At 35.8% G+C, this 142,889-nt stretch overlaps 5 protein-coding genes across 8 annotated transcripts; 4 read left to right on the top strand and 1 right to left on the bottom strand.

Moving 5' to 3' along the window:
* Nucleotides 1–1,339: 1,339 nt before the first annotated feature.
* Nucleotides 1,340–10,421, bottom strand: LOC121428111 (phosphatidylinositol N-acetylglucosaminyltransferase subunit P-like). Its single transcript, XM_041624703.1, has 4 exons — nucleotides 10,264–10,421; nucleotides 8,482–8,554; nucleotides 7,341–7,459; nucleotides 1,340–2,157 (listed from the first exon to the last, which is right to left on the bottom strand). The coding sequence occupies exons 1-4, from the start codon at nucleotides 10,340–10,342 to the stop codon at nucleotides 2,036–2,038; spliced, it is 393 nt and encodes a 130-aa protein (XP_041480637.1). The 5' UTR covers nucleotides 10,343–10,421; the 3' UTR covers nucleotides 1,340–2,035.
* An 11,891-nt stretch (nucleotides 10,422–22,312) lies between these two features.
* On the top strand, nucleotides 22,313–57,699 carry LOC121427742 (PR domain zinc finger protein 2-like). 4 transcript variants are annotated; one of them, XM_041624285.1, is made up of 7 exons: nucleotides 22,313–23,078; nucleotides 36,827–37,034; nucleotides 37,493–37,629; nucleotides 37,924–38,027; nucleotides 38,530–38,685; nucleotides 39,437–39,605; nucleotides 47,644–57,699. In XM_041624285.1, the coding sequence occupies exons 3-7, from the start codon at nucleotides 37,548–37,550 to the stop codon at nucleotides 52,251–52,253; spliced, it is 5,121 nt and encodes a 1,706-aa protein (XP_041480219.1). In that variant the 5' UTR covers nucleotides 22,313–23,078; nucleotides 36,827–37,034; nucleotides 37,493–37,547; the 3' UTR covers nucleotides 52,254–57,699. The 4 variants fall into 4 exon arrangements, with proteins under 4 accessions (XP_041480219.1, XP_041480220.1, XP_041480221.1 ...); XM_041624286.1 differs by lacking the exon at nucleotides 36,827–37,034 and adding an exon at nucleotides 25,365–25,487; XM_041624287.1 differs by lacking the exon at nucleotides 36,827–37,034 and having other exon boundaries at nucleotides 22,313–22,730.
* A 9,361-nt stretch (nucleotides 57,700–67,060) lies between these two features.
* Nucleotides 67,061–73,780, top strand: LOC121427312. Its single transcript, XM_041623651.1, has 5 exons — nucleotides 67,061–67,093; nucleotides 67,457–67,621; nucleotides 69,018–69,167; nucleotides 69,621–69,743; nucleotides 73,288–73,780. Exons 1-5 carry the CDS (start codon nucleotides 67,061–67,063, stop codon nucleotides 73,516–73,518), a joined length of 702 nt encoding a protein of 233 aa, XP_041479585.1. The 3' UTR covers nucleotides 73,519–73,780.
* Nucleotides 73,781–88,603: 14,823 nt separating this feature from the next.
* On the top strand, nucleotides 88,604–111,214 carry LOC121427721. Its single transcript, XM_041624255.1, has 5 exons — nucleotides 88,604–88,783; nucleotides 96,760–96,921; nucleotides 98,477–98,620; nucleotides 103,399–103,506; nucleotides 109,633–111,214. Exons 1-5 carry the CDS (start codon nucleotides 88,757–88,759, stop codon nucleotides 109,867–109,869), a joined length of 678 nt encoding a protein of 225 aa, XP_041480189.1. The 5' UTR covers nucleotides 88,604–88,756; the 3' UTR covers nucleotides 109,870–111,214.
* Nucleotides 111,215–116,625: 5,411 nt separating this feature from the next.
* Nucleotides 116,626–136,972, top strand: LOC121428009. Its single transcript, XM_041624583.1, has 5 exons — nucleotides 116,626–116,746; nucleotides 117,885–118,046; nucleotides 119,869–120,012; nucleotides 131,680–131,787; nucleotides 136,315–136,972. The coding sequence occupies exons 1-5, from the start codon at nucleotides 116,720–116,722 to the stop codon at nucleotides 136,558–136,560; spliced, it is 687 nt and encodes a 228-aa protein (XP_041480517.1). The 5' UTR covers nucleotides 116,626–116,719; the 3' UTR covers nucleotides 136,561–136,972.
* Nucleotides 136,973–142,889: the final 5,917 nt, after the last annotated feature.

Genomic DNA, 142,889 nt, shown 5'->3' with positions numbered 1-142,889 from the left:
CCGGCTTATTGTGGTGCTAGCACCACAATTGCGGTGCTAAGAGATGCAGTGTGAAAATGAAACAGGGCTAAGGAAAGTGGGGCTAAGCATTAACCAATCACAGAAGTCGAATTGCACGTTAATCATGCTCTGTATGGTAAAATCATCAGTATTCATGAGCTGAGGGATAGTCCAGGGTTAAGGCATTAACCACGGTTGAGCAGATAGTATGGGGTTAAGACAGTGTGAATCGAAAAAAAGATAGTATGGGGTTAAAAAAAGTATGGGGTTAAGGATAGTCTGGGGTTAAAGATAGTATGGGGTTAAGGAAATGCAATGTGAAAAGCATATTAGTTGTTTATCCTTACATTTCACTATCAGGAATGTCACTTGGTCAGAAGTTCAACTGTTTCTGTCATGAAGGAAAACAATTGACCTTTTCTATCAAAGTATTTTAGTGAACATTACAATGGCCGAAAAAAATCACTTATTTGACATTTTCAGTTGATTGCATTTGAAAGTGTTAATTTGAGGGCATTTTGGGTAGTTAAATGTTTGAAAAAATCCAGGTTTGATCATCAATGGATCCCCCAGAGAGCTTCCCTAGATCCTTAACATTTTCTGATTTTAGACCTAGTGACATACCTGCAACATAATGCAATGAAGAATGCGGGAAAAGTCCCTTTGATAAGAAGCATAGTGCCTTTATAATGGGATCCCTGCTAAAAGCTACGCTACTTTTGACAAGGTGCCTGCTTATTGGTGATTACCTAAGACATAAGAAAAAACTATTGTTATGAGGTTTTTATTATTTATTTTGGCAATGAAAATGGATAAAGAAATTGACACAATATTGCACAATGCACCAATGAAAATAACATAATATAGAATGTGTATCCAGTGGACTGCCAGGGTTGTCACACAAAGTAAACATCAAAAACCTGGTTGACAATTGGCTGGTTCATAACATTTAGAACCGGGACAATAATACATCTATTTCAATAATACGCTAATTTGCTGTTGGAATGCCTGATAATCTTATTTCTAAGTTACAAAAAGTCCAAAATTCATGTGCAAGGCTTGTCTATCATGTGTCAAAGTTCAGTTCCACTACATCTCTTCTGAAAGAGCTCTACTGGTTGCCAGTACGGCAAGAAATTTAATTCAAATTGCATTCTGTTAAATGCATATAAATCATTAATCGGCCAAGCCCCACACTACAAAACAGAATTACTCAAATTTAAAACCTAATCACATAGTCAAAGCCTGCAAAGTTCCACAGATTCCCTCTCACAAAACAAAAGCCACACTTGGTGATCGTGTACTTGTTACCCCCCCAAACTGGAAAACCCGCCTACTGACAGTTCTCCATTACTATCTAAAATTTCAAAACATATCTCTTTAATCAAGAAAATTGCTGTGTCAATAAAGAATAAGGTAAAAAGAGCTTTGAATAAGCGCAGTTGAATATATTCAAAGAAAAGATGTGCTATATTATTATTATTATAACAATACTTCAATGGGGCTAATTAAGTATTGATGAGGTCATATTTTGGGCCTCATGGACTGATTTCCAACAAATTTTGATTGTGGAGGTATTTCATCATGCTCTACCAAAATATGGCATAAAAATGTTGAAATGCACAAGTGAAAAATTGATGACATCACACTTCATAATTCTATAAAACGATTTTAAACCAACCGATTGGAAATAATATGATATACTCAATCAGTGTAGAGTGAGTTTGACTGTGGTACAACCCTTAACATCTTGTCTGTGATGTCAATCATAGCTGACCCAGGGAGAAACAGGACCTGTTTGATGATTTATCTGACAGTTACAAAAGGAACTGTGTTTATCAGCTAATCAATATCAAGGAAAGTTGTCAGATTCAACCACTTGTCAGAAAAAATGTTGATGAAATGCTCTATCTGTCAGAAGGGTATAAGATTATCCCTTGATGAAGTTCCTTGCAGAGATGTAGTGGGGACACCAACCCAAGGAAACACAGATTCACTGTGAACATAAGACAATTGTTCAGCTATCATCGTCTTGTCATCTCTCCTGCTTCCCATTCATATATAGATGTCTATTAACCTCACTAATGTGAATATCATATATCGGTGGAATAGCATCTGGGGTAGGGTCAACCTTGGGCGGGTCCTTGGCATATTTATCTGCAACAGAAACAAGAAAATTAAATCATACAGTAATATCTGTCATTTCAATACAGGAATATATCTACATTGCTTAAGAGTATGGTATGTAGTTGGTTGGTTTGTAGACAATTCTTGATGACGAACTATAAGCTCAATGATCTCAACCTTCTAACAGGTAGCTTATCAAAAATCTCTGGCAAGCATGCGAATGGATCAATATAAGATTGATGAAGTACTCAGGACTCTTGAACTACTTGGGCAATTCTAAAAGGGAGTGGTTATGTATTCCACTTAGTGTGATATCAGTGAGAATGTGTGTCAACCATCCAGGTCTATTAAGGATTGTAATAACTTTTAAATTTGAAAGAACAACCCAGTTTGCTTACTGGTAAATCTTCCGATATGCTGCACATGCAACAATGATCACAATTAAACACCATCTCTGTACATGGTCACTTGGTCTACATCTGCTGTGTCTGATTAGTTTCATCCTACATCCCAGGGGCCATATACTGAAAATCATCTTTAAGACAAATATTCTTCTTTTTTTCAGAGTTACAATAAAATCAGTTTTCTGACAATTCTTTTATCTTCTCATAACTTTTCTTGTAACTTTCACTGACCATGAATGATGCCAGAGCAAAATTCGCGTTAAAAAACGTTAAAAAACGGTGCATAAATTTCTTTGTGCGCAGGACAAAACAGAGATAAAAGGTATGCTGAAAGTTCTCTTTATCTTTTTTTTGTGTTAACTGTCTTGAAAAATGCAATCAAATTTACCAGAGGTAGGGGGCTATTGTAACTCAATATTGCATGCGATATTTCTCAGTCAACAATAATAATTTTGTGCTGCATAAAAACCCTCAAATATCTTGTTTTACAAAAGAAGACACTCCAGAGATATTACAGGGACAGATTTGCAAACTTTCTAACCTTTTCAAAGAAAAGTTGCCAGGGAAAATGGCCACGTGTACTTTAGAAAACAGCGCACAAGCATAAGCGTCGGAAGCGCAAGGCAAATTACACCTAAGGTCAATAATGTGTTAAATGTTTTTAAAGAAGAGACGCTTCTATTGGTTGACCTCAGCATATGACAACTTGAATTATTGGTTAATGATAAAATATTGGGTGTGTGAGAGACAAATAGGGGACATCCTTTACGAGATAAGACAATTTTCAGAATAAGATGACGATGACGAAAAGCATTTGTATAACGCCATTTATCTGTAAAAAAAAAAAACATTCAAAGGCATCGGCTCCCTAGTATGTTACATATAATTCACAAAGAAAACTGATTTAAAATAATTTCAAGCAAGCTGTTATCTTGCCACGTTACAAGAAAAGTTAAGGCAGTTTTCAGAATACCACCCCAGTCGACTTACTTGCCATTATTAAAGGACAAGTCCACCTAAACAAAAAATTGATTTGAATAAAAAGAGAAAAATCCAACAAACATAGCACTGAAAATTTCATTAAAATCGGATATAAAATAAGAAAGTTTTGACATTTTAAAATTTTGCTTAATTACATAGAACAGTTATATGCACATCCTGATCGGTATCCAAATGAGGAGACTGATGACATCATCCACTCACTATTTCTTTGTATATTATTGTATGAAATATTCTAATTTTCTCCTCCTTGTCAAGTGAAACAACGATTCCTTCACCCCTGAACATGTGGAATAAGCATTGTTCAATACTATATGGTTCAGTCAAGTCGGTCCTTATTGTCCAATCTGTAAAAAATGAAATATTATATTATTCAAACAAGGCAAAAGCAACTTTGTGTCTCGCCCACTTATGAAAATAAACAGAAATATCGTGATTTGCGAGGGCACGGAACAGAATTGTATCGAAACTGAATTTTGAAATGACTGGGATGGAATAACACTTGTCATAAAATCCTTGAACGGAAACTTTAATGTTGACCCGGAGATGACCTTTGACCTTACCATGTGACCTCCGACTGCAGCATATCATGCAGGTCGCCTAAATAATCTGCCATCCAAGTTTTGTTGAAAAGTAACATCCGGTTGAGGAGTTAGGTGTCATAAGAAAGTGTTGCATTTAAACTTTAACGTTGACCTGAAAATAACCTTTCACCTTACCATGTGACCTCCGACTGCAACATAAGATGTATGTCCCCCAAGTCCATCTACCATCCAAGCTTGGTTGAAAAGTGACTTACGGTTGCAGAGTTAGGTGTCATAAGAGAGTCTGGCATGTAAACTTTAACGTTGACCTGAAAATGACCTTTGACCTCACCATGTGACCTCCGACTGCAGCATAAGATGCATGTCCCCCAAGTCCATCTACCAAACAAGTTTAGTTGAAAAGTGACTTACGGTTGCGGAGTTATGTGTCATAAGAGAGTCTTGCATGTAAACTTTAACGTTGACCTGAAAATGACCTTTGACCTTACCATGTGAACTCCGACTGCAGCATAAGATGCATGTCCCCCAAGTCCATCTACCATCCAAGCTTGGTTGAAAAGTGACTTACGGTTGCAGAGTTAGGTGTCAGAAGAGAGTCTGGCATGTAAACTTTAACGTTGACTTGAAAATGACCTTTGACCTCACCATGTGACCTCCGACTGCAGCATAAGATGCATGTCCCCCAAACCTATCTACCATCCAAGTTTGGTTGAATAGTGACTTATGGTTGTGGAGTTAGGTGTCATAAGAGAGTCTTGCATGTAAACTTTAATGTTGACCTGAAGATGCAGGTCCCCCAAGTCCATCTACCATCCAAGTTTGGTTGAAAAGTGACTTACGGTTGCGGAGTTAGGTGTAGAAAAGAGAGTCTTGCATGTAAACTTTGACGTTGACCTGAAATGACCTTTAACCTTACCATGTGACCTCCGACTGCAGCATAAGATGCAGGTCCCCTAAGTCCATCTACCATCCAAGTTTGGTTGAAAAGCGTCTTACGGTTGTGGAGTTATGTGTCATTAGATTTGTGAAGGACGGACGACGGACAGATGACGGACGGACGACAATGGATCTCTAAGTCTCGCCTTCACCTCTGGTTGGCGAGACAACAATAAAAAACAAAAGAAATAGTGAGTGAGGGACATCATCGACTGTCTCATTTGCATGTCACCGAGTTGTGCATATCAATGTTTTGTGAAAAATAAACGAAAATTTAAAATGTCATAACTTTCTTATTTTACATCCAATTTTGATGAAATTTTCAGTGTTATGCTAGTTTGATTTTTCTCTATGTATTCAAATCAACATTTTCCTGGGTGGACTTGACCTTTAAGCCCATTTATATTTTATAGCCACTTGCTCCAACACCACTTACTCTATACAGAGGTGCTAAAAAAAGTCAGTGAGCACCACCAGAATATGAAATATTTAAAAGTATTCAAGTTATGCCATCTGTTAGACATTTAATTGTGAAGTTCAGATGATAAAATATTACTTTCATTGCAATTTGTTTCTCTGGGCTCGCAAGAAGTTGTAGTGTCATTGATTGCATTCAATGCTCAACACAACAGAGAAACAAACATCTGAATTGACAATTAAATATCTAACAGATGGCATAATTTGAATATTTTTAATATGTTCATTTTCTGGTGGGGCTCACCAACCGATGTGTTGGCTCAGTTGTTAGAGCGTCCATCTCATAACCAGGAGGTCGGGAGTTCAAACCCCGGCTGCGTCAGACCAAAAGACGTTAAAAAGATGGGAGTTGATGCTGCCCTGTTTGGTGTTTAACGATTAAAGAGATAGAGCCTCGTCAATTGGGCAAAGCAAATTTTTGGAGTATTTCACTTCATGTCCATTTTGAACAATAAAATATGGATTTTCATTTTTTCTTTTCATTTCATAATGATGTTACACGATCCGAAAAATTAGACCATCTGCTTTTAGACCAAGTGGGTGAAATAATGTTGTTAGACGATCTGAAAATTAAATCTGATTAGTCTCCGGACTTTGAAACAGAGGGTCATGGGTTCAAATCCCAGCCATGGCATCATTTCCTTCAGCAAGGAATTCATCCAGTGTGCTGCACTCCACCCAGGTGAGGTAAATGGGTACCGGCAGGAAGTAATTCCTCAAAAAGCTGTGTGCACCGAATATAAAAAATAAAAAAAGTTTACACTTTGAAAAAGCCCAGGGAACTCAAAAATATACAACATTTGGATAATTTTTTCACATATAATCTTGTGTTTGGGTCTCATCTATCCAATGAAAGTAAACATTTTGACAGAATGTTACACTTGAGTGAGCACTGTCCATTTTTGTAAAGCTCGCAGATATCTGTTTGCGCAGAAATGCTCGTTTTCACGCTGTGTGAAGGGGAAAGGGCGAAATCAAACTTACCCTGTGAAACATTTCTCATACATTTCCCTTGCACTTTCAGTCAATTGAAATAAAATGGATACATTCAAGCATTTTGTAACAATTTTGCCGCCAAAATTGAAATTTGAACAATTAGTAAGCACAACATTTACCCTTTTTGTGCCAGCTGGATCTGAGGACATAACTGAATCTGAACAAAAGTTTATATCAGACATCTCCAGCATTTTTTCACTGAGTTTTTATCATTTAAAGTGAGTTTACATCTAATTTTTCATTTAATACTTGTTTTCCCACACGTTTCCCAAGCTTGACAATGATTAACAAAATTAAATTCAAGCCTGAGCCATTTCATGTAAATAACAGCTCAGTGTAAAGCAAATATCGTCTCGATGGCCTCGGTGTGTGGGGAGTGGGGTGGGGCGCAATGCTCTCTTTGATGTGTTTTGGGCAAGGAAACAAATTTAAAAAGGTAAAAGATATCTTCAAATCAATATTACTAGCTGAATTCCATGTTTTCTTCGTGATTAAGGTCTACTTTTATTTGAATAACTATTTCAAAGTTCTGCGTTTTTATCTAAATTTTCAAAAGTAAGTGGTGCTCAATCAAGCGGAAATATTTTTCGACAATTGTACCGTCATTTGCTTAAATGGATCTGTACCATTGTTAAAATGTGGAAAAATCTTCAGGATATTACAAATCTATAATTTTACAGGATTTTTTCAAAGTGTAAACTTTTTTTGATACGCACTGTAGAGGTAGCCTAGCTTAGCCGGGTAATAATAGCAGGGCCCGCTTTATTATAACCATCTGCATTTAGACCAGGTGGGTTTAGCCATGATGATCTGCTTTAAGACTACATGTAAGTGGATACAAACCATTAACACTCACCTGTTAGTGTTTTCATAGAATCTGGGGCTGGTGTAATAAGAAAACTATGACCAACATAGAAGATATAGATGAAATACAGGAAAACACATACATAGACTGGAAGTGCTAAAGCCCAGTATCTGAAAATAGATCAAATAAAACCATACTGAAAGGAGTTCAAAATTGATTTTAAAAAATTAAGCACAAAAAGATAATTGACTAATTTACCAGCTGGGCTCTCATTTTACTCCCTTGAATTATTTCAAACAAATATCATCTTTAGTATGGCACGTACAGTAAAAACTGAAATTTAAATTTAGACTTACAGAGAACAAGTTGAGTCTGCCCAAGAAGACATTCCATAAGTGGAATAATTATCCAAATTTTTTTCAGATCAGGAGGGTGTTCCCCAAAGATTTAAGTGTGACTTCGATTCGTAATTTCATTTTTAGCTGCATATAACACACCACCACATTTGTCAAGTCGTGCTAAGAGGACACACATTAATGCATATTAGTCAATAATATTGCATGTTACATATGTCAGCATTAAGGCATGACTTTATAAAGTCACACTTGACCCTTTTGTAAAACAACCGTGTTAAAGGCTGTCTCTTGTAGGTTGATCAGATTTCTATGGGTTCATGAAATTAGATTTAATCATGTATACTTGTTTATAGAGCTCACAGGTTCAGAAACCTTCATCATAACTGCCAGACATTAGAGCTATATAAAAACCTACAATTATCACTTTGATTATTTTTGTAACCATGTTGATGTAAAACATCAACATTTCCTAATGTTGACAGTACTATCAATGGATTTACAATAAAAATCAAACTTTGAAAATTCTCAATTAAATGAAAAAAAATGTCAAAAACATAGAACTTAAATATGTAAGTCCTGAATGAAAACTTTCTCCTCCATATTTTAAAACAATGTGTACAGTATTTGGTATATGTTTACACTTCCTTATATTAACTTTTTTTAGGTGAAAATATATATTTTTTTATTTTGTATACCACATCGTATGACATACACAAGTATAATGCAAGTACCAACCATGTCTGTCAGTTTGAGAAGTAATAAAACAGAAAGAGGAAAGACTAAAGGAGAAATAAATTTGAAAACAACAAATGAACAAAAAAAAGAAAATTTATTACTTTTGTGGCCAGTATGTAAGTCCAAGCAAATGAAGCAGCTCCACTGGAATATATGCCCATATTAGATAAAGACCTGTTGATGGTACAAAAAGAATAAATACTAGTAAAATGTTTGCTATGAAATCTTAGAAATAGATGCAAGGTTAGAGGTTCAAAAAGCTATGCACTCATTGCATATCAAGATATCAACAGTGACTGCAGGATAAAAACTGCAAAATGCAGAGGAAACATCTTTGATATTGTATCGCATTTCTCATTTTCGTACATGAGGCTGCAATTAGACTGCCAGTTTCAGTCTCTATTTAGTTGGTTATTTCCATGGACACTACACATCTCCTTACATAGATAAATATATTTCTGCACTCTTTACAGGGGACCAATACCCAAAATTATAATCATTGATTTTTGCCAGTAATACAACTTTTTTCATCAAAATTCAAGTCTATGAATGATTAAAGTTTTGAAAATGATACTTAGCAGTATTATACTAATTATTCATAATCACATAATAAATTTTATTATTTGTGAAATAATAATTTTAATCTATAAATTGTTCTTCAAAACGGCATCGCTAACCGGATGTTTGTCATACGTAAGCGGTTCAAGGGACGACTCTATTGAATTTGCGCAGTGTACATTTGGATCGAGGGATCTACACGACATTGGTCTGGTAAGAAACCTTTATTTTTTAACATTTTAATTTTTAATTGACTATTTTTTAAACCTTCCTACGCATTAGGTGTAGGATTAATAAAATCACGACCATTTACGTGATTTTTAATAAAAAAGATGGATTTCCTAGGGAAATCCATCTGTGTTTACATGCGTCTCTTATATATGGGAGGGGATTCAAGACTCCAATGTTGAAGAAGTATGTGTCAAAGGATTTAAAAGAGACATCATCATGGAGTCCTCAAGACGAGGTTATTCCTGTCTCAAGATTAAGCACAACTGTTACAAGTGTCTGTGAAAGTGTAAGTGACTGTTTTAGAATAACCGAGACTGAGACTAACAAAATTTTTATAGAAGTTAGAACATGAAATTAGCTTCCTAGTTTGATTGAGAATAATATTCATTTTTTGGAATTAATTAAGCGGGATTTTTTTAGGGACGCGCTGTACATTTTACCGTCAAGTCAGAGTCACTTGTTCACTGCTACCACCCTGCCTGTGGGGAATCTAGAGGAAGGACTATGGTATGCCAATGTTGCACAGAGCACACTCTTAAAAAATCATTAAAATATCACTTTTGTGACCAAAATTACTAATTTCCATACAGTTGCAATTTATTTTTCATTAGTAACTTGGGAATAATTTTTTCATTCACCAGAGGCAGAGCGCTCAAAAACTTGAATTTTGGGCATATATTTGTGTACGCCCTCTATTGGTGGAAAGTAATATGGCAAGAAAATTTTCATTTTTTGATCTCTATTTTTAATTAAGAAAAAAATTATTTAAAGAATCAAATTTAAATAAGAGCCAAGTTGTATGAATATTTGTGTAATGGAAACTGTCAGTGTAAAAAAATCAAGCATTTGCCCCAAAGAAAAAGAGAAAATAAGCTAAACATTGCAACCCTTATTTTGCCACACATGGAGATATAACTGAGAACAAGGTTATGTTATAACCTTGTTCATTGAATGAGTGATCAGAGACAGAGTCAGACAGACTGCACTCAACAGAAGAAGACGACACAGGACACAACACATGGGACCACACATTTAATCCAATGACTTACTTATCGGCCTGTAAATATGAAATAAATTCTCTTTCGTGTACTCACCGAACCCTAAAATAGATCCAAGATAGAGAACAAAACCATAGATCGCCCTTTCTGGTGTTGGAGCTGGATTATTAGCCATGTTACAACAGTTTACAATTTTACGTACATTTCCGTCGGAGTTTCGTGCCCAGTTAACCGTGCAATGACATTCGCAGATATCGAAGGGAAACTCCCGCATGACGTCATCTGAAATGCTGAACATCCTTTATGGAGTTCGCAACTAATGTGTTTGGGATAATCATCTCGTCATGCCTACATCTTATCTCTTTGGGGAAAAAAATGAGATGACGTGATCTTGGCATGTCTACATCATGTAGAAGAGATGATGGCCCAAAATCGACGAGATCCGAGATCATGTCATCTCATCATCTCTTATCCTAGAATAATCATTAACGCCAAATCACCACATCCGTATCCAGAGGTATTGGGATAATTTCCAAATTAAAATACTTATTACCCCCCAGAAAAAAATCATTTTCTTCTTTACAATGTCTTGGTTCTCCCTCACGTATCATATTTCAACATTGTTTGAGGTAATTGCGGTAAATACAAAACTTAATTCGATTTTCTTGCTACAAAAACGAGCACTTCACATTTACAGGATCACGATATCTTGCTAGATCCAGTCCTTTATTTTTTTTTATTAAGAACATTTAAAAAAATCAGGTATAAATACATTTCAAGCTGCAATCTTTTTGTTCAAGTACAAAAAGGGGATACTTCCCCCTTCTTGTCAAAATATCTTCACAATCAACAACACCATCCACTCTTATCGCACACGAAACTCTGAAAAATTTCATCTGACAAATCCAAAACTAATAATAGCACCCAACTCAATTACGGTGCAGATTTATGGAATAATTTATCGCCTGACATTAAGTTATGCTCTATACTTTATTCATTCAAAGCTGTTTCGAAGAGAAATACACAATTATAATATAATACCTAAATTGTCTGTGCGTTACTTACCAACCGATAATACAATACCCCACCAACCGCTTAGCCAGGTTTTCCTTTTGGACGGGGCTGTAAATGCACGCGATAAGCGTGCCAACACTTACAGAGCGCGCGAAGCGCGCTCCCTAATGTGTGGGTGCAGGGAGGGGGAGTTTCCCCCTCCCGCGCGAAGCTTTTAGGGTTTCATAAATTAAAATGAAAAGGAGCCGTTTCTCTTGTCTCTAGTACCTCCAATGCTGTTGACTATATTGCGATTTTGAACCTTGTTTTCAAAAGTGATTGTGAACGCACAAAAGAGGTATACAATGGAGGAAATTAAAATGATAATAACTCCGCGCGAAGCGCGGAAGCTAAAGCGTTTTATCAATTTTTCTTGCCATAAAAAGGGTCCCGAGAAAAGGGTATTCTCAAAGATATATTGAATACTAAGATCAGATTTGATTACAAACAATTTAGCAACAGTGCATATTTTTAACTCGCAAAACAGAGGAGAAGATTGGTAGAGGAAGATATCCAATTGATTTTCTAAGATTATTGAACTTCATTACAAGGAAAATAGTGCGCAAAAAGTTGAAACTTCTGTGATTTATTGAAATTATCTATCTATAAAAAAAAGCATGCCTATTTTTTTTTACTTATCCTGAAGCGCTTCATTTTGAATATAAAGAAACTTAAGTGTCATTCAAAATTTCAAACTGAGGGCACAAAACAGGACAGGAGATGAATGTATACAGGGAAATGACATGAAGTTTAATACAATTTGATAAAAAATATTGTACTTTTTTATTTAATACGACACGAATTTTATACCTTCCTTTTTTTAAATTAGGAACCTGTTTGCCCCCAAAATATGATTGTTTAGTAATAAGCTGAAAAGCGGGAGAGGTTGACTTCATTGAGGTGAGGCAGAAACTGATATAAAGATTTTACCCGCTCGGAGCCGATCAGACCAGAAGTTGCGCGATCAATTGAAAAAAAAAGATAACTTCATATATTTACTTCGGCCTAACCTTACTCAAATTCATGTCCTAATGCATACAATTTTAACTTTAACTGGCAAGAAGCACATAGCTGAGGTGAAAAAACAGGGTTAGAGAAAAGGTGGGGGAACAATGGAGAACTTCAATATTGTCACTTTACCGCGCGTAGCGCGGAAGCAAAATTCATAAATAAATTTAAAGCAAGAAGAGTGAAGGAGTTTCTCTTTTGAGAAAAAAATAAAGAATAAAAAGAAAAAACCCACAAAGCTACCTTTCTTCCCTTCCCTTTTCCTTTTCTCCTTTCTTGGGGACTTTTTTTTTTTTGGGGGGGGGCGACCGCCCCACCGCCCCTGGCTACGCGCCTGTACCCCACCGCATCTGCACTCTCGTACACTTGCACTTTTTATCAAATTTGTAAATATAACTTTCTCATTTGATTTGTTCTTTCCCTTTCTACTTTTTTGGTAACATTCCTAATATTTTGTGCAATAAAAGATAAGTCTCTTTTATTGCACTGTTTGTCCGATTTTCCTTTCGAGGCCTATATCAATTTCAAGCTCTAAGCTTAAGATGGAGGTCTCCCATATATATGTATATATAGTATATATATTTTCTGCTATTTGTTTTAATGATAAAAACAAGGAAAATGTATCAGGAATAAATATATTTAAATTAGATTGTTAGAATGTATGTGTACATATGTTATTTATTATGTCATTTGCTTACTGTTATGTTATGCTGAGAAAAAAATTGTTACTGGAATGTGGAAATAAATAAATAAATCGAATCAAATCTTCTACAGGATGTATACATAGACGAGATCCGAGATCTTGTCATCTCATCATCTCTCCCGCGTGCAGTGGCGTATATATAGCCCACAAATGCGAGGGGGGTGGGCTCTCCGAAATTTTAGCCACCAAGACAAAAAGGAAAAAAAAGGAAAGAAAAGAATAAAAAATGGTTTATTGAACAAAAAAATAATTCGCGGCCAAAAGGCCGAATTACAGATTTTCAGACATAAAAGCAATTACACACATACACATAAAAACTGCAACATAATGAAAAACGGGAATTAGAAACACAATTCCAAAATGCGTGAAAAAAATAATAATCGCATGCCTTGAGGTAAATGATGCATATACATACGTTATTGTGAAATCAATCATCATTGTAATACAATCATTCTATAACCATTCATTATCAGTGGCGTGGGTACGGGGGGGGGGGGGGGGGGGCTGGGGGCACGTGCCCCCCTGAGATTTGGTGTGCCCCCCAGGTGCCCCCCTGAAAATATTGGCAGAGCAAAAAAAAGGAAACAGGAAGAAAGAAGAAAAGAAAAAAAGGAAAAGAAGAAGAAAGACAGAAAAAAGAGGAAAATAAGAGGAGGAAGACGAGTGAATGAAACAATGTTAAAGGAAGACTTGAAAAAACACACAAATCTTTCATGTTTACTATTTAAAACTTCTGCTTGCGCTTCGCGCCAGAATTGCCTATTCGATGAGATTCATATCTTGCTCAATAATAGATTAATATGGAGCAAGTTTTGAAGTCAATATACAAAACATATTTAAGTTGTACATCGAGCTTTCATTATATTTTTTTCATTAACAAATTTAAGTGCTCTAGCTGTAAAATTTCCGTTTTATACTCTACATATCAGCATTTTTAAGCTCAAGTTGCGTGGTCACCTTGTTTGATTTGCCAAGTTCCTATTGTCTACGTGTATTCCATAATTTTCCATTAAACAAATGTATTCAGAATGCCCAGATTCTAGGTCTAAATCTAAAACATGCGCGATAGCCTGCATGTTCTTTATTTAAAATGTACTTAAATTATCCAGTTTCACATCAGAATATCAATAATTGTCTGCTCAAGTTTCATGATCCCATTTTTAATGATACCCAATTAACTATATCGTGTCTAGCTTTTTGGTCTAAAATCTCAATTTTTTTCCTCTCACGCTTCGCGCTCGCATTAATTGTTTAGTTACATACCTATCCCATTTATTAATACAAAAAGTGCTTGGAATGACCATTTTTTAGGTCAAAATGTCAAAAAAAAATTGCTCTCGCTTCGCGCTCGCATTATTGAACTTTATACCGTCTTCGTGGGTAACTGTAAGCCACTGGCGTAAATCCGTGTTGATGGGTGTGGGGGGGGGGATGACTGAAATATTTTGGCATTTTTTTCAATCATGTTTGTAGATATGCAAGGAATTGTCATTGATATGTCCACAATAGCGTTCCGTGGGTCACGGCATCGTTCGGGGCACCAGCAATTTTTTTGAATCACTAAGTGAGCGCGCGAAGCGCGAGCTGATTTTTTTTATATTCACACCTAAAAAGGGACATTATAATCAAATTTATGTAATCATGATAGGTACCTGTCTTGCTAAACAATGCGAGCGCGAAGCGCGAGCTGAAATTTTCGTATATTTTGACCACAAACAGCGAGATTTTAAGGAATATATTTTAGGAATCCATTAAGAGTATGCATATCTCACCATAGTCATGATAGTCATCTAATGCGAGTGCCAAGCGCTTGCTGATTTTATTAGAATTACATCTGAACACATGAAACACTCTTTGTAGTCATTGCAATCATGATTATCATACGCATCTCACCAATCAAATATTGCGAGCGCGAAGCGCGAGCTGAAAATTTAGATAATTCAGACCTGAAGTGGGGCATTCTAAGGTTTCTTTGTAGGAATTAACTAGGACCATATAGGTATTTCATTAACCAAATGATGCGAGCGCGAAGCGCGAGCTGAAAATTTTTCATATTCAGATCAGAAGAAGGGACATTTTAAGGACTGATTTTAGGAATTCACGAAGAGCAGACATATCTCACCAATCCACTATTAAATGCGAACGTAATCACGGACAGGAAATGTTTATATACGGAGACCTTAACATGGGGCAATCACTTTTTGAGTCATGTAAAAGAAGCATATGTCAATATATGATAACTCAAGTGCTAGAAAATATATTTGGTTTATATTGACTTGAAAACGTGATGAGACGTAGGCTCTGGGCAAATTATGTTTCATAAAGTTATGATAAAAATCTTTCTTATGTAATGTACCATAAATAATTATAATATAACATCATAATGAATCATATTTTCTTCTTTCCCATTACGTTTCTCTTCCTTTCTCCCTCATTTCTCCTTTTCCCCGATTTTTTTTGGGGGGAGGGCATGTGCCCCCCATGTGTGTAGGAGGAGGGAATTTAAAAAAAGTATTTTTAACAAAATTAATGTTTAAAACTCCTCAGCTGACTACGTTCACCAGTAGAAGTAGGCCAAATCTTAAGTTTCAGGATATTTCCATCCTTTCGGCCTAACTTCATGTACTGATTTGTAAACACAGGTTGTTTTCTAAAAAAGCAGATTTAAACCAATAATTATAACTACCTGTCATTAAACTCAAATAAGAAAAAAAAACATCAGATCTGCCTTGAAAAGTGTTGGGGATGAATGACATACCACCCCTATACCCTCTCCGAAAAGTGTGGGGATTATCCCCCATTCCCCCGGGATTTACACCCGTGCATGTATATTTCTCATCTAAACTTTTATAAATCGTACATGCCAAAGAAAAGTAGCCTACACAATGATATTTAGCTTTAGCTAAATACCTGATTGCATAACCTGGTGAAAATGTATTTTTCTTCGTTGATGGGAGCCCCCAGAAAGGAACGGTGCTTTGAAGTCGAATTCATCTTGTAAGACAAATATCTTTGCCTAATCCGACATGCCGCGAACCGGATACATAATACACTCAATGATTATCATGGGGACAAATCCAGTATTATCTCTCATAACTAAATGAAAGACAGAAAAATTGATAGTCACTGTCAATTTTGTATGGACAATTTTACGGATATATGTTTTAATCATGTCACACGTAAAACATGTTGTAGTCATGACAATCACATTACGTTGGGATGCATGTAGTTGCAAGATTTCGGGTTTATTGTGTTTATTTGATTCGATTAAATGAGTTTGCATGCGGAACATTGTAGGTTGAAGTATTTCTAAATGCAGGGCGGCAGCTCCACAGGAACCGGGGCAAAAGGGGCGATGACTTCCTATGATTTTTCCTGTCGTGGAAAAAAAGAATGATAATAATAATGACGTTTTATTTACCCAGGGTAGCCACTTCAGTTAGGAAACTGCTCTACCAGCGGGCCCTGCATAACATTATTATTACCCTTCTCCGATCTAAATGCTGAGCGCCTAGCAAGAAGGCAGAAGGTCCCATTTTTATAAGTCTTTGGTATGACTCGGCCGAGGATCGATCCCACGACCTCCCGTTCATGAGGCGGACGCTCTACCACTGAGCCACCATGTCCAGAGAAAATAAAATGAAAAAGAAAAATATAAACCGAGATTTTTTAGTAATTTACCCCAATAACTAAATTGAAAAGAAACGTAATTTCTAAGTCAATTTGCTCCATAACAAAATATGGCGCTCTACCCCTGTTATACCCCCATCTCACTAGATGGCGATTCCGCTGCGATCGTCAAAAATCGACAAAGCGTGGTATATCGTAGCTTGAACGTGGCTTGATCTTTTCAATCTTCTCCGTCGTACCTTGATCTTTTCTGAAGCGGCAAGGATCGCCACCATCTTCCTGGTCGCCACAAAATTTTGAACATGTTCAAAACTTACGTAGCGAGATCGCGGAGGTGCTAAAGCGCATCATAATCGAGTCAAGAGCGTATTACAAACGACATATTCGTAGCTGTAACGAAGCTCCAACGCACAAAGCGTAGTAGAAGCGCATTAAAAGCGGCACCGATCGCCCGTGTTTTTCAGGCCCGTTCCCAAGACAATTCTGCTACGCTGCTTCCGTTTACGAGGCGACTGCCTTGCGCTCGACACGCTTCACACCGTTTCCACCACGACGCTTTCCCTTTGGTGGCATGTGGCACACGTTCTCAGCCCGCTGCAGGCATTCGCGTTGCGCTTTTGCTGCGCCGCTGATGACTGGCCAGCGATTGAGCAGCGACCGTCTGCGCTGCTATGAAACAACGTGCCGATGGTAGCGGATTATCACATTTTCAACAGATTACGAGGCGACACCACGACGTTTTCAAATATACTTCCCAGAAAAAGGACCAAAAAGGGAAGCTGCCCAATCTGTTATGCCGGCGGTCCAAGAGGAAGCGAACAAGAGGTTATGGTGGTGGTAGAGGAGGAGGAGGAGGAAGAGGAGGAAGAGGAGGAGGAGGAGGTATAGTAGGAGGATGAAAATCTAACTGCTGAGCCAGCTTGAAAGAGAGAAAAAAAAGACGCTCCCATGTCTTGATGACGAAATGGGTTACCTCCGCAAAAATATATATTGAATATGTTTTAAAAATAGAATGAATTCTAACTACAGTGACAGTAAACAATATTAAAATTTTAATGATTCGATCACTGATGTATTGATTGGGAAAGCACACTTTATGGGGATTCTGGCATTGTGCCCCCCCCCCTTATGAGTGCTCTCACATCAGTAGACTACTTCTTGAAAGCAAATTTGAAAGGAATTTACCTAACAATTTTGAGTGACAAACTTTTGTGGAAAAAATAAACAAAATATAAAACATTTTTATGCTCTTTTATGAAATTCTGGATGCATCCCTCATATTAACTATTAGGCTCATCGACATCTTTTGAGTGAAATTTTAATATATATTGTATATTATGACTTAAGTGACAGCCAGGATCGGACCCAGTATCTTTTTGGCCTCCTCCTTCTACTGTCCTCGTATCAGGTCCTCGTATTCAACTTCTAATTGAAGTTGTTGTATAATGCTAAGATGTATAAGTCCAACCAAATTCTGGACATCCATCTTGGTCGGAGGTTGGCAATCGACTGAAAAATGTCTCATGTGCCGCGATCAATATGCCGATTGCTTGAAATCGTTTCAAGAGCCCATCATGAACGTAACACAATCGTTCTATTCGTAGCACCACCGTACCGAGGTCCTAATTAGCGTATGGGCCTCGTTGTACGGTCGCTTTGATCGCAGAAGCAGCGCATCACATCTGCCTCAAATCGTGGCAAGAGAGTGGCAGCGTCGTACTACCAGCGTATTACCATCGCCTTCAGCGCAGGTCCGTCGCAGTGAAGTTGTAGTGCAATCGCCTCGCAGGCTAAAAATAGAATTCGAGGACGATTCTGCTACGCTTTGCGGGATTTAGACAGATCGCCATGGTCGCCATGGTCGCCATGATCGCCATCCTAGTGAGATGGGGGCCTTATGATAAGCCTGCCCATATGGTTGTATGCGTATATTGCCGTAAAGTTTGAAGTAACTCAGCTGCATGTAGTGGTATAAATAACTACCCTATATAGCTGAAATAGTTAAAAATGTTACATGAAAGATAAATAAAACAACAAGAACACTGTCATTTGACAAGGCGTTGATCTTTTGCTCTATATATAGAACGGCATAAACGCTGAATGTCACCGAAATCGATAGATGTACAATAATTAATGACGTGTTAAGGTTCCAATTAGATTTAACCAACATAACAGATGTGTATAATCATGCACAACATAATATACGAATGAAAAGGCCGCTGGTGCATGTCACACACCATTTCTTCGAAATATACATGAAATATCTCCTTTTTAAAAATAAAGTCTGATGATATTAAAGAAGCTCTAGTATCATTTTAAGATATACATTAGTAGTTCTAAATGTTGAATATAATGTATTCCAGTTGCTTAAATCCAAATCCGAGCGGCGAAGGAGGGTGTGATTCAGCTGAAACATCAACATTTTAGAGGCATCGTAAATTCGGGGCTATTTTTTTGTGGTGACAGTTATGGCGTAATATATTGTGTTTCTCGTTCGATGAATTGTGTTGGTATAGTTGTGACTCAAACTTCTGCAAGGGAGCGAAGCGATCGAGCAAGAAAATTTTCAGTAGTTGTGAATGCATGATACCAACAACGCTTTGCAGAAAGACGGCCTTCAAAATAATGTAACGAAATGTTGTTATGAAGAGTCATATAAAAGTTGAATTTGATTTTTGATGATTACACAAAAATATATTGAGAGTCAAAGGGGGCCTAAGCTTTCGATCCTAGACCACAGACATTCAACAACATTCTAGCGTTGCTGTTGTATGTCTGTGGTCTATATTATAGTTGTTCCACTTTGTTTGTCATTTTGCCTCCGACGAAGATTCTGCTAGGATCCAAATGCTTAGGCCCCTTTTGACTCTCTAATTTACTCCATTGGCTCTCTTTCTTTAGATAAGCAGTTTTCAGCAGCTTGTTTTGATAAAAATATTGTATTTCAGTCGTTAAAATAATGTGAACAAATTAGATTAAATTATATTGATTTGATATATTTATATTTACATTCATAAAAACCAGAACAAAACAAAATATATACAAAGTTATTGATTACAATTTACATGCGAAAATCGTAAAATAATTCAATGATAAAAATGAAAACATTTGAAAAAAAGTATAGATAATTCATGAATGAATGAGGAGGCAACGAGAAAGGCTAAGCCTTATAGTGCTGCCACCTTTACAAAAACTGGAAACTGAATATATAATGTAATAAATACTGAATACCAGATATAAAACATTTAAACAAAAATCAAATGAGGTGTTTATATGTCGATTGTAATTTGTTTAGACACATTTCATCTTGAAAACCTCAAAGCTTGCCTTGGAGCATGCAAAACATAAATTCTAGAAAGAAGGCCTATAATATCTGCTCCAACTGAAGTTTTGTAAATTTCATTATTTTATTTGCTGAATTTCAGCGCTTTGAGACTCATACACGTGTCAACGAAATCAACTCTCCAACCCGACCATTATTATGTCATTGAAAATAACATTATAATTCTAGTATAGCTTTGGAGCCGGTTTCATCGGTCTGATCTTCATAATTGTGACATACAGTAGGTGAATGATAATGGTCTCAAGATTTGTACTTAAATATAAACCGTACCGGGTTTTTAAACCTAAATACTTATGATACAATTTACAGGTCGACCTTAACAAAGTACATTGATTAAAAATATACTTTTTAGGCTGTGCTGGAAAGAAGTTCCTTTTTATTTATTTGATCACTCATATATTTATTCACGCCTTCAGTCGTTTATAACATATTTATCCGTTTATTCATTTTGTTCATTATTCATTTAAAATAATTATTACAATAAAATAGAACTTATTTTGTCAGATTTATGCCTGCAATCCGAATGCCCCATTTTACCCCACCCCTCCCTATAGTTTCAATCCATTCATCACATCGCCTGGGTAGTGTGCCAAATCTTCATATTCGAATTACTTTGTTGGTGTGGATTCAATTTTCGATTTCATTTTCACCCTCCTCCCCCCAAAAAGATGATGCATAAAGCCTGAGTATATATAAATGATTCTTGCTTGGTTCTTCGCGCTGCGTTTCAAGAAATAAATTCCTGCCAGGTACCCATTTACCTCACCTGGGTTGAGTGCAGTTGTGGATCAATTTCTTGCTGAAGGAAATTATGCCATGGTTGAGATTCGAACCCACGACACTCTGTTTCAGAGTCCGGATACTAATCCACTGGACAAAGAGGTTTTAATGTAGCACCATGCGGATAGGGAGGGTCTTGGAGAGATAAATGGGGTGAGTGTACTTCTCTCCCAAATTTTGCTCTCTGGAACTCCAGGGAGCACTCCATTGAAGAGCGCATGCATTATTTCAGTAAGGAAATAAAAAGCCGGAAAGGGGTTGTTTTCGGGGTAGGTGAGGAACGGGAAGAATACGAATAGAGCGACTATTGACTAAATGCTAAAATTTAGAAACCCCCTAAATGAATGTAATCTATATCGCGAAATATTATATATAATTTGTATCTGCTGTGAAAAGACCAAAATGAAAGGACCTCCGATAAAAAGCCCTATAAATGATAAAAAGTTAAAATAAAAAATCGGGAATTGATCCAGGCCCCGGCCGTAACTTTTAATCTGAATCCAAATCCCTAAAATTATAAACGGTGCGTCGGGGGTGCATCCTCTTGTGGAGTATGTCCTAATGACAATTGAAATTCCTGTTTGGGGTTAACAAATCTTCTATATAGCTAAGACATCTGCACATAATCCACACTTCGAGTGTCCACCGGCTGCTCCTGAATCCTTTTTCAGGATGATTCTCGCTGATGTCCACTATTCAATGGAAGTGACCCCCTTGTGCTTGTGTGAAAATATAGAATTCAAAGAAACCGATCGAAAATTTGAGAAAAAAATGAGCAAATGATAAAAAAAGTAATTTGAGCATTTTGAATGTCAAAATCACAAAGCTATAAGAGATCATCTTATTGGCAATGCGACCAACATATCTGATGTCACATGCATACAACTCCTAAATCACTTTACTACATGATTAATTAAATTGTCAATTATTTTGATAAATTCTTTTCACATCAGGTTTAGAATGAGCAAATCATATTTTCAAGGTGTAAAAAGTGGTCGCATTGCCAATCTTCTCCATAGTCAGTTAGCGATTTCGACGCTCAAATATACTCAATTGTTCTCAGTCCCCGTCTCAGTCTTTCGTTGATCGTATTCTTTTATTCCCGTTTTCATAAAAGCTAACTTGTTCCGCGGATTTAATTCTTAGAAACTACATGGGTTCATCTTTCTGCATTCTTATAAAAAGAGGCATCCACCATTCGTCTCATATACCCTACCACCTTGATAATGCTATGATGCGATTATCTTCCTCAGAGTTATAATGAATCACTCCTTGCTACACATGTGACCTCTTTATATTCAACGCTCCTCGTCTGGAATAATAAATGACATCATCAAGAGGTTCTAAATTTATTATGAATACTCGCCAAAGTCAAACTATCATTGCTTATCCACAACATAGAGCAAAATGTTCTTAAATCTATAAACCCAATATGGTTATCCCTCGCGTGTTTATCCTTTTAGAGTTTAGTCTCTTTCATTGTACCGATAAACAAACTTTACCGAATAATTTGTTTTGTTTGATATTATGTATCCTAAATGGTTAACCCGTTGAATGAGGTCGATTGGAGTTTCAATGTGCCTCCATGCGCACGTCGCACACGTTTCCAATAACCTCAGTCAGATCAGACTCTGGAGCGCCATTTTGGATTCCAAATATCGTATCAGCTAGGAGGTTGAAAGTCCGAAGAAACTTGATCATACTTTTCTCGAAATCGCGCTTTTATGGACAAATGCTCACATAATCGTGTAGGTGAGACTCTCAGCTTTCATTTTGTGCCCGATTTGTTTCATACTTTGCTGGGAATCAAAATATTTTGCCTTGGAAAGATTCCGAGATCATTTCGCTCTTGATCAGGAAAATATCGTCAAACTGGTTGGTAACATATCACTGGGCGTAATATGCTCGATGCGTGTATGTTCCGTTAACACTGCTAATGTGTGTATCCCACACACACACACACACACAGGATCGTAGGGCATCAATACGTGGAGCGCGCGAATGATTCTTTTTTGTCCAAGCTGAAATCTCTCTCCGAACAATAAGGTACGAAACACTGGCAAGTTTATTCTTATTAAACCCATGTTTGGTGGTCTGTTAACCTTAAAGGAATTAAGGATACTCAGTTTTCCTGATTCTTGTGATCAGTTCTTGATATCAGAAAGATGGGACAACAGATTTCATTTTCATCCTAAATATTTCTGACGGGATCCGGAGTCTGCTCAAGTTGTCACGTCATTAACTTCATACACAAGTTACCGTTCAGTATTTGCTTGTACGTCTCTCTGCATCTTATATCACATACCGCAGGCGGGTTAATAAACTGTATGAAGGATCTCGTGCGCCGCACGAATAGGAGTTTCCAATCGCCCTCAAAACTCTCTTGCAAAAGTGGTGAGTTCTTAACCGTTTAATAATCTCATAACATTTATACTACACCATACCAGTAGTGAGTGTGTTTTCTGGATGATCTTACTTTATCTGAACTGTAATTTCTTTGCATATTCAATATATTTTTTGTTACTTGTTTAGTCATCAACACATTTTTTTTTTCGGCTGTTGTGTGGTAACAGCTTTTGTCCTTCGATAGCAGTTTCCGCGCGGTGGGGTCCTTTCATTGTAAATCCTTGATACAAGATGGTGGAATATTTCATCATTCACTCTCCTTCCACCTTAAAGTTTCAAGATTATGATTTCATTTTCTCATGGACTTGGATTCATGGGTGAATATTATCTTTTCATGATAACGGCTAGCGATTGTATTGTTTAGAAACATGAAAGGTCAGTAGTAAATATTTGTATGATACTTGGCCCTTGTAGACTGGGCTAGCTTGGGTGTTGTCCCTGTATTTTAATACACACATGTACCTTTTCAATCAGCTTTAATCCTTTGGGTAGTGTGAATGTGTGTGTAGGTTTTTTTCAATGCTGGTCCCATGTTTGATTTTGTCTCTGGTTGGGGTAGTATTTTTAGGGTAATACTCTAGCTCTGTTTTTGTTGATGTTTTCTTCAAAACTTTTTTTTAATTCCATGGATTTCATGTCTTGCACCAAGTTTGGTTTATTGTAGGTTTAGTGGTAGGCATAAGATGGGTGGATGTATTACAATTTGGCCTTGATTTGTGCACACACACCTGCCCAAGCAAGTGAAAGTTAATTTATGGAAAGTGATGCTTCATGTATCTTAGGCAGGAAGCTGGGGGGGGGGGGCAGATACATGCAAACCCTCTATTTTTCCTGAAATTTATTTAGATATTTTTTCATAAGTGGACATGAATGAAATGAAAAGTAGCTTCATATACTGTAGATTGTTTTCTAAAATCTCACTAGTTTTAGAGTAAAATAATTGACATGATACTCCTTGAAACACTAACAAAATATTGTGTCTGGTGCAATCACTTGTGCTCCCTCCATGTTTGTCCTGCATTATATTTGGATGGGGCATTTATAAATGCATACTTTGACAAGAAGGCAAGAAGCCCTCCTCCCATTCCCCTCCCCCCTTATCCTTGAAGCTTAAACTTGGACTTCAGAATTTTTCTAGACCTAGTGTAGGCCTACATGTTAGATACATGTGTGTCACTCACCAGTTTGTTTTATTTGTAGGGGGGGGGGGGCTGGTAAAAGACAACATAAAGGTGAAAATTGTAGTTTTGTAACCAAAACTATCTTTTTGAAATTTCTCTTTCTTCCCCCTTTCTTTTTTCTCCTTATTCTATCCAACATTGCCTATTCACGATTTAATTTTTTTATTGATTTATCTAGATGTACAGTATCACTTTATTCATTCATTATTATTATCTTTATTATCAATTTAATCAGTATAATTCTTTTTTTATTTTCATTTTATTTATTTTTTAGTTTATTATTATTTATTATTATTTTATTTATTTTTATTTATTTATTTATTTTTTGGGCGGGGGAGGGGCACTCGACCTCACGTGTGTCCTCCTTAAAGCACTACCACACTTTAGATACATTCATAATATATTAATTTTTTTAAATATGGAATGGCCTCAAGTTAATGACAGTTTGGGACTATGGTTTGGTTTGTTAACCGTATCAACTTAAAATTTATCAATATTAACATTGACAATATGCTCAAATTGTATTGACAGTACTTAGTTAAGTGGGGGGGGGGGGGAGGGATGGGATCGGAGGGTGAAAGAAGATGTTACCATAATGTTTACAGTGTTTTTGTTGATTGTGGTGAAGGGGGGGGGTGGAATGATGGATGAAAATGCCCCAATGTTCAACAATTTTTGAGGTGGTGGGGGGGGGGGTAGAGTGAAGGGAAAAGTCACCCCAATGTTCAAAATATTTTTTGTTACCCCTATTATCAAACTGTGTTGGTGGTAACCAATATGATGAAAGGGGGGGGGGGGGTGTGAGAAGAGGTGATATTGACATCAAATCAATCACCCCAATGTTCAAATTGTGTTCTGTGTGTGATAAAAGGAAGGGGGTGGAGTGAAAGGTGATATCACCATTACGCACACATTGTTTTTGTCGGTGGTTGTGAAGGGGAGGGGTGGTATGATTGATAGGAGAGACAGAGTCCACCCCCCCCCCACTGCCAATGTTCAAACTGTTTTTGGTGGTTGGTTTATTTGGTTATAGTGAATGACAAGTATTGGTTTATTAATATTAACACTCTTATTTAAATTTGGCTTTCAACAGCTTAGCAAGTGAGGATAGTCTCTATTGGCCAGCCACATCTCACAAACATGGACTGCAGTAAATATTGACTGTGCATTGTGATATGTACCTGCATTTTTGTTTTATTGACTGCCTCTGATCTAGGTAGGAGAGAAGTATATATTGTGTCCACATAGAAATGATTTAGGGGTTTGATGTGATTTGGCACACTAGATTCAACCAATCATACTGAGAAGATACCATTCCAACCCTCATTTAAATAGCTTACTTGGAAAAAGAAGTTAGAGTGCCCGTCAAGTTCATAAGAATCCATTTTATGTTTTGATCGAAGGGGTATTAAGCATGTGCGCGTAATGAGGAAATAAAACAAAAATCAGAACAAGGAATCAGGAAGTATTCCCATTATCAAATCTTAGACATCGGACCTCTATATTTATGCCTGTTGTGGAAACAGACTTTGGATTTTGTATTCTCTTAATATTTGGCATTTAAATTTTGTACGACCCTGGATATTACCACTTACTCTGTGGATGATAGAGGGCACTCTTTCAAAATTGTCTACATGTTTTGAGATGTAATGTGGTTCTGTCCGAGCTTTTCAAAAGTTGATTCACAGTAGGCCTATTTAGTGTCATCAGATCTGCATGAATATTTTTGTATTTCTCATACATGTATAAATCACCATGATCTCCCTAATTAGTTCAAGAGATTGGTGTTGGCTATGTACATGATGTAGGACTGGTCTGCAGGCACAGACCCTGATTGAAACTTTGATCAACAATTGTGTCTCCACGCAAAGACTAGCACATACAAAACTTGCTGAGCGAGAGGGCCTTCAGTACACAAGGCATTTTCTGTATGTAGATTTACAAAAACATCTCGTCCTTTCAGTGCAGATTTAATTTCATCGATTTGAAAATCCTTAAATCGGTCAATATTCAGCATTTTAGAGGCATATATTCATTGCTCTTTGATATTTCGTTGTCACTCTTTGCCAAGAATCCACGGGTTGCCATTCAAGATGAGCTCATGAATATTCAATATGTCGTCATAGCAGCCCGCGCTCTCATTGGATGATTTTTGGTAAAAATATTGGTAAAAACACTAAAAAACAAAAGAAATTAAGTCGGTGAAATTCGGCTCAGATGTCAAGAGGCCCTGTCTCGAGCCGCTCTGCTTGGCTCTCTCTCTTGCTTCGCCATGTTTGCTCGGAAAGCAGCCGACAGGGCCTGGACAAGAGGCTAGTATCACAGCTGATTCAAGGAGTCTGCAAAGCAGATTGTAGGACTACTGCGGCTCGCTTCGCTTGCCCTTTCAGGCTGGTTGCAGCAGCGCTGAGATCCCACCTCACGAGCCATGCAGAGTCTGCAGAATATGACCAGGAAATTTTTGGCTCATGCCCCCTCCCCCCCCTGGCCACCGTCCCCTGTTACCTCCTGTTGAGAGCATGAGTTGCCCAAGATGCTATTTGTTTGTTATTTCAAGGGGTACTTTGGGTTGCATGAAAATAATATGATTTGAACAGATGAATTAAAATCAGACAAACAAAACATTTCATCAAAATCAAAAAAGAAAAACCAAAGTTATAATATTTTAATTTAATAAAGTTCTTAATGAAAATGCAATGAGATAGCTGATTGATGTAATTTCCCCAGTTTGTTCTTTCGTATTCTATTATATGAAATTCTATAAATTTTGTTGTCCAAAATTGAAAAAAAAAATAATGCAGCTTCTGATTTTATGTGTAATCAGTGCTGCACTTAGTTTTGTTACAAGGGAGGCATATCATACACACATGTATGACAATTATGTACATTGAAGAAAAAGGAAAGTGGGGACATGGCATAACTGCTTAACCTTATAATTAAATGATTTTTTTATCAGATTTTAAAGAAATTCTCAATTTTAGGTTAATGGTAAAAGTATAATTATTTTTAGCCTAGAGTTTTCCTCTAAATACCGTGGAACAACGAGGGGGGGGGGGGTACTTCCATTGACGAGTGGATACCATGCGCGACCATGGGGTTTTGAGAATCACCCTAAACACATATTTTCCATATTCTGAAAATGCACCCCTTAACGTATTGGTGTGTGAAGCCCTACCCTTAACAAGTATTGGAAACAAAACAATAGGCCTACTCTTGGCAAGTATTCCCTGAATTGACCCCCTAAACAAGTACAACGATATTTTTATTGTTATGTGCACTGTCATACCTGATTGGGTTTAGTACAGCACCTCCCACATCTCACACAAAATCATACTCTATACACATAGTGTTGACTCTTGGGGCAAAAAGTACATACTTTGTAAAACATTTACCGGTAAGTCTTAATTTTTTGCACCCTTGCAAATTTGACCCTAAACACGTACATGTAGCTTTCCTAGTGAAAATAGATACCCTTTTTTCATTATTTTAGTGTTTTTTACAACCTTATTACGTTATGTACATGTACGTAACGTGCCCTATCTTGAAAAAGACATCCTTTTTTAAAATGTTTTTTTGGTCGCGCATGGTATCCACTTGCTAATGTAAGTGCCCCCCCCCCTTATGTATTTTATACATGGTTTGGCTGAAGTATCCTGGTTCCACTGCCCTTGTGAAACCCTCTTCTAATGCAGTGACATACATGTAGAGGTGATGGAGACTGTGTTATAGCTTGAATTGAACTTGGCACAGACTGACTTTGACCATTTCTTTCCTGTGTGTATAAATACAGCATCCAGAGTTGAACTATCAACCTACTTTGCCCATAGATATCAACAATGCTATCATGTATTCAATTACCAGTTGTGTACAATCTCAACTGCCCAGTGAGTTACCATCACTGGGTTCAGGTCCTGATAGCCAATGGAGTGTACAGATATGGTCAATAATTTTCACTATCCACTCCTCATTGGATATTAAGAAAACCATAGGAATGTCATTTGTTTAGATTTGTAATGTGCCATTTCTATTGAGGAGATCACAGAGCTGCAATGTTTATCTGTCATGATCCTGTAGGGCTATCTCTCTCCCCGGGGGGGGGGGGGGGGGTGGGGGGGGGGCCACTTCCATTCACGATTGGATACCATGCGCGACAATGGGGTCTCGAAAAGCACCCTAAACACGTAATTTCCATATTCTGAAAATGCACCCCTTAACAAGTATTGGCGTGTGAAACCCTACCCTTAAAGCTTGTGTATAGTTTTGGTAAATCCACCAAAATGCACTTATCACTATTCCAATTCATTGCTAGCTAATATGAATGGATATGCCCTATAACAGTTATGATGTGGAGGATATGAAATGAAAATGTGTTTTACAGGATAAATTTTGCGATTTTACATGGAAATTTAACTTGATCGGGTCACCCGATCAAATTAAAATATCTGTGTGTTTTTGTCTTTCAATTAAATCCTATTCCAAATCATGGAATGGGCTGAAACTTTCAAGATATGTTCTTTGTCTGTAACTTTTGGATATCTAATCACTAAATTTATAAGATAAGTGTTTGAATGCCCATTTTTTAGATTTAAAACAAGCATCGCCGAGAGAGGGCGCTATATATCCAAGATTTGAATATTTGAAATTTTCTCAGAGAAGTGCAGTTGGAAAAATATCTAACGGTCTCTACGCTTCAGTAAGACTGTCATATTAGATGATATTCGATATCAATCACATTATTGACCCTCTACCAAAGCTATACACAGGCTTTAACAAGTATTGGAAACAAAACGATACTCTTGGCAAACCTGAAGTGAACCCCTAAACAAGTACAGGAATGTTTTATTGTTACGGGTCCTTCGGTCGTCGGCTTTACCTTATTTGGTTTAGTACGACCCCACCTTCTACACCTCGCGCAAATCGGATTCTAAACACGAAGTGTTGGGGCAAAATGGACATCCTTTATAAAACATTTTAATTTTGTTTTATCATCCCCGAGAATTCGACCCTAAACACGTAATCTTCCTAGCGAAATAGATACCCTTTTTTCATTATTTTTGTGTTTTTGACACCCTTATCACGTTAATAATAATAATAATAATAATAGCCAATTTTTATAAAGCGCTTTTCCCAGAATGGCCCAAAGTGCGTTACAGCATATTATTACCCCGGTCATTGGATTCATTTCAATCAAGCACGAAAAGTGCACAATTTCCACTCCCTGGGGAGCATTCCTTGCATTCATCGCAGCCACATTATGGCGCTGGCAAAACCAAACATACAATATCTTTCGCATCCTACCGGGTACCCATTTAGCACCTGGGTCGAGAGTGGCAAAGTGTGGATTAACGCCTTGCCAAAGGACGCTAGACCGCGGTGGGATTCGAACACAAGACCCTTTGTTGACAAGGCGAGAGTCAGAACCACTACACCACGGCTCTTACGTACGTAACGTGCCTTATCGTGAAAAAGACATCCTTTTTACGTGTTTTTTGGTCGCGCATGGTATCCACTCGTCAATGTAAGTGGCCCCCCCCCTGGGCTCTCTCCTCATTTATATTTTGAGAAGTTCACATCAATATGCCAAAGATGTACATGTAGGGGACCTGTCATAGAGTTGATTATTATTATACATTATATCTTAATACAGAGATTCTTGATTTTGATCCTGTAGCCAATGGAATTCAAGTGGTATAATGGTCAAGTCTTTTTCAATCTCCCTCCTTAATTCAAACATTTAGACATTCACATCAAAGTCAATTGTTTGCACTTTATGTTGCTATTTACATGTAGGACACTGAGCTGAAGGGGTACTTCCATTTACTAAGTTAGACCTCACTTCCTTCCAAGCACTACCTGTCCATTACTGTAGTAATTACTAATATAACTATGGTTTGATGATTTTAACCTGCCCTTTTTGTTCCTTGACACCACTTGAGGTTAAGCAATCAATTGGAGCTGGAACAGAATTTCTATTGTACTTAGGCTTTTGTTCAGTGCTGTTGTGTGTTGATCCTGTAAAGCCTCTATTGTTGTGTGTCTCCCTCTACTGTCATACATGGGGTTATTGATAAATGTGTGAAAGGTTTTTGTTGTTTTATTGTGTGGCTAATCAATACATTGCTTGCTATGTACCCACCGATCTGAGTATATTCAGGTCAGTCAGAGTCAGTCCAAGTGTAGCCTTTTTCTATTTTATTTCATTGAGGAGTATTACAATTTTGATTTTGTAATATTTTTGTGGTGTTGTAATTTGAGTAGAATCACTACCTGTCTACTGTATATGTCGGGTTATTTCTTTGTTCGTTATTGTTATTAATCGCATTAAAAATAAGATTGCTTTTAACCTACCATTCACTTCACAACCTTGCCCCTTCATATATTTCCTCTCTCATTCATTCCTCTTCTACTACTCGTACTGGTCTTCGCTCATCTAATTCCATCAAACTAAAAGAACCCAGAACAAAGAGGACATGGGGTGACAGAGCATTCTTTGCTGCTGCACCCCGTCTCTGGAACTCAATTCCCCACACTGTTCAAATCTCATCCTCTCTTCAGTCATTCCAAACAAACTTGAAAATCTATCTTATGTCTCATAATGTCCAATAATATGTGTACCCTACTAACTCACCCCCCCCCTCTCCTTACGAATTTGAGCTTATTTTTTGTTAATATATGATTTTATATTTTTCCAATTTACTGTTTATATTTGAATTTATGATGAATTGTCAGGTGCCTTCAGCATTCTTCGGAATGGATATGTGCGCATTAGAAATATGGTTATTATTATTGTTTTTCTATAGGTGGTCATACATTATTTGTTTTATTGATTGATTGTATTTAGGCCTTGCATTTGGTCACCACTCACAAAGAATGAGATTGGGCAATAACATACAATAGTAGGCCTACTTCGTGTGATTTAGGATCATATGTTGGGGTGGGTCAGAGATTGAGGGGGCATACAGGGGGGTATGATACAGGGAGGATAGAAGGGAAATGAAGATAGTGAAGTTTACCTTGATGCCAAGTTGTTGTTTTTTTTTGTTAAAAAAGAACCAACTCCCCCCTCCCCCAAAGGAATAAAATGATATTAGTCCTTTTTATTGATACAACTTTTACATTACCTGAACATGAAATATATCAGACAATTTGAGATATACATGTACAGATATGAGAAGAAAATCATGAAACAATTATAAATGCATGAAATAGGAAGGGAGTTGGGTTGTTCACATGTAACATCATAAAAGATTCATACATGTAGCTTTAAAAATTCATAACTCTGTATATTCGATCTTTACTTGATTTCACCAAACTCTAATATTTTTCTCTTATTTGTATATTTCTGCATTAACCCTAGAAAGACTTGGGGGCTATGATGGCCCCCGTTGACGCTTCGTGCGATATTTCCAAAACACAAAAATATTTGAAGTGAAATTGGGTGTACATGCATTTGCAAATAATGTTTTTCATGAATAAATTTGCATATTTTATTCATAATGAATAAAAATAATTATTTTCAGAATTTTTAAAAATACTATCTTGTAGTTTATGTGGTTTGTGGTTTATGTGCGTTCCAAATTTCGGCATGATTGCGTGAACGGCTCCCGAGATCAGAAGGGGGGCCATCATGCCCCCCCCCCAATACTTCTCAAATGGCCCAGGCCTTTTAGGGTTAAAGAACAGATAAATTTGAATTTCAGTTGAATTTCTCCATAGGGAAAAGAAATGCAATGGATGTGGGTATTTGGGGGAAGAAGGAAGGAAGAGCGGGCAGGCATGTGGGAAAGGAATCAATATTGAGGGCCAATTTTTATTTGCTTCTCTCTTTTTAAAAGATATATTGGACATTTTACTACACCGATAACAGAAAAAACAGTATGGCTTTTAATGATATTTTATGCACTTTATATGTACATATACATGTATATCATGATTATGCTTATTAAGCTATATTAAATCAACAATGTATTGGGGTTATAATCTAGAGTAAACAGTGGCCCAGGACCTGGGCCCCAGGTATATATGGACCTTTGATATACTGTAAAATGTATCAAGATATGGTACATGTATACATGTACATGTAATTAATTGTATAATCTGTTCAGTACAAGTGGTGCATTGGAGACACGTAGGACCTTCTGGTGCTATTAATAGAGAAGGGATCGCCAGTTTAAAAACAGTCATTTAAGAAAATTAACATTGAATTTTTTAATCCTCGGCTCTACAGGGTTGTCTTCCCATTTTCTGTGTAATATCTTGTTATCATAGATCAGAATTTAAACTTAAAATACATGTATCTAAAAACATTACCCACTCTTTTAAGGGTTGAAGTATGTTTTGGATTTTAGTTAATTTTATCTTGTTTGCTTTTAGTACCATTTTGAAGGAGTTTTCACTCTTTTTTATTTTATATTCTTTAATATTCCCCTCCTTAAATTATGTTTGTTGTTATTTTCCTATTGTCTTTTACTTTCCAGTAGGAAATTATCTCATGTAGAAACTGAAGCCTTCTTTGAGGTCTGTCTATCTGTCTGTCATGTTCTATTTTTTTAAAAACATTTCACAATGTATCTCGATACAAGGTGTCATCATATTTGACCATATGTAGAAAGCAGAATGTTACAGTATATTAAAACAACCTAAACATCAGTGGCCTTTCAGACAAAGCTTAGCAATGATCATAGAGCATTTTTCTATGATTGATTGCATTGACAACAATCAATCATAAATATCATGCATATGATTGATTGCTAACCTTCGTGTTACAGGACCCTCATCTTTCAAATTGTGAAATTGACTGCCTCTCAACCAGTTTAGAATATTTTAATTTTATTTTGGGGGACATTTCCTCCTGGTTTCGAGTGGAGGGGGCCTGTCTTTATTACATGTTTACGGTAATTAATTAAACCCACAAGTTTCACATTTGTGGCAATTTTAGAGAGTTCTTACAATGGCAATAAGATTCAATTACAAATAGGATGGAAACCAAACTTGTTTATTTTATTTGTCATGTTGCAGTAGATAAATGTGAATGAAACCAAAATTACCAATGAAGCTCTTGAACCTGTCGGTACACAGTCAATTTGGCACAGACAATGTTATGATTTGTCATGTGATAATGTAAATGTCAATTGAATGTGTTTGCCTTGCAAGTATTAACAATAGAGAGTATCATTTATCACTTGTGGGGCAAGGCAGGAAAGGGGGGGGGGGTAGGTGACAGATAATCATCAGGATAGTCTGCTCTCGCTCCTCCTCCACCTCCTCCTCCTCTTTTTCACAATCTTCCTTACTTTTTCCTCCTGTTTTAATGACAAGGTGAATTATTTTCAGATTACTGTTTGATTCTTTGATCATTCTTTTGGCAGCAGTTCACAAATTGGGCAATAGTAACATTTTGATTCATATTGGTTACCTTTAAAATAGAAAGAAAAATACAAGAATAATGAATGAATGGCAATATAACCATGGACCTGGTAAAGAAGGCAAATGGCAAACACATTTTAATTAATTGCTCATTCATCATGAGTAATTTTTAAAAAGTCCCATGCTCATCTTAATATCTGTACATGTCATCAGCTATATGATCAAAATGAAAATAAAAACCAATGACTTTAATAATATTAAAAGTGCAAATAAAATCATAAACATGGAATTGTCAGTGAGATGCATAAAGGGTCACTAACATTATTGCCTGTGTCATAGTATAGTCCTTTTCTTTATCTGAGTCTCTTCCCTGGATGGGGTGGGGGCATTTCCATTGGTGACCATGCGCGACCATACGAAAAGCACCCTTTTCCATATTCTGAAAATGCACCCCTTAACAAGTATTGGAAACAAGACTATACTCTTGGCAAGTATGAATTGAACCCCTACTACAGCGACATTTTAATTGTTATGTCACGGATGTCGGTTTTACCTACATCATTGGGTTTAGTCTGGCCACATCTCATGCAAATCGGACTCTAAACATGGGTACCGTAGTAATGATTGTCGGGGCAAAAACATTTTCTTTTTTATACCCTTGCAAAATTTGACCCTAAACACGTAGCTTTCCTAGCGAAATACATGCCCTTTTTTCATTATTTTAGTGTTTTTGGCACTCTTATTACGCTACGTACATAACGTGCCCTAATTTGAAAAAGACATCCTTTTTACATATTTTTTTGGTCTTGCATGTCAATGTAAGTGCCCCCCCCCCCTCCGGTCCCTTCTTGCAAAAGTTACTAGTGTAAATATATATTATTTAGTTTTCAATAAATGATAATTCTGAACAAAAATCCCTGAACAATTGTATTGTATGGAGATCATTTTTAAAAGCTGAACTACATTATGGTTTGTTGGTTATAAAATAAGGGCTAAGTCATTATGTAGGCATCCATACATCCAATGAGAGTGCAATAAAGAACCACGACTCTTGATAATGTATCTTACATGATGCAACAAAGGGCACACTCTTTCCTTGGTAGGAGTGTTGTAGCGCATGTAGTCAGTTAGGGTGAAAGATGAGTGCTGATACACTTCTTATGACCCATAATGAAACCATGGATCTACTAGGTCCATGATGAAACCAATCCAGGATATCTGTCCAGGCAATATTTGAGGTATATAGAGTATGATGATTGGTTGTAGGTCAGCCAGGAAAAGAAGAAGGAGGAGGGGGAGGAGGAGGAGAAAGCACCACAAATTAAAAACTTAAAAAAAAATTATGGCTTATAGTTATTGTTTTGTGGATCACTTGAAATTCTTCTTTGATAGAAAAACATATAAAAATAATAAAACATGAAAGAAATAACGGTATTTGCCAAAATTGATCAATGATCTCTACTTTAATGCAAGATTGACTTTTATTGAATGACTGCTAGATGAGAGACTTATCTTTTTGCCAACTCTTTGTCTTTGCAAACTATCGTTCAAATAATCTTGATTGAGAACAGTATACTTTTCCACCTTTGACTTTTATTTTAAGATGATATATTTTTCTTGTGATGCAGGGCTCTCACTGATTCAAGTAAAACCAGTGGGGCAAAAGCATTCCTCAGACAATGACACAACATTTGACCTTGCGACAATTGAAACAGTTCAGTAGAAAAAAATGTGAATGAAAATAACTTGAACTTGAATAATGAATAGTTAATCAACTTTTTATATTATGAACACAGTATCATCTACTTTTTAAATTCATTTTGAATTAGCATTATTGGAAGGGAAAATAAAAAAAAGTGCAGTTCCCTTTTTTTCTACTAAAAGGGAGCTTTATATATTATTAATTATGCAGTATACATGTAGTGTACATACACTGTATTGTTGAATTTACCTAAAGATGTGTTTGACTAGCAGAATTTTGAATTGATTTTTGTTTATTTTTTTGTCTTTAATACAGTTTGTATTTCTATCGGGCAAGAAACTTGCGATCAATCGCAAGTCTATTTTCAGTTTAGGTTAATATATCAAATTTCTTGCAATTAATTGTAACTTTGTGACTGATTGCTAATCTGCTCCGTGAAACAAGGAGTGTAATCTGATTTGATATACAGCTAAAATGGATCTATTGAAATTTGCAATTGATTGCAAATTATTTCTTGCAACACCCCCTATGTTTTTTTATTCTAATGCAGAGCCCCCCCCCCCCCCCCCCCCCCCCGTGTAAAACAGGTCCTATCTCAATTACTGATTAAGGCAATCCTTGCTGAAATAAAAGATAATGAAATCCTGCCGTGTCTGTCAAGAAAGCTCAGTTTTACTATTCAAATGAAAAAGGAGTTATAAAAATGGTGATGACAAAGTGTAGAAGAAAGTTTAGAATTGACATCACTTGTCGATGGACTTCCTCTTTCATTTCTGAATGCTTTATATTTGATTTGAGAGGAAACTCACAGGCAAACCAAGAAGGGTAGGCATTTCCTGCTCAGTTTAATCATTTTATTTCTTGTGAAAGCAGCAAGCCCATCTCAATGCATCCCACCTTGTGCATTCTTTTTTAACTATTAAAGTTAAAGAAAAGAATGTATACAGTATATCTGCACAGTTTGCTATTTACAAACAATATTTTTTAAACCTTATGCTTAGTCAAAATCGTCTCCATTCAGGTATTTGATATTAGTGGATATGGTGCAAGTAAGCCATAACCAGGGGCAGTATTCTGAACATTGTCTTTTCTCCATATTTTGTCTTTTCTCAGAGATATGACAGAATCGGTATTCTGGTGGATGTCATAAATTATGTCTCTTCTCTGTTGTGCACACCAAAAATGTGTGGTTCTAAAAATGCACATACATATATGTACATGTACAAGCAAAAGATAGACAGGGTCTAGCAGTCATAAATTTTGTCATATCTTTTAGTACCGTACCAAATATCCCAATATGCTGCCGACTTAATGTCATGCATACAATGATATTATTTAGATTAGATTGTGGTATTAATTTCACTCATCATCCATGACTATTTTCAAAAATATTTTTTCATGCTACAATTAGTAGGACCTACATATCAATTCCTTGTTTTTTCTCTTTTTTCCTCTTTTTCTGCCTCTCTTCTAAAACTTCTTTACAGCTCCCTATCCCTCTTTGTAATCAAGCGCTTCAATATACAGTCGCGCGATGCCAGTTACTGTATAAAGGATAAGCCCCATGTGCTCATGGTCCTTAGCTGGTTGTTGTGGCATGCGCCTGTAATCCAAGCTATGTGGGAAGTTACACAGATTGATGCAGAGGTTTGAGGTTCGAGCCCTGGTCACGTCGTTCTGATGGTGACATTAAAGGTCGGTCCCAGTCGTAAATAATCATATCTGATTGATACATGTCTGACAAAACTCAAATACACACACACATCACGGGCCTTAGGGCTCCTAACGGTGATTTGATTGGTTTGCCTCTGAAAAGATGTCAGAAACTTTGAGAGATATGACAGGAAAAAGTCAATGTTCAGAATACTGATTTGTGACAATCATAGCAGTGTCACATCTCAGAGAGAAATGACAAAATTTATTACAAAAGTTATGACAGTGTTCCAGAATACCACCCCAGGGCACTATCTGTGGAATGCTTTGCACCAAAAGATACCAGCAATTATAAATTCAAGCATATTACTGTTACCAGTAGTATGTAGATTGCAAACCATGTTACAATCATAAATCTATGTTATGCCCCTCTGATATGACCAATATACACAGAATATATTATATTATAACACAGAGGTATTCTTTGTTTTTTCTTGTAGAGCTTTGATGATGGTGTTTTGAATCAAGACCACTGAAAACTAGAAATCTGCCAGCATGTTAGAGGATATAGGAGCAGGTATCAAAGCCCCTTCTGGGCTAGAGTTCAGGCAGTCTAAGATGGAACCAACTCTAATGGGTAACTAACTCAGTCTTTCTACTTTTTTTTTAGCATAATTGAGTTACAGTCTACATGAATTCTGCAAGATTTTTTTTTTGTCTGATAACATTTTTTCAGAAATATAATGTTGACGTCAAATTTTTATGCAAAACTAGGATGAATAGACCTGGCTATTGACTTTTCAATCTGTTGTTGTTATCAGCTTAAGAAAATTTAATTTATATATTACTCTCCTTGAAATCATTTATTCAATGTACTGTGTCTGTATGCCATGTACATACAATCATGTTTTTTTCTTGATTGTTATAACAGGAGTATGGGCAAAGAAATCTGTTAGGAAGGGACGAACCTTTGGGCCTTTCATTGGTGAGAAGAGAGATTGCAGTGAGGTCTTAGATGATACATACTCTTGGGAGGTGAGTCCATCAACACCATTTAAGCATGCAAATTTATGGTGTAAATGAAAGCTGAAGACAAAAGAAATTTATTAGTGAAGGTTTAGTGAAAATCTGTAAAAGAATAATAGAATTTATTTTTTTTGTAATAAAAGTGCAAACACCCAAGTCCTTCATATTTCAATTGCAATGGTAAATGGTCACATGGAATACACTCTTGGTCTTCAGGGAGTAGTTTGCTGTGGTTCATGACATTGTAGGTCAAGGGATCATCTTGTTTTTAATTGGTGGGGGCGGGGCACTTGTTAATTCCCCTCAACATTCAAGTGGAGGGTTTTATGATTGTTTTTCTTTTAAGTTTTGGGCATCATTTGAGGCAAAATTTACAATGTTTGTACATACAGTTCCTAAGTCCTTTAACATTTCATTGAAAACAAATTCGTCAAAATGTTTATTGGGATTTCCTTCTTCATCAATTCATTCCAACTATTTTTCATTTTACCTGTTTGTCATCCTCCATTAGATCCGAGGGCCTAAAGGAGTACGGCTTTACAGCATTGATGCATCAGAACCTTCTAAAGCAAACTGGATGAGGTACGTGAAGAGTGCCAGAAGTTTTGAGGAACAGAACATGATTGCTACACAGTACAAGAGAAATATCTACTACAGGACACTAAGGGTATGTAATTGTTTGATCCAAATGTGATGAGGGCTTTTGGTCAATGAAATCATAGAGGGGTGGTCGATGGAAACTGGTTACAAATAAAATGAAGTCAGGCATTAAAATAGGATTTATGGAGGGGCAAGGCAACTAAGATGAGGGGCACTTTTTAAAATAGGCTAAGCAGCAGTGGGCACCAAGGTTAAATAGGCATGTAATGAAGTACTTCGTTTATGAGATAAAGAGATATGTCACTTTATGCCAAAACCAATAATACTTTGCTTTAAAAAGTAGATCCTGAGCTTTAGTATGATACATTCTTGGTTTATTTAATAATTTCAGTGTGAAATTTTAAAGGAAAAGAGGTTTGAAATTTGAGTTGACAAGCTTCAGCAATGCAGTGAATGGGGGGGGGGGGGTTTCCAGTGCTCTTTTGGGTATTTCCCCTAGCCCCATGTCATTTTTCCCTTGGTTCAGTCAAGCATGGCATATCTCTGTCAAAGCCAGTTTACATGTAGACTTAAAGTTTGGAAATAACAGTGTCACTATGATTATATTTGTATTTTGTTTCATTTATATTAACTTTTATAATTTTGATTTTTGGAAGCCAATTACTATTTTGGCTATTTTCAGAAAACCTTTCATTGCAACTATTTGTTGGTTTTGATGAGGAGGGTAATGAATAGTCTCTTTTGAAATATGAATAATGTTAGGACTTTTACTGTTATAATTCTTAGACTGTTAACTTATTCCAATATTTTGTGTACAGCCTATAGCTGCTGGAGAAGAACTGATGTGTTGGTATAAGAACCTGTCACCCACGGCGCGTCCATTAGAGACAGCCGAGTCATTAGAGATGGAGGAGAGTGATGGCGCCCTCAACACTTCGGGAGAAAGCATCACAAGTGCCAAGTCTGATGGCAATGAATCTAAATCAGGTAAGGATCCTATGTCATTTAGATGTTAATTTACTATTAGATAGCTTATCAGAAATAATGTCCATTGGCCCGAGTTCATATTGGTGGTTTTGAATCTTAAACAATGGACATAGGCAGAATTCATGCATTAATTACTCATGATTCACCAGTATATTGAGAAAGCACAGTAATAACTCCATGATTTTATCAAAGTGAAAATAATGACTTGTCATATTAGTTATGCAGGTAGCTAAGGGTTGCAAACAAACAGAACAAAATGGCTACACCCTTACATATCATAACATTACAGGTGAATAAATTCAAGCAAGATTTTTGAGAAGTCCTGCTTTGTAATATTATATGTTTAGTTCTTCTTAAACCGTGTCTTCTTATACCGTGTTTACACATGCATCGGCTTTTTGTTCAGAACCAAAAGCCGATTCTGCATCGGCTTTTGGTTTATCTTGCACTGTTTTTACACGCTGTCACAGCTCACAGTGCAGAATCGGCTTGCACGGCGAAAACCTGAAATGATCCGAGCACCAACAATATACGTCATAATAAAGACAATGCTGGATCAATGTAGGTAATTATAGTACAGTGAATGAAATGCGGGCCAATTGCCGATGCAGAATTGGCTTTCTGTTTACACGAAGAAAAAAAGCCGATCCTGCATCGGCTCGCGGTTCTGAACCTACTACTTTGGTGGTGCAAAATTGCGGATTCTGCACCGAGAGCCGATGCAAGTTAATCGCGTTTACACGTAACAAAAAAGCTGATTCTGCATTGGCTCGCGGTTCTGAACCGCGATCCGATGCAGCGTGTAAACAAGGTATTAGATGAGTAAATTCTTTAATATAATCTGAAACTTTTGATATATATATACATGTATATAAGGAAATTTTGATAGGCCTTAAAGTGGTTCATTACCACTAGTGCTGTAGCCGAACTGCCAAACCAAACCGAAGCTCGCCAAATTTGGCACTTCCGAACTGGACCGAACCGAACACAAATGCTTGGTTCGGTATAAAATACCAGGCACGTTTTTTGCTATTGATTTCAGTTGAGATCCCATATTGGCATTTTCACGGCGTTACACGGCACAATTTTACACACCTTTCATTGTGTGTATGACTATCTCTAACAAATGATGGGAGATTGCTTTTTCGCATATACATGTATTTAAATATAAAATAATTAACATTTTTATTGCTTAGTTATTAAGCGCAATAAGAATTCCACTCAATTTTTTTTTTATTACAGTACAAAGCATTGGCCTCGTCTTTGAATCAATTCTTATCAATTTCAAAATGTTTATTAACATGAATTTATTTTTTTTCTTCATTAAATGGGAGGACATTTAAAGCTAAACTCGTTATAATAGTGGGTGAATGCGTATATGGTAGTAATTGATCATATTTGTTTTTCATTGAATAAAAGAAAATAGTCAAGATATAAATACCTTCCTCACAAGTGACAAATCAATGGTAAAATTTCTATTTCACCTTCTGAAATGTCCTAATAAATAAGAAATGAGAGTAGAAATAGAATTCTAATTAACAGAAAATATCAAAAATCAAAGCAAAGCAATGCCATGAAGGAGTTTCGGGGGGGGGGGGGCTCGTGCTTCCATTGACAACTGGATACCATGTGTGACCAAAGAAACCTGTAAAAAGGATCTCTTTTTCAAGATAGGGCATGTTAGGTACGTAATGTAATATTACGATGTCAAAAATGCTTGAATAATTAAAAAAGGTTATATACATGTATTTTGCTAGGAAAGCTACATGTTTATGGTCCAATTTGCGAGGGTATAAAAAGGCTATACTTTATAAAGGATGGACTTTTTGCATCAACACATCTTTAGGGAGATGGGGCGGTCCCGGGAATAAGTTGTTTGTTTGTTTGCTTCTCTGATGTAATGACATACTGTACTGGAAAAGGATTACTGCTAATGCTGGGGCTGTTACTGTACATGTTTAGGGGGTAATGTTAATGTTATGTTACCAATTCTTGTTAAGGGTAGTGTTTCACATGCCAATACTTGTTAAGGGGTTCCTTTTTTAGAACATGGAAAATACTTGTTTAGGGTGCTTTTCGAAACCCCATGTTCACGCATTGTATCCACTTGTCAATGGAAGTGGCCCAGCCCCCCCCCACGCATTCGGGAAATAGTTGATCTGGAAGTATTTGGCCGTAATCAATCGTAGTTGTAATCGGTCATAATTGTTTTATATTTAATAAAAGAAAATAGAGAAGACATAAAAAAGTCAAAAGCAAAAGACAAAAGGTCAAAGCAAAGCAATCATGATGGCATTTGGGAAATAGATGATCTGGAAAGTAAAAACAAAACAAGGTGCACTTTGCTGCTGTTATACTGGTAAAATTCACATTCTGAATATGAAGTGTTCTTCCAAAGTCAATATCAGTTTTGTCCTGAATGATCCATGCCGGTTATTTCACAACTGAAAGTGCATAGTACAGTCCCATGTACTCATTTTTGTGCTGAAAATGTGTTTGACGTCACTTACTGTAGATCTTTAAGGACTAAGAATGCACTGATAATTTATCTTCTTAGAGTAATTAATTGACCATATTAAACCACTTTTAAGAAAATATGGACTTAGGAAATCATTTCATATTATTTGGAAAATGAATTTTACCAGTTTAATAGCAGTTGAGTAGAGGTGTCTGTCTCATGGTTCAACATTCCTGATCAACAATCTCTCAATCGGAATAGCTGTGTTCGTTATGACATTGTAATCGATCACAATCATATATACATTAAATAATCCTGAAAAAAAATATTCTGTTCATTGAAATTCTGTTTCTATCATCATTCTCTCATTTTCTTTTTTTTCCTTTGGTAATTTTATTAAATTTGAAATGAAAATATGAGTTTTACTACTATTTTTAACAAAATGAATAAGATAAATTTATGCAACAATTTTTATAACCATTCGTTTTTAAAAACAAAATTTATTTCAAGTATGTGACAGACATTGGTTACAACTAATATTACATGGTTTAGGGCTAGCAACCTTTTTAAAAAATGTTTTTGAAACTTATTTAGTCATACATTGCTGAACCCCGAACCAAACCAAAGTTGGGAAGAAAAAAATTCCCGAACTCTATTGAACTAAACCCAAACATTGGGCCTGACTAGCAGCACTAATTACCACAGTTGTTGATGACTCTGAATTTCTTATTAATGCATTTCTTCATTTCACTGGTCCAACAGTCTTCCTCGAGAAATCACTGGACAGTAAAATTTGGTATGAATCGGCCCTAGCAAATTAAATAACTTTCCCATCCTGTAAAACCTGATGATGCAATTGACTTCCAGATAAGGAGATGATCAGAGATTAAGATAAAATATGGTTCCACTCCCTTGCATGACTAATCAGAGTCAAATGTGAACTTTGACCATGATATGGGTAATTTACTGTCTTAAACATCAGGACCATCTTAAGACAAAGGGAAGTGATTGATTATGAAGCTCATTTTCATGATTGATTGTATTGCTTATTATGTGAAATCTGTTTTGAAATCAACAGAATGATGAATTTATAAGCGCTGTGTTACAGTTCCTTTAAGGCGGTTTTCCACTAGGGCGCGGACAAGACCAGGAAGGGTTGCGGAAGCAACTTTTGTCATTTCGGCATGCTGTCCGCAACTAAATTCCGTAAAAGATTATGCAAATGATATTGTCCTAGGACACAACCAGGACTGTCTGCGTATTGTCGTAGGACACTCCTGGGACTGTCCTAGGACAAGATTATCTAAATAAATTTGTCGGCGTTCGGTGCGGACAGCATGCAGTTCGTATTAGGACAGAACCGGAGACATTTAGGACAACGTCACGAGTGGTAAATTCAAGGACTAGGACAATCCATATATTTTTTTTATTAATTTAGGGGTGTTGTTTTGGTTTTCTTCGACTACAAAGACTATATAGGATTTTCTTTTATTTCAAATCAAGTTGCATACATTGGTGGACATCCCAGGGGGACAGGGGCGACGCGTCCCCTCACTTTTTGGAAGGGGGGCATTTGATATCAAATGCCCCCCTCCCCAATATTTGGAACGAAAAAGAAAAAAAATGGAAAGAGAGGGAAAAGAACCAGAAGGGAAAAGAGAAGAGAAAACGAAGAGGAAAAACAAGAGGAGAAAGACGAGTGAATTATATAAGATGAGGGGGAGGGGATTTCATGTCACTATGTTAAATTTTCGCTCACGCTTTGTGCTCGCATTGCCTAATCTATGAGATGTATAACTTGCTCAATAGACTTATATTGAGCTTAAAAGATAAAGTTTTGAAGTAAATATACCAAACATTTCTAGGAAATTAAGTTTTCAATTTGTTTGATTTACAAATAGATTTTATAGTTTTCTGTAAAATGACTATATTTTATGGTCTAAATATGAACATTTTCCGCTCGCGCTGCGCGCTAGCATTATTTGATTTGTCAAATAACTATTCTCTTCGTGTATTCCATAATTTTTTTTCTAAATATCCCTTTTTAGGATGGTCTGATTGTGAATAGTATCAGCTAAAGCTGCTCGCTTGCATTTTGATTGGGAAGTTATGTATATCAATTGTAACAAATTATTTTAAATTCCTCTTTTATGACAGTTTACTAAAATTTTCGGCTCACAGTTTGCGCTCGCATTATTTTTGTTAAAAATATATCAACCCATGCATCCTATTCATGATAACAAAATGTCCAGTTATCTGACCTTAATATCAATTTCGCGCCCTCATTTGATTGATAAGTAATGTAACAATATTTTCATGATTTCCTAATAATCATTGTCCGTTTTTTTTTTCAGAATGGAATACCGACAAGTTTCTCTCGCTTAGGAAGATAGTCATCATAGTCATATGAAGACAAAAATGCCCTTAAAATGTCCCGGTCGCAACTAAAAATATATGTAATGATAAAAATATAAACTTGAGCTTCGCATTCGCATCATTTATTAAGCGAGATCAATATCCAATTCGTAACTGCGCTTAAATTCTTTTTTTTTTTAGATCTGAAAATCAAATATCTTTAGCTCGCTCATCGCGCTCTTATTATTGATATTATAATAAAGAATGTAATTAGAATGTCCAGATTCTAGGTCTGGATCTAAACACACGCACGCATGTTTATTTATTTTTATTATTAATGTAGGAATATTATCCATCTATCCAATTATCCATCCTTTTCCTGATTTACAAAACGTGATATATCGAATTTCGTTTCGGCTCGCGCTTCGCGCTCACATCAAGTGTATAGTCATACTCCTTTCCTGTTCATGCTTTTAAAAGGTGCTTAGAATGCCCAGTATTTAGGAAGGAATGTAAAAAAATGTTCAGCTCGCGCTTCGCGCTCGCATTATTTGATAGTTGAAATATGTAGGATAAAGGAAAGTGTGTTAGCGGTGTAATGTAGTATTCACTTTTTGAAAGCAGATTTTGTGCATTTTTATACATAACAATAAATTATCTCGGATCTTGATTTTTTTCAACTAAGGTAACTTTAAAAAGACTGCATGTGTTCATAGCAAAGTCGGGGCTCGATCTCTTTATGACATTACTTTCTTATAATTTCTCTACAAATTAATACATAATCATATATTACAACAGAGGAAGAAAACAGGAAGTAAGGATGCAAATTGCATTCGACAGGCACATGCGGATCAAGGGGTGAGGTGGTCTTGCTCCCCCTTAAGAAAATACAAACAGAAGAAAAATAAGTGAAATGGAAAGGGAAACTTAAAAAAATGATATGGTGGAAAAGAAAAAGGGGGTGCCGTGCTGATGCGGCCCTCCTCTCCCTGCTGCTGGCTTACCCCTCCCAGTATTAAAGAGATATACAAACAGCACAAAAGAAATAGGAATAAACGAAGAAGATGAATGAAATAAGGTGAAATAGAATCGAGGAACAAAATCGCGATAATGAACAGAAAATAATTGGTCGAGATTATGAAAGTGTAAGATTAGAAATATCAGTTTTAATTTTTAGACGAAAATGTGAATCCAGTGTCTAATCGCCTTTGCCTCCTCTTGTACCAATTGAAATAGACTAAGTAAGAAAATGTAAATGGGCAATTCCAGGAGGCCGAATGCGATCGCTACGCCCTATTGACTGCGTAAAAATAGGAAAAATGGAGTAACCAAAGAAGAGGGGGGAAAAAGGAAGAAGAGTGAAGAAATTGACAGACCTGCAGACGGCGAGAATATCTGCGTTTCAGCTAGTTCAATTTGTAAAAAATAATGGTCCATTTCACGCTTCATACTTTCAATAGTTTAATCATAAGAAGATTGTGCACGCTGTTCATTTTTTTACGAAAAATACTTAGGTCTTTTCTTTTTCGTCCTTGATGTTTGAAAGAAGCAAGTTTGCGCTTCGCGCTCATATTTTATGTTTATGAGAAACATTGCTCTGAGCACGACTTTTTTCAGGAAGGCCTATTTTTTTGTAAAGAGTCGTGGTGTAGTGGTTCTTACTCCCGCCTTGTAAACGGAGAGTCGTGTGTTCGATTCTCACCGCGGTCTAAACCGTCCTTTGGCAAGACGTACTGCATACCTTGCCACTCTCCACCCAGGTGCTAAATGGGTACCCGGTTGGAAGCGAAAGTTATTGTATGCTTGAATTTGCCAGCGCCATTTTTAGACTGGGATGAATGCAAGGAATGCTTCCCAGGGTGTGGAAATTGTGCACTTTTCATGCGGGATTAAAATGAATCCTGGGGTAAATCGTTTTGCCCCTGCTGTAAATCGTTTTGAGCCGTTCTGAGAAAAGCGATATTTATAAACTTGCTACCATTTATTATTATATCTTATTAATGACACCTCATTCATGATCAAACAAAGTGCTTAAAATGTTATAGGAATATAAACTTTCAGTTTGGAATCTACACCTGTATTATTAATTTTGTATGATATTTGTCCTATTTGTAAAGTCAAGCGCTGCCTATACGGTCCTTTTTTCAGTCGAGTACATTAAAATAATCTAGTTCATAATCAAACTTTGCATGAAACATCTTTTTATGTTCAGTACAGAATAAAATAATCTGCTCGCATCATTGCCAGTTGAACTATTGCAAGAAATATTTGAAAAGTCCACTTTTCAGATCAGTAGAAAATGCTTGAAATATTCCTCCTTCAAGTCTGTAACCCCCCCCCAAAAAAAAAAAAATAAACTCGTGCTTTGCGCTCGCGTAATTATGTTTAAAACACTACTTGAAATACTAGGTTCTCAGTTTTCTTTAGTATACTAATTAGGCCCCTTGACCCCGTACTTCTTTACTTTTTGTAATTTTCTTGTCTTGTATTATCCCGTTGCCCCATCTAGTGCTTTTGCAAATGGTTTTTGCTACTTGTGTACTCGTTCCATACATATTAGCATTGGATCCACACATTCCTGAATCACTCCGCTTGCCTTCCTATTCCAGTCCGAACGTTCCTGAAACAGTCCGCTTGCCTTCTTATTCCTGTCCGCACGTTCCTGAAACTGTCCGCTTGCCTTCTTATTCCAATCCGCATGTTCCTGATAAAATCCGCATGGCTTCTTCTTTCCTTCTTGAAGCTGACCTGATTGCGGATGGTTTCCGGAAGACGCGGAAGGGTTTAGGAAGGGCAGGACATCATCAGGACATCGTCAGGACAGGGTCCCGAAGGTGTCAGGAATTCAATATCCGCGTCCAAATTTTGGTCGAGACCAAAATTTGGATGCGGACAAATTTTGATATTCCGAACACCAGGAAGGGTTTAGGACAGCGTGCGGACACTCCTAGGAATGTCCGGACAGGTTGCGGAAGGGTCGCGGATTGTAATTATTACATTCCGCGCCTTGTCCTGACGCTGTCCTGGCCCTAGTGGAAAAGGGGTTTTATAAGTGGTAATTAAGAGGATGTATGTTTTCATCTTTGTTGGAAAATGAATAGGGGCATGCGCTCCCCCACATGAATATTTATATTGAAAGCAGATAGAAAACATATACATTTACTGACAAAATTATGTTTTTATTTTGTATAGTCTACTCATTAATGTTATTATTTTTTTATTTAGATGGTGACAGCTATGATATGCAGATGCCAATCTTGGAGAAAATGGAGACATCAGATATTGTCCCATCCCAGCTGGACACCAACATGTCTACAGAGTCAGAGAACAGAGCCAAGGTACCAAGTCACCTTGATGTTATGGGTCATGATGAGATGGATGACAAGGTTGCAGAACCACCTCTCATCTCTCCCATCTATCCTTCCAACAGCCAACACTCAGCCAACTTCTCCTCCATAACAGCTGGGGTTGACATAGGTGGTGTTGGAGATAGCAACATTCAGATCCAGGAACCTGATATCTCATCCAGTGATGCCACCTCCCACTATATGGCAAGTTCTGAAGAAACTATGGAAGGACATGTGGACTCCACCTCAATCACTGATTCAAAAGACAATGTGAAAGGTGTTGTTGCTAAAAAGAAGAGCAAAGCGGATTTGAAACGTCAGCTTAAAGGTCAGGGTGGTGCTCCAAAGAAGAAAACTAGGGTTGGCCAAAAGATAGTGGGAGCACCAAAGTCTCAGAGGTCTGTGACGATGATGGAAAAGGATAACAAGATACCAGTAGATGAAGATGGGAATAGTGTCGCAGTGATTGGACCTGATTGTGTCATTACATTTCCTGATGGAAGTGAACTATTCGAATGCCAATTTTGTCCAAAGAGATGTCGTTTTCCCAACGGCCTCAAATTACATCTTAAGCTGAAGCACCATGTTATGAAAATCACAGTGGAAGGTGTTAATACAACAAAGTGGGGAAAAGGATTAGGACCTGATGATATCAAAAACAGAAAGAAAGCAAAAGTAAAGAAAGAGGAAGATAAAGTGAAAAAAGACAAACTAATTCAGGAAACTGTTGATATTGTAAAGACTCCTCCAGAGGAAATGAAAAAGCCTCCAGTCTCTTTGTCTGCTAAGAAAAGTCCAAAGAACACTAAAAAGGGACAGTTCAACTGTCACCTATGTAGCAGGACATTTATGTATGCAACATGGAGGGAGAAACACTTGCTGAGACACAAGGTTGAAGGGAGTAAGGAAATGTTCCTCTGCCCTGAATGTCCAAGGAGGTTTGTTACAGATGGAGACTTGACAAAGCATAAGCTCACCCACAGATCACTTCCTCAGGATCTAACTACAGAAAGTGAATCAGATGTTCCTGTTCAAGGGCCAGGCCAAGAAAATGCTGTGGAACTCCAGATAAATAGTCCAGGTGATGAAATAGATAATGGTGTTGCATCAGAAACATCTGAGGCTCCAGTAGTGAAGAGTCCAGTTCAAGATGTTCATTCATCTGTGACGACGTCTTTTGAAAGTGCTGATGGGACTGACAAAGGAACATCTGATGATCAGGATGTAGCAAGGAGACGAACCATTACCAACAGGAAAGGTGCTCTGAAGAAGGTTGCTTCATGCAAAATATGTGGAATTGAATTTGTGTCCTCATCAAATCTCCATCGGCATCTTAGGAAGAGGCATGGACTGAATCTTGTGAAGAAACAAGGACCAAAGTCATCTGGAGAGAGTGATGTCAAAACAGAAGGTATCCCTGATGAGGAGAAAGAATCAACAGCCAGTATGAAAGCAGAGGTGATGAATAAGCCTCTTTCTCAAGAAAGCTTGTTAAATGTTCCCATAGTGAATCCATCACAAACAAAGGGGCACATGAAGACAATGGCCAATATGACTAGGATGATCAGAAGGAAGCATGCTACTGCAGTTCTTCAGAGCATGATGAAAGAGAAGAAGCTTGGTGGAGAGGACTCAGTAGGTGACCAAAGCAAAATACGAGCCAAGCTGCATGCTGCATTGAAACATGGAAAGAATGCAAAACGCAAGCAAGGTTTTAAGAGGATTGAGCAAGTTGCTTCCCTCACCGGTCTTACTGGTGAGCCATGCCACACTGAAATACCAAACCAAATATGTCCTTGGCAGAGCAACGTAAAACCGCATCCCTTCATCCCTAAGAAACCACCTACCCCACAGAGTGACCTGTTAAGTCCAGGACCTTCGTCCAGCAATATTGAAGTCTTGGACCTAAGAGTGAAGAAGCCTAGGACAGATACCTCTCAGAAGCAGAATACAACTCTATATATCTCGGCAGATTCATCACAACCTTTGGATCTATCATGCCATTCTCGTCCAGTGGTGCAAATCCCCAAGTACCAGGTTACTCGAAAACAAACTCCTACATCTCCTGTTGCATCTGCCTCTCCTGCATTCACTAGTCATCAAGAGGTAAAGACAATAACAAGATTTAATATAACCCCTCGCATGAAGTCAACAGGTTGGAGATCTTCTACTTTGACCACTTCTTTGGAATCTGCAGATCTTGAGAGGCCAACCAAGTTTTCAGTCCTGGATGCAGCCATCACATGTAATGTTTGTGAGCTTCCTTTTGATTCAATGAAGCTCCTAACCCAACATGTGGTAGCCCATGCAGAGGACTATCCTTACAAGTGTGAGTTTTGTGTGAAGCTCTTTGAGACAACAGATAGTTTGGCATCTCACAGGTATGACTTACACAGAGTTGGCAAGATGTACTGTTGCTCCGAGTGTCAGCAAGAGTTTGCCTACCTTTCAAATCTCAAGCAGCACCAAGTAGATATTCATTCAGATCACATGTGTTCGTATACAGAGCGGGGGCCTGAGGAGATCAGACCACAAAATTTCACTGACCCCACAAAAGCCATACAGACACCACCGATCCTACCAGAGCCTAGAGAAAGGATATCCCTCATTGCTCATGAAATGAGCAAAGTGAGTCCTTCCAAGTTTGGTCGTTTCACCTCGACCCATATAGCAGACACCAAAAACACTCCTCGAAAGAAATCTAAGAAAAAAAAAGATGTTCCGTGCAATCCTCAAAGACATCATCCATTCGCCCATGCACGAGAGATCGGATACCTTAGTACCCTACCAGATGGCAGTGTTACAAGTGGAAAGACTGTAAGCCACTTCGAAATGACTACAAATAATCGCTGCACCAAATGCGCCAAAGTATTTTCCAGTACTGCTGATCTGCATGTACACATCATGGAGTGTGCTGCTGCTAATGTGCCAGGGAAGCAAAAAACCCCTGTCAAGACTCCTGTCAAGACTCCTGTCAAGACTCCTGCAAAGGTTGCTGACAAAAAGAAGCTGACCCAGGAAGAGAATAAGCAAAAGAATGCCAAGGTCAGGAGGATCAGGATCCAAGCTGCTAAGAGGAGCAGAAGCAGAGCCATTCAAAAAACCAGTGAGAGTGAAGAGAGTGATGCAGCCCAGAAGCGGAAGAGAGCTCGTCCTGGACTCAAGATGTACAACCCTCTTAATCATACAAGGAGAAGGGCCAGTGCAAATATTGTGGATGTCCATGCTTGCCTTGGCTGTGGGAAACAGTTCCACTTCATCAATGGTCTGGAGAGGCATATGAAGCTATGTCCAAATAAGGATAAGCTCTTTAATAAGAACACAAATCCATACTATGCTCCTCGTAATATGAACCATCAATGTGCCTACTGTGCTCGCCAGTTTGTCTACCTCAGAAGCCTCAAGAAACATATCTCAAGCTGTCCTTCCAGGCCACCAGATGCTCCCACCTCTGTACCATCCCTGATTGTTTCCTTGGCTGCTGCGGCAACATCAGGAGAGTCCGTCACAGTTTCTACTGCATTCTCCCCAGCTACCACCGTTACTCCTTCAACTTCTGCCTTCACACCTATCCCTGCTACTAATCCTAGTTGTGCAATAACAGCCAAGACTGAAATCCCCCAAAAGGGTTCTTCACTAGAAGTTACCTCAGATATCCTTAAGAATAATGTTTCTCTCGAAGCAGCTACTAAAACAAATGATAATTTAGTCAAGGATGAGGTGCAAGGTGTCGTCTCAACTGTAGGTGGGGAATCTTCCATTTCAGGAACTCCAAGAAAAGCAAGGAGAAAGAGGAGGAGGTTGGATCCATACAGCAAGAAGAAGAAACGATCCAGCTCACCAAGGTCAAGGCAAAAAATGGAGATTGAGGTAGAGGACGAGGATTATGATGTGGAAGGTGATGAATATGAAGATGGCGGTGATGAAGGAGAAGAGAAAGAGATGATACAGATAGATGCAGAAAGCAGTCTAGATAAAGGAACTTGTGTAAAGGTAGAAGATAAGGCGCAACAAAAAATAGAAAATGGTAGAGAAGAGGCAAATGGGGACTTAAAAACAATAGAGGAAAATGATGCTGATTGGAAGAAAAGAATTAACGAAGACCAACAGAAAATGAAAGAAAATATTAAAATTTGTGAGACAAAGGAACACATCATAGAAAACAAAGAAAAGATAAGTTCATTGCAGCATACTGGTAAAATCTTAGTGGACGAGAAGAAAGATACAGACAACTGTACAGAGCTTAAAGAACCTGAAAAAGCCAAAGACAAACAATTGGACAAGGAAGTGAGTTGTGTTGCTTCTGATGTCACAATGAAGGAACGGATGAGCTGTAAGAATGATGCAGAAATGAATTGTACAAGTGAAGGTCCATCAGGAAATGGACAAGAAAATAAAGACTATGAGCTTCTGAAAGAAAATGAGGTAGCAAAGTGTAGCAGAAAAGAAAATGAAGAACAATTTGAAACAGATAATAAATGCAGATGAAACAGGCCTATCTTGGAGATGGATGCAGGTAATACAAGGAGAAATAAGACCTTGACCTTTTGAATGTCACTCTTATCAGGGATGAGCTGTAGGATAGTGTTATATATAGTACTACACAGAAATTGTTTGCAGTACACATGCTTGTGAAATGAATTTGAAATAGTGAAGGCAAGTGTAGTTTTTTTTTTCCATTGAACCTATTTAACTGTATTTTTTTAGTCATAAAAAATTGATGCAGAGTAGTTGTTTGGGCAGTGCAGTCTGGGGTGTCCAAGCTATTGGAAGAATTATCAAAAAGAAATTTAAGGCTTTGAATATCCCAACAGTTTCACCAAGAGCATATTAATGGTTGGCATTTATAGGACAAGGCGTGTATACCGTGTCTGTAGTTTTTAAAATTTATTTTTATATCTAAAATGTAGCACATGTGGCTTGCCCTTCACTCCTTACATGATGTAACGAGTGAAGTACAAGCCATACGTGCTACATTTTAGATATGAACATAGTAATGTTTTTTTTGGGAAAAGCAGTGCAATGTTTTTTTTTTCACTGAATTTAAGCTTGTCTTACCTTGTTTAATGCTGCATCATCCATAGTTCCTTGGAGGAAAATATTGGTAAATGTTTGGTTAAAATCTGTTCAAGTTTTGATTTTTGTCTCGCCTACATAGCAGAGGGAAACTATAGGCGCCGCTTTTCCGACAGCGACATCGTCGTCATGTCAAATCTTAACCCAAGATTAAGTTTTTGAAATGACATAACTTAAAAATAATATGGACCTAGTTCTTGAAACTTTGTCATAAGGATAATAAAGTATGACTGAACATCCTGCTTTGGTTTCAGATCACATGACCAAGGTCAAAGGTCATTAGGGTCAATTAACTTAGACCATGCTGGGGGGAATCAATATCGAAATCTTAACCTAAAGTTAAGTTTTTGAAATGTTAACTTAGAAAGTATATAGATCTAGTTCTAGTTTATGGAAAGAGTTCATAAAACTTGGACATAGAGTAATGAAGTATTGCTGAACATCCTGTGCGAGTTCCAGATCACATGATGAAGGTCAAAGATTATTTAGGGTCAATGAACTTTGGTCATTTTGGAGGTATTTGTTGAATTACCATCATAACTTTAAAAGTTTATGGATATGTTTAATGAAATGTTGACATATGGGTAATCTAATATCAATGTTTTTTTTTTTTGGGGGGGGAATAATTATTTTATAGCCATTTTCAAAGTCATCACTGCTGCTTTATTGAATCGCGTAATCCAGGCAAGACTGCCTTAGGCAGTGCACTCCACTTGGTTTTTTACAGCACAGATGAGTAGCTCCTCTTCATGTTGATATAAATATAAAAAATGCCTATTGCTAGAAAAATTGAAAGTAATTGTATTTGTGAGGGTGGATACTATCATTAGACACATAATTTTATAATCCCTCCTATAAGCAAAATATCTTTATCATGTTCCATTGAAAAAAAAAAGAATTTATATTACATGATATATGGATACCTGCTCGCACTTGACGTCACAAATTAAAAACCTTAAACAATAATTTTCTCTAATTTTTCTGCTTTTATTAAAACTACTAGTATATTATTAGGATGACTTTCTCTTTAATCACAGGTAATGATAAAAGAGTGAAAATTGAAAAAATAAAGTGTTCACGATTCTAACTGGGAAAGAGAATGTTAATGTCTAGAAATGTGAAAAAAGTTTGTTTCAACTTCTCACCTTATATTTCAGGGCTGTAAAAATGCCCTATAAATTCAGCAAGAAACACTGAAATGACCAAAATATCTTCTCAGTTGTCATGTTATTAATATTAAGATTTGGGGTCTAAATCTTTATACATGATCGCATGATTGATGAATTGATTATGAAATGATTGCATTTAAAATCATTCATATTGTTATTATTCCATGTCCTTTTGTATTCAATATAGAAATTAATGGAGTTAGTTGCTAAACCTTAGGAACAATCTTCTCAAAATCTACCTCCTCCCTGATACACACCATCCATACTCTCTTATACATGCTGTTTTAACAATTTTGTGTCAATTATTCCTTAATTTTTCTTTAACTTCGATTTGGCACAATAATTTTGTGATTAATAAAAGCCAAGTTGCAAGATTCAGAAGTGAAATCAACATAGGTGTTTTTATTTTAAAAATCCTGTTAGCTTCCTAACTTCTTGTATTTGATAAAAAGAGTGAAATGGAAAGGTTTGGATGCTAAGAATGTTGAAATTAGCAAAATATTAAATTCAAAATTATAGTTGCCTCAAAGAAATTTCCTCTATTGTGTATTGGTTAAAGAGATATTACAAATTGTGTTAGTATTATAGCAGTGACAATAAAATGTTTTTTTTTCAATCAAAGACTTGTACTGAAAAGGTTAACAATTTCTTTGCTATAGGCAATCACTGTAACCAGCACCGACTTGCTTGTATTAATACTTTTATTTCATTAATTTTATTAGAACAAAGAATTGTGTCAGCCATAAACAAGCTCTAATTTTATGTAATACACACAGATTTGGTCTCATTTGGTTATCAATTCTAGTTTACCTTCAAAGTCTTATTATTTACATCTCATTGGCGAGACTAAAGTTGCAGTTAGTGATTTCAACTGACAACATTGGTCTAGGCTACTAATATGCAAGGCCATTGGGTTAGCTGTAGTATAATTCATGAAGTAGCAAGGTTTTGCATGAATTTGTCTAACAAAGAGCTTTGATTGATCTCATCAATCAAAGCTGTGAAATTTAGTCAATGTAATCTTTATATTTTATCCAATGTACCTTTTGAAACAGCAGAGCATTTTATTGTCAAGGCACTGAAGCATGTGCATAGATTATATTTAAAAAAAATCATTTGACATTCCCAAATTGTTGGGTTTCTTTTTTTTTGTAGTTATTGGAGGGTTTCTTTTTTGTAGTTATTGGATCAAATGCAACTCTTTGTAATACAGATCATTGATCCTTTGTAGAACCCCATAACATTCAGAAGTGGATCAACATAAACATGGCTAGTCACATTAAATCTGACAAAATTATCTCCTTTATTCCAATTATGTTTTTATACCAGTATTTATTCTTGTAATATGATAATTGGTCTATTTTTGTCACCTAATATGATCTGGACATTCAAGTGCCATAGGTAATTGTTAAATCTGTTATGAAACCTACAATGTAATTCACTGTAATTCATTTCTCATTTAGCTTTATTTTGGTATATATACTGTAAGTAAAACCACTTCAAACAGCCAAAATGTCATTAATTCTATCGTTAATCTAGCATTGGTTATTTAATGAGAAACTAATCTGAGATTTTTGTTGACCTGTTTACCTGGCTCTTTTTGGCTGGAATTGTCAATAGCTCTCAAATGAATGAGATCCTGTTTTATTATCAATTATTATCAATTTATTGACATATGAAACGTAAGGTATATATATAGTTGTATATTTTCTTTAGCTCATTGGAAGTGAAAGAAAGTATTTAATATCCATTAGAAGTAATTTTAATTAGGTTTTAATTAGATTTTTTTGTAATGAGGAAACAAAAGAGTTTTAAATAGCTTTTTAATTTTTGGCAAGTTTATACTTTTTAAGTTAGATATTCTACATATTTTCACTGGAAGTTGAAGTTCTTCAAAAAAAAAGATGACCTGAGTTAATAGAAATGGTTTTAACATGTTATTATTTGTGATTTATGTAAATGTATAAGACAGTCTTAGTTTATAACATGAATCAGGGGTGTGTTTCATGGAACATGTTATCTGTGATTTTCCTTCAATAATTTCTCTCTGAGCCAATCAGAGGCAAGCATTTCAGTAACTTATAACAAAATACTTGGTGAAAACTCACATGTAATATCTGTTTCACATTGTTTAATGCCCTGTGAAGAATAGACAAAATAAAACAAACATTTGTGATTAGAATACTTTGTCTGAATTGAAAAACTGGTTTGAAACATGGTTCAAACAATTACTGTGAATTTAGCTTGATTTGTTTGAACTTCCTTGAATTTGTATTGCAACATTACATTTTTGGATACCATTCAGCCCTGAATAATGGTGATAACAACTAGGACAATGTTACACAAAGGATTACAATTGATTGCAAATATGAAAGAACAATTCTGATTTGTTACTGGACATTATTCTTAACATCTTGATTGGCCCTTTCTATCTCTTACTATATTGTAATACTTTGTGTAAACCCTCTTTCATTCTGCTTCCACTTGAATTGCAGTTAGTAAATTCTTTTATTTGATACTTCCTTGAAACTTCCACAAATCCATTACATGTACTCCTGTATCTTTGTACAATACTCATTACTGTCATGCTGCATTATGATGAATAGCCTTATTATACATTATAATTATGCCACAGTGACATTGATGGTACTCCACATAAAGCTCTTTTCAATGACATACCATGGGTCAGTTTAGAGTCAGTTTCACTGATGTGACTGTGAAACCTTTGTAAACCTATAAGTTGGTATTTCTACATTATTGATCTAGTTAATACTGAATGAACTTGTACTCACTTGAACAAAGTGGTCCCTTTATACAGGATTTTCCAAAGGGGGGGGGCACATTTTCCCCAAGGTAAAATTTGACAAGCAAAACAAAGACATTTTATCCAAGAAAAATTTGACAAGCAAGCAAAAAAAAGTTGTCACTCTAAAAAAAAAAGGTGTGGGGGAGAGGGGCACACTTCTCTTTTAACGGCATTTTTACATTACAAATTTTAATTGTGCCTCTCAAAAGGGGGAGGGGCACGGGCCGGCTTTGCCCCCCACTCCTGGATCCATCTGCCAGTGCCTGTATAATTCCTCTGGAAATTAGAGAAATTAGTCAGTTAAACCCATTGCCTACGGGTACAATGCCTATGGGTATCACATAGGTTGATAGTTATGATAACCATATAAGTTTGTACTCCATTACATTGATTTAGTTTTGGGCAAGTAACCCAGTTGACAAGATCCAACTTGTAAATCAACATGTAATATTGATTCTTAGATGTCATATTACAGATTATCTGAAATGAAATTCTTACATTTGTATCAGAGTACACAATTTGTGTTACCCTTTAAGGCTCCTATCCTTTGGTGTATTGCTTTATGTACATATTTTTCTGACATGTTGGATTATACCACTATCTGAACAACAGAATGGTTTTAGGGTTCAGATAGATTCTTATTTAAAATATCTTTTTATACATTTTGACAGTCAAAAAAGGTGCTTAGATAAGATCTTTTTTCTGGAAATATGTTATAGGTACAGTTATTGAACTTGAAATCTAAAATTGTGATGCTGTTTGAGTAATGATAGGCAACTTGATAAAAGCCTGTCCTATGTTTTTAAGCAGACATCCCTCAGTGGCTTTTACAGTGGCTTTCATGCATTCCCCATTGTTTTGTGTTTTCTGAAATGGAACAGAATACTGAAAATACTGAGTTTCTTGCTAAAAGATGTGCTGAGGAGTTTTGGGGGTTCAAGATGCCTATTATAATTACTCTGATATTAACTTAACGTGATGTGTACCAAGTGTGTGATGACAAATTGATTCATATTTATTAGTATTTATTGAGTCCTTGGAGACATAAAGTTATAAGAGAATATTATCTTTAATCCTCTGGCCAAAATAAAAAAACAAAGTAAAATATTCTTATTTTAACTTATCTTATATGTTTCTAAATTAGAGCAAAAAAGCAATGATATTTCTGTTTTGTAAAATTGTAACTTTAGGGAATTTTATTTACCATATTATCATACATGTTTAATGATCAACACTGCTGGTTTTAGATATTACATGATGATTAATTAGAAGTCTTTATCAGATGTCTATATCAATCTCCCTACCTTGAACTATCTTCTTTAATATTGGAAAATTTTCTTTAATATTAAAATCTTCTTTAATATTAGAATATTTTGATTTTGAGCTTCGAATTTTAATGAGCTCTACTTGATAATGCCTTGTTCATTTGACACACTGGCCTGTATTCTCAAAAGAGGTTTCAATTGTACTGTGGTTCACATAGTAACGAGCTACAATTATAGGCAACTTGTTTCGAAAGCGCGCATTATGATCAGATTTTTTCTTTGTATACACGATTACATAGCATAGTTATGTACATAAACCATGCATGGTTTTGTATCATGTTACAATTGTAAGAATATGGGCTGTTCATTTTTGATTGGCCATGTTTAAAGTGTACTATTGGTAAAATGAGTAAGAATATTGCACACTGACCAGAGGGTGTATTGACGGGGACTAATGATTGCTTTGGGAAGTGTTGATGATCCACATGTTGTATACCACATGCCACATATTTTTCTGCCTCACCCCCTGTTTGCCCATCCTGACACATAGAAGGTATTTAACTCAATGCCACACCCACCCTGCCCCGCCCACTATCATACCACAACCCACCCCCTACTCTCATACCACACCCACCCATCCGTACCATGCCATGCCTCACTCCTGTAAAATGTCCTGTTATACCATTAAGTATGAAGTACTATTAAGCACTGTCTTCCAAGAAAGGGATGTAGCATGGTTGACCCTTTTGTGTTCTTTCTGTAATGCTTGCTTGTATATTTTTATCTGTATTTATAAGAATATTCATCATCAAAATTTACTTTGTTTTCTCTTGGATTAAAGTGTTGCTGAACCATATGAGATATGATAAGGGATGTGTTGTGGTAATTTATTAAGTACACGTGATTTGTGGTCTTATTCTGAGAGTGTTTAGATGAAAATATGGAGGGAGGGGAAAAGAGGAGAGAAAGAAAGAGACGATAGAGAGAGAAAGGGGGAAATTAAGAAATGTACAGAATGAAAGAAATGTGGACTAATATAGAGAAATGAGTTTGAGAATGAGTGTGGTACGAGAGATAGTATAATACGAAAAGGGGAAAATATAGAGATGGAGGAAGATTAAAGTACCAAAAGGATGTAAAGGAGAATATATATATACACATAAAATATATTTCAAAATGTTTATTTTTTTTCAGGATAAAGACATGCATCAGGACAATGGCGGTTTTACATCATGGTCCTGAAGGACAAAATATAATCAGTAAATTAAATTCAATATTCATGAAGATTAATACAGAGGGAAAAAAAACCCGAATATTAGATACAAACAATGTAGAAAAATAAAGAGTGCGGCCAGAAAAGGTTCAAATCAAGATAAATGTGACGAGTGGAGTTCGGAAGTACAAACGTTTGAATGTCTGAGAAATAGAAACAGTGTGAGAAATAGGAACGATGGAGGTTTGAGTAATAGAGGTGATGGGAGTCAGAAAGAAATGAAACAAGAAATGCAATAATAATGAGGGAAGAAGGAATATTAAGGAGCACATTTAAACAAACTCAAAACTTTTCAGATTGTAACTAACATATCAATAATAATACAAAGTAAACATAATTATTCAAGTCATTGTAATAAAACATGTGATTAAAGATTAATATAAAACTTAATTAAAAAATATTTGTGTTTATAATTTGTCTTGAACGAGGTGAGGGTTTGTATGTAATGAAAAGTTCGGTATTGGGTTTGGGCGGGACTACATTTAAAGAATCAGCATTGCGAGTATTGAAATCATGTCTGTCAAAACCTTTCTATTTCTACAGTCTCAGTAGCGCAGAGCCATGTATGAAACGATACATAAATGAAATAATATCTTTGCGTCTCAAAGTCTTGCCATTTAAAATCTTTAAATAATTTTGAAATACTAATACCACGTACACCATAATTCTTAGTGACTCCACGAGAAACTCTTTAATCCGTTTGATAAGATTACGATTTTTCGATGAACAATTTCCCCACACAGAGCTTCCATAATCAATGACTGGTTGGATAGAAGATTCTAAAAGGGTATTCAGTAAATGGGTATTTAACGTATAGCTTACGCAACATATACACTTTGTAATTAAAGTTTTTCCACAATTGTTTAACATGCTCACCCCAAGTCAAATTACAATCAATGTTAACACCAAGGTGTCTACTAGAAATGACTGGTTCAAGATTTGTGCCATACATTCAATTCAGTAGGATTGAATGAGATTTGTCGAAATCAACATAACGTGCATTTGTCGGCATTCAACAATCTGTTATTTATGTACCCTTTATCAATTTCTGTGATGCACATTTGTAGTTTAGAAATAGCTTCTATTACACCATATACCTGTTGTATAAATGGCAACATCGTCAGCACAAATGCTGCATGCATTAACCACCGTTTACTCTTTGGATTATATCATTAATATGTATACATGGGGGTCGATCGGTATTCTTGGTTGGGGGGATGATTGACACAAATGTTCTTGTGGATGGGGATCTTACAACATTACCCCCACTAAAATCACAAGTTGGGACATTTCATTTGAGAGTGGTTGATATGCATGGTGTTCTTGGAAATTCCTTCAATGTTGCAGTGTACTGTACTTATATGATTTTTTTGAAAATTCAATTTGTGTTACAAGTAAGCCTATTCTAAACTCGTACGAAAGAAAAATGACAAAAATTGTCTGGACCATGTACACAGTGATCTGTTTCTTGAACATTTTGTATACAACTTCCCGGGACAACTTCTCTCTTAAATCTAACCCGACTGGCAACATCTTTTTCTTCTTATAATGCATATGATGATAAAATGCAGATTCGGACAAATTAAGACTAGCACCTTCTCGTGCGCCATCGGGCTTGCCGTTGTACAGAACTCAGACAAAGTAATAATGGAGACAATATTTCAAGGAAATTAAAATTAATTTCAATCTTCAAGTTCAAGTGTTCCTTGGGACAATTACATTACTTCAAAACTAAAATATGTTCAATATAAAACAATCATCATATCCGGGCATCAAATTCAAAATGGAGATCATACCTTGCAATACAATCCAGTAATGGAATCATAACTATTCCTGATCGATACATTATATAAATGATCAATATATCCAAATGTAACCAAACAGTTTACTTTGTTACTGCTTAAAGTCCAAAAGTTCTTTTATTTCTTTATCTTCATTTCTTTAAAATATGGAACCTGATCTGAAGAATTTCTTTGGAATCCCGGGTTGGAATCAATTGACCGTCTAACATGGCCGAAGTCCTTCGACGTTCGCCTTAAAGTTAAACTGACTCAACATGACTAGTGTAGACTTTACATCATGCTGTAGTTTACACCTCTACGCTTGAGAAACGCCTTCACTCAATGGACATCATAACGTCGTACTTAAAACTGTCGACATCAAAGTCAACGTGGTCAACGTCTACGGGGTTAACGCCATCTACATATAAAAAAAATACCAAGGCATAAAAACTACCTATCCCTAACAAGAGAATTCATGCATAATATGCAGAATTTACGATTCTATTAAAATATCACCATGAATTCTCACCAGTATTATCATCATTATTTTATGTTAACTAGTTAAATCGACTAAAAAACCACAAATATCTTCAATTGAGTAAAGTGATTATTTCACGCAAAGTTAAATAAAGATTAATAATTTTTAATCTGAATATTACATTCAATGAAACATGGAGGAAATTTGACATCACATGGGCGGCATTTCATTGATGGACTAATTTATCACAGTATCAGCGATTCTATAGCCAATAAAAATCAAGGAAATTTGTAAACTGGAGGACTTAAAGGAATGCTCCGGGCTGAAGATATTTATATGTAATTAAATAGAGTAAAATTCACCCAGAAATGCTGAAAATTTCATCAAAATCTAAATTAAAATTCTGGTGAAACAGTTGTAGACATGACTTCATGAATATTCATTTTGTGGGCTGATAATGTCACATCCCCACTTTTCGTTTTGTTGTGTTATTACATTAAATATAATTATCATTTATTCTAATTTGTGTCACCTTCGATATTTTGTATAGCCTCCTTTTAAACTGTCTTCCGTCTCTCCTTTATACAGTGCATATCAAACAAAACGAGACAGTTTTGAAAAGTCTATAAAAAAATTGTTTCAAAATAATACCTATATTTTGATGCTAATAGATGGTCTGAGATCTTATCTTTGAAATGCCATTAAAAAAATGTTCATACTTGAGCGAACACGGGACGTTTTTGTCGGGGGTTCAAAAAGAGGCTTGCGTCAAAATGGCAGAAATTAGAAATTTGATTAGACTTTCGGCTAATCAGAAAACTTCCTCTTAATTTTTTCATTATCTTTGTCATAATTTTCGAATTATGCTGTCAAATTTCATTTACAAATTTATTTATTTACCTGAATTATTTTATTTTTCAATTATACTTCTTGAACCTTTGAATTTTCCTTCATAAGCTAAAAGAGAACATATAAAATGGAACAACAACAGATAAATTCAAGCAAATAAGTAGAGTTAGAAATGAATTTTGACCGTATAATTCGAATATTATGGCAACGATAATGAAAAGGTTTAGAGGAAGTCTGCTGATAAGCAAGAAGTCCGACCATCATATTTATCATTTTATGCCATTTTGGCGCAAGCCTCTGTTTTAACCCCAGACAAAAAAATTGCATGTTCGCTCAAGCATGAACGAAACTAAATTATTTTTTACGACATTAAAGGATAAGAATTCAGAGCACCTATTGACACCAAAATATAGAGATAATAATTTGAAATCAAAATTTATAGACTGTTCAAATCTGTCCCGTTTTTTTTGATACGCATTGTATAGTTTTGTAATGCTGTCTCTACGTATTGAAACTAAGTTACAGGGGCTTGTCTCCCATACAAGCTTTGCTTTTCTTGGCAAGCCCCTTAGTTCTGTTTTACATGAGTTGGTAGTCAAAGTTACTTTGGTTAGCATTAGTTCTCATTGTATATACATTCTAATTCTTATGCATTACTCCGATTGATATTGTACTTTAAATTTGACTATGTATTGTCTCTTTGATTTTGTTGTGCTTTGTGAACGGAAAATTAATAAGTCTAATCTGATTAAATCATAATAGTTTTTTTAATTAATGTGTAATGATGTGTCTCTATTGAAATACGTTGTATCAACAAATAACTAATGCACTAAATCAGTTGTCAATCCAATTGCTTTAGTTCTTGGTAGACAATTTTTGAATAAACTTAATTTCATAGTAAACTATACAAAAGAACAAGTGGGGATATGACATCATCATGCCACCTAACATTGCCTAATGAATTTAAATGAAGACATGCCTACATCTGTTTCACCGGAATAATGCACATCATTAAAATTCGATAAAAATTTTGATCTCAAATTTTCAGCATTTTGCTGTTTGAATTTTACTCTATCTATTGACATATAGATTTAACAAAAATATTCAGCCCGGAGCATCCCTCTATTAAACTTTGATGAAACGCTCCTTTGAACGTTTTAACCGACGGACGTATCGCCCTTTCATTTCTGATAACATGTTGTTTCTTGTTTTCAAGAATTTGCGTTTTGTTAACAAAATCTGTGATGAAATAATTTAAATTTTTGACATTTTAACTTGTTTTAACGAAATTAAGACAATTCTTGATACCGAGAATTAAATGTATGATGAAAAGGCACCGTCAGAATGTACGCCGGCTGACTAATATACAGAGTGACAGAGGCGTCGATCAGGGGGGGGGGGGGGCGATCGCCCCCAACAATAAAAATATTGGGGGGGGCAAACATATCGTTTCCCCCAATAATTCCAAATGTGTGCAAAAATAAAATAAGATTGCAATGTTACACCGAAATCAGCAAGCGAGATTGATATACACAACTCATTCTTTATTTAAACTCGTGTTCAAAATCCGCTTTTCTGATTGGAATATAAAAAAAAATTCATCATTTCTGAAGCAAAAACTCATACTTTTCATGACTAAATAGGTAAATAGAATGTCTCCTTTCAATTCTAAACCTCAAATAACTCCTGCTTCGATTCGCAATAATCCTTTGTTGGATATATATCTTGTTCTTTATCAAAAAGTCCATATATATACTGTCAATTTGTTTCAGATCAAAATATAAACAATTTCAGCTCGTGCTTCGCGCTCACATCTATTGTTATTTTAGACACACATCTTAAACATTGGTACCAAAAATGCTTATAAAATATTAAGCTTTCAGGTCAGAATATAAAGAAATTTCAGCTCACTCTCGGCACTCGCATGATCTGTGTAGTGAGATATGTATCCTCATGAGTTACTACAAACAGGTACCTTTTTCCTGTTTTCAGTTCAGTATACTAACAAATTTCAACTCGCGTTCGCATTAATTTGTTGGTGAGATATGTGTCTCGTGTCTCTTTCTCATAAGTCATATGAGTCATATATATATATATATATAGTGTGTTTGTGTGTGAGTTTGTTTGTTTTGTGTGATCGAGGGCCTTTGAAACGTTGAGTCAGGAATTTGCCCCCCATCTGAAAAATGGATTGACGCCCCTGCCAGAGGCGTCGATCCTGGGGGGCAGGGGGGGGGGGCGATCGCCCCACCAATGAAAATATTGGGGGCAAACATATTATTTTGCCCCCTCCAATAATTCCAGATATGCTTAAAAAAAACAAGATTGTAATGTTCAGCAAGCGAGATTGAGATACACAACTCGTTCTTTATTTAAAATCGTGCTCAAAATGTCCGCTTTTCAAATTGGAATATAAATTTTTCATCATTTCTGTAGCAAAAACCCATACTTTTCATGATGAAATAGGTGAATGTAAATGTCATGTTTTCAGTTCTAAGCCTCAAAAGAACTCCTGCTTCGATTTGCAATCATCTTTTCTTGGATATATATCTTGTTCTTTATCAAAAACGTCTATTAAACTGTCATTTTTTCAGATCGAAATATCAAAATTTTCAGCTCGCGCTTCGCATTCGCATCTATTCTTCTTTCAGATACAAATCTTAATCATTGGTACCAAAAATTTAGAAATTCAAGTTTTCAGGTCAGAATATAAAGAAATTTCAGCTCACTCTCGGCACTCGTATCTGTGTAGTGAGATCTGTATCCTCCTCTTGTGTTACTACAAACAGTCTTAAACAGGCACGCTTTTCTTGATGGTGAGATACGTGTCTGTGTCTCATATATATATATATATATATATATATATATATATATATATATATATATATATATAGGGGAAGGCGGGGTAAGTTGTGACAGTTTTTGCTTTTTGCATGTTAGAATTGATATGATTAATAATCATGTCGAAATAAGTACCTTGCCTTGAAATTTAATTCTTCTGAAATATTTTCCACCTATATATAACTTTCTATCCCCACACTGAAAGTCATTGTGAAAAACGATGTCAAATGGCTCAACTTGCCCCATATATGGGGTAAGTTTGAGCCACCTTCTGGGGTAAGTTGAGCCACAAAAACTATGTACAAAATGTATGAGGGGAGAGCCAGCATATCAATTTTTTGTTTAAAGTCTTTTCACTTGCTAATTCTCTATAAATACTAACATCCTTCAAAAGGAAAAGAGCAGTCATGTAAATTCGCTAATTTCAGCCAGCATTTCAATTGATTTTTATGGTTTGTTTGTTTTTTAAGATACATTACCATAGGAATTACCATGGCTCAACTTGCCCCATGCTGTTTGGCTCAACTTACCCCAGTCCGAACTTAGTGCGATAATTTTGTATCCACACATTTATTATGCATCCATCATATAAAAGACTATGACAAGAATGAAGATCCATACCTGGACTAATAATGTTGTTATCATGTCTTTATTATATTTAAAGACATGTGGGTTTATAAAGCACTTATCTATTTCACACTCTTTTTTACTTTTTTGGCTGAAATTCATATTTTTCCCTCTAAAAAACTACTTTTTGTTTCAAAGTTGAAAACAATGTGGTGGGGTTAGGGGTTATGCTATGGGTCATCAATACATGACACCACCACAATGTCTGACTCATTCATTATTGGCCTGGGGCTGGTGGCTCAACTTGCCCCTATGCTCAACTTACCCCGCCTTCCCCTATATATATATATGTGTGTGAGGGTGTGTGTGTGTGGGTGTTTTGTACGATCGAGCGCTTTTGGAACGTTAATAACTTTGCCCCCCCCCAATCTAAAAAATGGATCGACGCCCCTGAGTCCTCTGCTCTCCCAGCTTAGACATTTAATGACGTCATTATCAAATCCTTCCGGGTTCGTATCAATCTGAGAGGCGTTATAATACTATTTTTAAATTGAACTTTATGATCACTTAAGTATAGCATTGCCCTCTTCATTCTTGAAGCTTTAATTTTATATAAAATTTGTCATATTTTGTGATTGGCAATAAATGCCTATACTCATGGGCGGAAATCCCAAGAGGAGTGTAGGGGTACACAATTTCAATTTCCCCCTACTATTTTTTGGTCTTTTTATGATGGAAAGAAATACATCATTCAAAATCGAAGTAATACATTATTTATGGTGATACCCTTTATTTATTTTTTTTTTTTGGGGGGGGCTTGTCAAATTTTCAGTCCCTGGTCCCCCTACCTTTGGGAAAAGATTCCCACCCTTGTCTATATTTTAGAGCAACTGAGATCTCTCAAAATTTATAAATGAGTTATCATTATCCTCTGTAAGCTATTTACATCTCAGACTTTGTTTTATTCTAAGCTTTATCATGATTGATCTCCTAAGTTCATAAGGAGATGGCTTCACAACCAATCACAACCCCTCCTTATTCAAATAACAAAATTAATTTATATAAATTAGTTGGAAATAAATCCTCGTTTGAGCATTAGTCTACAGAGGCTCTCCAGTGGGGTATAAGCAAATCAACACACATCAAGCAAATACGTGAATTGTCGAGTTCTTACCTTCATTATTCTGATTATGTCATCATCTGAGAAGATTATGGATTCAGAGGTGATTTCATTTGACAATTAAGTCAAAAATGTTTTTCTTCTTTTTATCATGGATTTCGAACATTATGTGTTTATTTTGGAAAGTAGATATTTTTTTGCGGTGATATAAAAGAGAGAAAAAAAGGAAGAGGAAGAAGAAAGAGAAGTAAGAAGAAGAGGAGGGAGAAGAAAAAGAAGTCAAAGAAGAAGGAGAAGAAGAAGAAGATTAAAAAAAAGAAGAAGAACAAGAAGAAGAAGAAGAAAAGAAGAAGAAGAAGAAGGATGGAAAGGAGGAGGAGAAGGAGGAGGAGAAAAAACGAAGAAGATATTATCATTATGATACTATTCTTTTCACCTTTTGTTGTTTTCTGGATATTCTTCTCAGCCAGCTAAACTTCATGCGATCTCATCTGTCATTGTCTCTATCATTGTTACCGTCGGGGTGATCGTTGCTACAGCTATCCTAGCCGGGGGTGACTACGGAAGAGGCTCGAACTCGTGCATGATCACGGATGGAGGGGCAAGTACCAAAGCTATGACTTCTAGCAAGGTAAATAATGTTTTGGAAATTATGTGACTTTATATTCACACGATGCCTACAAGGAAGATATATTCCTCTCTAAATCAATGAAATATGAAACATAAGACTAACAACGAGATGAAAAAAAGCAATGAAACAAACACAATATCTCGACTGTCAATTCTTCGAGGTTAGAAACCAGATGCCATATAGGCAGAATATTTTCGTTATTATTATTAATATTATTATCTTTGTTATTATTATCATAATTATTATCATAATCACCATCATCATTGGATGTATAGCGCTTTTATTAACTTTTTTGTTCAATTCAGGTGGCAGTAGATATATGGATTAAAGTCAAAGTGTTCTAATCCTTTCTCTAACGAGTACTGAAATCTTTAGGAAAATCCATATACTTTGTAAGCTCTGGATCCCTTTTCAAGAACAGTCTTTTGAGATGACCGCACATCCAGGTGTTATAAAATATAAACCATGCATGGCGTTTTAACATAACACCAAATTGTGTTAAAAATAACATACAAAGTGTGCGATGATCATGTTCATGTAACAGTAATCTAAAACCATGAATTTGAACACTGGTGTAAAATGCTCGTTGTGACCTTGTGTTAAAACTGGGGGCCGTTACATAAAGCTGTTCTTAAGATAAGAGCGACTTTAAGAACGACTGGTGAACTTTTCTTATACGCGCTTAACCAAATCGCAAATGAATATACCATGTACCACAAGGAAGGATCACCAGTCGTTCCGGGAGTCGTTCTTAAAGATCAAGTCCATCCCAGAAAAAGTAGATTTGAATGGATATAGAAAATTCAAACAAGAATAATGGTGAAAACTTCTTCGAATTCGGATGGAAAATAAGAAAGTTATGACATTTTAAACTATGGCCTATTTTCACAATTTCTTTTGTTTTTTATTGTTTGAATTATGTTCAATAGTTCATTTTTTACGGATTTAACAATTATGACCATCTTGTTTGAACCACAAAATGTTTAAGCAATCGAATATAATTCCACATGTTTAGGGAGGAATGAAACGTTGTTTGACAATGAGGAGAAAATTCAAATATTTCATATTTCATACAGTAAAATACAAAAGAAATAGTGAGTGGGTGCATGATGTCCCCTCATTTGCACACTGACCTGGTTGAGCATAACTGTTTCGTGAAATTTAGCAAAACTTTAAAATGTCATAACTTTCTTATTTCCGATTCGATTTTGATGATATTGTCAGTTTTATTCTTGTTTGATTTTCTCTTTAAATCATCTTTTTGTTTGGGTGGACTTGTCCTTTAAAGTCGCTCTTAATTTACGAACAGCCTTATGAAACACCCCCAGGTTTGAACACACCACTATTTGTGCAGTGTAAAATAACACCGTTGTTATAAACTTAATAATGTATATAGGCTAAAGATGTGATGATCATGAAGGGTGATGAAGAGATTGGTATGCAGACAACATGGTATGACTACAGCTCAAACACTTTACAGGCTGAGACACCATCGGGAACATCCGGGGATTTCCTCAATTCAACCATTGTCATTGATTACAACAGGGTAAGGAAAGGCGTTAATCCCGGCGGTCGGGTGGGGGGGGTATTCTCCCTTCTAGTTTCGATATTTTGTGCAGCATCGTAGAGTCTTCTCGTCCCCCTGAAGTGACTAGAAATTCGAAGAAAGTACGTGCTACGTATAATGAAGACATGTCATCAGCATGATCAGGGAGGGTGGGGTGAAGGAATTATGAGACAGAGAGAAAGATGGAGGAAGGAGATGATACATAAATAGTGAGAGATAGAGGGAGAGAGGGAGAGGGAGAGAGAGAGGGGGGGGGGGACTCGGGGAAACAAGCATATATAAGCACCGGGAAGACCGGGAAGACAAGTTTGAATTAAACAATGTGTATACGATAATGATCTTTTCACTAATCAATTAACAGATTCATGGATGAAGTTTCTTTATGCATAATTATGCAGTTCATTCTTTAATGTTATCATAATTTTTTTTCAGGAAATGATTTTTATCAGTATCCCTGATCGACACTCATGCTATGCATCTTCTCTGAGTGGGGATATGAAAGAAATGTCAGATCGATCAATTGAATTTTTGGGACGTGAACAGGATCATGAACAGGTAAAGAAAAGTACATGTAGTGTTAAACGTATATAGGCTCACGGTCAAACACAGTTTACAGAATTAAACAATAATGTATCAAGGAATTAAAAAAATGGAACCAGCAAAATTATCATGTTATAAAAAGCGTTATAACTGAACGCTCAATTATACGGTTCCCCTGTTGTTTTCATGTTCACAAAGATATCCAATGTAATTTGAAAAATGTCCAGTTATCAATATGTGCCGTAACATAGTCCCAGCATATGCTAAATAGATGTGCCCATTTTGAAAACTTTCTAAAAATATGTACTTTTCCAAAATATGCTGTGATATGGTGTACCACACTTTTACGAACTGTCTAGAATCTAGTTTCCCTTAGTTTTCATTTCAAAATATTTGTATAGACGTTTCTTCTGGTACGAAAATGTACATACATTGCAATCAACATTGCAATATAAAATCTTCGAACAAATAACGTACAAACGTAACAGTAAAATCAGGAAACCAAAAAATAGCCAATAGTAGATATTGACTTATAAATCACTCCAGCGAATATAAGCAGTCCTATATAGCCTAGTTTTATTTTTCTGAATTAAAGATTAAGAAGATAAAGTAAGAAGTGAAAAAATGGAGAACAAAGAAAGGAGTAAAGACATCCCTACACAAACCCACATCCTCACTCTATAGAACATCCCTTCTCCCTATACCAGAGCATCCCCCACTTCTGCATTATGACTTTTAAAAGCTTAAGAAACTACAGACAGCCAATGACGAAACAGAACTCTTTTCATATCATTTTTTAATCATTATATTGCTAGCATAGTTATGATCATGTCTTTTATCGTTAAGATTGTATAGATTACTCGTGTACACACATATCTTTCTATTTATTTTTTATTGTTTGCTTGTAAATAAAACAGTTCTAATTAGCTTCTTTTCTGGACCCCATGGAAGACCAGCAGTGTCGTGCCTGTCACAGCTGAATATGGGTTATCCAGCCGATTCCATTTTGTTGTTTCTCTCACCCTTATATATGTATGTATTTGTCTTTTTTAATGTATTCTGGATCGGAAAAATAAATACTATACTATACTATACTTCCTTTTAAAGGATGTTAGTATTTATAGAGAATTAGCAAGTGAAAAGACTTAATACCAAAAATTGACATGCTGGTTCTCCCCTCATACATTTTGTACATAGTTTTTGTGGCTCAACTTACCCCAGAAGGTGGCTCAAACTTACCCCATATATGGGGCAAGTTGTGCCATTTGACATCGTTTTTTTCAAAGGTCACGATGACTTTAAGTGTGGGGATAGAAAGTTATATATAGGTGGAAAATATTTCAGAAGAATTAAATTTCAAGGCAAGGTACTTATTTCGACAAGATTATTAATCATACCAATTCTAACATGCAAAAAGCAAAAACTGTCACAACTTACCCCGCCTTCCCCTATTCATGGAAAGGCCCCAGTCCGAATGTGCAATGAAGTGGAAATGGTTTTTGAAAGACACTCTGTTAATACTTTAATACTAGACTTGCCGATACGTTGGACGTCGTTTTACAAAAGCCTTCTCTCGAATGTTTTAAGAGTTGTTTTAAATATGCTGGTGGCTTGTTTTGGAATAGCCTTCCATCTGATATTCAAAATGCGAATTCTCTTGAAGTTTTTAAACGTATTTATAAATGCCATTATTTTAAAGCTGTCGTTTAATGAAATGATATGTTTTTTTTTCTTATTGACCGACCTTCTTTTATTTCCTTCTCCCCCTCCCCCTCTTTCTCTTACCTTCCTCTCTCGTCTTTCTTCTTTCTTTTATCCTGTTCTTCTTTTAGGTCAGACCACTTATAAATCTTTTTATATTGTGAGCCATTGTAGTTTACTACTTTTTAGAAATAATTTTATGCATTGTATATATTTTGTGTGTGTTGTCAGGACCATGATGTAAAACAGCTCCGGCTGATCATGTTTTATCCTTATCCTGACTAAACATGTTACAATAAAATAAATAAAAATAAAAAAAATAAATTTTGAATAATGTTGGTACACTCTTTGCTTGACTTGATCATTAAGTCAAGCAAAGAGTGTACCAACATTATTCAAAAATTATTTTTTTTTATTGTCTTGATCTTCCTCATTTCCTCTCAGAAAGATATCTTCTCTTTGATATCTGTAAGTCCAAAGTCACCGTAAATTTATTTATTTTGAACTTTTTGCTCCTGTCAGGTAAACAATATATTTTTAGATGTCGATGCAACGAAAGAAAACCTACTCTCTCCCACTTCTATCATTTGAAACTGTTGAATATGCTATAGCGCAAAAGCATGTTGGCAAGTGGGCCACCATTTTGAATATCGTATAGAGGCGATAAAAGCAGAAAGCTGTTGTGTTACGTGTTTTTTTTAGATAGGCCAAGTGCCTATAAATAAATCTTAAATAAATCTTTGTGTTTTGTTGTAAACAAACAGGGCCCTGTCTTACAAAGAGTTGCGATTTATCCGATCAAGCACAACTATGGACGGCCAGCCACGTCAACATCTCAATGCAAATTTGGTCAATTCTAGATAGGATATATAATTATTCTCTCATACATCATCCTCTTGGAGATTCAGTGTGATTTCTTTTTGTTTACTAAGGACATTGTGCAAATTTCTTGTAGAAAACTTATGTTATGGATGATTTTCTATACAGTTGAGATTGATTTGATCAATCGTAACTCATTGTAAGACGGGTCCCTGATGTCTATGTTATTTTGTTTTATATGTTAGACATAATATGCCAACGTCATTTCAATCTTACTATGTGATCCGTTATATCATGGATGTTTTGTTATCTTCATAGCCGTACGCAGACATTTTTCGCTGGGGGAAGGCAGCATGGCATGCGTAAACTTTTTCGAAAAAACTCAAAAGCGAGGGAGCGCTTTTGTCTTTTTTAAAGTGGAATCAAAGGATTTCTTGCATTCTTTTGTTGAATTTTGTGAAAATTTTCAGTAAAAAAAAATGCAAGTTTTCAAAATTTCGGGGGGGGGGGGCAACTGCACCCTGCTGCATTCGGCCCATGGTTATGTTTACAATGGATGAAGAAGATCAATAAAACATAAATTACAAAAAAAAACAGTTCATATCATTACCTAGTGGAAAAACGACTCCACCATTTACCCGAAATCATGAGCCTCCCATTTTTTCTTTTTGAGAGTTTATTCGAATTTAGGGCTATGTATTTCTACTATATTCAACTAGTGTTTCTTTAACCTCTTGGTTATTTGTATTCTTTCAACTTTGAAATACTAAACAATACAAACACTTGAAAATAAAAGACGATATTATTATGTTTCTACTTCGTTTTTCCAAAATGAGCATAAATCACTGAAAACAGACCAAAGTTATGTAAATCCTGAAATAATTCCATGTAACTATAGTAACATTCTGAATTGGGATTTCCTCGGTTTACTTTTTAAATTACATATACTAAGTCTTGGTCTGAAAAAATTATATTATTTCATGACCTTTACACATAATCATGCTTTTCGTTGTTGTTTTACCCCCCCCCATCTATTTAGGCAATCGACATAACAATGCACCGAGATATTGACATGAACTATAGAACGGTTGGCCTGATTCCTGCTGGATACGTAAGCAAAGCCAACGGACCAATCATACGCGCTCTTTGTATGGGGGCTGACTCCTATTGGACGAAACCGAGAATAACGTCAAGCGAGATTCGTCGTCGGGGAATCGGAATTTCTACCCGTATTTGTGTTTTCTTTATCTGCTTCAATTTGAGTTTCTAATTTCTTTCTTTAATTTCCTTTGGAGAAATTTAAACGTAAATAAAAGAAGGAAGAAAATGGGAGAGGGGCCGGCGGGGGAGGGGGTCAGGAATTGGAAATTAGAAAACTGTAATGCAATACCACAAACGGTCCTACACAGACCTACATAAAATAATTATGCTGTATGCAGTATTGATACCAACGTCTGCACATATTTACAAACTTAATTTACTGTAAACTATTGGATAATGTTAATTTAGCAAGTGCAAAGTTACGTTTATATACCTTTAATAATTCATATTGACTCTTGATAATTAAAGTTATTACTATCACATATTTTGGAGAAATAATGTGTTCATAGAAATACGGGCATTGGAATATTACTTATTCTTAATGTCCTTTATTTTCAGAAAAAATTTACTACTTTGTCAGTGCAGACTTTCTTACCAAATTTACTTTTGAAAATTGAATTACAAAGGACAATGTGCAATTATAAATGCCTCACTCTCGTTATTGCTTTCGACATCTGATAATCTAGAGTCGTTGTATCCGGTATACAATTTCATTTTCTTCGAATGTAACTATTAATTATGTAATATCACCTTTCCGATAGAAACCTACGGAATTAGTAACAAGCCCATTGTCTCTATTCCAGACAAGTGGGTATTCCCTGGTTATTAAATCTTGTGATTTATCAAGGGTTCCATGACATTTGCTCTGGCGACAATTGCTCTGCTCTAAATTCCTCACACTGATCGAATGACCAACTTCAACCCTGGGTTTAACATTATACCATACACTAAACCCAACCCTGTAAACAAACCCTGTTACAACCATTACTCTACAAGAAACTATAGTCTGGTCTGTTAGCGTCAAAAATGCCCTACTTGTGGACACGGTGGACAAAAGCATGATTTTTTCTCCAGACCTTTGTTTATGTATAAGAACTAAGAATGGGGTATGCTCCAAAAAATCTGGCTGCAGGAACAGTGAAAAAATGGGTGAAAATGTCAGAATTTATGAGTTCAGATTTGTCTGATATATAGACTAGCGCTAGTGCAAAACTCAATAGCAGTGCATTATTTTGCATTGAATTAGTTCTTGAATTCAGACCCTTTTTGAACAGATCTTCTGTTTGTCCTCGCATCTCAATGCACCAAATATCTGAATGAAGATGCTAACCAAGCCGAAGGGTGACGGTGGAGGGGGTTGAATGTTGGTGTGTGTGTACATATTTTGGTCTTGGGGTAAAGGTGTGCAATACACATTTTTTGCATGTGTTGGAAATTGTGTTGCCATGGTAACAGTGTATTATTGCAAAAATAAGGTAAAAATCTTGCAGTTAAAACCACTTCCTCTGTTTTTAACCGATTCTCATGAAATTTGGCACACACATTGGTCTTGAGGTGAAGATGTCTAAGACACACTTTTGTGTGTCTTTCAGAAATCTTGTTGCCATGGTAACAACATATCTGGTGAAAATTGGGGAAAAAACCTTACAATTCAAACTGTTTCATCAGTTTTCAATCAATTTTCATGAAATTTGGCACACACATTGGTATTGAAGTAAAGATGTACAAGGCACTTTTTGTGTGTTTCCAAAATTGTGTTGCCATGGGAACAACATATTATATGGCAAAATTTAGGTAAAAACCTTGCAATTTGAACTACTTCATCAGTTTGTTGTTGTTGTTTTGAACCAATTCTCATGAAAAAATTATGGCTCACACATTGGCCTTGGGGTAAAGATGTGCAAGAACCTTTTGTCAGAGAGTGCAATGTCTTGGTAACCACATTTAGCCAGAAATATGGGGGAAAACTCATTGTGGATCAGTCTACTTCTCAGTTTTCAGCCTGTGCTCATAAAAGTTGACACAAATATTCATTTTGGGTAAAGATTCATATTCAGTATTAAAAGGGAATCAAGCCTTGGTCATAATGTTGTGTGCATGGAAAAAGGAGAAAAAATAAGAATGGTGAAAGTTTTAAAGAAATCGGACAAGCAAAATAAAGTTATGGCTGCTTTGAAATTAAGATCCCTAAGGCTACTAGTATGTAGAATTCAAATTGGCAACTGGGTAAGTAAATTATGACAAGGGGTGAGGCTGCAAGGACAACTTTCCCATAGTTATCAGGATTTTTGGTTTTCTCCTAAATCCCTATTCCATTGGGGCCGTAATATAAACCCGTTAGCATGTTTTATGTCCTCATGAAAGAAAGATATAATTTGAAGAAAAACTTTTGAAAAAAGAAATTTTAGCTAATTAATTATTCCAGTACATGGAAGAGTGGTCCTTGCCTTCTTAAATCACTGTGACATCACACATGCGGTCAATTTGAAGTCTTCATGGGTATATTGATTACCAATGTTTATAACTTTAATATGTTCACAACTTTGTTATGGTTTGTCCGATATTGTTCAAACTTTGACCTATAAACTTGTCTGATTTTTCATTTTCCTCTAAAAACAAGTGTTTATTTGGGTTTGATTCCCCTTTATAACGTCATATAATAGCGCAGGGTATTAATCATCTTCAATAATATTTATAGGCTTTGGGGGAGGGGCGGAGAAGGTCCTTAAAAACTGACAACATAAAAATATAGAAGGTTAAAGGCCATGACCATGAGGAACTTAAACACTCTTAAAAAACACCCCTTACATTTTTTTGTTGGGGGGGGGGCTTTAGAAAATTGCCACATAAAGATTAAAATGAAATTATAACAACTAGGAACTTAACCCCCCCAAAAAAAAAAAAGGGAAATCCTTTACACTTCAGCATATTAATTTAAAGCCTCAAACATTCTGCTTTGAAAAAAAAAAGTTTCCGGTGTCCAATTAATCAATGTTTTATTTGAAGCATGAAGCAGGGGCTGCCACAGAAATATACTGAAAAAATTAAATGAAAGAAAATATAAGGCTAAAATCTATTGTGCACATAGGTATATTTTTGATATGGTATGTTACTGAGTCATGGATTTGCAAGTGAATTTCTAAAACAAGTGCAGATATTTTGATATATATTTATATTTCTATAATAATTAGTTGCATGATTAAAGGTACACTTTAAAATGTCAGAAAAAATATACTTAGAGAGAGACAGGAAACAGAAAGAGATGGCATGGTGAAGCTCAAAATCAAGAGTGATGTGAAAGTTAAAAAGAAAGAGTAGGAACGGAATATGAATATGAATAAAATACTGAGTAGGAGAATATAAATAAACAATGGTTAATTGGGTACTGTAAACAAATTTTTTATCAAATCAGAATGCATTAAGCTTCAAATGAATGGTCTGAAGTGCAAAGGACTCTTCTTACCTTTGAAGGGGGGGGGGGCATTTTCTGCTAAAAAGTATATCAGCCCCCTATTTTTTTCGGGGGGGGGGTTAAGTTCCTAGTCATAATCCTTTAACTGTAATTTTAATGAGGTCATTTTCTAAAGACCCCACCCCCCGCAGAAAAAGAGTAATGTCTAGCTTTAAAAATGCATTGACCCCTGAGGGACAAAGGTGCTGTCTGGTTTGAGCATGGGGAAATAGAACTAAAAGTGGTATGGGGAGGGGTGCACATCTTGGGGAGGTGGAACTAAGGTTTGGAAAATCAGCTGTTGAAAGTACAAGGGGTACACATTTTGTTTTGCTTGCCAGTGTTGGAACTCCTCTGCTTCAGCGGAAGGTTTCATAATTATTCACCCAGTGTACCTCCAGCCTATATGCCCTTAAGGGGATGCGTTTTTTAAGAGTGTTTATCATTTTTATGTTTCTAATGGCCACTGCTTTTACCTTTGATGTCAGATTTAAAGGACTAATCCTGCCCCTTCCCCCCAAACCCAGAAATATTAATGAAGGTGATTAATACCCCACATTTTAATGCAGAGAAGACATTTAGAATTTAATATGAATCTTTACCCTAAGATGAATATTTCTTCCAATTTTTATGAGCACTGACTAAAAACAGGGGAAGAAGTTTGATCCACAATAAGTTTTCCTACATTTCTGGCTATCATATGTGGCTACCCTGGTAATGCACTCTCTGACAAATGCAAAAAAAAGGTTCTTGCACATCTTTACCCCAAGGCCAATGTGTGAGCCAAATTTCATGAGAATTGGTTCAAAACTGATGAAGTAGTTCAAATTGCAAGTGTTTTACTAAATTTCGCCATATAATATGTTGTTCCCATGGCAACACAATTTTGAAAATGCACACAAAAAGTGCTATGTACATCTTTACTTCAATACCAATGCGTGTGCCAAATTTCATGAAAATTGATTGAAAACTGATGAAACAGTTTGAATTGTAAGGTTTTTTCCCCAATTTTCACCAGATATGTTGTTACCATGGCAACAAGATTTCTGAAAGACACACAAAAGTGTGTCTTAGACATCTTCACCTCAAGACCAATGTGTGTGCCAAATTTCATGAGAATCGGTTAAAAACAGAGGAAGTGGTTTTAACTGCAAGATTTTTACCTTATTTTTGCAATAATACACTGTTACCATGGCAACACAATTTCCAACACATGCAAAAAATGTGTATTGCACACCTTTACCCCAAGACCAAAATATGTACACACACACCAACATTCAACCCCCTCCACCGTCACCCTTCGGCTTGGTTAGCATCTTCCTTCAGATATTTGGTGCATTGAGATGCGAGGACAAACAGAAGATCTGTTCAAAAAGGGTCTGAATTCAAGAACTAATTCAATGCAAAATAATGCACTGCTATTGAGTTTTGCACTAGCGCTAGTCTATATATCAGACAAATCTGAACTCATAAATTCTGACATTTTCACCCATTTTTTCACTGTTCCTGCAGCCAGATTTTTTGGAGCATACCCCATTCTTAATTCTTATACATAAACAAAGGTCTGGAGAAAAAATCATGCTTTTGTCCACCGTGTCCACATAATTCCGCTAACTGACCAGACTACTAAGCGAGGAGCAATTATTATCGCAGGAGCAGTTTGAAATGGGTGCGATGGAGCAAGATGGAGACAGGAAGCATTTTGAAAATACTTCTACCAATGAAGTTCTATTTGATCATTATTGTTATAAGCTACAAACTATTAATTTCATTGCTTAATACTCTGTAATGGTTTAGAATAAGGATTGTGAACTCAATGATCAATGAAGAATGCTACATATCTGATCAATAAATCAAACTGACCCCCAATCATAAAGACATATCTCAGTGTTTACAGGCTTTACAGATCATTTTTACAATTATCTACATGAACTCATAGAAAGAAAATAAATGTTTCAAGGAAGATTGCAATCAAAGTCACTCCTGGTCCGATTCGCAATCAGTTTTATGATGCTCGCTCGTTTTAGGATAGTTTCTGATGAGTTGTAGAATAGCATTTTAAGGAATTTAGAAGATATGACATTTAGAATGAAAATTAAAAATGCAATAACTGTTATTCTCTGATGGATTATCGCCAAAACTCTCACTTCTATCCCTACTGTAAAGAATACAGTATCCTTAAGTGTGTGCCACAGTGTGTGCCACAGTGTGGATCACAATGTGAAATCATCTTCACACTGTGAAATATGAACATTTCAACAGTGTGAATCACATATTCATATAGTCGACAATGTGAACACGCTATGTACAGTCACAATGTCGAGGTGTCCACAGTGTTGAATTTTCACACTGTTAAATTTAAGCATTTTAACAGTGTGAATAATATTTTCACACACTCTTAAAAGGATGGTCCAGGCTGAAAATATTTATATCTTAATACATAGAATTCACTGAGCAAAATGCCGATTGAAGTTTAAAGTTTAGCAATATTTTGTGAAAACAGTCGTCATGAATATTCATTAGATGGGCTGATGATGTCACATCTCCACTTTCTGTTTTCTTATGTTATTACATTGAATCATAATTTTTTCATTATTTCATAATTGTGTAAATAATATGTCTCCCTTATAATGAAACAAGTTGCATCAATAAATATCTAATGCACTAAATCAGTTGTCAATCCAATTTTTTTTAGTTCTTGGAGGAAAAAAAATGAATAAACCTAATTTCATGTAATACAAAAGAACAAGTGGAGATGTGACATCATCAGCCCACCTAAGAATATTCATGACGACTGTTTTCACAAAATTTTGCTAAATTGTAGAATTCAATAACTTTGTTATTTGTTGTCCGATTTTGATGAAATTTTTCGGAATTTTTCTCAGTGAATTCACTCTATTCATTAAGCTATACATACTTTCAGGCCGGACCATCCCTTTAAAAATGTTGGGCGACGTACTCTGGATAGTTTTCAACCAATACTGTATAGTTTTCACCCACAGCACACATTATTGGTTTAAATCTACCCGGCATTGGATAAAGTTTTAACCAATCGCTGTGTGAACAGTATGTTACCCAACATTTTATAAGAGTGTATAGTCAACTATGTGAACACACTGTGATCACTGTGTGTGATACTGTATTCATTCCAGTAAGGATGCTTCTTGAATTAAAAAAAAAATGTTTTTATAACTTGAAATCAGGGTGAAATAAAGGGCAAGTACCCAACATAAGAAAAAGTTGAGTTATACATAGAGAACTGTCAATAAGACAGTGACAATTTCATCAAAATTGGATGTGGAATAAAAAAAAAGTTATGACATTTTAAAATTTTCGCTTATTTTTCACAAAACATTTATACACAACACTGCAAGTGAGAGAGTTGATGATGTTACTGATATACTATTTCTCTTGTATCAAATTGTTGAAATTATTCCATATTTCACTTGTATTAACGAGAAGGATGAGAGATACGGAAGAGATGATAGAGGGAGAGCGAGAGAGGGAGAGAGAGAGAGGGAGGGGGGAGATGAAAGGCCATACCATGCCGAGAGCCTGCAACATCTTGATTCATCTTTTAATCTTCAATCAAAATAAAAAGAAAAACATTTGCTTTTAACTATAAGCAATGTTATAAGAGGTCCGTTATTGTTTTGAATATTTTTTCTGTTTATGTGACCTCAGTGCTTAAACGGTTCACAACATGTTTAACTACTGTATTATCTTAAATATTAAAAAACATCTGTAAGGGGCCGACTATATTTCTGTACATCTCTCTCTCCCAAAATAATTTCAGGTGCACCTCCCGAGTAGCTAAGTCAAGAGATTCAAGTTTCAAATTTTATCGATCAAAACCAACAAACATTGGATGGTTCTCATTTTGACAAATACTTTTATTAACAATTACAGTCAAACACAATTAAATATCAATCACATACACAGATATAAATGGGAAAGTGAATGGGGGATGTCAACACTGATCATTGGTAATAACCTCTCAGTAAAGATGTCAGTGGATATGTATGATTCTTTCTTGTATGCATTACCTGAAAGGGAAAATGAAAGTTTTTTATGAGAGTGTAGTTGCGTGCCGAGAGCAGAATATTAATGATGGAAAGGAATTGATGACTTAATCACCGACGGTGAAAGTGATACACTCATTCCCGAGGTGATTTAAATTTATCTTACCAAAGCGAAGCTGAATTAATAAATTAAGTTGATTTGATTGGCTGATATAATTTTACTTGTTTTAAAAATTGTGCATTTGTTATAATAATTTGTATGAAACGGTATTCTAATAAATAGGCCAAAATAAGATAATAATTTGTTTGCTTGTCCTAAATTATGTTTGTTGAAAGAAAATCTTTTATTTTTTATTTGCATATGGGCGACTCCACGTTCAATCACATTTCACTTTTACGTGTCTTTTCTGATACTTGGTTCTGTCAGTTTTACAGGGGTGAGTCTTTCTGTCAAGTTTATACTATCAATTTATCTTGACAACCAATGCTTTAAAACAATACATACAGAAAGGTGTGTATTTTGTGGACGACGTCCCCAAATTCGGTCAGTCGTATTACACAAAAAGGACATGGAAAAAGTGACCGATTACTTTTTAATAGTTCTTTCAGATATTAAAACACTTTTAGCGATATCAATACCTGCAAAACATAACTCACATAATTATAGAAGTCTCAAATAAGACATTCGAATTTTGGGAGAAAAATTTAGTTTCTTTTGTAGATAGAAAAACTCCGGTCAGTCGCATTACACCGGCACCCGGATTTGACATTTTTAACCCTTCCCACAACTTATATTTGAAAATTTTCTTTTAATAAGATGTCAAATGATGACCTTCAGATTATCCGACTGAAAGTATTACAAAACAAACAGTTTCTATAAAATTGAAATTGATAAAAAAAAAGAGTTTTAATTGATTTCAATTTTTATAGAAAACTGTTTTGTTCGTTTTGGGACTACATAATTATATATATATATATATATATATATGTGTGTGTGTGTGTGTATATAGCAGTCAGAGAGAGAGAGAGTTGCCAAAGCTGTAGTACGTGTATAACTTCACACAATTGCATACTTTCTCCTATACGTGTACTGTATCAAAGCAATAGCTTTGATCCAGCTGAGGCATGGCGGCTTGTCATTGTTCAAAACCCAACTTCACCCGACAAAGGAAATTATACTTCGTATGGTGTCGAGAATCTGTCTATCTGACGGTCAATCGGATCCGGGTCGCCTCGCCACTAGCCCGTCTTTGTGGTCTAGTGGTTAAGACCCGGCGTTCAAGCTGGGGCCCCGGTTCGATTCCCGGCAGAGACATTTTTTCGGCATCACCAATTTTTCCAAAAGGGTAGATAGCTCGGGGGAACCTTGATTGAAGCTACGCCTACCTTTGTTCTCTTCATCCATTTCTGTCACACAATATATATATTAAAAGCCCTGGGAATTAATAAATATACAACATGTGGGTAATTTTTTCACATACAATCTTGGGTTTGGGTCTCATCTATCCAATGAAAATAAGATTTTTGACAGAATGTATAAATTGTGGTACGTTATTATTTATTGTGTATATTAATGATTTTCACTATTCCTCTGATATTTTATCGTTCATTTTATTTGCAAATGATTCAAGTTTGTATTATTCCCACAGAAATCCTGAGACCCTTTTAAAAACAGTTAATAGTGTACTGAGGAAAGTCACTTTGTGGATTCAAGCAAAAAATTATCTCTGAATTTGCAGAAAACAAATTACATGCTTTTTAGCAACACGATTAGAGAAGTTCCAGGTGATGTTATATTTAATTATGTGTTAATAGATAGAGTAAAGACGACCAAATTTCTGGGGTTGCATATAGATGAAAAACTGATTTGGAAAACCAATATAAATCATCTATGTTAGACATTATCAAAAAATTGTGGTGTAATATACAAATTGAAATCCTTTTTCTCTACTGATATTCTTTGTATGATGTATTCAACACTAATTCTCCCTTATCTCAATTACGGTGTTCTTGCATGGGGTAATTCTCTTAAAACCAATCTAGAAAGGATGTACTTGATTCAGAAAAGAGTTTTAAGAATTGTTTGTAATGTTAACTATCGCTCGCATACTACCCCACTTTTTTATGAGCATAGGATTCTTAAATTACAAGATATCTATGATTTTCAACTTGGTACTCTAATGTATGCATACAATGCAGGCATCATGCCACCAGCTCTGGTCACAATGTTCATGAAAAATAGTGACATACATAGCTATTATACACGAAATGCTTCTGCATTCCACTTACCAAAGTTACATACAAGTTTTGCTTTTAGGACAGTTGTAAATACAGGACCCAGGTTCCGGAACTCTCTCAATTCAAATATTAAAAAATCGGTAAGCATTTATACTTTTCAGCGTGTACTTAAAGGTTATCTTCTTAATTGTTATTTGTGAGTTGCTCTAGGTTAAGATATGCTTTTTATACTATGTTATTTTTTAATTTTGGAGCCTATAAAAACTGTATATAAGACTGGAGAATGTTATGATATATCATGTATATCTTGTATCTTGTCTAACTGGATTCTTCTGCAGAGGGTCAGCCCATGTTTTTTTTCCTCTTGTATTCTTTTCTTGTGTATCTTTTACCTTTGTCATGTTTTGTTTTTTTATTTTACTATTAGTATTTATACATACGATGTTCCTCTTTTTTTCATGCCATGTTATCCATACTTATTTCTTCTTCCATCATATATCCCTTAATTATATCATATTGTTGTTAGTTTATTAGACTTCATAATTGTACATTCAAGCAATTTATTCTATTTTTTTTTAGTGTGTTTTTTGTCATTGATTAGTTTTAGTTTGTCTTTTTTTTGGTTTTATTGTTGTTGCTTTTTTTAGTTGTTTTTTCTTTTGTATTTTTAAGGATATCACATGTACACACTGAATACTATTTAGTCATGTACTTGAAACAAAGGAGACCCTAGCCTTACAAGCCTTGCTTTTTCAGGGGTTCTCCTTATCTTTCTCTCAATACGTAATTAGTTATTTGCTGTGTTTCTTTTTTTCTCTACTGTAACAATGATTTATGGTTAATTGATTTTCATTTGTAGAATGTGAAATCACTCTTGTAAGATAAAATGTATGTGCAGACAGAAAGACGAATAAATATCTTATATCTTATATCTAATGTTACACTTGAGTGGGTACTGTCCATTTTTGTAAAGCTCGCAGAAATCGGTTTGCGCAGAAATGCTCGTTTTTACGCTGTGTAAAGGGAAAGGGCGAAATCAAACTTACCATGCGAAACATTTCTCATACATTTCCCTTGCACTTTTAGTCAATTGAAATAAAACGGATTCATTCAAGTATTTTGTTACAATTTTGCCACCCAAACTGAAATTTCAACACTTAGTACGCACAATCTTTACCCTTTTTTGTGCTGGATCTGAGGACATAACTGAATCTGTACAAAAGTTTACAATAGACATCTCCATCATTTTTTCACTAAGTTTGTATAATTTAAAGTGGGTTTACATTTCATTTTTCATTGAATACTTGTTTCTCCACACTTTTCCCAAGCTTGGCAATGATTAACAAAATGAAAATGAAGCCCAAGCCATTTCATGTAAATCACAGCTCAGTGTAAAGCAAATAACGTCTCGATGGCCTCGCTGTGTGGGGAGTGCATGGGGTGCAATTCACTCTTCGAAGCGTTTTGGGCAAGGAAACAAGTTCAAAGAGCTAAAAATATATCATCAAATAAATTTTACTAGCTAAATTCCACGTGTTCTTCATGATTGAGGTCTACTTTATTTGCATAACTATTTCAAAGTTATGCGCAAATGATTTTCACTAACTTTTCAAAAGTAAGTGGTGCTCACTCAAGCGGAGATATTTTCCCATAGTTTTATCGTCATTTGCTTAAATGAATCTGTACCAATGTTAAAATGTGGAAAAATCTTCCGGATATTACAAATATATAATTTTACAGGATTTTTTTAGTGTAAACTTTTCTTTGATACGCACTATATATATATATATATATATATATATATATATAGAAATAGTCTGCTTCGGCATAAGGAATAAAATAATCATAAAAGGTATAGTAAATGCCGTAGAAATAAAATCATAGATTTTAAAAGGAGCATAGCTCTAAAAAATGAAAGGTAAAGTCACACTCTTCGTCAGTGCCCATGATGTGACAAAAAAGAGAATTCAAAATCCGTTTCTGAAACAGTCGTGAAAAACACGTCTGTTCATGGGCATACGGATTGTGAAACTCACCTTTCAAAGAAATCAATGCGCTGAAGATGGAGGAAGCGCACTGTAAAAGACGCATCTAAAGACGCGTTGCCATGACTGCAAGATGACAATGGCGAATCTCCGGCTCCAAAACAGGAAAATCTGAAAAGGGCCTCACCGCCAACAGTCGAAGTTTAGCAGTAAAAAGTACCTGAGTAAAATAGAAATAGTCTGCTTCGGCATATGGAATAAAATAATCATAAAAGGTATAGTAAATGCCGTAGAAATAAAATCATAGATTTTAAAAGGAGCATAGCTCTAAAAAATGAAAGGTAAAGTCACACTCTTCGTCAGTGCCCATGATGTGACAAAAAAGAGAATTCAAAATCCGTTTCTGAAACAGTCGTGAAAAACACGTCTGTTCATGGGCATACGGATTGAGAAACTCACCTTTCAAAGAAATCAATGCGCTGAAGATGGAGGAAGCGCACTGTAAAAGACACATCTAAAGACGCGTTGCCACGACTGTTTCAGAAACGGATTTTGAATTCTCTTTTTTGTCACATCATGGGCACTGACGAAGAGTGTGACTTTACCTTTCATTTTTTAGAGCTATGCTCCTTTTAAAATCTATGATTTTATTTCTACGGCATTTACTATACCTTTTATGATTATTTTATTCCATATGCCGAAGCAGACTATTTCTATTTTACTCAGGTACTTTTTACTGCTAAACTTCGACTGTTGGCGGTGAGGCCCTTTTCAGATTTTCCTGTTTTGGAGCCGGAGATTCGCCATTGTCATCTTGCAGTCATGGCAACGCGTCTTTAGATGCGTCTTTTACAGTGCGCTTCCTCCATCTTCAGCGCATTGATTTCTTTGAAAGGTGAGTTTCACAATCCGTATGCCCATGAACAGACGTGTTTTTCACGACTGTTTCAGAAACGGATTTTGAATTCTCTTTTTTGTCACATCATGGGCACTGACGAAGAGTGTGACTTTACCTTTCATTTTTTAGAGCTATGCTCCTTTTAAAATCTATGATTTTATTTCTACGGCATTTACTATACCTTTTATGATTATATATATATATATATATATATATATATATATATATATATATATATATATATATATATATATATATATAAATATATATGTAGTCCCATAATTTTTCTTGTATGATTCCGATTCCCCTTTAATGAGATGCGTAAGTAAGAAAAAACAAGTGGAATGCCTCTGGCCGTCTCACCTGCATCACGCGGTTCAATATAGCAGCAGTGCTGACTTTGAATACTCTAACTCGCACAAGATGTTCAGTGATACATGGTTACTCTTATGTCCACTTTTTATGAACTAGACCAATAAACTTACAGAGATATGATGGTTATTCAACAAAAAACCCCAACATGGCCAAAGTTCATTGACCTTACATGACCTTTGACCTTGATCATGTGACCTGAAACTCGAACAGGATGTTCAGTGATACTTGATTACTCTTATGTACAAGTTTCATGAATCAGATCCATAAACTTTTAAAGTTATGATGGTAATTCAACAGATACACCAATTCGGCCAAAGTTCATTGACCTTTGACCTTGGTCATGTGACCTGAAACGCGCACATGATGTTCAGTGATACTTGATTACTCTAATGTCCAAGTTTAATGAACTAGACCAATAAACTTTCAAAGTTATGATGGTAATTCAACAGATACCCCGATTCGGCCAAAGTTCATTGACCCTAAATGACCTTTGACCTTAATCATGAGACCTGAAACTTGCACAAAATTTTCAGTGATGCTTGATTACTATTATGTCCAAGTTTCATGAATCAGATCCATAAACTTTCAAAGTTAAGATGGGAATTCAACAGATATCCCCAATTCGGCCAAAGTTCATTGACCCTAAATTACCTTTGACCTTGGTCATGTGACGTGAAACTCATGTAGGATGTTCAGTGATACTTGATTTACCTTATGTCCAAGTTTCATGAACTAGGTCCATATATTTTCTAAGTTATGATGACATTTCAAAACCTTAACCTCAGGTTAAGATTTCGATGTTGAATCCTCCAACATGGTCTAAGTTCATTGACCCTAAATGACCTTTGACCTTGGTCATGTGACATGAAACTCTAATAGGATGTTCAGTAATACTTGATTAAGCTTATGGCCAAGTTTTATTAACTAGGTCCATATACTTTCTAAGTTATGACATCATTTCAAAAACTTAACCTCAGGTTAAGATTTGATGTTGACGCCGCCGCCGCCGTAGCCGCCGCCGCCACCGCCGCCGTCGGAAAAGCGGCGCCTATAGTCTCACTTTGCTTCGCAGGTGAGACAAAAATTGTGTCTAATCCTGTAATTCTGTTCCCCCTTTGTATTTATGAACTTCTGTATGAGTTTTGATGGAAATTTTTGAACCAGATTTGAAATAGAGCCTTTTTCTCCTTTTGCTTTGAATCGATATACTTATCTCTTCTTTTTCTTGTTTCTCTTTTCTCGGGGGGGGGGGGGGTGAATATTTCAACATGTCTTGGTAACAAGAACCTTCTTCAAACGATGGCCATATAATGGCAAAATTTCGACTTTCTTAATCTCCCGTTCTCTATCATCTAATCAAATACAATGCTCTCTTAACTTCTTATTCAATAGTACCACCCATCTTATGGCACAGTCACATTTCCCCTACAGCGGCCGTACGGCGAATAAAAAACTGTCATTTTAACAGTTTTTGTACCAGCTTGTGGTCTTAATAAACACATAGGGGAAATGTGAATGGGGCATTATTCATTAGCGTTATGCATTAGAAAGCTCAATTATGAAATCGATGTAATACATGGTTGCCCAAATATGATATGGCTGAAAATTATAGACCAGTTCGTAGTTACTTCATGGACAATTTTGGTCAAATGACCTTTCATTTCTTTCATTATGAGAGACAGATTTCAAAACAAGATATTACGTAAGCTTGCCTTACATAGCAGGATGAAGAAATTGAATAGACCAGGTGAAAAGAACAGCACACCAATGAACACTTTATGAAGGTATTTGTTGCATTAATCCTACTTTGAATGCATATCATAGCATGTTGCACAATGTACTTGGCAAACAGTGAAATACCAGTCGTTCGTGGACGCATTGTTGTTTTTTGTGGATGTAAATGAATACCACTATTCAAAAGAATATATAAATAATCAAGACATCAAAGTTGGTGCTTATCTCATTAGATTTTAAACCACCATGTCACTTTAGTACAAATGACCTTCCTTTGATCATGCGCAGAAAGGAATTACGAACTGGCTTATTGAAGCCTTTACCCCCTTCCTTTAACTCCCATATTTCAAATTGTTAAATTAATTACCCGGAAGTACTTGAATTTTTTTATACTTTAATATTGCAAATGAGAATGAAAATGAAATATTCGACTAGCATTTGAATTCATCACTTTCTGTTGCTTTTATTGGGTCGATTTTCCACTTGAAGCGAAACCAGCGCCCCCTTTGTGTTTATGATGTCAAGTTTTAGAGTGGGTGAAATCAGTCAATCCTTCCTGCATAAATAACCGCGAAAAATACTACAGAAAACATTATCGGATCAGGAACTAAACCAGTCATCATACCTCGTCGCCTTATTAATTTCAAAGAAGTTTGGACTTTTTTCATCAAATCCATTTGTATTGCCAGCGCAGAAAGAGATTAATGGAAAAGGAGATGGATTCTTCATCGGTAATATCGAATTTCTCTTTTATTATTATTTATTATCATTATTATTATTTTTGTTATTATCATTTGTTTGGCTTCACCTGTGCCTGGGAGGCGAAAAGCGAACTGAATCGCTATGACCCGCAGGTCTCTCCTCCCGATATAACTGATTTTTTTGGGGGGGAGTACAGGTGGACCACTTCACCGGGGTTTCCCCCTACTCTTTTACGAATAGTGCAGTGGGTTCTTAACCCTATCTAGGCCGGGGGGGGGGGGGCTCGGAGGCCCCCCCCCTCAACGAATCGCGTTGACCGCGCCGCTCGCTGACTTTTTACTTGTCTTGCGCAACTTTTGAGACCAACTTTGCATTACCCGGATACGTGGTTCCGAAATTACGCAACATTACCAGTTAGTAATTTACAGTATATATCAAAACTTGTTGAAGGAGCTGCTACTCAGCAAATTCTAAAACATATTTCTTATAATGCATTGTTTCCATGTATGCAGTCAGCATACAGACAGTTTCATAGTACCGAAACAGCCTTAGTCAAAATAAAAAATGATCTTCTATTGGCAATGGACAATCAAAAGCTAACACTTTTGGTATTGTTGGATCTGAGTGCCGCTTTCGACACTATTCATCATAGGATATTGTTGAACATACTACATACATCTTTTGGTTTGAGCGACTGTGTCCTCGCATGGATTGAATCTTACCTTTCTAACAGACAACAAAAAATAAAAGTAGATGATGTTATATCTGAGAATTTTGAGGTTCCATACGGAGTGCCTCAAGGGTCACGCCTCGGCCCCCTTCTTTTTACTCTTTATACAAGTAACTTGATTACTATTATTCAAAGGCGCTTCCCTAATGTCTCTTGTCATTGCTATGCTGACGATACACAGTTATACATTTCTTTCAGCCCTGATAAGGAAAACCATAATGACAATATTTCAAACTTGGAATCATGTACAAGCTATATTCGTTTTTGGATGTCCCAACATAAGCTAATGCTTAATGATGGAAAAACAGAGTTTCTCATAGTCGGGTGTATCTGGGTGTATGGCTTGATTCTCGCTTAAACATGGAGAAACACATGCATATCCAACATTAGTAGATCATCTTTTTATATGTTATACAACTTACGCCCAGTGGCGTAGCTAGGATTTTTTTCCCGGGGGGCACTGGGCGGTCCTTGCTTTTTCAGGGGGGGCACCGGCCATTTTTCCGGTGTGTGTGTATGTGTCACAAGGGCGGATCCGACTTTCGCCAATAGGGGACGGGGCCCGAAATTATCTTCACCTATATTTTCCCCGATCAGTCACTTCTTACTTTTATTCTTATAAAACAACATAAACATGAAATAATCTCATAAGCCTTATGAAAAGTGCGAGCGCGAAGCGCGAGCGATTTTTTTTTACTTTCATGTATTTTTTCCTGAAAATTTAATTTTCTGGGCAATGTAATGTGTGATCCTGAACAAGATTCGTATATGTAACTAGATGGTTACTGCGAACGCCAATATATTTGAATAATGCGAGCGCGAAGCGCGAGCAAAAAAAATTTTTATTTACATTCTGATCTAGAAATTGGTCATTCTAATTTTTGTATTGATAAATGGGATAGGTATGTAACTAAACAATTGATGCGAGAAGGAAGAAAATTGAGATTTTAGACCTAAAATTATCATTAATAATGCGATCGTGAATCATGAGCAGACAGTTAATGATATTCTGATGTGAAACTGGATAATTTAAGTACATTTTAAATAAAGAACATGCAGGCTATCGAGCTTGTTTTAGATTTTGACCTAGAATCAATCTGGGCATTCTGAATACATTTGTTTAATGGAATATTATGGAATACACGTAGACAATATGAACTTGGCAAATTAAACAATATGACCACGCAGCGTGAGCTTAAAATGCTGATATGTAGACCATAAAACGGACATTTTACAGATTAATTAAATTTGGAATTGAAAAAAAGTAATGAAAGCTCGATGTCCGAGCTAAAATATGTTTTGTATATTGTCTTCAAAACTTGTTCATATCAGCCTATTGAACAAGATATGAATCTCATCGAACAGGCAATTCTAGCGCGAAGCGCAAGCAAAAATTTTATATAGTAACATGATTTGTTTTTTTAATTGCAAGTCTTCCTCCTCTTATTTTCCTCTTCTTTTTTTCTTCTGTCTTCTCCTTTTTTTCTTTTCTTCTTTCTCCCTTTTTCTTTCTTTTTTTTTGCTTTACCAATTTTTTCTGGGGGGGGGGGCACCTGGGGGGCACACCAAATCTCAGGGGGGGCACGTGCCCCCCCAGGCCCCCCCGTAGCTACGCCACTGCTTACGCCATATTCGTAGATACTTGGACCAGAAAAGCGCAGAAACCCTTATCCATGCATTTATTAGCAGTAGGCTTGATTATTGTAATGGATTATTGTTTGGTTTACCAGACTCACAAATCAACAAGCTGCAGCATGTTCAGAATGCATGTGCAAGACTTGTATCCGGTTCCTCAAAATTTTCCCATATTACACCTGTTCTGATTCAATTACATTGGTTGCCAATAAGGCAGAGAATTGCATTTAAGATACTTTTGCTTGTTTACAAAGCACTGAATGGTCAAGCTCCGAATTACTTGTCTGCATTAATATCATTTAGGTCACATTCATATGCACATAACTTACGAAGTACACAGGATAAGCTGCTTCTAAAGCTACCTCACTTGAGAACAAAAGTAACTCTTGGGGATCGTGCTTTCAGTTGTGCTGCTCCAAAGCTTTGGAACAAATTACCCCTGGAAATACGAAAAGCACCAACTGTTACCATCTTCAAACATTTATTGAAGACCCATCTTTTTGAGTAGTTTTTGGTTAATTGTATTATATGCATAATTGTTTAATTTGTTTGAGCAATAGCATTGTTGGGAGCTCTGTTACACTACAGCGCAGTAGAGTATATTTACATAGTGACTGCGCTATATAAATGGTCTAATTATTATTATTAACATTATGTAAGTGCATGTCAGACCGAAAATTGCTCAAAAACGTGATTTCGTGTACAAAGTCAATGCAAATTGTGTTTTCAACCAAAATTCATAAATGTATGATTATTTTTAGTTTTGCTGGTCTAAATGTATTTATTTTATGCTTTTTATGATCACAGAAGAATCCCCAACAAATTTCATTGAAAAAAATGAAAAACAAAAGGTCAAAAAACAAAGAAATACATAAGAAATTGCTAAAAAAAATAAAATACATAAGAAAATGATTTGATATCGCAATGTTTTTCATGTACACTTGCTAAGAACACCACAAAGAGTTTCTATACCAAAAATTAGTACATTTGGAGCTTTATTTAGGGAGTTAGAGGAAAAAGTATGATTTCACATACTAATTACGCATAAATTAGCAAAATCACTTAATAGCGATTCGCATGAAATAAATTACCATACAATCTTGTAGATTATGTCCCAGGCAACCCACGTGCCAATTTTCGGCGCGATCGCGCGGTCGACGGCCGAGATCTTGGGGGGGGGGGGGGGGGCGGCCTGGGAGGCCCCCCCCCCGCCATATGAACTCCCAAAATACCCCGGCCTAGATAGGGTTAACGTGCAAAGGTTGTGACTCTCCTCGACACGGGGCCTCCATTTAACGTCATATCCGAGGGGCAGAGTGTTTTCCATTGTAACATAGCCTGCATCTAAGAAAACATGGGAGAGACGTTTACACACAACGCACTGGCTTCACTCATCCGTCAATCATTGCAGAATCAATGTTGCTTTAATGTCGTTTTTCTCAAAATTCGTGGATAGAAATTGATTTAAGTATTTGATTTCTTTTTTTTGTTCCAATGTTTCTAACATACAAAAAATAATCATGTTTGTTTATTTCTTTATTATTCGTGAATTGTTCATTCAGATACTCATGACTTTAGTATTTTTTCTTGTTTCTGATATTATCATAGATATTTTCAAAACATATTTATTAACCGTATTTGAAAAGGGTAGCTCCATGGTATACATTTTATTTGGCTTAGTTATAGTTGAGAGTATAAACAATTCATGTGAAATTCAGGACATGGGTGCGATTCCCTGCTGAGTTACGTATTTTGCTATCTTCTATAGACAGTTATATAAGTAGGAAAAGGGTACGATGAAGATAATTAGTTGGACTTGGAATTAATATTTCAAATGTAGAATCTGTTGTAGGTATTTTAAATGGGGTATCAATCTCCTCTCGTGTCTCCTTGTTATTATACGCCTAAAATAAGAGGATACTACGTATGTTAGTTTTTGTATGAGAAGAATATAGGGTGCAGTATAGATCACTTTTCTTGAAATACACAAGAAATAACATCCGGCAGTTACATAACGGATTGAGGAAATATGAACAAGATAAAGGTCATTATCAGGAAGCCAATGAGAGATGGGGTGGCTCAGATCACAAGGTAGCCACACCCCGTGGTGTATGAAGGGGGTTGGGTTAATCGGTTACAGTTCGTAATTCCGAAGGTTCGTCATTCGGAAACACGTAAATACTTCGATGTTCGTTAATCCGAAAACGAAAAAGGGTTCGTTAATCCGAGCATTTGTGGCGTTATTCCGAGGGTTCGTTATTCCGAAGGTTCGTAAGTCCAAAAACAAAACAGTGTTCGTTATTCCGAAGGTTCGCTAATCCGAAAAGGAAATAAGGTTCATTGTTCCGAAGGTTCGTTAATCCGAAAACAAAATAAGGTCCGTTGTTCCGAAGGTTCGTTAATCCGAAAACAAAATAAGGTTCGTTGTTCTGAAGGTTCGTTAATCCGAAAAATGAAAATCGGGAAAGCAGAGGTAGAGGCAAGGGGGGGGGGGAAACACCGTTACTGTTCAATTGTTATGAGGATGGCAAGGCAAGAGTGGCCGAACGAATTTTCGTTTGGGGGGCAAAGCCAAAAATGAAACTCATACGTCAAAATGGGCACTTCGGTGATATTTTCACCTTGAGATTATCATCTGCGTGAAGTCATTGTGTGTTTTATAGTAATTAAGTAGAGAAAAGCATTTTCTAAGTGACTTCTGATTATCAAAAGATGTATATTTAGGCAATATTTTTCGCGAGAGAGTATAAAGAGCGAGTGGTTTGGAAAAAAATTCAAAGCTGAAGTTGTAAGACTCATTTTTGGGGGTCAATTATTGTTAAAATAGCATCATTGCGAGGTGATGCGAAAAACTTTAGGTCATTTCAATAAGAAATGAAAATAATAAACAAATCCGAGCAGGTTTCTGCTGTCATTAAAAAGATGTGCATCCAACTAAAGAATAAACACGAGCTTAAATATACTGACCAGAAAAGGAACCTGTTAAGGACTGCATTTAGTGACCTCTTTAGGATACATATTTCATCAATCCAATAATTGAGAGTGCGAAGCATGAACTTAAAATTTGTAATATTCCAGCCTGAAAACTAATCTAAAATGTATACTTTAAAAAGAGTATTTCATTTTGAAAAAAGGCACATTTCATTTTGAAAAAAAGGCATTTTTTCCTACGAGGATTTTTTTTTTTTTTGGGGGGGGGCACTTGCCCCCCCCCGTTCCACCGCCCCTTGTTTCAACAATTAAACAATGCGAGCACGATTTAACTTTGAATTTGACATTCTGAGCAGTGTTTGTAATCACGAACGGGATAAGTCAATTAGTAAACAATTGATTCGAGCGGAAAATAAAAAGAGATTTCAGACCTGAGAAAGGGTTACTCTATTAATGTCTTGTGAATCATGAAAAGGATGGGTAATTGGTATACACATACACACACACACACATAGGCCTACTGTTCGGTGGATACAAATTAAAATGCATTCCATTTTTTAATTTCACATGGATTATGATAAAAAGAACATTAAATGTTAACTGTTATCATTTTTATCTTCATTAACATTGTCAACAGTAGGTAACGATCAATAAATTTTATTAACATTTATATTATTTCTTACCATTTTTCATTATGATCATCGTTTGGATTATTATGTTCATCATTAGTATTATCTTCATTTTTGTTACCAGCAGAAGCTGTTATTAAAAATTACATCCAATCCCATACAAATCCTTTTATCTGGAGGTTTCTCGCGCGCGACCAACATACTTAATCCCCTGTATCATTAAACCATTTGCTTGGGCAGCAATTGCTCAGATAAAATCGAAATTAAGTCTATGCATGCTTTGGCCACAACACACACATGTATCATCGTTCGTTATTACTATTATTGCATAATATCGTGTTATCTAGTAATGACAACACCGTTTTTTGTTACCAAAATGAATCAATTTCATTTTCGGAATTACGAACCTCATTTCGTTCGGAATTATGAACCTTATTTGGTTTTCGGACTGACGAACCTTCGGAATTATGAACCTCATTTCGTTTACGGACTGACGAACCTTCGGAATTATGAACCTCATTTCGTTTTCGGACTAACGAACCTTCGGAATTACGAACCTTATTTCGTTTTCGGATTAAGGAACCTTCGGACTTACGAACCTTCGGAAATACGAACCTTCGGAATAACGAACCTTCGGAATATCCGAACCTTCGGAATAACGAAGCTTCGGAACTGCGAATGTATGCGGGGTTAATCTATACAGTATTGCTGCTATAAATGGCCGCCATGAACAACATCTCATGCAAAAATGTATTTTATATCAATAAATATCATTTAATTAAAGTCTAAAACAGATCTCAATAAACAATGCAGATTCTAAATAAATAGGTATCTAATGTAACTGCTTCAGAAGTACATCTTCATAATTACTCTCCTGGAACTTGTGAACATGGCCAAAGGACACATTTGAACATGATTATACACAGCTTTACTATTTCTACAAAGTTTATTGTGCATAATAATGTGCACTAGTTATCGCTCTCTTCCGCCCCTTCCATCTCTTTTTCATCCTCCTCGTCTTCCTGGTATTGAAATAGGACATCAAATTTTGTTGGTCTAGCCAACACCCGTTGAATTGCTTTCCGAATATCCATGCCATTCTCTACTCTTTCTTTGATATCAGACAGAATGTCCTGATTGGTTTCATCCTCTTCAAGATACATGTTACGTCGCAAGAAGTAAGAGTAGTGGTTGAAGAAGATTCGTTGACTGCCCATAACATTTTTGTGTGAGCATTCTCTCGAGCTTCTTCCTCACTCAAACCCCTTGAGATATATTTTCGTATTTTTCATTTCTCATCTCATCTGTTGCTGCTAGTGCTTGTTTGAACCATTCTTGATATTTGTGATTCAGGCATTTCAAAATCTTCCTCTTGGATGGTTTCATCATCACTGGATTCTCCATTCTCAGATTCAGTCTCATTTGGTTCCTCATCGGTTTCCATTTCTCGATGCGCAGTTTGTTTGTGCCTCTTCACATCAAATCTGCGACTATACGTCTTGTCGCACAGGGAACAAGCGAAGCAGTTTGAGAGAGCATTCATGTTAACTTGGAGTCGTTTAGCTTGCAAATGAAAATGTAACAATGGCATCACCACTTTATATTGCTTCGACATGTTGACCACAATTGTCGAACTATGACGCCATTACGGCGCAATGTTTCATGACATCACCGTTAGACGCCGTATAACGCCACCTTAACGCCGCAACCGCTTTGCCATAACGCCGTCAAAGCGGAGCAATGTAGGCCTACGCCACAATCTTTAAATTTCATAAGATTATGAATTTATTCATTATATGACAATTGAAATTGCGGCGTATATTATAATATGACAACTGACAATTGAAATTGCGGCGTAGGCCTACATTGCTCCGCTTTGACGGCGTTACGGCAAAGCGAATGCGGCGTTAAGGTGGCGTTACGGCGTCTAATGGTTGTTCACATTTCCTCAATCCGTTATGTAATTTCCGCCGGATGTTATTTCTTATGCATTTCAAGATCTATACTGCACCTTATGTTCTTCTTGCATGACTCCCTTTTTCCGTTTACATTATCAAAATTGATTATTCTTTAAAACCAGGTCAAGATTCGTGCTGTAGCATCGATCATCGTTGCTATCATTATCGCCATTGGCGTAATCATCTCAGCGGTCATCCTTTCTCGTGGAGATTATGGGGGTATGGCGAACCAATGCATAACAGTTGGAGGGAGAGATCAAGAGAAAGCAATGGATAGCAGTATGGTAAGTCTCACAGGGGGATGGGGGAGGGGAGATATGTTTTTAAAGTATAGTGGGAAAAGGGAAGACAGAAAACAGAGTAAATAAGAAAATCGGCGAGGTCCGGGTCATGAACCTCATAATCTAATTGCCCCCCCCCAGAATTTACTGACCCCGCCATGTACGTCTTCATAATACCCTAATAATTTATGTAAGACATGACCCATGCGATTTACAGATAAAACTAAGAATTCAATTCAATTCAATTCATTTATTTTCTCTTTCAATCTTTTTACATTTGCAAAGAATAATAATAATAAAAGCTTGGAGCATCATAGACGACCACCATGAGTATGGATTGCTTGTATAGACTGTCATGTAAAACCGGAGGTACTGTCACATCAGCTAAATGTCATGAAAGTTCAAACGTCACTTTCATTATAATGATATTCGCTATCATTTTCGATAAATAGTAAATATTAACATATTTACATATTCCAAAGGATATGGCTGCAATAAAGGTCAAAATGTAACGTAACCACATTTCCTGTCTCTTGCGTAAAAAATTGTTCTCCCAATTTTCTTTTACCAATAATGTTTGCCCCACTATTGCACAAAACTCGAACACATTCTTTATTTTAATACCATAGATAGAGGCAACTCTAAATTTAAGATTTTGTCATTTTATGCTTTCCAATGTATTGCGCAATCAAAACACTTTGGCGCATACAACAAATCGAAATATTTTCTTACTTAAAAAATTGTTCGTAAAACTTAACTTGTCTAAACATGATGTACACATGAGTTATGCATGGAATACATAAATACATATTTTCTTCATATTTCTATTGTCAAAACAAATGATTTTAGGGGCGTCGACTGGTTTGAGCATGATGAGATGCACAACCAGGGGAACTTAACTTGTATGGGGATGCACATATTGGGATGGTGGAACTTTAGTTTGGAAAATGAGCTGTAGAAAGCAGACGAAGGGGTGCAAATTTAATTTTACTTGCCAGTGAACTCCTCTGCCTCAGCGGTAGGCCAACATACACCCTTGGACTTCAATGTTGACTCTATATTATACAACCTCTATTTGTGTTTTATATGAGATATTCGTGTTTTTATGTAATATTGAATCATGACTGACGATATTTTATTTTCGTTTATTTTCTTTATATCCTCTCTCTTTATCCTTTATTTGCTCCCTATCTCTCTCTTTCCTATCTCTCACTTACACAGTCTCTATTTCTTTGTCTCTTTCTCCGACCCTGCATGCTTATCCCTCTTTTTGATTATTTATGCCATAAGATATTTACTGAAAGTACACTTCAGTTTTGATGAAATACTGTTATTATGTTTTTGTTTATTTGCTTGTGTTCCTCAAATCGTATATTTGTTTTGTATAATTTTGTATATTTGTTTTGTATTACTTTCGAGCAAGAATATTGGCAGATGTCCATGTTGTAATAAATTCATTGATTCAATGATGATTATTCATAGCTTGTAGAAGTCAATGTTCCTTTAAATGTAACGAGATTAACCATGGAATTTTTGCACTTCTTTCCCCCTTTTTAAGGTAATGAACATAGTAATGATGGATAGTGGCAGGGAGCTTGGCAAACAGATGATGCGATACAACTACGACTCTAATACGATTCTTGTAGAAACGGCTAATATCAGTGGTTTCAGTCGGGCTAACGTCGTCGTCGACTATGACAGGGTAAGGAGAAAGAGGGAAAGAGAGAGAGAGAGAGAGAGAGGAGGGGGAGGGGGGCTTGGGTCATATGTGTACAGCCCAGCGCACACCACTATCCGTTGCGATTTGATTTTCAAAGAAAGAGTATTAGCTTTTAATTTGAACATTGCAACATCTAATACCTAATTCACACTGTCACGATTTTGTACCACGATTATTGGTGACTTAATCGTGGAGTAATCGTATTGATCGTATCAGGTCATATCAGATCAGTCTTTGCAATCGTATTGATCGTATCAGTTCATATCAGATCAGTCATTACAATCGTTTTGATCGTATCAGTTCATATCAGATCAGTCTTTGCAATCGTATTGATCATATCAGTTCATATCAGATCAGTCCTTGCAATCGTATTGATCGTATCAGTTCATATCAGATCAGTCATTACAATCGTTTTGATCGTATCAGTTCATATCAGATCAGTCTTTGCAATCGTATTGATCGTATCAGTTCATATCAGATCAGTCCTTGCAATCGTATTGATCGTATCAGGTCATATCAGATCAATCTTTGCAATCATATTGATCGTATCAGTTCATATCAGATCAATCTTTGCAATCGTATTGATCGTATCAGTTCATATCAGATCAGTCATTACAATCGTATTGATCGTATCAGTTCATATCGGATCAGTCATTATAATCGTATTGATCGTATCAGTTCATATCAGATCAGTCCTTGCAATCGTATTGATCGTATCAGTTCATATCAGATCAATCTTTGCAATCATATTGATCGTATCAGTTCATATCAGATCAATCTTTGCAATCGTATTGATCGTATCAGTTCATATCAGATCAGTCTTTGCAATCGTATTGATCGTATCAGTTCATATCAGATCAGTCATTACAATCGTATTGATCGTATCAGTTCATATCAGATCAGTCATTACAATCGTATTGATCGTATCAGTTCATATCAGATCAGTCATTACAATCGTATTGATCGTATCAGTTCATATCAGATCAGTCCTTGCAATCGTATTGATCGTATCAGTTCATATCAGATCAGTCCTTGCAATCGTATTGATCGTATCAGGTCATATCAGATCAATCTTTGCAATCGTATTGATCGTATCAGTTCATATCAGATCAGTCATTACAATCGTATTGATCGTATCAGTTCATATCAGATCAGTCATTACAATCGTATTGATCGTATCAGTTCATATCAGATCAGTCATTACAATCGTATTGATCGTATCAGTTCATATCAGATCAGTCCTTGCAATCGTATTGATCGTATCAGTTCATATCAGATCAGTCCTTGCAATCGTATTGATCGTATCAGGTCATATCAGATCAATCTTTGCAATCGTATTGATCGTATCAGTTCATATCAGATCAATCTTTGCAATCGTATTGATCGTATCAGGTCATATCAGATCAATCTTTGCAATCATATTGATCGTATCAGTTCATATCAGATCAGTCATTACAATCGTTTTGATCGTATCAGGTCATATCAGATCAGTCATCGTATTGATCGTATCAGGGGGGGGGGGGCTCATGGGATGGGAGATACTCATATACATTTATTCTTTCCGTTTGCGTAGTTGTTGTTACGTCTTTGTTTTATTATTTGCTTTAGCTGCATACATAAAATGTTGATATGTATTTTTGTATGATTTCGGATTATGTCTCTCTTCTGATACAATTTGCCTGCTACGTTTATTGGTTCCATGACATTTGCTCCGGCGACAATTGCTCTGATGGAGAATCTGCACATTAAGCGAAACATAAAACATAACCTCTAAAACTAAATAAACCCTAATCATAATATTTACATCATTCTGAACCAAAAACTCTATTACAATCCTAACCCTAAGCCTTCTAAGATATTAAGACCGGAGCAATTGTCGCAGGACCAAATGTCGTGTCACCATGTTAGTTACACTGTTACTTAAAGGGATGGTCCAGGCTGAAAGTATTTATAGCTTAATGAATAGAGTAGAATTCACTGAGCAAAATGCCGAAAATTTCGTCAAAATCGGACAACAAATAGCAAAGTTATTGAATTTTAAAGTTTAGTAATATTTTGTAAAAACGGTAGTCATTATTATTCATTAGGTGGGCTGATGATGTCACATCTCCACTTGTTCTTTTGTATTTTATTATATGAAATTAGGTTTATTCAATTTTTTCCTCCAAGAACTAGAAAAATTGGATTGACAACTGATTTAGTGCATTGGATATTTATTGCTGCAACTTATTTCATTATAAGGGAGACATATTATTCACACAAGTATGAAATAATGAAAAAAATATGATTTTATGTAATAACATAAGAAAACGGAAAGTGGAGATGTGACATCATCAGCTCGCCTAATGAATATTCATGACGACTGTTTTCACAAAATATTGCTTAACTTTAAACTTCAATAACTTTATTATTTGTTATCCGATTTTGACGAAATTTTCAGTGTTTTGGTCACTGAATTCTACTCTATTCATTAAGCTATAAATATATTCAGCCTGGACCACCCCTTTAATTTGTGTATTGCACTGCTGCAATTATCATTTTGTTCTATATTTTCTTGATTATGTATGTATGACATTTATTTGAATGAATAATAAAGATAACTACAAAACAAAAAATATCAGATCAATCTTTGCAATCATATTGATCGTATCAGGTCATATCAGATCAATCTTTGCAATCGTATTGATCTTAGAAGAATTTTAACGGTTAAAAAAAAGAAATCGTGATCAGTTATACGAAATAAGGGCCAATCGCAGCGTTCGCATGAGAGTGGATCCATCCATCCATCCGTCCATCCGTCCATCCATCCATCCATCCGTCCATCCGTCCATCCATCCATCCGTCCATCCGTCCATCTATCCATCCATCCGTCCATCCATCCATCCATCCATCCATCTATCCATCCATCCATCGATCCAAAGTCATTTGATAGGGCCTTTTCATTTCGGTGACAAAGCGCTTCGCACACACTACTCCAATATGATTTTGATTTTGCTTCGACCCAAATGCTTACAGCAAACTTAAATCATGATTTTAGTATTCATAGTATTAAATCGAATTTGACATTAGATACTTTTACTTTTTGTAACTTAAAATATGCGATTTGTTAAAAAAAAAATCGCGTCGTAGTCACATTGTGTAGTATGCGGCGGGCAGCGCAGCGAGCAATTATAGGTTTGAAAGTTTGAAAAGTTTAAAAGTTTATTGAGACTCAAGACCCTCTCGGGGTATCAGAGTACAATGAAAAGTTACAACATAACACTTTAAAATAATAATGGCAATAAAAAGAATGATAAAGATTATGATAGTAAAAACAGTAATAAGTATAACAAATGCGTTGCTTATAATAATAATAATAATAGTGATAATAATAATAATGATAAAAAAAATAATAATATTAATAATAAAAATACTGATAATAATCATCATCATCATCATGATAATGATAATCATAATAACAATAATAATGACAATAGTAATGATAGTAATAATTACAATGATTTAATAATGATAAATTATCATAAAATTATACCCACAACGTTAGCAATAGTACTATAGTATAAAAATCATATTATATACAAGGGGGAGAAATCAAAATCTGGCACACCCTGAAAACAAGGTTGTTGGTTTTTCAAAAAAAAAAAAAATACTAAATACAGATAAAATGAATGCATAGATAACAAAAAAAAATGCAATAACAAGATATGTAACATCAATGATTTAAATGAGATATAAAACAAGCACAAAATTTAGCCAAATTTGAGAGTACGGACCTTTTCTTGGTAGATTTGCATACAGATTTTCATGTAATAAGTTAGTATCTAATTTTTTCAAATTGATTTGCTTTTGGAAAGCATACTATCTTTAGTACCTTGTTGGTGTGGAATATCATGCTTGTAAATAAATTTGTGAATATTGTTCACTAAGATTGGCCTCATTTATCTGCTGGTCGCAGATTTTTATTTTTAAGAGAAAGCAAATTTGCAATGTTTCAGACTAGTAGAAGGATATTTCATTCAGTGATTGCAAGGTCTATTTTTAAGATATTAAGATTTATTATCAGGAAGTAAACGAATTTAATCTGTACACATCGCATTTCTTCTCAACAATGCACTTGAAGATTCGATTCCGAAAGTACAATTTGTTGATTAGCTAGAAATCATAATTGAACAAAAGCTTGATTCTAATTATCAATATTATACACAATAAGTGGAAGCTCGTTGTCAAAAGTACAGATGGTTGAATAGAACTAAATTCATTTTTATTGTCTCAGGACGATACCACACAAAATGTCCACACCAGTTATAATGATTGACAATATAAGGTTATAAATAAAATAAACTGATAACATGAATATATTTTTGTTGTCTCTCTCTACCTCTTCCTTCTCTTCATTTTCTTGTTTTTTCTCCTCCTTATTCGTCTTCTACTTCTTCTTCTTCTTTTTCGTCTTTTTTTTTCTTCTTCTTGTTCTTCTTTTTTTCCTTCTTCTTCTTCTTTTTTTTCTTCTACTTCTTCTTTTTTTCTTCTACTTCTTCTTTTTTTCTTCTACTTCTTCTTCTTTTTTTTCTTCTTTTTCTTCTTCTTCTTCTTCTTTTTTTCTTCTTCTTCTTCTTTTTTTCTTCTTCTACTTCTTCTTCTTTTTTTTCCTTCTTCTTTTTCTTCTTCTTTTTCTTCTTCTTCTTCTTCTTCTTCATTTTCTTCTTCTTTTTCTTCTTCTCCTTCTTTTTCTTCTTCTTCTCCTTCTAATTTCTAAACAGGCCATAGTAATGATTGAAGTACAAGGTGTATGTTTGGCTTCATCACTGCATGGAGATATGATGAACATGGCAGATAGAATCACTGGTTATATGAGAACAGATCAAGAGGTAAGAATGGTTACATCCTTTTAAAACATTCATCTTTTTTAAACTAGCACTTAATACGAATTTCATTTATCAGCGCTTTAGAGATACATTATACCCAGGTCATCAAATTATGGCTTACCCACACACAATATCTGCACGTTGGGACATTTAACACTCAGCATTTAAACATGATGTAGCAAAGTAGCATCTATGGCTGTAGTCACCAATTGGCTCTTCAAATGCCAATAGAGTTGCCACCACCACCACCACCACCACCACCAATTGGCTCTTCAAATGCCAATAGAGTTGCCACCACCACCACCACCACCACTACTACTACTACTACTTCTACTACTACTACTACTACTACTACTACTACTACTACTACTACTACTACTACTACTACTACTACCTTTACTACTACTACTACTACTACTACTACTACTACTACTACTACTACTACTACTACTACTACTTCTTGTACTACTACAACTTCTACTACTACTACTACTACTACTACTACTACTACTACTACTACTACTACTACTACAACTTCTACTACTACTACTACTACTACTACTACTACTACTACTACTACTGCTACTACTACTACTATTATACTACTACTACTACTTCTACTACTCTTAGTACTACTTCACAGTAAAATGCTGTTTAAATTGTTATGCAAGACACGCTGTTTATTATATGAATCTTACAGTGCTTGTTTTTAATAATTTAGATAACTATGTTTATTTCATTAAGGATTGAATATTAAAAATTAAGCTGTAGTAGTTGTAGTAGTAGCAGTTTAAGATTTTTTACACTTGTTAATACTGTTTCAACAACTATACTATAGGCACTTTTAACAGCCTTTTGACTATACACTATTATTACCAATCTCAATAAACATTGACCTAAGGGGCGCAGCCATGATGATGAAAGAAGTTGGGGGAAAATGGGAGGGAAAATAGAATAAAAAAGAGACATCTTGGCACAAAGTAACACTGTAATACCACTATCATGATAAAATGTGAAAAGAATGACTTCATTGGTTACCCCCCCCCCCTTTACCCCCACACAAATTGTGGTGAAACCCTTGCATGGGTCTCGATCACGGGGGTATATATCCTGATATATCAGATAGGGAGGTGGCCTATGTACTCTAATGGAACATTATGACAAGTATCATCATGAATAAGGAATGAGTACAAAATGGTCATGATCAGACTATTGGGGGCAGCAAGTGCAAATGCGCGATCGCCGAGTGTGACTTTTATTTTGTGAAAGGGGATCTGGAGCAATAATTTATCTTCGACTAGCTTCGACTATGTTTAAGTTTGAGTAATTCTGTTTTGTAATGCGGGGCTTGGCTGATTAATGATATATATGCAATTAAAAGAATTTTGAATAAAATTCTTTGACGCACAGGCAATCAGTGGAATTCTCTCGGAAGAGATGTGGTATATCAATAAACATACAATCAGTTGCAGATAATGGATTGCCAGTGTAAGCAAAGTGCTTGAAAATATGACAAAACCAAACATATATTAATCATATTATGAGCGGAATGGATGACTACGAATTATCAAAGTATCAATTAAATAAAAAAAATCCTGTAAAATTATACATTGGTATTATCCTTAAGATTTTCCACATGTTAACATTGGTACAGATCCATTTAAGCAAATGACGATATAACAGTCGAAAAATATTTCCGCTTGAGTGAGCACCACTTACTTTTGAAAAGTTAGTGAAAAATAATTTGCGCAGAACTTTGAAATAGTTATGCGAATAAAAGTAGACCTTAATCATGAAGAACACGTGGAATTTAGCTAGTAAAATTGATTTGAAGATGTTGTTTACCTTTTTAAACTTGTTTCCTTGCCAAAAACACTTCGAAGTGTGCATTGTGCCCCACCCCACTCCCCACACACCGAGGCCATCGTGACGATATTTGCTTGACGCTGAGCTGTGATTTACATGAAATGGCTTAGGCATGATTTTCATCTTGTTAATCAATGTCAAGCTTGGAAAAGGTGTAGAGAAACAAATATTAAATGTAAAAAGAAATGTAAACCCACTTTAAATAATAAAAATCATTAATAAAATGCTGGAGATGTCTGATATAAACTTGTGTTCAGATTCAGTATATCCTCAGATCCAGCTCGCACAAGAAAGAGTAAAATTGTGCTTACTAAGTGTTGAAATTTTAATTTGGTTGGCAAAATTGTTAAAAAATGCTTGAATTTATCCGTTTTACTTCAATTGACTAAACGTGCAAAGGAAAGAAAAATATTCCAGGATAGAGGCAAACTATCACATACTCGTTTATGTACAGTCTTTGAATACCGACAACTGTAATATTTTAGCATTTCTTTATGAAATCGATTCATTTTATTGTCCTTTCCAAACCAAATCTAAATCCAAATCCATAATTCATTGTTCGAAATAGACATGAAATGATATACTCCGAAAATTTGCTTTGCCCAATTGATCGTGGGCCCGGCAGCCACTGTGCAGCGCCAGATCGACGAGGCTCTATCCCTTTAATCGTTGAACGCCAAACAAGGTAGCAGCAACTCCCATCTTTTAACGTCTGTTGGTCTGACGCGACCGGGGTTTGAACCCCGACCTCCCGGTTGTGAGACGGACGCTCTACCGACTGAGCCAACACAGCGGTTCATAATAAGACTTAATATTTTTTGGATCCTGTAGACTGACCCAAATTGATTTTTTTAAATACAAATATAAATGTATCTTCGACGTGAGAATCAAAAGCTACATGTCGCATTTTTTTTTTTTGGGGGGGGATAAAGTTTGGTAAAACTTGATTGCAAATTTGAGTTTTTTTTACTCGAAAAGGAGCAAAATCCAAAACAGTTTTTTTCCCAAAGAAGCTAATTAAAGTTATGCATTTAATTTTTGGGTAACACGTTGTGGATAGAAGTTTGCACGATCAGTGCAAATTTTGATGAAAATTTTATAATAATTATTTTTATAAATATTCTTGGATTGGATTTAGCTCCTTTTGGAATTAGATATCGAAAATTCGGTTACACTTCGTAATTCCGAAGGTTCTTTATTCCGAAGGTTCGTAATTCCGAAACACGTAAATTGCCTATACCTCGATGTTCGTTAATCCGAAAACGAAAAAGGGTTCGTTAATCCGAACATTTGTGGCGTAATTCCGACGATTCGTTATTCCGAAGGTTCGATAATCCGAAAACGAAATAAGGTTCGTTGTTCCGAAGGTTCGTTAATCCGAAAACGAAATAAGGTTCGTTGTTCCGAAGGTTCGTTAATCCGAAAACGAAAAAAGGTTCGTTATTCCGAAGGTTCGTTGATCCGAAAACGAAATAAGGTTCGTTTTTCCGAAGGTTCGTTAATCCGAAAACGAAATAAGGTTCGTTAATCCGAAAACAAAATAAGGTTCGTTTTTTGGAAGGTTCGTTAATCCGAAAACGAAAGAAGGTTCGTTAATCCGAAAACAAAATAAGGTTCGTTAATCCGAAAACAAAATAAGGTTCGTTAATCCGAAAAATGAAAACCGGGAAAGCAGAGGCAGAGGCAAGGGGAGGGGGCGGGGGACACTGTTGCCGTTCAGTTATCATATGAGGATGGGAAGGCAAGGGCGGCCGAACGAATTTTCGTTGGGGGTAAAGCCAAAAAATGAAACTCATACGTCAAAATTGGGACTGTGGTGATATTTTCACCTGAAGATTATCATCTGCTTGAAGTCATTGTGTGTTTGATAGTGATTAAGTAGAGAATAACTTTTTTGAAGTGACTTCTTATTATGGCAAAATGTATATTTAGGCTTTATTTTTCGGGAGAGAGTATAATGAGCGAGCGGCTTGGTAAAACAAATTCAAAGGTGAAGTTGTATAACGTTTTTTGTGGTCAGTTATTCTTAAAATGGCATTATTGCGAGGTGTTGCGAGCGTGAATCACAAGCTAAACTTAAATTAGTTTTTAAAAATCCGAGCAGATTTCTGCTGTCATTAAAAAGATGTGCATCTAAATAAATAATTAACACGAGCGCAAAACGCGAGCTTGAACATACTGACCAGAAAAGGAACCTGTTAAAGAAAGCATTTAGTGACCTCTTTATAGGATGCATATTTCACCAATCGAATGAGAGTGCGAAGCGCAAAATGACATTTTTCAATATTCCAGCCTGAAAACTTAACTTAACTTGTATACTTTAAAAAGAGTATTTTATTTCGAAAAAACATGAAAAACGGCATATTTATTTTTTGAAAAAGGAACTTTCCCAGTTTGGAAAATATTAATTCCCTGTTTTTTATTCCATTTTTGATGCCCCCTGCCTCCATCCAACTTTCGTCAAATAGAGGGGGGGATTTTTTTAGCCATATTTTCCTTGATCGGCAGTTTAAAGTTAATTTTTGTTTGTTTCTTTGAAAGGGTAGTCCTAACAGTCAATAATTAGCTTTATCCTTATAAAATAAAGTAAATATGTAATAACATGATAAACCCTTTTTAAATAATGCGAGCGCGAGCTATATATTTTTGTTAATATGATGGGCAATATGTTTGCGATCTTCAAAGCGAGATGCCTATGTAACTAAATTTAGATAATAACTGCTAGCAAGAAGCGCGAACAGAATTTTTAAATATATATGCTCTGACCTGATCTAAAGGGGACATTTTAAGAACTTTTTGCAGTTAGCCATGAAGATGATGCGTGTTTTAGCCAATGGCGGCGGAACGTATTTTTTCACGATTTACGATTTCTCACGATTACAAAAAATGCTCCGAATGCTCACTTCACGTTTTGTTACATGAAATGTCTACTAGTTTCAGCTTGCGATTCGCGCTTTCAACATCTCACAAGGATCATTATTAGTATTATTTTTATTTTTATTACCAGTAGAAGCCGTTATTAAAAATGACATCCCCTCCAATACAAATCCTATTATCTAGAGGTTGCTCGCACGCTTCCAACACGCTTGATCCCCTGCATCTTTAATTAAACCATTTGCTTATAGGCAGCAATTGCTCAGATAAAATCGAAATTGGCCTATGCTTGATCAGGGCGCCATTCTTAATGAAATACATGCTTTGCCCCCAACACACATCATCGATCGTTATTACTATATCATTGCATAATATCGTGTAATCTTGTAATGACAACATCGTTTTTGTTACCAAAATGAATTATTTTCATTTTCGGAAATACGAACCTTATTTAATTTTCGGATTAACGAACCTTATTTCGTTTTCGGATTAACGAACCTTATTTCGTTTTCGGATTAACGAACCTTCGAAATTACGAACCTTATTTCGTTTTCGGATTAACGAACCTTCGGAATTACGAACCTTATTTTGTTTTCGGATTAACGAACCTTCGGAATTACGAACCTTATTTCGTTTTCGGATTAACGAACCTTCGGAATTACGAACCTTATTTCGTTTTCGGATTAACGAACCTTCGGAATTACGAACCTTCGGAAATACGAACCTTCGGAATAACCGAACCTTCGGAATTACGAAGCTTCGGAATTACGAATGTATGCGGAAAATTCACCGTCCTTAGAAAAGATGATATTTTTTTGTAAATTTCAATGGATCAACATCAGAAAAGATGTGACATGCATTCTGGTAGCCATATTTATGTGTTTCGTGTTCGATTTCCAACAGAAAAATACTAAAAGTGGATTTAGCCCTTTTTGGAACAAAACTCTTCGAATGATGCCATGTCTGATTTATGATAATAATATAGGGTATTTATATTGCGCACATATATTACCCGGCTAAGCTAGGCGTTCATAGCGCACACAGCTTTTTAAGGAATTACCTCCTACCGGTACCCATTTACCCCACGTGGGCTGAGTGCAGCACAATGCAGATCAGTTTCTTGCTGAAGGAAATTACGCCATGGCTGGGATTCGAACCCACGACTAATCCACTGGGCCACAACGCTCCACAAAATATATATACCATGTTAATTCTTCTGATGCTATAATATTGGTTTTTATGTTCATAATATGTAGAATAAAGTCAACAAAAACAGCAACAACAACAACAAAACAACATCACATGAACACCGATCGACACCCAAACGCTCTTCCCATTATTATTATTATAAGTTTTATTTTCCATCACTTTTGTTCTATTCATTTACAGGTAATCGATATAGCTTCAGTACGCATCGTAAATCTAAACTATGAACGAATAGGTGTCATCCCAGCCGGTTACGTCACTCTTTCAAATGGACCAATCATACGAGGGTTATGTGCAGGATATGAATCTTATTGGACCGAACAAACTGGAATGACTGACCAAGGCGGGCGGAAGAGACGATCGGTATCGGGTTCAGTACGAATATGCATATTTGGATTTTGCTTCGATATTTCCTTTTAGGCATTCAAGAGAGAAGGCCCACTGCACTGGGGAACTAAATAATAATATGTCTTTATTGTTGTGTATTACCATACTAACTATGTTATCATTGTAGCTTTTTCTTTTTTTGATATGCTTTGGGACCGGTCCACACACCATACTCCAAAAAACAAGGGTGTTAAGAATACAACACATGGTGTTCACCATGTTCACAGAGGACTACACCAAATATTAATGTACCAGTGTTAGATTCATGTACACAATACCAAGTTACAATGATTGACATTTATAATAAAATTAACTGATGACTCACTTTTTTTATTTCTCTTGCTCTTCCTTCTCCTCCACTTCTTCTTGTTTAGTCAAATATCCAATGGTGTTATATTAACATATTCCGTTGTGACTTTAACCCCGGACTTTTACACTATTAATGTGTAAACTAGTGCATATTTAAAACCCGAGGGTCTGCTCCTCACAGAACGCTACAGATGTTCTTCTTAACACCAAATTGTGTAGTATCCAAAATTACAGCATCGGCCTTCATCATTGTAAAAGGGAAGGGTCACCCTGATGTTCGCGTTTATAGAAGCAGAAAAAAAAATTAGTGAAGGTTATGAAGTTATGATTGTTATGTTAGCTCCTCTATATCTCATGCGATGTATAATTCCAAACAATGTCCTAAAAAGAATGAAGGTGATATTTATTTGTGTGGTGGATCATTTCATATCCCATTCTGTAAGAAAATCATTGTAGTCCTTTATATTCCATTCAATCTATACTACATGAAGCTGCTCGCATATGAGTAAAACAAAGTAATATTTTCATAACTCTGTTATTATTAGGTTTTTAAACAAACCTTCCCCTGATTTTTTGCTGTATATTAAAACCAAACTTATCAGGGTAAACTTCCCCTTTAAAGCCTATTTTATTTATTGAAAATCATTCAATAGTGCATGTTACGAGCTATTCCACTGTACGAATCGTGTGTTTGCTGTGTGTGAACGATATAAACTATTTTTTGTTAGATTTAAGGCTTATTTTATATTCGTCTAATGCCAATTCCTCCTATTGCCAACTCGTCTACTATCATTACCTTCAGTTGGTCTACTATCCACAGGGTCTAATTCGTCCACTCACTATTTCGGCTAATAATCAGTTGGTCCAATAGCTTTGTTGGCGCGATTCGTGCTATAGTAGTTCTGACACTCGCCTTTCAAACAGAGGGTCGTGGGTTCGAATCCAAGACATGGCGTGTTAACCTTCTGCAAGGAATTTATTCACACTGTGCAGCACTCAACCCAGGTGAGGTGAATGGGTACCCGGTAGGAAGAATTCCTTGAATGCCCTGAACGCCGGTGATGGTAGCTGAGCTAAAGCCGGGGTATATAGCAAGCGCTTTGTATCCTCAGGCAAAATCGCCATATAAATCCAGTTATTATTATCATTTGGGCCAATTGGACTAAGTGCTAATTGTGCAAAGTGAATGAAAATGAAATAGATATAAGAGCAAATGGTTATGAGACGAAATGTTTACAGAGGAAATGGTGATTAGGCGAATTGATGATTGGACCAAATAGTCATTGGACCAAATAGTTGTTGGACGAAATGTTGATATACGGAATGGCATTAGACTTAATGAAAGCAGAACATGTGATGAGTTGACGAGTTGGCAGTAGACGAATTGGCAATTTACCTGATGAATTTACTGGGTTTTTTTCATTAATATTCTTCTTCATTAGATGCCCAATAAAAAGAACTCTGCATTATATATTCTTGCTTATATAACACCACTTCTAACATGGAAATGAGTTGAATATCTTAATGATGTAATCTCTGTTTGTGACTTATTATCATCAAATTACTAAATTTACAATGTGAGTGCCAAAAGAGCTATTTTTAACCATAAAAATCGTTAGTGCCAAATTTCAATTCTAACGACTGAAAATGCAAATTTTGAATTCTATCGGCTAAAAATACCCAATTACTACTGTATTTTTTAAAATTTTTAAATGATACTTGAGTATAATTGACATTACTTACACTTTCCTAAAGATTTAGAGTGACTTTAATATCAATGTTATACCGTAGTTGTTGGTGTGTCGTGCTACTGTAAGTTTTAGTCTACTCAGTTCCTAAAGATGGTTTGAAAAAGGTCGAACATTTCAAAATTAATCATGAATCTATGAATTTTCTTCATCACTTTGTATATTCATGGTATTATGTATATTGTCATGTAAATAGTCTAATATTATTACGCACAATGTTGCAGTAAAAAGTGTAACTACGCTACATACCATTGCACTTTATAAAGAGTAGTATAGTTAGGATTATTGAAAGTCATTTCGAAATTGACTTGTTCGATTTGGAAAAGAGGTTTCTCCATCTACTCCTTAAATTTTAATCTTAATTGGATGTGTTGTGTAGCCATAGATATGCAAAATATGCATTAATCATAACGAGAATCATTTTGATTTTGTGCCTGGAAATGAATTATGAAATTGCACCTTTTTGTGAAATATGAATCTTCTTCTATGGGATCTGTGTACTGTAAATAATGAATTGAGAGAAATGATTCCAAACTGTTAATGATATACCTGAATACGTGAACTGCACATAATCAAACCCACATTTACAGGTCAAGTCCACCCCAGAAAAATGATGATTTGAATAAATAGAGAAAATCAAACTAGCAAAACGATACAAAATCGGATGTAAAATAAGAAAGTTATGCCATTATAAAGTTTCTCTTATTTTTCACAAACAGTTACATGCACATCTCAGTGACATGCAAAATGAGACAGTGATGTCCTTCACTCACTATTTCTTTTGTTTTTATTGTTTGAATTATACAATATTTCATTTTTTTATAGATTTGGCATAAGGACCAACTCGACTGAATCATATAGTATTAAAATAATGCTGATTTCACATGTTCAAGGAGGAATTAATCTTTGTTTCACTTGACAACGATAGGAAAATTAAAATACCTCATATTTCATAAAATACAAATAGTGAGTGGATGACGTCATCAGTCTCCTCATTTGCATACCGAACAGGATGTGCATAATAAATGTTTTGTGAAATTATGCGAAAATTTAAAATGTCATAACTTATCTTACATTCGATTTTAATGAAATTTTCAGTGTTATGCTCGTTGGATTTTTTTTCAAATCAACGTATGGCTAGGGTTGACTTATCCTAGAAGGGGAATTTTGTACATTTAGGACGCATCACGCATCGAAGGAGGTTTAAGAAAAGAAATAGTGATATGGATATTACTAAAAGAAAGCAGAACAGAAAGAATTGACCCCGGGTAATTGACATCATGAACAGATAAATCAATGGAGCTTCTGAAAACTGAATAAAACCCCAAAAGATAACAACTAACTTTAAAAACTATGACCAGTTCATTGGTTGTTGTTCATTTGATATTTATCATAAGTATTTGGGCGATTCTCTTCACGTCAATACTTGTGCACCCGACACGAGATGGCAGTGGGAATGATGAACAAACGGGCTATTTTGGAGGCTTTGAATAAGATTACAAATCTCGGACTTGCATATTTTTTAGAGTCTTGCCTCTATTTTAATTGAAAAGAATCTTTGAAAAATCTTTGTAATAGGCGAAACTCAATCCCACGTCCATGAACTCTACTGCACGATTAGCCTACTGATGGAACCACATCAATTCAGATTCAAATATATCAGGGGCCGTGGAACGGTTTTCAAAGTTGGGGGGGGGGGGAGGCTGACCATGCAAAAATTACAATCATTTTTAAGTTTTTATATACGGTTTGGAAAAAAGTGTGTGTGTGTGGGGGGGCTTATCCTATCTTTATTTGGTGCCATGACTATTCATGAGGCGTTGTAAGACTAAATAAATCCTATTGTCATTCACACTGCCCTCTCGCGTTGGGTGAGCAAGTAATGACCACTTATCTTAATACTATTTTCAGATCAGTGGTAGTGATGAAAAAAAATCGCTGTTGGTCTCACGGGCCTATTAACATTGGGAACTTAGGCAACATAATTCGAGCCAAACCATTCTATTTTTCTTCATTTTGATATGGCTGACTGACAAAGTGCATGAATATGATTTTCCATCTATTACATATTATATTTTTGGTACTGAACTTCCTTTTTCCAAACTGGGAAGAAATATCAGCAAATTTGGAACTATATTTTGACTGGCCGAAGGATAAGGGCTATTTTATTGTTTCCGGTGATGACTTCGATCCCTCGATCAGGAGATTCCTTTATAAATGCCGATTTATTTCTAAAAAAAATAGCCGGTCGATGATCCCCTTTTCTGGTCAGATATGGATTATCATTATGTTCTATCCACTGGTAATAAACATTCGATCCCCGAATTTCGTCCTTATTTTTCGTGGATTTTTTATGAGTGCCATTTTAACACACGAGTCTATGGGAAATGTTTTAGGCCTGTGATACCTTTCATGTGTGTGTTGGGTGGACCCACTGATCTGAATACGACCCCGTGCCGACTGCCCTGTACCTCCCCGAATATTGTGCCAGTATGTGGAGAATATTTGTTAATATATAACATAGTAGAATATAATGTAGAGAATATCTGTTAATAAATAACATACTAGTATATAATGTAGAGAATATTTGTTGATAAATAACATGCTAGTATATAATGTAGAGAATATTTGTTAATAAATAATTTTTTGTCCATGATTTAAGATATTGGAAATGTTAGTTTGGATCAGAATATGATAGAATCACTTACAGTCTTTTAAACGTGCTTTTATATTAAGAAAATATCCATCAATTTCAGTAGTATCAACCAATTAAAGAAACATTAGATTACAAAGAAATTTGGTTCATTTTGTTTGACTTCATTAGTTGTACCTGTTTTTTGTTTTACAGACTATTAAAACTACCAAACATATGGCATGAAATGGTAATATTAATATAATAATTATGTGCATTGTCATTCAAAAAATACAATTGTAGAATTAACTGAAAGTGATTCTGACCACTCGTACATCCTTTCTTCAGTTTATAATTTAGCAGATTTTGAATAAAAAAAAAGGAATTGAACTGTCACAAGACAATACATCATTCAGGTTATTTACAAATAAATTCTGTAAAAGAAGAGCACTGTGGTATTTTTCGTGGTATAAGAAAAAACCAAGAATTCATGTATCATTAAAAAAAACCAGGCCGTATTATCACTTTCACTTTTTAAAAAGCAATGTTAAACTTCCCCAGCAGGTAACAGGATGTCCATGGTTTCGATTAATAATTCCTAAGATGAGTTTTATAGAAATTATGACAAAAGAAATGCTTACAGAGTCATTAATTTGAAATAAAAAATGAATAGTGAAAAGCTAAAGAGAAGGTACATACCAAGAGTCTTGGTAGCAATCATAAATATCACCATAACTTGGGAGACGAGGAGACTTAAAGGGATGGTCTGGGCTGAAAATATTTATATCTTAATACATGTAGTAGAATTCACTGAGCAAAATGCCGAAAATTTCATTAAAATCGGATAACAAATAAGGAAGTTATTGAAGTTTAAAGTTCAGCAATATTTTGTGAAAACAGTCGTCATAAATATTCATGTAAGGTGGGCTGATGATGTCACATGCATCTCCTCTTTCCGTTTTCTTATGTTATTACATTAAATGATACTTTTTCATTATTTCATACTTGTGTGAATAATATGTCTTCCTTATAATGAAACAACTTGCAGCAATAAATAACTATTGCACTAAATCAGTTGTCAATCCACTTTTCTAGTTCTTGGCGGAAAAAATTTGAATAAACCTAGTTTCATGTAATAAAATACAAAAGAACAAGTGGAGATGTGACATCAGCAAACCTAATGAATATTAATGACGACTATTTTCACAAAATATTGCTAAACTTTGAAATTCAATAACTTCCTTATTTGTTATCCGATTTTGATGAAATTTTTGACAGTTGATCCGTGAATTCTACTCTATTTATTAAGCTATAAATACTTTCAGCCCGGACCATCCCTTTAAGGAAGAATCTCTACGGCCCTTGATAGACCTACTAGGTATCATAATTACCCCGACTGTAGCATTCAAAAAATAAATCATAACGGGTACCCATTCACCTCACCTTGGCCTAGTGCAGCGCAATGTGGGTAAATTTCTTGCCGAAGGGATTCGAACCCATGCCTCTTAGATTGAAAGATGAGAGTCATAACCACTAGACCACGACGACCCAATATTTTTAAGATAAAATTGTAAAATATTTTACGTAGAGAATAATTTTGACTAAACTATTTTGGGGCTTGTCATGTTGTTGTTGAGGGTAAAACACAATTTATATTGGAATCATAAGCTTGTTTCCTTGTCATTTGGAGCGACAGTGTACGTCATTAATGCAAACTGACAATTCAAAATTTTCTACCCCTTATGAAATCATTGATCTGCTATTGAAAATAAATAATCCTCTAATTAAATTGAGATTTTTACCACATTTTGATGACTTTCAAAGACAACATTGTCATATATGAATTTAAAAGGTTGATGCAACATGATTACCCTAGTCTGGTCGGGCTATCTAACTCCTGTACATAACTTTATAATTGTACTGAAAGTGTATTGAAATACTTGGACAGGGTTTGAAAAATATCGCTTCCTGTCACGTATCCTCTTCTCTAATTTCACCTAATTTCGATTTGATGCGATATTAGACAACTTTTGTTTACGTTTTCATGTCAATCCCCAATATATATTCGCAAAATATTTTTCAGAAAGCAGTATTGATCAGAAACTGGGCTTTTAAACATATCGTCTGCTTAATTAAAGAATTTTATACTTTTCATCACGTATTCGTCTGCCATAGAAGATCTTGAAAGAGATTAATGGAAAAGGAGATGGATTCTTCATCGGTAATATTACATTTTTCTTTTGTTTTATTATAACATCAATGATTGTTTCCATTGACATATCTAGAGGTGATTTATTGATTTTATTTAGAAAATAATCTATATATAATGATTTACGAGCATCTTGCTATTATTCATCCAGATGAGTGAAAGGGGGCTTGATTCTGTTCTAAACTCGTCTACAATCTGACAAAGAAAATAATTGGTGAAGTTGAAGATCTGTTCGTCGAAATGATCGGGTTCGTCTTAACCCACCTCTGTGGTCTCGTGGCTCCGGCGTTCCATGATTTGATCATTTCCACATTTCAATAACATAGTATACACAAGTATAATCATTTTCAGCATTTCATATCAATAAACATACACTAAAAAATGAAGTGCTAATTCAGCTCTTAAAGAGCGTGTATAGTGACTGCACTTCGGAGTGCTGATTTTTCTCTTTCAAATTTGAACTAGACAAATCAGCACTCCGAAGTGCAGTCACTATACACGCTCTTTAAGAGCTGAATTAGCACTTCATTTTTTAGAGTGTAATAACAGAATGATTAACACAGTAATGTTCTTAGTCAGATATGAATTATACATGGCTAATTTTTCTTAAACTTAAAAAATGTTGAAATATATAAATTATAAAAAATAGGTATAATATCGTAAATTGAAATGTGAGAGATCGCCATCTTAATAGCTTGGAACTTGAAATTGATGGAGGCCTTGAAAAGAAAAAGAGAGAGAAAACCAGACTATATACAGTGTATGAGTAAATTCCCCATGCATGAGTGGAGGATTCTGACATAAATTTTGGGCTGTATGCAGTGAACTGTAATACTATTTTCTGGATGTTTGAAGAGTATTTTCACGCAGGCCTACTCTATAAGATTCCTTTACAGTCTTCGTAAAGCTTTACGGTTTTTTAATTTTGCATATGTATATACATTGAATGCCAAACACCTATTTTTGCGCGAAGCGCTTGGTGGAAAACATGTCATATAATCATTTCCCCCAAAAAATGCACTTTGCCCCAATCACTTCAACTCCACCAACAAAAGCCAAAATGGTCAAATCAAAAGAACATATATATCAGTTATAGAATGTATCCTTCATTTTATTTATAACATCAGAATTAATTATTCTTTATAACCAGGTCAAGATTCGTGCTGTAGCATCGATTATCGTTGCTATCATTATCGCCATTGGCGTGATCATCTCAGCGGTCATCCTTTCTCGTGGAGATTATGGAGGTATGGCGAACCAATGCATAACAGTTGGAGGGAGAGATCAAGAGAAAGCAATGGATAGTAGTATGGTAAGAGCAGCGACGCAGTGGGAAGGCAGAGCCCCGATCGCCTATTAGGATTTTGTTTTCAAGTACTTTACTTACTTTTATCCGACGATGCTTGTAGGACTGCCTGTTCATCGGTCCAAGGGAATAAACTATGCTCCACATTATCCAGTTTCAATTAGTCACATGTGGCAAGATATGAAATCCATTACTCAGTCATACACAAAAGCAATCAAGCCGATTCTTCAAGTAATGAACAGGGGGGTGAAAAAAGGGAAGAGACAGAGCCTGAGGATATTCAAAACGAGGGATCTGAAAATTCATTTGTACCCTGAGTAATTAAGACAATGTGTATTTTTTGGGGCGTATTATTTTGGAATATTTCATATATAACTAAATATTTTGTTTGTATTAATAGATGTTCTTGTCAGATGACTCTTAAAAGACAAATAGACTTAATCTAACACCGATCGTTCAGTGCCTTTGCGCCAAAATGAAGGAAACTGGAATGATGAAAGCAGCATTCTCCCAATGAAATAATTTGCTTTATGAGGATTGTACAGTTTAGTTGCTTTTTGCTGGCTGAGAATTATTGATATCTTATTTCCATCAAGACCTTCATGGCTTACTGCAAATAATAGACAAGGTACCAATTATTTTACTGCTTTGCCATAGACAATACAAAAAAAAAATGTGCTTTTCCTTTGACCAATTAAGTTACCATGGATACTGGCACATTTTATGTTTGGTAAAATGTTTGATCAAAGGTTTCAATTAAAATATGTTTTCTACATACTATTTATCCTCAATCGTGCGATACAATGGATAAAGAGATGAATTTATTCGACATCAAAGTGTATGCACAAAGCACTTCATTCATAAGCGTATCAGTCCTAGAGGGGGAGGAAAGGGCAAAGAATTTTCTTTGTTTTTGCTTGTCAAAAAAATTTGTTACGAAAATGATCTAAGAAGTTCTATCAACCTTTAAATTTGTTTAGTTGTTATAAAGTTGTCTCATTTTGGTGTCGTCAGAGGTGAATAAAGAACACATTACCAACACAAATATAATTAATATTGAAAAACACAATTTGAAAGTTTTTCCACTATAGGCCCTATACATGCTCTGCTTTACCCTCTATTAATAATTATTCCAATTGACATCAATTTTATAATCATATCAATTATCGATATTCACCTCTGTCGTCATCATCATCACGATCATGATCATCACTATTATCATCATCATGATAATTACCATCACCACACACCACCATATTACCATCATGATCATCATCATAGTCGTCGTCATCATCATCATCATCATCATCATCATCATCATCATCATCATCATCATCATAGTCGTCGTCATCATCATCATCATCATCATCACCATCATTATCATCACCATCATCATCATCATCACCATCATCATCATCATCACCATCATCTCCGTCACCATCATCACCATCATCATCATCATCACCATCATCATCATCATCATCATCATCATCATCACCATCATCATCATCATCATCACCATCATCATCATCATCATCACCATCATCATCATCATCATCACCATCATCACCATCATCACCATCATCATCATCATCACCATCATCATCATCACCATCATCATCATCAACATCATCACCATCATCATCACCATCATCATCATCATCATCATCATCATCATCATTATCACCATCATCACCATCATCATCATCACCATCATCATCATCATCACCATCATCATCATCATCATCATCATCATCACCATCATCATCATCATCATCATCATCGTTATCAATACCAATATCATTACTTTTGTTTCAAATTTTTCCAGGAAAAGAACATAGTGATGACGGAAGGAAGCGGGGAGGTTGGCAAACAGATGATGCGATACAACTACGACTCTAATACGATTCTTGTAGAAACGGCTAATATCAGTGGTTCCAGTCGGGCTAACGTCGCCATTGACTTTGACAGGGTAAGAAGAATGAGGGAAAGGTTTCTAGACACCACTTCATCCACACACCCAAATAACCAACCTCTCCTGCCACAACCAACCCTGATGAAAATGAGAGTGAACCAAATTGCTCCGTTCGCAGCCTCTATCTTTTTCGTCACACATATACGTGCATGTACTATTATACTATAGTCAGGTCCAGATTTGAGAAAAGTAAACTGCCTTAGGCAAATCGTGTTAATGCTGAATTGAGTAGTGCTTTAACATAATTTGAGGGCGCTGAGTCCAAATTTGCTGTTTGCCAACCTTGATTTTGATGTTAAAATCCTCAAATTGGCAAAAACAAAATGGCCGCCATTTTACACCCATTTTTACTCTATTCTGACCCCCAAAACTTGTAACAAAAATGTTTGTCAACGGTTTTTGGTACTATTTGATCTAAAAAATAACATACTAAAAATCCACCAAAATCCGTATCCGGGAAAGTGGTTATTTTCAAGATGGCGTCTAAGATGGCCGCCATTAACTGAAAATTAAAATAACCGGCACTTTATCTACCCTAGACACCTTTTTCGGTGCATACATGTATTCAATGGTGGAGGGCAAAAAAGGAAAAAGTGAACATAAGCACTCCAGGATACATGAAAATCCAAGATTGCGTAAAAATGGCTGCCATGGCCTAAAAATTCATAATTCATCTTTTACGTATTTTAGTGTCTTTTATTTGGGTTGTATTCATTGGTGATTTCAAGGGTCAAGAAGTAAACCGGGACAAGTTACAAGGACAGTCAACAGTCCACTATGTCCAAAAATCCAAGATGGCTTTCAAAATTGTAGTCTAAAATAGCTGTTATCTAAAAAAAACCCCACAAACCCGACATAGTTTGTTTAATACCTGTCTTGGACATGATGCCTAACCCTTGGTTTAATTGGTCAAGAAATACGTTAGGACAAGTAAAAAAGACAGTCTATGGTCTTCCATGTCCAAAAATCCAGGATGGTTTGCAAAAATGGAGTATAAATGTATGTCGTTAATTATAAACCGACACAGTTTGTTTAATAACCGCCTGGAGAATATGATTTTTTTAGTATAATGCATGTTTTAAAGGGTCAAGTATTAGATTGGGACAAGTTACAAGGACAGTTAGTGGTTCCATTATGTCCAAAAATCCCTAATGGCTTCCAAAAATGGAGTCTATACAGTGCGTATCAAAAAAAAGTTTACACTTTGAAAAAGCCCTGGGAATAAAAAAATATACACCATGTGTGTATTTTTTTCACATATAATCTTGGGTTTGGGTCTCATCTATCCAATGAAAGTAAAAGTTTTGACAGAATGTTCCACTTGAGTGAGCACTGTCCATATTTGTAAAGCTCGTAGAAATCTGTTTGCGCAGAAATGCTCGTTTTCACGCTGTGTCAAGGGGAAAAGGCAAAATCAAACTTACCCTGCGAAACATTTCTCATACATTTCCCTTGAACTTTGAGTCAATTGAAAAACAACGGATACATTCAAGCATTTTGCAACAATTTTGCCACCCAAATTGAAATGTCAACACTTAGTAAGTACAACCTTTACCCTTTGTGTGCCATCTGGATCTGAGGACATAACTGAATCTGAACAAAAGTTTATATCAGACATCTCCAGCATTTTTTCACCAAGGTTTTATCATTTAAAGTGGGTTTACATTTCATTTTTAATTAAATACTTGTTTATGCACATTTTTTCCGAGTTTGATATTGATTAACAAAATGAAAATCAAGCCTAAGCCATTTCATGTAAATCGCAGCTCAGTGTAAAGCAATCATCGTCACGGTGGCCTTGGTGTGTGGGGGAGTGGGGTGGGGCGCAATGCACTCTTCGAAGTGTTTTGGATAAGGAAACAAGTTTAAAAAGGTAAAAGATATCTTCAAATCAATTTTACTAGCTAAATTCCACATGTTCTTCATGATTAAGGTCTACTTTTATTCGCATAACTATTTCATAATTCTGCGCAAATCATTTTTCACTAACTTTTCAAAAGTGAATGGTGCTCACTCAAGCGGAAATATTTTTAGACAGTTATATCGTCAATTGCTTAAATGGATCTGTACCAATGTTAAAATGTGGAAAAATCTTCAGGATATTACAAATGTATAATTTGACATGGATTTTTCAAAGTGTAAACTTTTTTTTGATACGCACTGTATAGGCCGTTCTCACCGAAAAACTGACACAGTTTGTTTAGTATCAGCCCGGGGAATATGATTTTTGTGTTTAACCCATGGTTTAAAGTGTCAAGTAATAAATAAGGACAAGTTACAAGGACAGTCAGAGGTCCAGCATGTCCAAGAATCCAAAACAGCTTCCAAAATTGGAGTCTAAAATGGCTATTGTTACCTAAAAACTGTCATAGTTTGTTTAATATCCGCCTGGGGTATATGATTATGTTGTCTAACCCTTGGTTTAAATGGTCAAGTAATACATTAGGATAAGGTACAAGGGCAATCAATGGTCCTGTATGTCTAAAAATCAAAGATGGTTTCAATTAAGGAGTCTAAAATGACTGCTGATACTCAAAAATTGACATTATCTATTTAAAATATATTTGGGAAATATGATGTTGGTGTCTACACTATGGTTTCAAGGGTTGAATAATACTTTTGGATTAGTTTCTATGGTATGAAGCAGTCCATTTTGCCGATTATTTAAAGTTGGCTTTCAAAGTGAGTCTTAAAAGACTTCCATCAGCTAAACATAATATTAATTAGGTGAACAAAATCTACACTACATGTATTGTGGTTTGAAGGCTGAACTAATAAATCGGAACAAATAAAAAAGATGGTCAGTTTCTTTTTCGTCGTAAAAAGTCCAAAGCGACTTCTAAAATTGCGCGAAAATGACTACTCTTCCCTAATCATGAAACCAAAGGATAGTCCTGAGCACAAAAATGATGTGTCTTGAAATACTTATAAGTGAATTATGGAATTTTTAAAGGTGAAATTGTACCTTATTTTTTGAAGTTTGTTTTTGGATGTTTACTTATTGTTGCACCACCGCCTATCTGCCCATACGGGTGAGTGGACAGTCAGCAGTGTGACCAAAGTGTGAACAAAATTCGGCTTTCTCTGTTGGATATATTTCAGGATTTGTCATTTTCAACTTATATATCATACTTCTTACAACCACAATGAGTGTTCCTACCACTTCAAAGATGAAAATGCGGTCCAAATCTCGGATTGAGAAAGGTAACTTTGAAGCCACTGAGCTATCACCGAAAGGGGACTCTGAAGTACGAGGCCAGATCAAACAAACGCCCGGGGCGCACCCGATGGATTCAGCCAACAGATCCCCATCGATTTCAGGTGACCATCCAACCGTGGACGTATTGACTGATGACCCCACATTGCTACGCAATATTCGCACTCAGGTTGACAAAGCGATCAGCGAAGAAACACATTCTCGACTCATCCAAGCAATTATCGACGCAGTAAAAGAGGAGGTGACGAAACAAGTTTACGAGTCCATTCAACTGGATCTTCACAAATTCTCGGAAGAAATCGCGACTCTTCGATCTTCAGTTGATGATCTCTCCAGACAAGTGAAGGAAATCCGACGATTGAGTGACGACCAAGAGCAATATTCGCGTAGGCAGTGTCTTCGTTTCCATGGAATCGCTGAGAATCAAGAGGAAAATACAGATCAGCTGATCATCGATGTTGTTCGTCGCAATCTTGGAATCAATCTTGATCCCGTGCATATCGACCGTAGCCATCGGATCACACCAAGATCTAGGAGTAACACACCGCAGAAACCTCGTCCGATCATCATTAAGTTCACCCGATATAACACCCGACAAGAGATCTACAAAGCTCGATCTAAACTCAAGGGCACTAATATCTTCATTCATGAAGATCTCACCGCAAGCAGACAAGTCATCGTCAGCAAACTTTGCTCGAATAAAAACGTCAAAAAAGTCTGGACACTTGATGGGAGGATCACGGTTGTTAATGCTCACGGAACGAAGATCTCGATCACAAGTCTAGCTGACATTGACTCAAAACTGTAAGCTTGCTTCCTTGTTGATTGAAAAACTTTTTATAGTGTTACCCTCAATTCCCCAAAACACTTGAGTAACATTTTTAGCACTTTTTGTTATATATTGTTTACTTCTTTATTGTAATTGCCTATCACTATGCCTCAAAAATATCTATGTATTTATTGTAAGAAAACAGTTAGAAATAATCAGAATGCTATGCTTTGTATTAGCTGTAAAAACTGGGGACATTTAGATTGCTCTGATATGTCATTTCCATTTTTCAGATCAAATACTGACTGGAAATGCGATTGTTGTCTGTGGAAAGAGCTACCCTTTCATGAATGTTCGAATCAATCTGTGTTAATAAGCTTGAATAATTCTGATTTAGATCAGACAGACTTAAATCTAATGGACAATACAGTGAACATATCAGCCCATAATGAGATTGAGTCGGAACCCGAATCACTTATGTTTCCAAATAGAAAGGGACTTAAAGTTGCCCATTTAAACATTAGAAGTCTTCGCAATAAAATGGTTGATATACGACGTCTTCTTAAACGCTGTCCATATCATCTAATGTCATTATCTGAAACCTGGTTAGATGAGACTATTGGCAGCAATGAATGCTATATTGAAGGTTATTATTTGGAGAGAAAAGACAGAGGTTGTTTAGGGGGCGGAGTTTGCTGTTATATTCATTTATCGAAAACCAAATTCCACCACATCTTTCTTTGATGAATTAGATAACAATCTTGATCAAGTATTTTCATTCTCAGATAGAATGATATTACTAGGCGACTTTAACTGCAACATGCTCACAGTTAACTCACTATCTAACAAATTAATAGAAATTAGTCAATCACTAGGTTTAAAACAACTTATCAAAGACCCAACTCGTGTGACCCCTTTTAGTAAAAGCCTCATAGATCTGATTTATGTTTCAAACTCATTAGGTGAGCTATATTCAGGTGTGCAGTCTATTGGGTTTAGTGACCATTCCTTAATCTATGTTGTTACAAAATTGAAAACACAGAGATCACCTCCTCAGATCTCACGCTTCCGATCTTTCAAGTTTTTCAATGAAAATGCATTTCTTAGTGATGTTGAAAGTATCGATTGGAATGATTGTTTTGTGAATGAAACTGATGTTGACGTCATGTGGAACAAATTCAAAAAAGCTTTTGTTGAACTTTCAAACAAACATGCACCGTATGTATCAGTGCGTAAAAAATTCAAAGGATCTCCTTGGATTACGTCGGCTTATAAACAACTAGCAAGAGACAGAGACTACTGCAAAAGGCAGTTCTATAAGATGAAATATGATAGAAATAAAAATGAATATGAAAGTACTGCTATGTGGGAGAAATATATTAAACTCAGAAACAAAACTAATACTCTCAACAAAAAACTGAAAAGGTCATATTATCGTAGTAAGATAGAGGGAACCAGTGATATGAAAGAAACCTGGGATATTGTTAAAGGGTTGTTGCCTAACAACAACTCGAGCGAAGGCTCTCATTTGGTCATTGACGGTGCTATTGAATCGGATCCTTTTAAAATAGCAACAGAGTTCAACACAATGTTTAGCAAAGTTTTTGAATCGATTCATGGTAAAGACCCGAGCGAAATAAAAGACAAGAGTGATGATGCTATCAAAAGGCTTCGTGAAGTACATTCACGCTTTACTTTTAGAGAGATAACCGTTGACTTTGTAAGAAAGGAATTGAATAACATCAATTGTACAAAATCTGTAGGCCTTGACGACGTCCATCCCAGATTGTTGAAACTCAGCGCACAGTCGGTTGCCATTCCTCTTGTGCGCATTTTCAATCAGTCAATACAATCTGGACAAGTTCCCAATGATTTTAAGCTGGCTAAAGTAGTCCCTATCCCCAAAACAAAGACTGCTAACGAACTCAACCATTTTCGCCCTATTTCCCTTCTCTCGATCGTTTCCAAAATTTTAGAAAGAGCGGTCCACTCTCAATTAATTGAATATCTTCACCATGAAGAATTGATGTCTCATCGGCAGTCAGGGTTTAGAAGTAAACATTCCACCTCGACGTGCCTAACAGAGTTTACTGATATGTTATACGATAACCTTGACAAAGGCCGAGTAATAGGTGCTCTGTTTTTGGACTTTAGAAAGGCCTTTGATATTATCCCTCACGATATCCTTATCAAGAAATTATATTACTTTGGCATAAGAAATTTAGAGTTGACATGGTTTGAATCATACTTAATTAGAAGAAAGCAATGTGTGTCCTATAAGGGTACTACTAGCGATTTTCTGCCTGTTCATTCAGGGGTACCGCAAGGTTCAATTTTGGGCCCTCTACTGTTTTGTATGTACATTAATGACATTAGTAATTTAACTATGCATTCCAATACTAATATTTCTCTGTATGCAGATGATACTGCAATATTTTCTTCTGGATTTGGAGTTAAAGCTGTTCAAACACAGTTGCAAAGTGATGTTTATGTTCTAAGTAAATGGCTAAAAGAAAATGGTTTGGTTGTTAATACAGATAAAACGAAAGTTATGTTATTTTCAAGTCGGAGGAAGGTACACCCAGTCAAGATGCAGATATACATGAATAGTAAATCCATAGAAAATGTAACTCAGTTTAAATATCTGGGTGTTACTTTCAGTCATATTCTGGACTGGTCTTTTCACATCAATTCCATTATTAAAAAGATTATGAATTCTATAATATGCATGCGGAGAATCAGGCACTGTCTGACAAAAGACGTACTCGCCCATTTGTATTTTTCTTTAATCCTTCCTCATATCGACTACTGTTCAACTGTTTGGGGAACATTAAAAGTGAAAGATTTGCAACGACTTCAGAAGTGTCAAAACAAATATTGTCGTTTGGTATTAGATGCAGACTACTATACCCCAGTCCAGAATATGTTACGCTCTCTGAAGTTACAATCTGTCAAGAAAAGGGTGGATTATAATTACCAAATACTTATGTATAAAACTTTAAACGGTCTTGCTCCTAGATATTTATTGCAAACAATGCCTCTGAGACCTAATTATTATCTTACTAGATCAATCTCATCACAACAATTGTATCTCGCAAAACCAAGAACCGAGTTTAAAAAACAGTCATTCTCCTATATAGCATCCAAACTTTTTAACTCATTACCAGTACCAATTAAGTGCTCTGTTTCACTTCCTACTTTTAAACGAAACGTCCGTAAATTCCAAGCAAGCTAACTTTTCTACTGTTTGTCATAGAGTGTATAGGCCTTACACCCCCCCCCCTTCTTATTGTTATTTATTTATTATGTATATATATCATTTTTGTATTGTATTTCTTAATCTTGTGTGTTATAATTGTTATTGTATAATGTTCAAATTGTGATTGACAGCAGGGCTCCCTTGTAAAGCAGGCCTCTGGCTTGAATGGGACTACCCTGCTTTTTATAAAGAAAACATGAATAAATAAATAAATAAATAAATAATTATGTCACTAATTCTTGTAAAACACATTTTCAAGCCGGGTCTTAGAAACAGAGACACCAAAATAGTGGCACTAGATGGGATATGAAGTATTGTCATTTTTGTAACAATGGTGGCCAATTTGAATGTAATTTTTGGAGCGTTCTTCAATTTTTTGACTAAATTGACAACAGTGGTTCCCTGTAATCTGTCTTCACCTATATCATATGACCCTTGATATCATGAGAAAGGCACAAAAATGTTCTTACATTGTAAGTAGGTAGTAATGAACGTTGCAGCCAGATTTTTAAGAAATAACAACTATTTTTTAAGCCATTATTATTTTGGGGGGCAAAACTGCACCACTGATAAATCTTAAAATTTTTCCAATGTAATTTTTCCCTTTGGAATCATGATTTTTTTACATGTTTTATTTTATTCTCGGTAGACCCCAAGGTTATTTCTACCAGGTGGATATTACATGAATTTAGACCATTTCAAAGTTACAACGTCCATTATAGACGCCATTTTGGAAGGTAATCTTGGATTTTCTGACACACACACTGACTATCTTGTAAACATGTCCTGATTCATTATTTGACTTGAAAGCTTTTTGATGATTTTGATTTTGATGATTTTCTTTATTTTTGGACTTGATGGTACAGCGACTGCCGTTGTGGACGCTATGTTGGATTTCCAGGTAACCTTGTCAACGTTTTGTAACTATAACCTGTGTCAATAGACTTTGTTTAATCCTAACATGCCTAAGTTTCATGAAATAGAAATCTAAGCCCTAAAAGTTACGAAATTTCAAAAACTTAACCTCGGTTAAGATTTGATGTTTCTTTCGCCGCCGCCGTCGGAAAAGCGACGTCAATGTCTTGCTTCTCCTATGCAGGCGATGAGAAAATGGCAGACACGTTAAAGATATCCAATGTGATTATGCAAGCATCGCCCCCAAATTATCAAACATTTTGTCATATTATTTATCAAATCAGCAGCTTTGAATCATGGCAGCCATCTTGGAATTAAAGATGGCTGACGAATCAATCGGACACATTGTGTTTCCAATCCTGGGTATCAAAAATAACGCATAGATCCCAATTTTCTAAATATAATCACCCATAAAATTCGTTTAATGTGGGGAAACTGCATTAAAAATGCCGCCATTTTTTTTTGCCGATTTGAGGATGAAAACGTCGGAATCGAGTTTGGCAAACAGCATTTTTGGGTTCAGCACCCCTGAATTACCTTAAAACAATTGATATATCAGCATTAACACAAAATGCCTAAAGCACTTTTTCTGAGCACATTTTTAAAAATCTGGACCTGACTACTATGATGTCGCACACATTTCATGTAAAAAAATCACAATCGTATGGTAATTTACACATTTTTGTACATGCTTTTAGAAAAAATGGAGGATAAAGCCCCCCCCCCCCCGTTTCGCGGCCCCTGCGATACATTGTGCTCACTCAACCATGAAAATACGATATCAAAATTTGATCTGAAGTGGTTAAATGATGGATAGTAAAACAGCACAACACCATAAAATTCACCTAAAACAACTTTTGCCCAACTTTGTATTTGTACAATCTGAAAAACGACTCTTGTGACTTTCAAAAATGGTCATTTTTAATTCAATCTTTAATTACTCATGCATGACTCAACTGGTCAATCTCAATTTCATCCAGAAGTTGCTTAATGAGTGTAGAAAACCACCTATGAAATATCATATCTCAAAATGATTCGGTTCAAAAGACACAACAACTTGATTTAGGGGGAACTTACTTTTTTTGTTGTGTATACAGTGCGTCCCAAAAAAAAAACGAAACCGAGATTTAGCGATGATTTATCATAACTTAATCATAAATACAATAGACAAATGACCTATCAATGTAAAGCTTAGAATCTCCTTTTTTTATTTGAAATTACTTAGATTAGTCCTCATTCACGCATGAGTGAGCGAAAACAATTTTAAGAAAGGATATAAAAAAAAAAAAATTGGCGGGGTGTATCTGAATTTCATACAGAAAATCACACGCCTAAAAATTTCAATATCTGCTCTTTCATTTGATACCTTAATCACAGAAAATTGTCAAGAAGTAAAAAAGTTATGTTCCTCGAAACAATGCTTGTATTTCCATAATTTCATTTAATAAATGTGTTTCCACCGGTTTCCACAGAAGATATCGCACGGTTAATAAAAGACTTAATGCATGGCTGATCGTCAACAAAACGGAGTGTCGAGTGAGTTTGAACGCTAGCCTGTAAAAGCTCTTCATTTATGAAATTATTGAAATTCAAGCTTTATTTCAAATAGCCAGAACTTTGTTATTTATTAACCATTTCCTGTAATTGAGGTATTAAATTAAAGAGCAGATACTGAACTTTTTTAAAATGTGGTTTCCTTTTGAAACCCAGATACAGCCCACCAAGTGACTTTTTGGTATCCCTCTTCAAATTGTTTTTGCTCACTCATGCGTGAATGAGAAATAATGTAAGTGATTTCAGAAGAAAGAGGAGAATCTAAGCTTTACAATGTTAGGTCATATGTCAATTGTATATCATATATATATATATATATATATATATATATATATATATATATATAGGCCTAAATAATTCAAGCATTGATGCAAGTCGTAGCTTCCAAGTATCTCTTTTATTGGGCTAGCTTTCGGCCAGAAGGGCCTTCATCAGGCATATAATGCATTGAAACAAACAAAGTGGAACGAAACCATACATATAAAATCGTAATACCAACAAAGTAAATAATGGGTAATCAACGGTACAGAACAGAATGATTACACAAAGATAACAAAATAACAAAAATAACAACAGAGGGGGTTGAGTACAAAACAAAAGGATTACAATAAGATAACAAAATAACAACAGAGGAGGTAATGGCTTAAACGAGATGGTGGAATACAATAGAAATGATTGGGAAACTTAAGTGTGTGGAGGACAAGGTATTTACCGGCATTGAGATTATAACAGATATATCAGGAATGCGAAACAAATTCACGAGTAATGCAGTTTTTGCAATGCCAACAATTAAGTTCTTTTAGTCACTCTCCAAATTTTCGGTAGACCTCTACCTTCTTATATATAAATATGTTTATATATATATATATATATATATACATCTGTTCATTTTCATCATGATCTCCCTTTTATCATCAAGACATCACCAAGACATCTCACATCGCTCATCCAAGGAGCTGTTATCATGGTTATAGACCAATCTATGAAGGGGCTTGGGTGTAGGATTATGTGCTTGTACGCCAGTCTCAATATTTCTATGAAATGTCACTTGTACGACTGCAATTTTAATTTTTAGTAATTAATTTTTCACTATCAATAACATAAAGACAATAACAACAAACTTTTCAGTCTGTAATACCAACTTACTGGTATTAAGAATACGGGCATCAATAAGTAGTTGGTTTCAAAATGTAAGGAAGTAACCGAAATAAAATGTAAAAATGATTGCGTTTCCTAATGATTAACGGAAATGGAAATGGCACTGCTATATTAAACAAAATCTTCCGCCTGTCATATCAATACGATACATACAATAACAATCAGCAATAGAAAGCTCTTTATTGAAAGTACAAATGGTTGAACCTACGAGACAAGCTATCATAACCACATGAACCCAATGGCCCGTATTCTGAAGTTGGGTTTAACTCAAACTCAGGTTTAAAGTTGTGCATGGTTTAAGTATGGGAAGCCAAAAGTATCAAAGTTTTTATTGAGTTGTACGTTTCTTATGTTTACTCTGCTCTTTCCTGATTCATCGTTGGTGAAGACAATCATCTATTTATTCTTCCTAGATAATTATGAATGATTTAAAAGCAAAATGAGCTGAAATATAATATCTCTACTGTGATTTATATAACAATTGGCTATCCATACTTAAACCAGAACTTTAAACCTGAGTTTAACTTAAACCCGACTAAAGACAGAATACAGGCCAATGTCATTTTCGACACAATATAAATGTCCATGTCAATTGAATTGATTACGTGAATCGATAAAGTGCCACTTGCATGGTATACAACTTACCGTTTGGTCTCACTTCACATTTCTTATAATCCTATCTCATTTAAAAACAGGTTTTACTGCTAACCATCTTAATCTATTTGATATATATTTTTTTTAATTTCTAGCTTTGCATGTTATACCATTCTTCTTTTTCTAATTTCTAAACAGGCCATAGTAATGATTGAAGTACAAGATGAATGTTTGGCTTCATCACTGCATGGAGATATGATGAACATGGCAGATAGAATCATTGGATTTATGAGAACAGATCAAGAGGTATTTACAAGTTGTATCTTTTTATTCCATAATGTGCTCTGCAAAACCTTCACTCGATGAAAGTGGTCTGAATTGCAGCCTATCCACTGGCAGTGACGATGCGCACAGGGGTCCGTTTCATGAAAGTTGTCAGCACTGACAAATTGTCTTTCTCTGACAGTTACCATAGCAACAGTCAGAGGCCAGTGCTTTTCAGCCATTCAAAACCAATGATTTCACTGAAATAGTCAGCACTGACAATTTAGTCAGTGCTGACACCTTTGATGAAACACCCCCCAGATTATGATGTCCCTCTTTCTTTGGACACAGCAAGTTGAATTGAACTAAATCAAATTTTTGAAACCTCTATGACACCTGTCAATACTCTGTTCAAAACAAAAATAATACGAAATAATATTTAGCATAGGAAAACATACACAATAGGAGGAATATATTTTGAGAAAATATAATACAAGCGATTTTCAAACAGAGTATTGTTTATCACTAGTTTAAAACAGGATTTGTGTCTGCCCGGGGGGGGGGGGCAGTCAAATATATTGCTGTACACACGCGTGACCAAGTAAACACCCCTAAACGAGTTTTCACCTGTGTGCAAAATAACTACCTTAAAGGACAAGTCCACCCCAAAAAACTTGATTTGAATAAAAAGAGAAAAATTCAACAAGCATAGCACTGAAACTTTCATCAAAATCGGATGTAAAATAAGAAAGTTATGACATTTTTAAAGTTTCACTTAATTTCACAAAACAGTTATATGAACGAGCCAGTTACATCCAAATGAGAGAGTCGATGATGTCACTCACTCACTATTTGTTTTGTTTTTTATTGTTTGAAATATGAAATATTTTGATTTTCTTGTCATTGTCATGTGAAATGAAGTTTCATTCCTCCCTGAACACGTGGAATTCCAATATTTTAACATTTTGTGCTTCAGGCAAGGAGGTCCTTATCATGAAATTCATAAAAATTGAAATATTGTATAATTCAAACAATAAAAAACAAAAGAAATAGTGAGTGAGTGACATCATCGACTCTCTCATTTGGATGTAACTGGCTCGTTCATATAGCTATTTTGTTAAAAATAAGCGAAACTTTGAAATGCCTTAACTCTCTTATTTTACATCCGATTTTGATGAAATCTTCAGCATTGTGCTTGTCTGATTTTTCTCTATTGATTCAAATCAACAATTTCTGAGGTGGACTTGACCTTTAACTAGTTTTTCGAGGGTTTATTTACACATTTTGGCCCCTGAACAAGTTGTCGCCAATTTTAAGATCCATACGTACCCGAAATAAACTTTACAAGGCATTTTTAAAGAACCCTTCTATTCAAAACAAAAATAAATACAAAACTTATAGAATTAGACTAACCAATACAATTCGATCTTCTCGCAAATTATATTATTCCGAGAAGCTTTACAAAGTCAAATCAAACATGAAAGCAACATGGGAGATTATAAATGATTTGATTGGAAAGAAACCCAAAATATTACCCAAAGATAATTTCACAGCTCATAATCTTGCGATAAATTCAGAAGATGTAGCTAATACCTTTAATTCCTTTTTTGTGAACTTAGGACCCTCCTTGGCAAACAAACTTGACAGAACTGATGAAAATTTTGGAAAATTTCTTCCCACTCTCATTAACTCTTCTTTATTCTTTAACCCAACAAAATTCAGGAATTAATTGAAATAAAAAATCTCAAATCAAGCAAATCACAGGGAATTGATAGAATTAGTACTTCCCTTTTTAAGCAGATCATACACTATGTTGCCTCCCCTTTGTGTCATATTTTTAATCTGTCAATTAGCACTGGAATATGTCCTAATTCCCTAAAAATTGCAAAGGTAAATCCTGTTTTTAAAAAAGACAATCCGCATGAAATAACAAATTACAGGCCTATTTCTATTCATTCCAGCATTTCCAAAATATTAGAGAAGATTATTTACAATAGACTTCATAAGTTTCTAGATACTTTTCATTTTCTAAATTCTAACCAATATGGATTCAGGAAAGGACATTCGACTGATCAGGCGTTAATACAAATATACGACAAAATTACAAATGCAATGGCAAATAAAGAACATATAATAGGCGTATTCATGGACTTAAGCAAAGCCTTTGACACACTTGACCACCAGACATTACTTAAAAAAACTTGAAAATTATGGAATTCGCGGAATTACTCTCTCTTGGTTTAAGAGTTATTTGTCCAATAGAAAACAATATGTAATTCACAATAATATTCCTTCTGATTTTCAGTTAATACAATGCGGAGTTCCACAAGGATCAATCCTAGGCCCCTTGCTCTTTTCAATATATATTAATGATTTGACTTCTGTAACACCTTTACTAACGGCAGATGACACCAACATTATTTGTTCACATAACAGCTTGGAAACTTTAGTAGATATAATTAACCGTGAATTACCAAAACTATCTTTGTGGCTTAAGTGTAATAAGCTTTCACTCAATATAGATAAAACAAACTTTATATATTTCAAGCATACACACTAACATGGTAACGAATTTCCTTATAATATAAACAGACAATATTCCTCTCAAAAGGAAAAGAGAAACAAAGTCTTTAGGTGTCACAATAGATGAAAATTAAATTGGAATGAACATGTACGTTGTATAACTACAAGTATTTCTAGAAACGTTGGTATACTTTACAAAATGAAGAACATAATTCCACATACAACTCTTGTCATACTATACAATTCATTAATATTGCCTTATATATTGTATTGCAACATAGTTTGGGCAACATGTGCAAAAACTAAAATTAATACAATATACTTATTACAGAAAAAAGCAATTCGAATCTGTACTGATTCCCAATATTTATCACACACAAATCCATTATTCCATAAACTAAAGACTCTAACAGTATGTGACATAAATACTCTTCAAAGCTTACTACTTATGTTTAAGTACGTATAAATAACATGCTCCCACCTTCATTTCACAATTTTTATACTCTGAATACATCTATTCATTCATACCCTACCCGTTACTCTTCAAATTTCCATTTAATTAACCCCAAATTGCTTATTGCGCAGAGATCCATAAGACACCATGGTCCAGATTTGTGGAACTCTCTACCAGAGCCTGTTAAACAATGTTCGTCTCTTCATTCATTTAAGGCAAACGTTAAATCTATGTTATTATCAGAATACTTGAAGTAAAATTTCTGTGTCGTATCCTTTTTATCGTGAATTTATTCCTCCTTCGATTTAGTCATTACCAATATCTTCATAATGACCATCATCATCTCCATGGCCTTCATCATCATCATCATCATCATCATCATCATTATCAACATCATCATCATATCACCGTCACCCTCAGCTATTTGAAAATATATGCCCATTCTGCTTTATAAATGTATTCATTAATTCATTTAGTATAAGTTTGGGATTGTCATTTTTTTTCAAGCAATCTGCTTATGATGACAATCCTTCTCCTGCAAATTTTAAACATTATATAATAATTTTCGTCTGGAATTATCTTTTTAGTACTCTTTATTTATAATTCATGCCAAAAATGCTAACATATTATGAAAAATGTATTATACGAATGTTATGGATGCAGAAGAAAACAATAAATCAAATCAAATCAAATCAAAATATGACCTCGTGGGAAAAAGCTTGGGGAAAAAACATAAATTGACAAAATTTGCGAAAAAATTGCTAAAAGTTAACTGAGAAGAACGGACGTGGGTGGTTTGTGGAAGGGATGTTCATCGGAAGTCTAGCGGATGAAAACGGATGGAAACTAGTGGATGACAGCTCTAAGGGGGTTTCTATTTCCGTGCTTCTAACGATGGATAAACGTTCAAAGTACCTTTCCTCCCTCTTCCCGTTATTCAGCTGCGGTGGATTTGATTTGCGAGGATGCCCATAGGATGCAGAGATGATACAATGGACGTTTGCTGCACTAGAATCACGAAAGCTAATCACAAATTCAAATTCTACTCCATATAAGTCCAGGGCCTTTTCACACGTGAATCTTGAATCATCATAGCAATGATGATTGCTATTGCAATTGTGATTGTGATTAGCGTTCTAGTCTAGTCATGTTCTAGTTTGGTTTCACACGTGCTAAACATTCGTCATTAGCCTTATGTTTTAACTGGAATCATCATTCAAATTACGATTTTTTTTACCGTGTGAAAAATCGGTTAGTTAAGTCTCACTCAAATTACGGTAGGAATTTTACGTCTGAAAGGGTTAAACCTTCAAAACATCTTTTGAGGGGCGGAGCTTACGTGACCTTTTAAACACTTTCGTAGATAATACAATTGTCATGCACTCATCGTATGCGATGCGTGCTATGCGTGCTATGATTGGGTTTGATTGACAAGTCACCAAGGACACAATACCGCCTTCGCTCAGGAATTCAAATTCAAATCACAGTATTCGAGTCAACGTGTGAATGGTCAATGATTCTAAAGATAAATTGCAATCATCACTACAATGATGATAAAGATTCTCGTGTACTTTTGTTCTATTCCTTTACAGGTGATCGATATAGCTTCAGCACGCATCGTAAATCTAAACTATGAACGAATAGGTGTCATCCCAGCCGGTTACGTCACTCTTTCAAATGGACCAATCGTACGAGGGTTATGTGCAGGAGATGAATCTTATTGGACCGAACGAACTGGAATGACAGCTGGCCAAGGCGGGCGGAAGAAACGACAGGCTTCGTCTACATTCTCAATCCAAATATGCATTTTCCAATTTTGTTTCTCATTTTCCTTTTAATCACTAAACCATTCCACTGAGAATCCCGAGTGGGGAACTAATGTCTTTATTTCTGTTATCAAAATAACTTCTTCTTTATATTTTGATGGATTGTCATTAATGGGGCCCAGTGGCGTAAGTTCAGTCTGAGCAATTTGTGTGTGTGTGTATGTGGGGCGGGGGTGATAGAAATATATTGAGCTGAAAATTAAAAAAAAAATAATTTGTCTGCACAAGTTCATTAGAATTATTTCGACCACTTTACTTTGCTCTGTTAAAAATGAAATAAATTGAAATTGAAATAGTTGCACCTAGCTTCAACCGCTACCGCAGGCCCGCATTGGGTGATTGAGGTGCAAACATGAACCTCGGGTATAGTCTAATACCCTGTCACACTTCATCTTTATCAAAATGTTCGCAAATTTAAACCTGCTCGGCAATGAAAAAAATATTTTTTCTTGTTCACATGTGTGTAAGAGTGCGTCTTGTATAAGTATGAGACAATAAAACTACATTTTACTTGCGATATTATCTCTAATAGAGTTTATAGGATCTGGGAAAAGTCTAAGTAGAAATCGTAAGTGTTCAAGGGTCTGTTAAAAGCAAAATAATTGCATCGAATATTATGAACATGTTACGCTTGTCATGACACTCAATGACTATTTTGCCGGATTCCGCAAGGAAAACATGTAACTTGTAAATTAATATAATACGTTCTAATGTGGATTAGTGAGTACACTAACAATTGGATGCATTCTAATATTTTTGATTACATATTAAAAAAAATGTAATGAAAGATAATTTAACTGTCATGGATTTTTCCTTGTATTTTTTTGTTGCTGTATTATATCTTGGGGTGTGTCACAAATATTTAACCCTATACGGTTGAGTGGGGGGCGTATAGGCGAATCCAAGGCCCCCCCCTGGCGGAGCAAAAAAAAAGAGGAAAGAAAAAAATCTTTCATTTCACTACATAAATTTTTCACTCGCGCTTCGCGCTTGAAATGCATATTCGACGAGATACATATCTTGCTCAATATTCTGATATGAAGCTTAAAATATCAAGTTTTGAAGGCAATACCCAAAACACGTTTCAGCCCGGACATCAGGCTTTCATTATTTCGTTCGATTTACAACTTGATTTTGAAAAAGCACTCCGAGTATCAACATACTGTATATATATATATATATATATATATATATATATATATATATATATATATCTTGTTTGTCCGTCGATGCGACGAGGACCATCTAATCATCCTGGGGTTTAGTCATTAGCTTGATGGGTCCGCAGATGGCTAGTCAGGCCAATCTGTGCCCTAAAATAGTCTCTGGCAGTGTGGACAGGGAATATTGGCTGCTGCTACAGGGTTGGCAGAATTCTTGCCTTCCTGGCATGCCTGCGGGCTACGGCCACTACGGTCTTATTGGCCTAACATGCTTCAGCACCCTTATGTACAGCTGTTCCCCATGCTCCTCTGTCTTGGGCTTTCTTTTCCCATGTGTCATGGTTGATGTTAAAAGACTTACGTGATTCTTTTAGTGTGTCTTTAAATCGCTTCTTTGGGTCTCCATGAGAGCGTCTTCCTTCCTGGAGCTCGCCAAACAGAAGTTTCTTTGGAAGACGTTCGTCCGGCATGGGAGCTACATGTCCTGCCCACCGGAGCTGAGAATGCATCAGGACGGTGTAAATGCTGGGCAGGTTCGCACGAGTGAGGACATCAGTGTCTGGTATCCTGTCTTGCCACTTGATGCCAAGACGTATTTTTAGACAGGTGGTGTGGAAATGGTTCAACTTCCTAGCATGGCGCCGATATACTGTCCATGTTTCACAGCCGTACAACATTGTGGTAAGAACCATGAACCATTGCCCTGTACACCTTGATCCTGGCTGTTATTGACACATGATTGAGATTCCTCTCCTGTTCCAAACGTTCTTGTATATTTTCTGTCGAAGGCAGCGCTTGCCTTAGCAAGTCTGGCATTGACTTCATCGTCAATGACAAAGTTTCTTGAGAGTGTGCTGCCGAGGTATGTGAACTTGTCCACTACATTTAGACGTTGTCCGCTTATTGTGATGTTGGATTCAACGTATGGCTTTCCTGGAGCTGGTTGATGTAATACATCAGTCTTCTTTGTGCTGATGGTAAGGCCGAAGTTGTTGCAGGCCTCAGAGAACATGTCAACACTATGCTGCATGTCACCCTCTGTGGAAGCATTGAGGGCACAATCACCAGCAAACAGGAAGTCATTGATAGTGTCAGTTGAGACTTTGGTTTTCGCTTTAAGCCTCCTAAGGTTGAAGACAGAGCCATCAGTCCTGTACCTGATGCCAATGTCCATGTTTCTATTGCTGAAGGCATCAGTCAGCATGGCTGAGAACATGAGACTGAACAAGGTGGGAGCAAGGACACAGCCTTGTTTCACTCCGTTGGAGACATGGAATGAGTAAGAGGTCTCACCGTTGTCCTGGACTCTTGCCAGCATGCCATCATGAAGATGTCGTACGATGGCGATGTACTTTCTGGGGCAACCATACTTTGCCATGATTCTCATAAGACCCTCTCTGTTAACAGTGTCGAAAGCCTTGGTAAGATCGACGTAGGTGGAGTAGAGGTCAGCATTCTGTTCCTGACACTTCTCTTGTAGCTGTCTAGCAGCAAACACCATGTCAATAGTGCCACGTCCCTTCCGGAAGCCACACTGGCTTTCAGGTAGGAGGCCTTGCTCAAGGTTGTTGTTGTTTTTTGTTGTGTATATATATATATATAATCCGAGGTAGGATGGTTAAATCAACACGGCTACTGCCAGTTTCATGCTTAAGAAGCAATCATCAGGCCGTCTATGAAGAAGCAGAAAATAACGTTGAATTTAATTATTTTAGAAGCTTACAATTACAACAGTTACTACTAGGGGTACTACGAGTCAGCTTGGGATCGATTAAACACATGCATATACATCGATTATACATTGGGAAATATATATATATATATATATGTATATATATATATATATGTGTGTGTGTGTGTGTGCGTGTGTGTAAATTTATGCATGTACAACAGCTTTGGCAACTCTTTCATTTAAATATTGTGTGACAGAAATGGATGAAGAGAACAATGGTAGGCGTAGCTTAAATCAAGGTTCCCCAGAGCTATCTACCCTTTTGGAAAAATTGGTGATGCCGAAAAAATGTCCCTGCCGGGAATCGAACCCGGGCCCCCAGCTTTGAACGCCGGTGCCTTAACCACTAGACCACAGAGACGGGTTAGTGGCTAGAGCGATCCCGATCCGATCGACCGTCAGATAGACAGATTTTCAACTCTCTCTATATATATATATTATATATACACACACACACACACAACAAAAAAAGTAAATACCCCTAAATCAAATTGCTGTAACTTTTGAACGGAATTATTTTTAGATATATATTTCGCAGGTGATTTTTTACACTCATTAAGCAACTCCTGGGGAAAAAATGAGATTGATCGGTTGAGTCATGCATGAGTAATTAAAGATTGAATTAATAATTACCATTTTTGAAAGTAATAAGAGTAGTTTTTCAGATTGTGCAAATACGAAGTTGGGCAAAAGTTATTTTTATGTGAATTTTATGGTGTTAAAAGAAGTTCAAATTTACTAACATTCATACTGTTTGCAGACGACTCGAATATTTTCTGTTTTCATGATAACGCAAATCAACTTGTAAGAATTATAAACTCTGAACTCATACATGTAACTGACTGGATTAAGGCGAACAAACTATCACTTAACCTGCAAAAGACGAATTATATGCATTTTAGTAATAAAACACATACATTACCTGACAGTCTAATTTTTGATTACACGTACCGTTCTTGAAAATGTATCACAGACCAGATTCTTGTGTGTTATTATTGACAATAAGCTATCATGGAAACCACACATTGATAATATATGCAAAACAATTTCAAGAAACATCGGAATTTTAACAAACTCAAATATTTTCTTCCATCTCACACTTTACTTACATTATATCATACATTAATATTACCATACAGTCATTAATTATGGCATTTTGGCATGGGGTTGTGCAATCCAAACACAATTACAAAGGATACTGTTGTTGCAGAAGAAGGCCCTTCGAATAATTTTTCAAACTATTTTCAGATCACACACAGATTCCCAACTCGCCCAATTTATGTAAAAACTAAGTAAAAATTATCCCACAATTTTTTCAAATATGTTTTGTAAAAACTCCTCCATACATGATTACCCAACGAGACAACGTAATTGTTATCATCTACCCCTAAAAAAGTCTTTCGTCTTTTTAGACTAGTGTATTGGAATTCACTGCCCAATGACTTTAGAGAATCACCAAGCATTAATATTTTCAAGCGCAAACTTAAAAAGATGCTAATTTGTTAATACTCCACGCCAACAAGTCAAGCTAATATATAACTGTAACTTAACGTATTTACAACTAGCATTTAATTATCAACAAATTTGTCTAATATCATATATTCTAAATAATGTCACTACAGTGCCCTATGACCTGTACCTGTCATGTTCCTCTTTTCATTTTCAGTTTTATTTGCACCACCTTTTTCTCCTCTCTCTTCCCTTTGTCTCCCTTTTCCACTCTTATAATTTCTATTAACAATTTTATCATTATTATCGTTATCATTCCAATTATTATCCAAATTACTTTTCACTTTTTGTTGTCGCTTGTACGCTCTATTTTGGTATTTTTGTATTTGTAGATTATGTATCTTAATTTCGTTTTCCACCTGTCTCTTGTATATAGGTTTGGTTAATTATTATTGGACCTATGTTTAAGGACTTGCCTTTTTACAAGCTCTTCTTTTCTTGGCAAGTCCCTCCGTTCAGATAATAATATGTCCTATTATATAGCGCAGTTACTATGCTCAGATACTCAACTGCGCTTTGATACTTGATATCATATTATTACTCCGGCTGTAGCTAAGCCGCCATATTAATAGGCGCTAAGGCATGCAAGGAATAAATCCTACCGGGTACCCATTCACCTCACCTGGGTCGAGTGCAGCACAATGTGGATGAACTTCTTGCCGAAGGAAATTACGCCTTGGCTGGGATTCGAACCCACGAACCTCTGTTTCAAAGTCCGAAGACTAATCCACTATGGGCCACAACGCTCCATATCTTCAATATTTGTTATGAAATGTTATAGAACTGTACGTATTATTTTGAGTATGTATTATTTTGAACATGTATTTCCGCTGTGCTTGGATTATATCTTTTGTTTGAACGGAAATAAATAAATCTGAAAATAAATCTAACAGGTCCCTTTTCGATCAGGCCAGATAGTATATTAAAACTTTTTGCTCGCGCTTCGCGCTGGCAGTAATTGTTTAATTACATTCGAATCTTGTCAGGGATCACAAACATTGCCCAGAATGTTCAATTTTCAATACAAAATACATGAAAAAAAAATAGCTCGCACCATTTAAATAGAGCTTATGAGATTATTGTATACTTTATTTACTTATATTGTTTTAGATAAGAATAAACACATTAGGACTACCCCTTAAAATAAACAAGCAAAATTCAACTCTGAGCGGTCGATCGGGGAAAAATACGGGTGGAGATTTTTTTTGCCCCCCCCCCCCCGCGGATCCAGCTTTTGCCAATAGGAGGGTGAATCAACTCCCTGAACTATTTTAGGGGCCATTACGCAGCTCGAAATTTTCTGACCGCGCCGGTCAGAAAATTTTTACTTTCAAGTCTTGCGCAACTTTTGTTTCAAAGAAGATTGTTAGGAATGCTATAAAGAATATGTACACCAAGGTTAAGCATTCTAGGAGCTTTATCAAGTGAATAAGAACAAAAAGTAACATTAGTGCTGGAAAATAAAAGGATTGGGAGGGAATTCCATATTCGAGGACTAATTGCTTTAATGCATAAAGAGTTGACTGAATGATACAGGGTAATGGAATTTATATCGGGAACGAGTATTTATTGATAATACTTCATAATACATAAAATTTACATAGCGCACTTTCCATCTTGATTAGATGCTCAAAGCGCTTCAGAGCAGAACAACAAAAACTATTTACATATACATGTAATACATGTCTGAACAATAAGTCAATGTCTATCAAAAAAAAAATACTTTTATACAGGTATGTTTTCAAGATGCCCTTGAAGGTGGTCACTGAAGTGAGTCCGGGTTTTCAAACTGTGTGGGAGAGAATTCCACAGGCTAGGTCCTGCATGAGCAAAGGCACGCTTCCCGCATGATTTCTTAGCAACTGGAATTTGTAAAAGATTAAATGATGAGGATCGTAAATTTCTTGAGGGTTGGTAATGACGCATCAAAGACTTAT

This window comes from Lytechinus variegatus, chromosome 14, assembly GCF_018143015.1.
Source record: "Lytechinus variegatus isolate NC3 chromosome 14, Lvar_3.0, whole genome shotgun sequence".
NCBI lineage: Eukaryota > Metazoa > Echinodermata > Echinoidea > Temnopleuroida > Toxopneustidae > Lytechinus > Lytechinus variegatus.
The sequence above is the reverse complement of the archived record's forward strand: the minus strand, read 5'-3'. Positions and strand labels throughout refer to the sequence as shown.

What these genes read in the sequence shown, in the direction of transcription:
- LOC121428111 (XM_041624703.1), bottom strand. Translation starts at nt 10,342, where the DNA reads ATGGCTAATAATCCAGCTCCAACACCAGAAAGGGCGATCTATGGTTTT. An exon ending in CTTACATACTGGCCACAAAA is followed by an intron (nt 7,460 to 8,481) that starts GTAATAAATTTT and finishes ATCTATTTTCAG; the next exon opens with ATACTGGGCTTTAGCACTTC. An exon ending in TTCTATGAAAACACTAACAG is followed by an intron (nt 2,158 to 7,340) that starts GTGAGTGTTAAT and finishes TTTCTGTTGCAG; the next exon opens with ATAAATATGCCAAGGACCCG.
- LOC121427742 (XM_041624287.1), top strand. Translation starts at nt 37,548, where the DNA reads ATGTTAGAGGATATAGGAGCAGGTATCAAAGCCCCTTCTGGGCTAGAG. An exon ending in GATGGAACCAACTCTAATGG is followed by an intron (nt 37,630 to 37,923) that starts GTAACTAACTCA and finishes TTGTTATAACAG; the next exon opens with GAGTATGGGCAAAGAAATCT. An exon ending in ATGATACATACTCTTGGGAG is followed by an intron (nt 38,028 to 38,529) that starts GTGAGTCCATCA and finishes ATCCTCCATTAG; the next exon opens with ATCCGAGGGCCTAAAGGAGT.
- LOC121427312 (XM_041623651.1), top strand. Translation starts at nt 67,061, where the DNA reads ATGTCATCATCTGAGAAGATTATGGATTCAGAG. An exon ending in AGAAGATTATGGATTCAGAG is followed by an intron (nt 67,094 to 67,456) that starts GTGATTTCATTT and finishes TATTCTTCTCAG; the next exon opens with CCAGCTAAACTTCATGCGAT. An exon ending in TTGTCATTGATTACAACAGG is followed by an intron (nt 69,168 to 69,620) that starts GTAAGGAAAGGC and finishes ATTTTTTTTCAG; the next exon opens with GAAATGATTTTTATCAGTAT.
- LOC121427721 (XM_041624255.1), top strand. Translation starts at nt 88,757, where the DNA reads ATGGAAAAGGAGATGGATTCTTCATCG. An exon ending in AGGAGATGGATTCTTCATCG is followed by an intron (nt 88,784 to 96,759) that starts GTAATATCGAAT and finishes CTTTAAAACCAG; the next exon opens with GTCAAGATTCGTGCTGTAGC. An exon ending in AAGCAATGGATAGCAGTATG is followed by an intron (nt 96,922 to 98,476) that starts GTAAGTCTCACA and finishes CCCCTTTTTAAG; the next exon opens with GTAATGAACATAGTAATGAT.
- LOC121428009 (XM_041624583.1), top strand. Translation starts at nt 116,720, where the DNA reads ATGGAAAAGGAGATGGATTCTTCATCG. An exon ending in AGGAGATGGATTCTTCATCG is followed by an intron (nt 116,747 to 117,884) that starts GTAATATTACAT and finishes CTTTATAACCAG; the next exon opens with GTCAAGATTCGTGCTGTAGC. An exon ending in TCGCCATTGACTTTGACAGG is followed by an intron (nt 120,013 to 131,679) that starts GTAAGAAGAATG and finishes ATTTCTAAACAG; the next exon opens with GCCATAGTAATGATTGAAGT.